The sequence below is a fragment of the Crassostrea angulata genome, chromosome 2, assembly GCF_025612915.1.
Source record: "Crassostrea angulata isolate pt1a10 chromosome 2, ASM2561291v2, whole genome shotgun sequence".
NCBI lineage: Eukaryota > Metazoa > Mollusca > Bivalvia > Ostreida > Ostreidae > Magallana > Magallana angulata.
Genome location: NC_069112.1, coordinates 51,002,496 through 51,146,674, shown reverse-complemented (window position 1 = coordinate 51,146,674; position 144,179 = coordinate 51,002,496). Strand labels below are relative to the sequence as shown.

Genomic DNA, 144,179 nt, shown 5'->3' with positions numbered 1-144,179 from the left:
ATTTACTCTCCAATGTTTAATTCACCTAAATACAAGATGAACAAACTTTTATAACATAAAATTAAAACAGTGTACAGTGTATTAACGGCTATATAAACTCAAACACGTTCATATTCATGTAAGTGTGCGGGTGCGAATCTTGTGTATTATTAGATAACCGTTTACCGCTAGGTAGTGCAGCCGTGGATAATTTCCTCGGCCGCGGGCGAAGGATAGATTACATAAAGGTTTAACGCATACACACGCACAGCTCACAACCTAGGAAGATTTGAAAAGTTTGCAATTTAATGTCTAAATTCTATCAAATAGAAATTCTTTGTTTACTTAAAACCCACAATTGATATTTATGTCTGATATTGCATTAGGTTGAGAATGGCATTGCTTTTATTAATTAACTGAACGATTTCTTAATTGACACCCTATCGTTTAATCCAATTGAAGAATAAACCTTTATGTGTAATCAAAACTGAAATAATTCTTCAGTTCGCAGCTAGATTAACTCAGATATGAAAGACGCAACTCTCGTGTATTAGATAACCGCTGACCGCTAGGTAGTCCAGCCGCGACCATGGTGACCGATTTTCTCGGCCGTGGGCGAGGGATAGCTTACGTAATAATACACATTTCTGATTCAAGGTGGATTTTAAATGCATGCAGTATGATAACTAAAATGTAATGCATAGATTTTTTTTTCAATAAGTATTTTGTGTTTTACTAGAAAAGAAAAAGAACGTTTTGTTTTTCGATTCTCGTCTTTAAGGATTGTGCACTATAAGAACTAAACAACAATGACTTTAACTTCTATAAAAAAAAAAAAGCATGTGTTCTAATTTTTTTCCCATGAATTAAAGCCTCCTGTATAAACCATCATACTTTATGTGGTAACTTTTTGCCAGTTTTACGCGCAAAGACTTTCGTTAACTTGCCAAATGAAAGCAGGTACATGTTAACATGTAAAGCTTTTTACACTCATACTACACAAATCACTTACAAAATAACATTGTAACGACCTTTCTGAGATCCCAACAAACAACTTTTTCAGCGACAGCAATATCGAAATCCTAACCGTTTTTGAGTTATTAAGCAAAATCCTTTGAGGGCTACTTGCCCTTAATTTAAGGGGTCAGCCCCTTATCATTTTATTGGTGTCAAATGAAAGCCCTTAACATTATGCACAACTTTTGTTCTATATGTATTTAGGAAATATTTCAAACTAAAAAGTTACGAAGCTAAAACATGAGAAAAATTTCGCTATTTTTAAAACATAGATTTCGATTGATTAATTCGAGTGGAATAATTGGAAGAAACTAAAATCCAAAAATCAGCGGACAATATTCAAAGTGTCAATAATAAAGATTTTTAACTATAAATTATTTGCTACGGACCATTTCGGAGCCTTTGTCTGGAAACTAACGCCCCTAAAATTTTAGAAAAAGGGGAATAACTCAAAACCGGAAGTTGCGATTTCAATTTTTTTTGTGCTCTAGAAACCTAATTCAATTTACAATATACCGTGAAAATTTGAATGAAATCAGATGACAAACAAAAAAGTTATTGAGGATTTAAAAACGTCTAGAAGAAGAAAAATTATAATGAAGAAGAACCATCAGAATCAGTACAAGGTCTTCCGTTGGAAACGGAAGACCTTAATAATTTTCGGGGGGGATATTATAAGAACGACCTAACCGTCGTTTTCCATTCATCCGGTGTTTTCTCGATGAAAGTGAAAGTAGATTGACAGCCAGAAGGCCGAAGGCAAAGTTTAGAGTTAAACTTAATAACATACGGTCACTGTCATGTTAATACTCTACATATTTTAAATATTGTGAAGATGTCTCTTAAGTGTAAGTTTTTTTTTTCTGTATGAGAATTATGAATAACGTTATGCTTGGTCAACAGTTGATACTGGACAACGTTGCGTAATCATGTGACAACGATGTCTTGAGTAAATTTTGTGCAATTTGCTAGTTTACAGACAGTTTCTAGTTCATGTTGTTGTATGGTGTGATAAAAAGACGATTGTTTTCTCTGATTTAGTAAACTACACATAACTTAATTTCATTAGTTTGCTCGTAATACAGAGAAAATTTCTCTTATACAACTACATCATGTATGCCATCTGTCTATAGTTACATTTAATCAGATACCATATAAGTTAAGTCTGTAGACGTTGTCATTTTTCAGGGCACCCTTACTCCCTGTACGAAACAGATACCACCAGGTTCTGGGTTCACTATGGCCTAGTTATACTGGGGGCGGTGCTAGCACTGGTTACAGCCGTCGCTCAGTGGAGGGACCCTGCTCCCTATGGGAAACATGAAAGGAAGGTATGATTTTGTTATATCATATACCTAGTAGTGTATCAGCCCTGATACACGTGTTTTGGACTAGGTGAGACAGCAACCGGAAGCTAGGGCTGTATCGCCCTCGGGGCTGATATTTCTCTGTCTCAGCCCGTCGTCAAGGGGGTGTATTGCCCTCAAATTTGAAATTGATAATTTCCATATATCTCTGCTTTAAATTAAGACTAGTTTGTGAAAAAACGATAGAATAACGAATATATAATACAAATCATCACCTTACACGTCTGAATATTTTAATGTATTACCGAAAATTGAAAAATAATAATTCAAAAATAGCGCCAAAGAGTGATGTGTATCTAAGAAAGGGGAGGTAACTTACACAACGGTTGTGTATTTAGAACAATAGCACGATTTATTTAATATCAATCAACGTTTAAATTATGGAGGATATAGAGAAGGATGGAACGAAACTTAATCTTAGAAAATCAGAGATTAGACTGTAAAAATTAAGGGGTTAAAGTAATGGACGCGCTTATGAACGTTCTCCAATAACTTTCTATATAACAGTATAGATCTTTATGAATGGAATCTGACAGGAAACTTACAAAATCCCAGTGAAAGAATTTGACTCATAACGAAGCTGCGTAGGAGGGAAGTTTATCTCACGATAATTTTGAATTCTAGAAGATAGTCCTTCCTTTCAGACGACAGACTCTCTTCTACTGTATTTTAAATGACGATGGTTTGTCAACAAAGTCCGACAACTCTTTACAGTTTTAACACATATAAAAAGAAATAAAAACGAACAAGTTTTGTAAATCCGAAAAAATCTATAGCTTCTTCATGATAAATTATATTCCTTATTTGGAATTTAAATTTGAATTAAAGTCTTTGATTTTAGATATATGATATAAACAACATCACACTTTTGTTTTGATCTCGTCCCTGGTATCAGCCCTCGGATGGTATCGGCCCGCGCCCTTCGGGCTTGGGCCGATACCAACCGCTCGGGCTGATACTAGGGCCGAGATCAAAACAAAAGTGTGATATTCTATATTTATTATACTTTCATGTTAAATACTGAAATCTGATTGGTTTAGACGCAGTTGGTAATCCATTCTATTACCCTCAGCCTTAGCAACACACTTGGCAATGGGTAACACAACGAATTGTTACATGTGCGTAAATTATGCGCATACGTTTCGCCGTAGAATTAACTTCATTTCTTTATAAAAGCAGTAAAATTTTCGTAAAAAGTAAGACATTCAGTATAATAAAATAAATAGTGCCTGTTTGGGAGGGTAATTGTTGAAATTGACACACCTTGAAAACCATTGTCAACCTCCGCTTCGCGTCAGTTGACAATTGTTTTCTCGGGGTGTCATTTTCAACAGTTACCCTCCCAAACAGGCACTATTTATATAATGGCAGTTTTTATGGAGAAATTGTCATTAAACTCTGTTGATCACATTTAAGCTTTTATAATTTAATTCTGGATGTAACGCACATTTTGATTGGCTAAAAAATTGTTTTATATCTTATAAAGAATGTTGTCTATGTCACAGTTAACTAACTTACATCAAAAATGTAACAATCCGCCTGACGTTAGGTTTGATTTGTACATTTTGAAGTCATTTTAAAGGTCAAATGACTGTTTTTATCTATAACTAATTACAAAAAATTAAATTATAAGCAATGAATTCAATATTTATTAATTTTATATGATACAAAATAATTTTGGACAGTTTACGCTTTTTTATAAACCGCTTTACGATTTTTAAAGCGTAAACCTCCCCAAACCATTTTATATCATATAAAACAAACCGATATTGAATTCATTCCTTAAATAATTCTCAGACATTTTTAATTTGAATATGATTTGTTTAAAACAATAATAAGTTTAACTAATGTTTGAGACAGATTTTTATGAGATGTAGATTTCTTTGTATTGAAGGATCAGAACTGGGGCCCAATGATTCCCCAGAGACTAGGACATTTCTTGTCAGATGCTCTACCAGGTGTTGTCCTGTTTGTACTGGTAAGATACCATCAGAGATAGATGGAAGCTCTTTTTCACTAAGTTTTATGCACTAATATACAATTATTTAATGCTTGAGCAGTCGATAGACCCAAATATTTTTCCCGAGATCGCAGTCTATTGACTTGGGGTCCAATAGATCACAGTTTATTGACCGGCGGTCTAATAGATCACAGTCTATTGACCAGCAGTTCAATAGATCACTTTCAAATCTGAATACACATACAAAATAGACGAAATATTTGATTTGTAATAAAACAACAAAATCCCTTTGATTAGGTAATAATACACAATGTGCTGATCCGGCATATTCAAAATTGAAAGTGGTATATATTTTAGCGATATATTTAAGGTTTCATGGTACATGATAATATCCAACTGTTTCTGCAGCGTAATGATATAAATTGAATAGATCATTTAAAAAAGCAGCCCTCTCGTAGATGTAGATGGAACGAAACATTCTTTTTATCATACATGTATGTATTGTAGATTCCTAATTTAATTTTCTGCATTTGTAGGTATTTGTTTTCTATGGAACACAGAATAAAAACTACATTAACTACATATTTTTGGCTATGTTTTTATCTCACTATGTTCATAGGTAAGTGGAATTTATTTTTCATTTGAATAAAATGAGCAGTGTTCTTAATTTAGCAACAACTTGAAATAACTTGTCCATGTAACTGTGCTTCATATATATAGATTTTATGTGAAACTTTTTAACTGAAACGCAGGTCTGTTAAGGCTTCCGACAGCAATGTGTAGAGAGTCACTTGTTAACTTTGTACTTAATACAATATGATGTCATAATCAACTTTGACCTCACAATCTGCATTCCATTCGATAGTTCTCAGGGAAAGTGTTGTAACGTTAAACTTTTAAAAGAGTGAATTATAATGAAACAGTATTAAAACTTCTTGTTTCCCTTACATGAATGCTACCCTTAATGCTAGACTACACAATTTATTCATATTAATATTCAGTATCAGTAAAAATTGACAGATGTAAAGCTTTGCCTGAAGTGAAAAACTACTTATTACATGTAATAAGTGGTTTGGAGACTCTCCCTGCTAAGAGTAAACAATTGAATGAAGAAATTTTAATGCATGTAAAAACAGCTTGGTGCAGATGAAAAATCAATACAATTCAAGAATATTTTTAATTAGGTTAAATTGGGAGAGAATATAAGTACCAATGTGACTCATGCTTGGAAAACCAACAGATTTACCCCAATTTTAAATAATCGCTTTCAATTAATAAAGTTGTGCTTTATTTTCATGATTTAGCGAAGTGTTTTTACAATATTTTTAATAAACGAAATATTTATTTCAAGCCAAAACAAGAACTTCAAAGAATATGACATAACAAAGGATTTTTCCTATAAATATTTATGATTTAAAGTCATTAATCACCTGCGCTGATGCGATTTAATTAGATAATTTGCAATGTTAGGATATGGACGTCATGTGACAACGAAGTACATATGACGTCAAAAATATGCATAAAAAAAAAATGCATCAAAAATAATGTTTAACATTGCTGTCAATATATGTTATTAAGATTTTAGGCAATACCCTGGTCAAAGTAGTTTTTTATTGAATAAAAAAATATCGTTTTTCAGCCGTATTTTAGCTCCGGGACACCATAACATTGCTGCGAAACACATATGATTTTTACATCAAATGTTTCCTTTTTTTTTTTACATTTTTCATTCAAATTAATACATAAGTCAAAATTTTGCAACTTATAGTTCAAGAAACTATCATAAGTAAAATTCTTAATTAAGGACCAGTTCTATATTTTCTCTCCCATTGGACAAAACAGATCAAAACTCACCCAAAGAGGGCATTTGGGAAAATGGCACTCAGTGCCTTGAACTAATATGCTAATTCATAGATCATTTTTTTTGCATTTGGCCCCAATCAGTTCATGTTTTACTCATTGAGTGCTCATTCACAATAGATGTGAAGTGACCTTGAATCAAGTATCAAATCAAAAAGGTCATAATAGCTCTCTGTTTTCAATATTTGTAAGTTAAAAGTTTAACATCAAAGCACCCTAATATTTCTATACAAAGATTTGGACCTTTTAGCTTGTCACAACCTGGTCACCATCTCCATAATGTCTATTTAAGTGATAGAACTGTTTTAACAAGACCTTGGACTTTCGGTTGGACGTAGCTATCTATTTCTTGTGTCAAAACAAATTAAAAATGACGTGTTTTCAAGCAAAATATACCGGTACACTGATTGCATAGTCTCAGCCCAAAAGCCAGACAAATCTTGTTGATTTCAAAGAGCCATGACTGAGTGGCCATCAGTGAAATAGATAGGCCTATGTCACATTGCTGTTTGACACGACTACCAAAAGTCCAAGCTCTTGTTAAAAGGGTTCTAATCTCTAGTGAAAGTCATGTACGAGATTTTACTTTTCAGAGGCAAATTTACTGTCATATGGGAAAAAAATATCATACTACCGGAGTTGGTTTTGGCTTTGACATGTTCATATTAACATGTGCTCAACCATGGTTCTCAGTGATCCAAGGCTGATTAAGTGGCTTTTGTCATGAGTTGATAGCTTTTTATGTGATCATGATTAATGTAGTATTGAAAAGAACTGAAACAATAGGGTTTACTTAACAATGCTATCAATGTTGTGGTTCTCAAGTTTACAGCAACCTTCTTTAAACAACCTGATCTGACTTTACAGAGGCATCATACACCCTCTCATAATGAGATACAGAAATCCAAGAGTTGCCATTGGGTAAGTCCTTGTTTTTTATTAACATAAATCAGTTAAAATAAAACTCTATTTAAGAAGAGTTTCTGCATCAATGTGATTTTTAATTACCACATCATTCTGTCTTAGACTTGCATGAAAGTTGTTTGCCTTAGGTATATACTATAAAGTAGTAAGTCTTGATGTTATGTTAGCAGTATGCCTGTCTTGTGTTTAAATAAATTGTTTGAATTATTTCTTAAATTTTTATAGGATCAATAGTATTAATGCCTGAACCTGATTGATAATGCTTCAACATGTCTAAATAGTTAATACTCATGAAAAGCTTGAATGTAAAAGTCAAAGTACATTATACTATGCCTTGATTTTGTTTTTGATTTTTTGCCTGTATTATGTCATAATAGCAGTCTTGAACTGTATCTAAAAGATTGAAACATGACTAAATAGTATGTATTGAAGTTCTGACAACTTTCCTGTAAGTTCTTCCTTCTGCTGTCTCTGTGACAGATTTTTTTGAATCTTGAAAAAATAATGCTTTTAGTACAAAAGTGTTATCATCATGACTGTGTTAATAAAAGATATACCAGTAATAAAAAGACCTGTAGATATTTAAGAAATAAACAACGTTATTTAGTGAACATGGCGCTATGAATAGCAATTGCTCTGTTGGCATATTCCATGATGCGCGCTAGCGCATCATGGAAAATATGCCAGCAGAGCAGTTGCTATTCATAACGCCATGTTCACTAAATAATCGTTGTTTATTACTTATATTTGCATTTTACCACTCGCAAATACCCTGTATTAGCCTAGACCTTGACATTTAGCTATTACATCAATAGTAAACATTAAGACTGTAATGTATCTTTTTAATTCACATAGATTTGTTAACAGAATCAATGATATGTTATAACAGTAATTTCTTTAAAGTGTTATCAAAATCATGTTTTAATATTACATGTAAATACGTCAATTTTAATGGAGTTGGAGAAAAACACATGATGTATCGTATAGTGGTTTAAATCTATAAAGTCATGGAAAAGTAAATATAACGTTACACCTTTATGACGTCATAGTATACTGACAGAGCAATTGCGATTATAGAGAAATAATTGCAGCTCCACCGTATGGGCTTACAGTGGGAAAGAACAATGGAAATGCATATATATACATGTAAGTATAAGACTTCTGTGTATTATTTCTGAATCATTGGTTTATTGTTTTCCAGAATAACACTAGGGGGCTTTTTTCCAAACTGTCTGTACCATTTTGTGAATGCTGATTTCATAGGATCAGCAGAGTACCACAGTAACTACTATTAGTAAGTTTATTATTATTATTAGTAAGTAAATATAATCGGCAAAATCACCCGCACGTATCAGTTGAATGGCTACGGATAAGCACATACTGTGGTTTCATCAGTATTCGTTGAATATTAATTTTCGTGGATTTCGTTGTTAAGTTGATCCACGAAATTAAATGTTTATTGAAGTTCAATTTCAAGTAACATTTTGTATTGATAGGATCATTGGCCACGAATTTACATATCCTTGAAACTAAGGTTCTCAGAAAATCCACGAAAATTGGTACCCACGAAAATTAATGAAGCCACAGTACTCTGTATACATGCTAATCTTCAGAAAATAACTTTAACAACAGGCTGTAGGTCAGGTGAGGAATCTTTAAAATATTACAAGTACTGAATATTGTCATGAGAGTTTTAAACATTTCTATTAAATGGTGGATGGTTCTTTCTAATTTTCTGAATGTATAATTAATTTTAAGGGTTTTTCTATCTTTGTTAGCCAAGTGTCCACTACATAGAGTAAGGGATACGAAGGCATGGCTAGAGGGTATGGGGTTTTGCTGTATGTTAATATAGGAGACATCTTTTATTTAGAGAACATAGGAGACATCTTTCATTATTAGAAGAATATTTTAACTGCAGGTGCATGTGATATGAATGTATCATCTTCTTTGGTTCTTAGTATTGATAGGAACCCTCAAATAAAACAAGAGGCCAATGGGCCACATCGCTCAGCTGAACAATATCAGCCTAGCCTAGGATTGAAGGACCTTTACAAAAAACTCAATATCACAATACAATACAAAATTATAAATTCACAAATGTTGCTTTTTTCTATTTTTTATACAGAGTTTACAATGTACGAGGACCAATAAAAATTTACGAAGATACTGATATAGCTCTTTTACTTAACGTCATATTATCACCAAAATTTGGTCGACAAAATTTAGCAGTAATTTCAATCAATTATCTTCCACTGGCTCGCATGCTGACTGACATTTTTCATACTTAATGTTTGACCATAATTAATCATCGAATTGTCTACGGATTTTTCCGTTTTTCCTGATTACGACAAAAAGCACACGTCGGGTGTCAGTAGAGGATGCTCACTCCTCCACGGCACCTGATCCTACCTCTATTTGTTAAGAGGTCCGTGTTTGCTCTAGATCTGCTCTTGTTTTGTATTTTTCCTTTGGACCTTTGATCTGAACACTGTTCGTTATCACCGCATGTCATGAAGTAATGTTCAGTAATATGTTACAGTGACCCTCGTTTTATTGTGGGCGTCATTCTGTTTTGTGCTGGGTACGTCATCAACAGACACTCCGACTTGAAGCTACGGTCTCTGAGGGACACCAAAGGTAGACATTCTACGTCATCAGCTACGTCACACTTCACTATATAGTGCATGTTAAAATGTTGTTGTATGGCTTTTATAAGTTTTAATTATTGCTTTTGCTTTTTTTGCAAATAATATAAACCAAAAAACCCTGCCATGAAGTCTTGATTTACAAGGTGTTTTTATTAGCCATAACGAAATTAATTTTTAATATTACGAAGCTCAATAAAAATTAACAAAATGAAGCAATTAATTATTTGATCTCAGATCAAAAACACAAGTCTGTGTTTTATACATGTGATTCATAGTTGTACTCAGAGAGTACGCGTAAATAAAACTTCCGCATTGCAGGTGAAACATCGCATCGCTACATCTCAGTCATATTTAATGATGAAAATAGATTAGTATAAGAAACATTTCACCATTTTTGCTAGATTCTATCAATGAACAATACCAGAGGACCAGAAGTTATGATGCTATGAGTAATCATACGGAAATTAAAACAGAAAACCCTCCGGCTGGTAAGAAACCGGTAGAATTGACTTTAACATTGTAAGAGAGTGTGTTTCTCCAGCAGATCTCTATATTACTCATATCTTTGGAACCTGACGCGAGTTGTGTTTAGTACTTCATAAAGCTCACAGAACTACATTTAGAGTTTGTTCTGTTTAGGAACAGACAGTCTCAGGAGTGTATGATATTTTGCCAACAATTTGAATTTCTTTAAAAGAAACAAGCTGAGATAACTATATTTATTGCTTTGCTTATTTGATATTTTCGCCACCTACGTATTATGCTGTATATACATTTACTGTTTGCAAATTAAAACTAAAAAAATAAGAAAATACAACAAACAAACAAAAACAAAACCAACACAACAAACACAATTCATACATTATTACTTCTAGGAAGAACAAATATGTTTCATACAGATTCTGATCTTACAAACAAGAGCATCAACTTGTACATATTAATGAATACTACGTGTCTGGTACCACGTGTAATGGAACACTAAGTGGGGTTACATACTCCACTTCCTAATAGATTAAATAAAATCAGAAATATCAAAATGTCCCCATCATTCTTTTTTTCTAGGGTCTGTTTTACAGAACTTTCTAAACTTTGTGACATGACTATATAAAGCTTTCATTATTTTTACTGTCAGTGTATTTTTAGTTACAGTTGAACGTCGATATCTCGAACACTGATATCTCAAATTAATACATTGGATATGTCAAAGTTTTTAAACAGTCCCATCTAGTTCGAGATAACGAAGTTTGACTTATTTTGTACCATTGATATATATTTGATAAAACCGACATAATCTTGTGGTCAATTATCCTGACTTTCATTTCGCAGAATAAATGTTAAATATGACTCAATGATTGTGGGTTTTTTTTGGTCAGATTTAAAGAAACATGGAAGATAAATATCTGTAATTATAGTATATAAATATATGTATTAGATAAATGTATGGTTATGTATAATTTGACAGGGAGATGCTCTCTGTTAAAGACGAAGTTTAAGCTTTTTTAAGATTGAAATGTTCTATATACATGTATTAAACTTCTGTCAAATGACATCTGTTGAAATGAGACTGCGTTATCCACGGCCTACAAGAGTTCTAACTGTAGAGGTGGTGTGTTACAGGGTGTACGGGTTACTACATACCGTATGGAGGCTTCTTTGAACTAGTCACCTGTCCCAACTATTTCGGCGAGCTGGTAGAGTGGATTGGATGGTAAGTATGGTTTATAACCGTATTTTCTCGGTTTGTTTCATAAGAAGAAGAAGAGCGCAAGCTTTAGTTGAATATTGAATAAAAAATCTACATTTTTGCAGCTGTATTTCATACAGTTACAATATATTTGTCAAAAATGCTAGAAAAATTTCTATTCGTTGAGAATTCGAATACCTTATAAAATCTATATTAAAAATCCTCTTCCGACGACTTAATATCCTTCCGATCGTAGTTTGTTTTGTTTTTTTTAGCTAATATCGAACAATACCAGTAAAGAAACTTTACATATGTATTTACGTTTACAGGAGCCTGGCCACGTGGTCCTTTGCCGGTCTGGTGTGGACGTTGTTTTGTGCGGCAACATTTGTTCCGAGGGCCCGACACAACCACGCTTGGTAAGATGACGCGGCTGGTATAATGGTAGGAAATGGTTCTCAAGATCTTTGATGATTGTCTTACAGTTATATGGATAGGTTAAAAATTGTAGTAAAAACAAATTGGAAATACAATTTTGTTGCAAATGATATTTTATGCTTTGTAGGTGTATGTGGTTCATATACGGCTCTTTGTTGTAGGTACAAGTCGCAGTTTGATTCGTATCCACCAAACCGGAAGTCGCTGATCCCCTTCCTGTTTTAGAGTTGGTATTGCTCTCACTCATTGGTCCATGTCACGCTCATGCTTTACCCTAGGCGAGTGGAGAAGGTCCGATATATAAAACATTACTGGTTCTAACTCCATCAAACATGAATAATATCATTGAATGGTGCATCTGAAAACACAATGGAACCAAACAGACTTTGATGTTAAATCAGAGCCATCATTTTTTAAAGATGCTGGAAGACGTTAAAAATACATGTATTGTTTATGATAAAACGGAATTAGGTAATAAAACAATTACTGTATGTAATGCCTGCACAGTCAGTTGACCCAAATTTATCAATAGATCATAAACTGAGATGTTGCCTGCACCAAGGGAAAAATATTCGGGTCTGTTGACTGCTCAAGCATTAAATAATTGTTTATTTGTTTAATATTATATGTAGAAATTTTAATCAAATCATATGCTATGTATATGATTTAGAAAAAAAATAGTTCTATATAATATCATATTGTATTGAAAATATTGACAGTGCATTTCCCTTGTATCATATGATAAAATCTAAGATTTTGATAACTCGTTTTCTCTAGTTTGACCAGGCAGATGTAGGGACTTGACATTATTTGATTCTTGATATACCCGTCCCTTTGTGTACGGATGATTTCACTCAGTATTTTTTAGCATCATATCAGTAATCACATGTTTATTGAAACATATCATAATTTTTGGAATATTTTCTAAGGTAAAAGCATGCGCTGTATGAGTGTATCTTGATTTATTGTATAAATTGTTGCTGTATATTGTGGCTTGTATGTTTTTGATTTGCATACAAATCTTTGGGTTAGTGCAAAATGTAACTCAGGACTTCAAGTTTTATTCTTCCTGTTTTATAAGAAATGTATGAGAATATTTGAAGTACACGTATATAAAAGTTTTATATATATTTATATATATATACTTGTATTTTTTGCATTGGATGGAACTAAATACCGACTCTATCAACGAGACCAATTCAGGGTGTAAAAAGAATTCTTTTACTAACTGAAAATAAAACGTTTGCCAAAGTGACCGGGTGCTTGGTATCAAAGACAGTACGTCCCGAGTACTAGTTTTTGTCATTACATATCTAGAGTCTTTTGATGAGTCCATTACATGTTTTTATAAACCTCAAGAAAGGATATCGACCGAAACCGAAGTACTAGTATCCTTCATTTTATTAGGGCTATTATAATTGTATTGTTATGATTAATACATATCATTTAATTCTCTTCAAGATCATGCCAGTAAATAAAATTGGTTCATGGTGTATAGAAATTGAAGTCGCTATTGAGACGTCGCGCATGCACGAACCTGTAATTTGTTATAACAATTTTTTTTAGTTCATGTATGTAGGGAGGTTTATAATTTTCTGGTTTTAATATGGTATGTAACAGAGTTATCATGTGACAACAATCGACTTATCAATTGCCTGGAGAAAACGATTTTATAATATATTTGTTCAAAATCGTATATTATGATTATGCTTTTAAAGTATTGTTACTTTATGGATAATTTAAAAAACCCACAAAAATGGTCACCTTAAGGATTACGTTTACTCAGGGTTTGAGATTTCAAAAAATATTTTTACAAAGTTCAATACCTGAAGTCAAAAGTTTATTTAAAAACACAATATAACAATTTTATTCACAAAAATCAATATTGATATCCATGTTTTGTTATTTGAGGAAGATATGCTACGATAAAGGTAGATAATAATTGAAACAGAGGAAATTCGGACTAATTTTTTCATTTTCTTATTTTCTCTTAAAAATTTGTTTGTAGCAATGTAATTGCAAAAGTTAAGTTTCTACGTGTTTTTCCATACCAATTTGCACAATCTATTGTTGTATTATATCATGTATTATTTTATATCACTGGCTGGCACGCGATGGGAAAAATCTTTAAAACACTTAAAATTAATTCCAGATAGAATATCTCGAAAATTTGATCATTGATCTTATATAATGTTGATGTCATCAATATAAAGACAATAAAAGTAGTTTAAGGCAATCAATGGTTTGGAGCTCTTATTAGTCAGTTTTTTTTGTAAAACTCGATCAAAAAAGTAGGTCATTGACCTAGTTATTTGAAAGTGAAAAACAGCACCACAGTAGTAGGGCTATAATGTAGAATAAGTAGTTTTTCGTTCCTATTTTTTTGCCCCTGAGTAAACGTAATCCTTAAGGCATTATTTGTTAAACATGCCTGTTTAGGATATGGCATTCACATTGTTCATTCATGTTTTAAAATAAGTAAGCTCAAGCTCAGAGTTAATGATGATTCGTAGTCATAACAGTGAACATGTTGCTGCCTTGTGTATTTTGTCAACCACATACAAAACGAGTGGAAGGATATGCTGGACAATTTCATGATTACATAGTATATCTGTTTAAGCTATGCTTAAATACCAGCACATTGTATAGCTATGTTGGTCAAACGTTAGTTTTTAATACAATATCACGATCCATTTCTAGTTCATCTGGTTCGATATACGCATAATCATAATCGCCGATGAAATCGTCTTCTTCATCATCAAATATATCATTGGTGACGTAATCAGTCTGAGATTTGTCGTCATCATAATAGTCACTTTCGTCATATTCATCATCAGTGCGAGGCAACTCCTGATAAGAATAGTCAATTTCCTCTTCTGTTTCGGCCTCACTTCCGGCCATACTCTCTGTTGGAGCACAGGCCTGTAAACAAGGACACAATGCAGAGAGTAAACCTTTCGGTTTCTTTTCGCTTGACTTATTGCCATTTTTGCCCTCTTTCCAATCTTTATTTTCTACCCATGTAGAATTTTGATTGAAATCTTCATAGAATTCGTCATCTGGCTGGTAACCATTGTCATAAGCAGCAGAATATAGGTTCTTCGTCTTTTTGGCTTGAGCATCAATGATAGACTGGGTTATATTGAACTGCAGCTGTACTTGTCGCATTCGTTGACTGGGTCGATTTTTCAGCCGTTGTTCTTCACGTTCCTTACGAATCTTCTCTGCCTCCTCCTTTCTCTTTAACATCTCTGCTTCGTCTTCACTAGAATCTCTACATGCATATTATTATAAGAGTCATACACTGATAAAATCAAACGTCAAAAGCAAACGGACGAATTCGTATAGAAATGTTGAGAATATTACCGCTCTTCACTTATGTCGGATAAGTCGCCATAGTCCACAGGATTCATACAAACTGTGCAGATGTTGTTGATGTCGGTAAAACAGTCCATGCAGTAGACAGCTGTAACAGATAGAGCATTAACTTGATGTACAAAATGTATAGTAGACATAAAATAGATAACACACAAGAATAACTATGACTGCATACAATTTGATAAGACAGCGCACACGGGTATTCAAGGATGTGGGCAACATATACACAAGAAATCATATTGACGCAAGCGTCAAACGGGCCGAAAAAATATACATGTAATTGTTGTTTGAATCATCATTGGTTGTTAACATAAAAACACAGAACGAAGAAGAAAATAACGAGTTGGTTGTACTAATTTTAATGGTAGATTTTGATCTTAATTACTATATTTTCAGCAACACGTTTTGAAGTTTAACATTTTACTATTATTATTAAGAATAGAGTTCGTTACTGTAAGTATTTCTAACGGTTGTTCTATGAGCATTGCTTTAGTATGAATTAAGTAATGGAGAACACATTGATTTGTACAATATTTCAATACAAAGTTCAATTCATTATTATTCTCTTGGAAATTATTTATTTCAAACCATCTTAATTTTTTGATGGATTGTATTGAATTAAAATTTTATGCAGTAGTTTATATAATTTCAAGGGACCACATAATAAAATAGAAATGGTTTAAGATAATGGTACATGTAAGATCATGCTCATCCGGTAGAATATGTTCAACTTTAAAGGTAAAAAATAAGCCGGATAATTTTTTTCCTAAATGGAATTATAAATTTTATCTAGACTACAGTTTATGAAAATAATCATGGGTATTTCAAAAGAATTAAAAATAAATCAGGTTAGCTCAAATTTTCAGGTCCATTCAAATTTTCAGTTCTTTCATATTTTTGCGTAAATAATTAATATGGATGTCATTTCATGATAATGTTCTACCACAAAGTACATGGCAATATAATAAATTCACACACAAAGTCATTTTATTTGACGCAGCACATAGAAATTCAAATACATCATTTATATAAAATTTCATATCATTCAGGTCTTTAGTATTTCAGGTCTTTAGTATCCCTTATACCGATACAATAAACAACTCCGAAATTTTCCGAATATATTATAGCATCGATAAAACGCGTCTAACACGACAGTCTATGACAAAATTTTTCATTTACGAGTAAAACAAAAAAATATGTAATATTTTTTTAAAGGCATAAAACATATTTCTACGTGCAAATTTACTTTTAATTGATAAAAATGAGCATAATATTATTTCATTTTTTTAAAAAAACTATCCCGCAGAAACGCAGTTACAATATTTAAATGTGTATCAAATAACGGACCGCCTCCTGGCGGTCCGTAAAAAATACTCTATAGTGACTTCAGAGTTGTTGTGAGAGTTCAGTAATAGCCTTGTACAGCCGCTGATGTTTCCTAATTGTCCATATCTTCAGGTCTGACTAACTGCCTACCGGTACAGTCACTGTTTTGACTAATTTGCTAACTGTACAGAAGCTGTTCTGACTAATTGCTTACAGCTACAGTCACTGTTCTGACTAATTTGTTACCTGTACAGAAGCTGTTCTGACTAATTTGCTACCTGTACAGTCGCTGTTCTGACTAATTTGCTAACTGTATAGTTGCTGTTCTGACTAATTTGTTACCTGTACAGTCGCTGTTCTGACTAATTTGTTACCTGTACAGTCGCTGTTCTGACTAACTTGTTACCTGTACAGTCGCTGTTCTGACTTATTTTCTACCTGTACAGTCGCTGTTCTGACTTATTTTCTACCTGTACAGTCGCTGTTCTGACTAATTTCTTACCTGTTCAGTCACAGTTCTGACTAATTTCTTACCTGTACAGTTGCTGTTTTGACTAATTTCTTACCTGTGCAGTCACTGTTCTGACTAATTTCTTACCTGTACAGTTGCTGTATTGACTAATTTCTTACCTGTACAGTCACTGTTCTGACTAATTTCTTACCTGTGCAGTCGCTGTTCTGACTTATTTTCTACCTGTGCAATCGCTGTTCTGACTAATTTTCTACCTGTGCAGTCGCTGTTCTGACTAATTTCTTACCTGTACAGTCACTGTTCTGACAGTGGAAGTAGTTGACGTGATCGTCGAATCGACCCTCCTCTCCACAAGATAAACAATATTTTCTTTTGAATCCAAGGAAAGTGAAAAACTTTCGGCACAGAGGAAATCTAAACAAATTTTTATAAAACATGAATATATTGAGTATCGATATTTTATTTTAATTTCGTATCATCAAGCACCATTTTAATCATATAGAAGACTATAAGATTAAAAATTATTGTTCGGTGTAAATTAGGTTGGCTATTAGTAAGGGAAATGCTTCTCATATTAAAGTCAATTGTTGAAGGTCAAATCAGTTTCAAGAATCATCTCTAACAATATTCTTTATATTCTTATACAGCTTTTGTCTTGTCTGCCCTTACTGACTCATCATCCTACTCCTGATGCTGATTTTTTGCACTTCCCTCAAAGTTCCGGCTTGTCTCCTCATTTGTCTCCTTGCAAACTTTAGAAACCCTCCCCTTGTCTTCAGTATATGGTTGTACAGCCACACAGCACGAGCTCGCTCCCGCCTTGGGTAATAGCATGCTGCAATGATGTGACGTAACCTAAGTCCGTATGCTTTGAATATCGTCATCAGGAAACAAATCAGGAAAATAGTCCCTGTGGGAGAGCAGAAGTCAAAGTGTACTACAACGTGTACTACAACGTGTACTACAACGTGTACTACAAGTATACACATGCATCTGAGGGCAATAACAATCAAATACATCATTAAAAAGCATATTCAATCATTTTTAAGGTCTAATCAACTGTATTTTTGTAAAAAAACGCATCATTTTGAAAGTTATTAAGTGTTTGTATCAAGACATTTAAATCGGTTTTCATTTATCAATATAGCCGTGGTCTGTGGACAAAACTGTGCAAAATAGTGCATAAAATTATCATTACTTTCCAGATTGGGACATCAAATTCACTTTATTACCCTAAAGTGTTATTTCTTTTAATAAGTAATATACTGCCAATTAAAGAGTGGTTCAGTTGTAAATAGTTGTTAATGTATGCAGTGTGGTTCTTGGGTCTTAAGATGCACAGACAATTGGAAAATACATGAAAACAACTTGCATTATGATACCATTTTCCGCTTATTAGAAGTACCTATTTCTTCATATACGGCAATGTTGGGAACACTTGGGATCGGAATACATTTTGCTGCGTCAAGTTTGGAGCCACCTTTATCCGCCATTGGGTCAAATGACGTCATCAAAGCTCGGTACATGCTTGCTACTGCCCCCTTTCCGTGAACATGGACTTTCAAATGAGGCGGAACTGAAAGTACACTTTATAATCTTAATGACGGTAAGTAAAATAAATTATGATCGTCAGCCGTAAACATACATAACAATTTGCATTTAAGAATAATTTTACGTTTGAGAAATATTTAAATACATGTAAATACATTACATAAGAATACTGACCTGGAGCACCGATGTTTTTGGTGAAGAATCTCCTTAGCATCTCTAGCAACCAGTATAGTCCATAGTCACACATCATGTAGAACGCCGCGTGTGAGCCGCTGATCAAAAGCATGAACACTCCCTTAAACAACGACTTCATCTCCTTTCTCGTTATCCCAACAGAGACTGAAAATAGAAGCACGTACACAACCACGCGTGAGGGGGGGGGGGGGGGGGGGGGGGGGGGTAGACTTTAACTTCGTTAAACAGCTGTCTTTGCTATTAATACAATGTACAACTCAAACAAACTACTTCCCTCAATTTAATAACAAACACAAAATCTGTCCTGAATTGTAAACTATAGACATGTATAACAGACATGGGCGCCGTAGACGGGGATCACAGCGCTGTTCAGAAATATTCAACAGACACTAGGGTGTTCCTAGAATACACCCAAACTGTGAACATAAACCGAGGCTGTACTCAATTATACAACAGGCGCTTTGACTGTCATGCAATTAACAACAGAACTGTACCGAACTAAACAATTGGTTTAGTTGTCCTAAAATTAAAACATAGATTGTATAATAGACAAAATGACAATCCTAGACATGGTATATGTATACAACAAACAGCAGTCCTATCACTGTTGAAATAAAACCACTATTGAAATAGTGAGATAGGGGATCTATTTCATTATAAAAATCACTTTGTAACTACTATTGAAATAATCATTTCAAAAGTAGTTCGCCATGAATATCACTTTGTAACTACTACTGAAAGGAGGGAATATACATATCCTTGTTTGAATCAGGGATACACACATGTTTTGATGTACTTTCTGGTCTCCTTCGATTTGAGCGGGAATATTCCCTCCTTTCCGAGTTCCAACCTCCGTTCTTCCACGTCCCGTATTTTGTAGGTCAGGTAAAAGTTGTCGAACCTGTCGTTAGACCGGTACTTCTTCCTGTACATCAAGGCCCTAAATCAAAAAGAAACCAAGGATCTGAATCAGAGGTCAAAATACGAAACAAATCCAAGCTTAAGTGCCTATACATGTATTTATATTTTCCAGTGCCTGTGATAACAATACGAATCATATTTGTAACGTATATCGTTAGTCCAATACATTTCATCAAGGACGCAAATGACGTACTGTGGTACTGTGTGTCAATGATTATTATCATATTGAACAATTAGTAAAAATTATATAAATATAAGTAATAAGGAATCATTATTTGAATAATATGAGGTGATCAAATACGTTCGGGAGTGATCCAATCTATCATACATCCATTCGGCCTTTATTTAATTTGATCACTACTGACTGCTTTTTAATACTCAAAGAATGCTCCCATAGAATTGTTAGTTGTTTAAGAAATAAACAACGTTATTTAGTGAACATGGCGTTATGAATAGCAATTGCTCTGTTGGCATTTTCTATGATGCGCGCAAGCGCATCATGGAAAATATGCCAGCAGAGCAGTTGCTATTCATAACGCCATGTTCACTAAATAATCGTTGTTGCCTGACGTCATGACGTCAGGCATATCTAAGGTTTAAAAGTTGCAATCTCCGAAACAGTGCAGACAATGGAACAAGCAATATCATGATATTTCACAAAAAAGATTAACCGATGCATGTTTAAGATGTCAGCATTTACGTTCATAATTGATGAAAATGTTTTATGGCATGTAATAACAACAGCGAGCAAGAGTTTTCAAGTAAAAGGGACGGTCACCATGAAGAGCACGTGTGTAATCCTGATTTAAAAATAGATCAGCATTCCACCATATTTGAACGGTGAAAAAGGGGGAGGGGTCATCGCAACAAGTTGTAACATATTGTCTTATACGGTACAATGTAAGTAATAATTGGTGTTGGATTTTCATTATTACAAGAGAGTCATCAGTTTGGATTAAAACAAATATATATTTATACAGCTGGAATGTTTACTGGAGGAACTAAATCGCCAAAGCGGGGTGTGACCCGATTTTCGTTCAGTTGTGCGATTTCATTAATCTTGAAAAGGGAACATAACTCGCGTGTCTTACTAAATGTACATTACTACATTTAACAATTACTAATCAAGTGTCTTTCTTAATTCGATAGATTTCTTCCAAAACATCCGATCCAAAGTATGATATACATGTATGTAGCTGTTACAAAACAAATGTCAAAAAATTCATTTAACCCCCCCCCCCCCCCCATGGATGAATTCATTCGTTGCGTGAACGGTAAAGCAGGATTTCGCGCCTAAATGTCTCATTCATAGTTTTTGCGCGCCGATTAGTTGACGAGTCCGTTGGGATCATGCAAATACCCCAGAGCACACCATGTGTTTACATCACAGGCACGTAGCATCGGGGGTTGGGGTGAGGGGGGCTGTTTCCCCCTCCCCTCTTTTTTGACAGCTGGCACTTTTCTTAACTTTATAGGATAAATGGAAATATCATGGATTTGCCCCCCCCCCCCCTTCCACTTTTGTAGGAGCATGCAATAATGAAACTGCAAATAAGGAGTTCTAATTGAATTAAAGTTACAGTTAGGGTTTTTTCTTGAATTTGAGAATTCACCCTTTTTTAATTGCTTGTCAAGATGATTTTGATGAAGCTGCCCACACACATTAAAAACAATACGTGTTTGTATACCCTCTCATATTTCATGACGTTAGAAGTTTAAAAAAATGCCTTTCAGTTGATTTTGCAATTAATATAACAAATACAATTTGAAAAAACGACTATTTACTCTCCAGCTTTCAAGCTTACATGCACTTATATGATATGTGTGCATTCCTAAAAAATTGAATTAATAAAATGAATGAATTTCAAGTGATATATATGTACATGTTCTAGATCGAAGAAAAGACTAACATTTCGTCTTAAATTTGCACGTTCCATTTATAAATTTATGATCAGCAGCGAAAATTAAAATTCATTTCTGATAAGTTAGCCTAATTGATACATGCATGCTTCCATTGAATAATTTTGTTTAGTCAGGCAAGCTTTTTGGAAAGCTATTACTTGTTTATTACTTATATTTGCATTTTACCACTCGCAAATACCCTGTATTAGCCTAGACCTTGACATTTAGCTATTACATCAAAAGTAAACATTTAGACTGTAATGTATCTTTTTAATTCACATAGATTTGTTAACAGAATCAATGATATGTTATAACAGTAATTCCTTTAAAATGTTATCAAAAACATGGTTTAATATTACATGTAAATACGTCAATTTTAATGGAGTTGGAGAAAAACACATGATGTATCGTATAGTGGTTTAAATCTATAACGTCATGGAAAAGTATATATAACGTTACACCTTTATGACGTCATAGTATACTGACAGAGCAATTGCGATTATAGAGAAATAATTGCAGCTCCTCCGTATGGGCTTACAGTGGGGAAGAACAATGGAAATGCAAATATATCCAAATAAATCTTACTTGATTACTACAAATATGAGTGACATCATGGTCAGGTTCTTGACAAATCCGACGACGTTGGTGAAGCTGGAGAGGCGCTCCTTCACGTCCTTCAGGATGTCTTCCTTGACCTGGCTGTAGGACTTGGATTGGGTCACGTTGTATTGGTAGGTGTGGGAAATTGTGACATTGAAGTAGAACATCGTATGAACTGCCTTCACAGCGTCATAAATGGCTGAAACGATATATACACCATTATTTTAGCAGTTGTTTGTAATTTCGCAAGTTGTTGGAAAGCCTTTCAATGATTCTAAAATACATATATCTATTTATGTTTATTTATATATATATATAAAATACAATATCTTCAGCAATATTAAATAACTGTTGTGATGTAGACTTGTTAATTGATAACAAAAAAATCACAAATGATTTAGGAAATAACTCTGTTTAATCAGTCGACTTCGGCGGTCAGCTGATGGAAAGGGTCAAACAGACGTTTATGCAAAATAAAAGTAGTCTCATACACTCCCTATGTCCTCCAATTTGTTCTGTCGCACACGGCACTACCATGATACATCGGTATAACCAACTGTTCCAAATCCTTTATATTGTCAAACTGAGGCATTTTCAACGAATCTCTCTCTCTCTCTCTCTCTCTCTCTCTCTCTCTCTGTGGAAAACTTACGGTCATATATCCCGGTTTTCACAAGACTAGCTATAGCAGAGGCAATCAAACACAGCAGATCTATTACTAAAGGAAACAAACAGAATCAATTGTATTTAGCTTCTCTCAACATTTTGATGCATTTGTTATGATTTGATTAATTGTAAATTAAATGAAAAATTATTTGTTATACCTATATACAATTACCAAAAAGTAATGTAGTTTAATAAATATCAAGTTATCGATAATCAAAACTGGATCACAATTCCATATATTAAGTTTTGTATAATGGGCTTTAAATGAAAACTACACTGTATTTACATATTTTCACCCGACCTTTAAAACTTTGTAAAAATATTTATCACATTCATAAATATTATTATATTTATACTATATATAAATTATATTTATTTTGGAACCACTGTGGTCGAGAAAACTTCTCATCAAAGTGCATGTACACTTTTTGTGATTATTTTCACTCCCTCAGATTTAACCATGCTAGAAAATAATGAGCTCTTTGTGGATAGTAGCATTTCTACTAATTTTACAACTATGTTTTAAATGTGTTCAATAAATGTACCCATGTGGTAACTTGCTAAAAGATTACAAAAGTGTATTTATATATGACCCATCCATCAATGTTTCCTTTGTATATCAGTCGATGTGATAGGTTAGTTTACTATTCTAAAGAATGATTATAAATAAAACTAATGAAATAGAATCAAAACATAACGTGTTCCTGAATCTTAATTATTTTACCCGATGTTGATGAACGACCCCACCTAACCTAAGATTCCCCAAAGTAAGTTAGAAGGTCCCAGTCGAGGTTCAAAAAAGCGACCGGTCTTGTTAATTTTATACAGATGGTAAACGTATAGAAAGATTATTTATTGACTTATCATTTATCATTAGTTATACCGCCTATGATAATTTACTCCATTATTTTTCTCTCCCTCTCCTATATCATTCCAGTCACGAGCGACAATGTCTCAACTCCGCTCTAGCCACGGTCTGATAGGACAAAACATTAGAAGGTTCGATGGTCGAGGTCATTTTTTTTTTTTTTAGAAAATACCACTTAATAAATGGTAAAATATATGGATTCTTCACTATAGAATAGTTTGAAGAAATCATTGTTAAAGTTTAAGGTAGATCTGATGCTTAAACCACCCAGCCTCCTTGATACGTTAGAGCTTTTCTGGAGTTACCGCCCGTTGATATCTTCAATGTAGTCCTAGCTCTGTTTAGAGTAACGCTCATAATTGTCTAAGCATTGTATTTTAATTTCATCTAGATTGCTGTAATTAAGGTCTTCCATCCATAACTAAGGTGAATTTAACAATTTTTATAGATTTTAACTATTTCGAATATCTATTCTAAAATAATTATGAGACCGACATAAACCAAACTCGGGAATATGTATGCAGTCGATTAAATGAACTTTTTGCACTTGGAACGTTTTTAAAGAGTTGTCTGCCCCTCGCAAAAATTTAAAAAATTCAATTATCAAAAATATTTATGGTAAATAATTAAATTTTTCAGCATTGTCAAAGAAAAGAAAAGCTTTTGCAACTTTTTACCAAGAGATTTGTGAGAAAATTATTTATACTATAAAGATATATTTGAAAATGCATTTTTGCCATAGACTTAAATGTAAACTTCAAGATGGAATAAAGTTGTTAAAATTTGAAATTTTTAAACATTTTGAAGATGAATCTTTATTATTACATAAATCCCTTTAAACCACACTAAGATTTTAATAATCGAACTTGCAATCTATTAGATATGAAATACAATAGTTATGGATGGACTACCTTAAAATCATAAAATTTTACGCGATGAACTAATTGATTTTATTTTTAATTCAACCGTTAAAGCGAAAAAAATGTTTACAGCCTGTGACTTACTTCTAGCTATGTTACACACGACTTGAGCGCCCTTCACTACGTAACAGATCCAGCCCAAGAACCAACCCAATGTGTCCCTGCAAAGGCAAGTTATCATGAATTAAGTACTCAATACAAGTTTTGTCTGCTGCTTTAAAGAGAACATCTAATAATAATGCTGATCAAGCATATATTTAACGTGTACAAATTTAAAGTAGGTAGAGCGGTCCTTGTGGACTGGTGTGTGTGTGTGTGGGGGGGGGGAGGGGGGGAGGGGAGGGGCGGTGACACGGGAGACCTTTAAAAAATCGTAGTCGTTTGTGTATCATGTTGACTTTTGAATTAAAAAATCATAATTCAATCATAAGTTAGACTTGATTGAGATCAAGGCACACACATGTATCCATGTCCCGATCATAGCAAGGACAACCAATGAGAGGAGAGACTGTCATAGAATGCTGAGCAGCCAGATATACATATATATTGCAACGATTCGTCATGGCTGGTAAATATCTCTCTCTCTCTCTCTCTCTCTCTCTCTCTCTCTCTCTCTCTCTCTCTCTCTCTCTCTCTCTCTCTCTCTCTCTCTCTCTCAGCACTAAAAATAACCAACGACACTAACAAAAAAGTAAAATATTGTCAAAATTTTCGGGACAACCCGAAACATTTACAAAACTAGCACTAAACTAAAAACTAAATAATATATAAGGAAAGGTTCGCCTAACATAAAAGGTCCGGGATATATTTATACCCGCACTTTCTAAAGAAAATTCGGGTATATTGTTGTTACCCTGTTCCGTCCGTCCGTTCTTCCGTCCGTCCGTCACGTTTTACTTTCTCAAACTGCTCTTACATCTTATAACCAGCAAACTGAACTCTTTGAGTTTGATTTGGGGTATCATGTTGTTTTGTAAAAAGGTTTCAAAAATTCTCTGGTAGTCCTGGGGGTCAAATAATTGATAAAAAAAATGACGTTTTTTCACAAAAAAAGCTTCTTCCTCGAACTCCTCCTACATTTTCAAAAGTAGACAAATAATCTCTTGGAATATGTTTTAGGGTATCCTATCGATTTTTAATTTTGTCCTGTGGGTCATTTAATGGCTGAAAAATGACGTGGTTTGTTTTGTTTTGTTTTGTTTTTTTTTTTACAAAAAATGGTTTCAAAAACGGTTTTTTTTGGCAGTAGCCAAATGATCTTCTAGAATATGATTGGGGGTGTCATATTGAAGTGTGATCAGGTTCCATAATTTTTTTGAATTAAGGGGATCAGTGGGCAACAAAATATGACGTTTTTTTGCAAAAAAGGTATGGTTCCCAGAACTCCTCTAACAACTTTTAGAGAAGCTACGTTATCTCTTGGGATATAATTGGGACTGTCCTATAGATGTGCAATAAGGTTTTAAAAATTTAAATTTCATCCAGGGAGTCAAATAGTAGCAGAAAATTGACGTTATCACTCCAAATAAAACATTGATCCTAGAACTCCTCTTATGATTTAATGGATAGACACATCATATCTTGGGAAATGATAGGGACTGTTCTATAGATGTACATTACGGTTTTGAAAAATTAAATTTAACCCTGTGGCCCATTACCTACGTACCGCTTGATGCCCTGTAAGGATCAAGAATATATATGGCTAAGGGGTGGGGATCTCAACCGTTTTCGTGATATTTGTGCACTTCCTTTTCGAGGGGGGTCACGACCACCCCCGGGGCCCATGACCTACATACCGTTTGATGCTGCCCCTTGACACAAGGAACAAGAATATATTAGGTTTAAGGGTGGGGTTTTCAACTGTTTTGAAAATATTAAGGGACTTGCTGTTTGAGGGGGTAAGGACCACCCACAGGGCCCATGACCTACATAACATTTGATGCCCCTTGATATAAGGAACAAGAATATATATGGTTTAGGGGTCATGATTATAACAGTGTCTGAGATATATGGTAATATCCAATTCCTTGGGGGTGGGGATGACCCCAGGGGTCAGATCTAATAAACCCTATAAATTGCCAGTAACAGTCAATATATGATAATGAAAACTTTATATTATTATCTTTTCAAGTTAACATTTACAATAGAGTCTACGATTCTTCCCATAAGGTTCAATGTTAGACCCCACACCCTTTTGACCCCCCCCCCCCCTCCCCCAAGAAAAGAGGTTGTCAAACCCCAAATGAGAAAAATCAAACTAGGGTGCACAACTAGATATGCAGGGGTAAAAAGACGTGCCGCTTCCCCAAAGAGCTTCCCCTGATGTACCCTTAACTCTGAAGATAGAAGTGATCTTACTTAAAACAAAATTACTTCCCATTACGCTTCCAGCAGAAGAAAATCTGCGATGCATCATTCCAAGTTGCAGACACACTAATTTTAGTGCATAAAACGTTTCTTGCCTGCCACAAACAGATTTCTCTGTAAACTACTTCAATGATAGTCTTACAAAATTAAAGGATGTGGTAAAAGAAGTCGGGCAGCATTTTTCTTACTATAGAAACATCAAGTCAAAGTCTGAATGTTATCTTGTCTCCTCCGCTACTCATGACCAGTCATATGCCAAAGATTCTGCTTCTGATTACCGAAAAGTTCATTAAATTTGCAGACCAACATGACAGCACACACCATAATTTTATACCTGCTGGAACTAGCTGAGACACTCATGAATAAAACTGACTATGTTGTGCAATTCTAGACTGAAACAACTGAACTTGAACTATGAAAAAACTGCTGAAGTTACTGTCCATAATAAGAGCCTAAAATGTAAAAGTGTGTAAAATTTTACAATAGAACAAGAATTATATTTTAGTGATTGAATTCTGGTTGGTTTGTGCTATATGATTTGTTAAACATCATATTTCCGATGTTAAAGAATTTTGCCCATACTACAATATTAAGGCAACTTCAACAAGAGGTCCATGGGCCACATTACTCACCTGAGGAACAATAGGTATGATAAAATCAGCTTAATGGAGTCATAATACAAACTATCTGGACAATGTACAATGATACATGTAGATCCTGTGTAAATAAAGTCCATTTTCCCCCCTGGATATTCTTATGTTTATAATCATTAGTCCCTTTTCTAACAGAATGATTTTATAGTCATATCACATGTTGAGTATTGCAGTTCTCAATAACAATTGTTTATATATGGGATATAAACATACATCAAACTCTGAACCTTCTTGTAAGGCCAACGAATTGTCCTGGGGCCAAAGTCTTAACAATTATAAAGAATCATCTGGCTGATTAGTTTCTGAAAAGAAGATTTTTAAAGATTTACTCTACATATTCCTATGTAAAACTTTGACCCCCCCCACCCCCCCCCCCCACTCCCGGGGTGTCATTATTTTCACAACTTTGAATCAACACTACCTGAGGGTGCTTCCACACAAAGTTTCAGCTTTCCTGGCTGATTAGTTTTTGAGAAGAAGATCTTTTAAGATTTACTCTATATATTCCTATGTAAAACTTTGACCCCCCCCATTGTGGCCCCACCCTATCCCCGGGGGTCATAATTTTCATAACATTGAATCAACACAAACCTGAGGATGCTCCCACACAAGTTTCAGCTTTCCTGGCTGATTAGTTTCTGAGAAGAAGATTTTTAAAGATTTACTCTATATATTCCTATGTAAAACTTTGACCCCCCATTGTGGTCATGATTTTCACAACTTTGAAATTACACTACCTGAGAATGCTTCCACACTAGTTTCAGCTTTCCTGGCTGATTAGTTTTTGAGAAGAAGATCTTTTAAGATTTACTCTATATATTCCTATGTAAAACTTTGACCCCCCCCCATTGTGGCCCCACCCTATCCCCGGGGGTCATAATTTTCATAACATTGAATCAACACAAACCTGAGGATGCTCCCACACAAGTTTCAGCTTTCCTGGCTGATTAGTTTCTGAGAAGAAGATTTTTAAAGATTTACTCTATATATTCCTATGTAAAACTTTGACCCCCCATTGTGGTCATGATTTTCACAACTTTGAAATTACACTACCTGAGAATGCTTCCACACTAGTTTCAGCTTTCCTGGCTGATTAGTTTTTGAGAAGAAGATCTTTAAAGATTTACTCTATATATTCCTATGTAAAACTTTGACCCCCCCATTGTGGCCCCACCTTACCCCTGGGGGTCATGATTTTCACAACTTTGAATCTACAATACCTGAGGATGCTTCCACACAAATTTCAGCTTTCCTGGCTGATTAGTTTTTGAGAAGAAGATTTTTTAAAGATTTACTGTATATATTCCTATGTTAAACTTCGACCCCCCCCCCCCATTGTGGCCCCACCCTACCCCTGGGGGTCATGATTCTGATAACTTCGAATCTACACTACCTGAGGATGCTTCAACATAAGTTTCAGATTTCCTGGCCCATTGGTTCTTGAGAAGAAGATTTTTTAAAATTTCTCAATTTTTTTTTTATTATATACTAATTGTCTCCCCTTGAAAAAGGGCATGACCCTTAATTTTCACAACTTTAAATATTCTTTGCCTAAGGATGATTTGTGCCAAGTTTGGTTGAAATTGACCCAGTAGTTCTTGAATAGATGTTGAAAATGTGAAAAGTTTACAGACAGTCGGACAGACAGACGAACGACAAAATGTGATCAGAAAAGCTAACTTGAGCTTTCAGCTCAGGTGAGCTAAAAACGTTTCAATCCGATACTGTTGAATTTTTTACATTTTGAATGTACAACAAATGGCAAAATTAAATTGCAAGGGATGCGTTCAATTTATACTCACTAAATCTGGGTTTACGTTCACTTAAAAAAATCACAGAGAGAGAGAGAGAGAGAGAGAGAGAGAGAGAGAGAGAGAGAGCAACTTACTTGCAATCTTCGAAACCTTTGTCAAAAACTTTCATACATTTCTCATACGGTGAACCAAGCTTGTTCTTACACACTTGGGATACTTCTGACAGCCAACCGAAAGCCTTTTTAAGCATTGAAGCTGAAAGGTTGCATTATTTGTTCATTAAGAAGCAGACCTTGTTACTTTCGAAATATTGTTATATATCTTCATGCATTAGACGGTTTACAACATTATCAAACAGTATACTCTTAGTTTACTAGAAAACAGTAAGTCGAGACCCCTAATCACAGTCACTAATGTAACACTTATTATTAAATGTACTTATATTTACCGATTTCCTTTATTGCCGTTCCAAGAGCAGTAAATGCAGTTTTCATGACATTTGCGAATCTCTCCAGAGCACGTATGACGGCGCGGATAGCGCCAATGGCCCCTTAAAAGATAGCGAATCAAGTTTTTGTATTGCTTAGAATACCATATAGGATTTATACATCAGTAGTCCACCAGGCCTTGACGGTCACCTGAATACCATAGCCCGAAGAATGACTTGTCGGGGACAAATGTTTTCATTTAAAGCTTCATTTTTGAGTCGAAACCCTAATCTGAGACTCCTCTGACTGTTACCCTTTACTTTGTTATTTGATGTTTGCAAACATCAATTCATAGGGGTGGGCAAATTTTGGAGGATTCATCTTTACCTGGCTCCAGGAGGCAAAATTTGCTTTTGGTAAAATAAGACATGCAGGCTTTTAACGGTCAATCTTTAAAATATTCAGGTTTTTTTTAATAATGCAAATAACATGCATACATTTATTGCTACAAGCATACAATACACAGGATATTAAATAGAACTCGTTTGATTTAATATGGCCAAGTCATAATTTACTAGTATCTTGTAGTAAATTTCAAGATGAAGCTTAAAATGTAAAATTGTTAACATTATCATGTTACCCGAGTGATTCAGGTAACCTAAAACAAGAGGCCCCAAGGGACACATCACCCATCTAAGCAACAAAAGCCAACAAATGCTTTAGACCGCCTTTAGAGTATCAAATACAAAACATCTAGGCAGCTTAGTAGAGCGAATCTTGATTTAAACAAGAGCTTGGACTTTGGGCAGTTGTGTCAAACAGCAATGTGACGTAGGCCTGTCTATTTCCTTGCTGGCCACTCAGCCATGACTCTTTGAAATCAACAAGACTTGTCTGGCTTTTGAGCGTAGACAACGCAATCGTTGCATATTTCGCTTGAAACCGCGTCATTTTTAACTTGTTTTGACGCAAGAAATTGAGTAGCTACGTCCAACCGAAACTCCAAGGTCTTGTTAAAATGGTTCTATCTTTATTTTTCCTCAAGTTACAGCTGCTTTTCTGGCTAATTTTTGAGAGGAAGTTTTAAGATTTTCTCTATACATTCCTATGTAAAAAATCCGAACCCCCTCCCCCAACCCAGTTCAGGCCTGACTCCGGGGATCATGATTTGAACAAACTTGAATATACACTACATGCATGAGAATACTTCCACACAAGTTAGAGCTTTTCTGACCAAATGGTTTTTGATAAGATTTTTTAAAAAATATTAACCATTTTTCAAAAATATTTTCCCTCAAAAGATGGGATGGCCCTGCATTTAAACAAATTTGGACCCCCTTTATCCAATAATGCTATGCGCAAAGTTTGGTTGGTTATGGCCCCGTGGTTTGTGAGAAGAAGAAGAAAATGTTAAAAGTTAAAAGGACGCCGAGGACAAAGGACAAATTTTGATCAAAAAAGCTCATTTGAGCTTTAGACTCAGGTAGCTTAAAATATATGTTTACTCTATGGCAATATTTGACACCCACCCACCCCTCCCCAGTTTGAGAAGAGGACATAATAGACATAATGAAAATAAATTTAGTTTACAATGTATCTCCCTCGACAACGGAACATTATTCGAATAGCATTTGAAATTGAAGATGAGGACATACACATGTAATAGCAAATGCATTTAATTAATTTCCCTCAAATGTGATGGTTCAGAAAAAAATTACTTTTTATTAAATTTTATACACTTTTCTAAACGACCCTAAAGCCTGAATCCCTGACGAAGAGGCCATGAAAATTATGGACAACACCGTCATGCATTTAGATTTTTTTTCAAATACATGTATATACGGGAGTGTAGAAGAACATTATCCAAGATCTGATATATTTTCACTAAATGATTATGCTAACCCTAGGGCCTGAACCCTTGACCCAGGGGCTGTGAATTTTACAACTTTCGAAGCATCTCTGCTCGTCATAACCATGTGTTAAGATTCTCCGCTGAAGGTCCAGTAATAAAGAAGAGGGTTTTTTTTTAAATGTGCACATTTTTACAGTTTTAACTAAAACCTAAAAGCCCTTTCGCTTGAGGGTCATAAATTTTATAATTTATGTTTCTCTGTCCTTTAAGAGTTAAACACCTAATTTGGTCAAGATAACCCTAGTACATGTAGTTTCAGAGAGGAAGCTGAAAATGTTCTAATGTTAACGCACCACGACGAATGAAAACAAGATCGCAGTAGGTCACCTGAATGACTCAGGTGAGCTAAATTGAAGTCTGATCTCTTAATGAAAGGAAAGGTGAGTCAGCTCACATCCTCACGCTCTCAAATTAGTTTTAAAAACAACAAAATTAAACGCTAGAAGAATCATCACATCAAAATAATATGCAAATTCTTCAGGGATATGAAAAGAATACGCTAACAAATTGTTGAAGAGACACTAAAGCTCATTTTTCGCTAATACAATGAAATGACAGTTTCCCCATGCGAAGTTAAAAGAATGAATTTTACAAAAATAACCCTTTTTAAAATTTAAAAATACTCAATGATTTTAGACGCCATACACAGTAAGTATTGCTAGTCCAACCTTTCGTTCTACACCGCATTCGCATCGATTGTAAACATTTCAGCTTTTGGCTAGAAGATGAACAAAGGAGATGAAAACATAACACAAGTGCGAAGTATATATCTTGTAATAGATAAAAATAATAAATATCCCTGACTCCCTGTGTCGTCAATACCTCATTTTATTACCGGTATAAGAATATTTTAACATCTAGATCCGCCGAGCATGCCCATTTCCCTTCTTCGCCAGAAACCTCGTTTAATTAAAATAACCCTTTGAGGTTCTAACAAGTGTAGAAATTTAGAGTTAATTTAAGGGCGCTTTTTATCCTATCCATGATCCTGTTCATGAATTATTTTCACTACCTGTAATTTCTACAAAATATCTCCAATATTCTATTGACAACTGCTTTCATTCAAAATTACGTGATGTAAATAAAATTTTAAAGTTTGAGTCGATATGATATAAATTTTGAATTTAGAACATCTTTAACAAGCAACAGCGATCTTATTATTGGAGTAAAAAAGATTCGAACTTTCAGTACATGTACAACATCTATTCTTTCATTGAATTGTGTCATAAAAGATATAACCAAGATAAGGAAAATTAGCTGTAGTGTCTCTTTTGAGCAACATGAGCTGTATTTTTTTAGAATTATATTTTGCTGCAAAAACCTGCTAGTATGACAAGTCTGCATAAAACTTAAACTTTTATGATAAATAAGATTTGAAAAAAATCATTAATTTTTGTTAAATATTTCTCTTCTACGGAATATATAGCAAATCAATTTTTGTACAGTACGACAATAATTCAATTTTGCATCAAATAAGGCTTCTTAACGGCCTTTTCCACAAAAATATGGCTAACAGAAATTTATATTAAAAACCATGATATTTTTGTCATTTTAGTAAAAAAAAAAAAAAGGTCAACATGAAAAATGCAGCTCATATTGCTTTAAGTTTTTTTTAACGTATTTTATTATGCAAATATATACATGTATATACATTTACATAAATGGATTAGGCAGCAGTCAATGCCTATGTAAGCCTTCTTCATAAGAAACTTTAAGTTTTAAGCTTTAAGTTTTAAAGGACCTATATTCCACAAAAAAAATGATAAAATTGGAAATTACTGGTAATACATGTAGGCACATGTATACAATGGGTCCTTATTATATTTTAATTACCAACAAAGTTTCACAGAATTGTGTGCAGATGTTAACACGGAGTTGCGCTGACAAAAACATTTGGACTGACAGCAAAACATTTAATTGGTCAGGCGTTATCTATTTTGAAATTAAGGGTTTCCAAAGAAGAACTGCAAATCCGTAACTCTACGCGAAAACTTATTCTTCGCAGTTAATAAGAGATCTACAGTAAACTGACGTCAGTGACTGGGCAATGAAGCATGGTTACCTGCCAGTGGGTTGGCTATCTGATTCAGCACCTCCTTCGTCTGGTTGTAAGACAACTCCTGACCACAGGTGGCGCTGTTGGACATGATCATGACGTTTTTGTTGAAGTTGGCGACAGGGTGCGCCATCACTAGGACGATGGCGTAGAGGACCAAGAATGAGCGACCTTTACCTGCAAGACACACTCCGTCGGATCAGTGTACATACAGTACTGAATGTCATTAAAGACGCTTTGGGTAAAGTGTCATTGTCACATTGAATGTGTACGCTCTAAAAAGATCATTGGTAAAAATTTTATTTTGCTTCATTGATTCAATTGCCGTGTGGTACACTTGCTCCTGTTGTACACTCGGTAAGTACAATTAATTTTACTCTGTCCGAACATATGTAGCATATTTTCTTAGATTATTTGATGGTAATTAATATCTGAGTTCCAAAGGTGTTAATTCAATCAACTGAAAATGTTAAAGTTTTATATGAACCCTCTCCCCTCCCTTTTTTTGGGCATGTCAGATTTTTAGACACAGCAAAAAATAAAAAGTATACGGAAAGTATTATTTACTAAAGACCAAGGGACCTGGAAGTACATTAGAAATCAAGTATTGTGTGAGGTGCTCAAAAACTTATGGTGTCAGAATTCACCCATTATAAATCTCCGAGGTGGCAACAAAGAAAAGTTGAACTTCTCCCTTTCATCGTTTCAAATTGTACTTTTTAACAGGTATGTGTGTTTTTGTTAGAAATTACCAAAAGTGAGGGGCACGGTAACTTGAAGATTATCTAACGCTGCGACACTGATAGTTGTACAATTAATGAAGGTCTGTCAATATTTTTTAGTGGGTTATGATCTGAGGGATAATTTTAACACAGTGCCTGATAATATTTATGGCTGCATATTTACAAAGATGCAGCATACTTAAAATTCATATTAAAGAGTATATATAAAGTCACTTTTGCTTTTAAAGTGTCTCACCTGTCTCACCTGTAAGGCGAAATATTTACCTTTAAAATTCGGTATGTTTTTCTTCATCTCCTACAGGAATTACCTTTAGAATAAAAGTTTTTCATGAGGATATGAAATTCAGACATGAATTTTTCCTCCTGGATATATTGGGTTTTGAAATCTAATAGTTTTGTTCAAGCCATATCAGCTTTTGAGTTCTAGAAAGTTCTTTAACTGTTTAATGTCGATTAGAATTTCTTAAGATCTTATAGGAAAGTTGTTTTTCTTGTGGCAAAATTATTTTCCTGTAAGAAAGTATTTTTGAAGGTAAATAGTTTACCTGACAGGTGAGATACAGCAAAAACAAAAGTAAATCATAAAGTTTTTCAGCACTAATCTAACTCTATCATATGACATACATGTACGTATACATGTATTTATATTTTTCAAAACGTGCATCTTTGACGGGTGCAGAGTGCTACCTTTGCACTGCCATAATTATTTGAAACAGTGTATTTTGTTTGTAAGGGGAATGCATGTTTTTGGTAACTTTACTATGTGAATTGAAGAAGTTTGAATTAACACCCCTCTCTCTGAGTCTCACTAATGATCAATTTTCTGGCGGAAAGTCCTAGACAAACAAATGGTCAGCAATGCAACTTACTGGAGAATAACTGAGGAAACATCAGCAGGATAACACATCGCACGTGCATCGAGAAAGCCAGGCCCAGGCCGATGACGGGGCTCAGGAGGATTCCAATTACCATAGCAACGCTGGAGGAAATGTTGGATTGGAATACCATCATCAGGTACAGAAGTAGCCCCAGCAAAACGCCGCCAAAGAACCCTGAGTACAACAACACTTTATTTAAGAAATAAACAACGTTATTTAGTGAACATGGCGTTATGAATAGCAATTGCTCTGTTGGCATATTCCATGATGCGCGCTAGCGCATCATGGAAAATATGCCAGCAGAGCAGCAGTAAGTAATCGAATAAAACAGTGCTGAAAATTTAAAGATGTCACATACATTGTCACATTTTTTTCTATAAAGATAAAGAATGTGCGTTAGAACTCTTCCATTTAAAGTCATGTTTTAAAATAGAATGTATGCATTAACTTCGCTTTTTTTTTTACAATTATAACTTCCGTAATCTGTACTACCGATTAAATTCTTCAATTTCTTTGGCTTGAGATAACTGTTTTATTCGATTACTTACTTTAAAATAATGTCAGTAGTTGCCCGGCATTTTATTTTTGCATTGATTGACTCAGAGTTTCATAAAAACAAAAAATAGCATTTTTCTGTATCTTTACAGCCTTACATTAATTGCATTTGATAACATTCACAATAATGTCTAATAAGCATTTACATGTTCTAAAATGTGTTAAACAGCTAGTCTTGTCAATAAATGCATTTCAATTTTGGTGGTTTAAGAAGTAATGAAATGATGACGTCAGGCTAACGTCGTAATGAAAATATAAGGTTTTGAGAAATCTTTTAAATCTTTAAAGTTTTTTTGCCAAAACTTGGCCGAGAACACATACTGATATTTTTTTATGAATTGATTCATAATTACTAGTATCTCCTCTGTTTTTGCGTTGAGTATAATTTATTTCGTCTGAATCGTTTAAAAGTTTGGAGCATAGTTTTGTAATGCGTTCCTCGGTTAAAATGTGCATTTTACTATATATTTCATTGAAATGGCGTTGCTTGATTTTATTAATGACACTGTATTTGAAACATAATAACATTATTACCGCGCAGACGAATCTTAAATAAATTTTAGAAATAAAACTATAAAACCTATGGATCACGTGGACAAATTTTCAAGGTAGGTTTTCTCACAAGCAGGTAAACCTGCGAGCTACCTTTAACCACTATACGATACTTCATGTGTTTTTCTCTAACTCCATAAAATTGATGTATTTAAAATTAAAACATGTCTTATAATAACATTTTAAAAGATTTACTGTTATAACATATCATTGATTCTGTTAACAAATCTATGTGAATTAAAATACATTACAGTCTGAATGTTTATTTTTGATGCAATAGCTAACTGTTAAGGTCTAGGCTAATACAGGGCATTTGCGAGTGGTAAAATGCAAATATAAGTAATAAACAACGATTATTTAGTGAACATGGCGTTATGAATAGCAACTGCTCTGCTGGCATATATTCTATGATGCGCTAGCGCGCATCATGGAATATGCCAACAGAGCAATTGCTATTCATAACGCCATGTTCACTAAACAACGTTGTTTATTTCTTAAGTATAAACAGTCATAAACCACATATAAGCTTTTTAAAATATTTTCTTTTATACTTCTAAATATCTCATTTGTCATTTAAAAAAAAATTATGAGTTTACTATGACGGTAAACTCCTATTGTGACGTCAGCAAACTCGCGAGCTACGTTAAATCTATAACGTCATGGAAAAGTATATGACGTCAGACCTTTATGACGTCATAGTATACAGACGGAGCAATTGCGATTATTTCTCTATAATCGCAATTGCTCTGTCAGTATACTATGACGTCATAAAGGGTTAACGTTATATATACTTTTCCATGACGTTATAGATTTAAACCACTATACGATACATCATGTGTTTTCTCCAACTCCATTAAAATTGACGTATTTACATGTAATATTAAAACATGTTTTTGATAACATTTTAAAGGAATTACTGTTATATAACATATCATTGATTCTGTCAACAAATCTATGTGAATTAAAAAGATACATTACAGTCTGAATGTTAACTTTTGATGTAATAGCTAAATGTCAAGGTCTAGGCTAATACAGGGTATTTGCGAGTGGTAAAATACAAATATAAGTAATAAACAACGATTATTTAGTGAACATGGCGTTATGAATAGCAACTGCTCTGCTGGCATATTTTCCATGATGCGCTAGCGCGCATCATGGAATATGCCAACAGAGCAATTGCTATTCATAACGCCATGTTCACTAAATAACGTTGTTTATTTCTTAAATATTTGCATATGCATTGTTCTTTCCCACTGTAAGTCCATAGGGAGGAACTGCAATTATTTTTCTATATTTACATTCTACTGTGTTTTTCCATTAAATTCCGTGATGTTTAAATGCCTCTAAATGCAACAAGTAGTCAAAGGTCAAATTGACGAGTTTTATTATGACGTCACAAGCGTTGAACGCTGTAAACTGCAACGTCACAAGCGAAAATCAAAGTTCACGCTTGTGGCTGTTATTGTGGCTCTTCCATCAATATTAACTTACCCTTAGGATAAGATAGGAATTTTAAGGTATGAATCACATTTGCAGACAAGGCAAGAAGTTAAAAATAATGTAAATATAAGCATTAAATCATGATTTTTTGAAGTATACACTCTCATAACTGCAGCGGTGTGTGCATACAAATTTTCATAACGCGCTAACGCGCGTTACTCAATTTGTATGCACACACCGCTGCAGTTATGAGAGTGTATACTTCAAAAAATCATGATTCAATGCTATAATATTTACATTCTACTGTGTTTTTCCATTAAATTCCGTGATGTTTAAATGCCTCTAAATGCAACAAGTAGTCAAAGGTCAAATTGACGAGTTTTATTATGACGTCACAAACGTTGAACGCTGTAAACTGCAACGTCACAAGCGAAAATCAAAGTTCACGCTTGTGGCTGTTACTGTGGCTCTTCCATTAATGTTAACTTACCCTTAGGATAAGATCGGAATTTTAAGGTATAATTCACATTTGCAGACAAGGCAAGAAGTTAAAAAATGTAAATATAAGCATTAAATCATGATTTTTTGAAGTATACACTCTCATAACTGCCGCGGTGTGTGCATACAAATTTTCATAACGCGCTAACGCGCGTTACTCAATTTGTATGCACACACCGCGGCAGTTATGAGAGTGTATACATCAAAAAATCATGATTCAATGCTATAATAATTGCAACTCCTGGGAAAGAACAATGGATATGCAAATATAGAATTATGAATATTATTAGATAGTGTCGGTCGGACTGTGCAGACAAATGAATATATCGTGTTATTGTGACATAATAATTTGTCTGCACAGCCAGGTGTGTTATAGAACCGATGATATTTAATCAAAGTACTGATAGTACTGAAAAGGGCCAACCTAGCTTGGTTCTAAAGGAAATTTACTTTGTGCAAGCTTAGTTAGAAAGAATCGATTTGATCGTTTACATTTCACCTTCTGTTTCCTCATCACTGTGTGGCAGCCTCTGTAATGATGTATACAAGCCACGCACATTAACCCGTGCAATTATTGTGCGTTAACCCCTGAAACTGATTCCCTAACCAGTTTAAATGATGAATATTTCTGCTCATGGTGGCGGTTATTTGATGCATCGGAAGTAGAAGTCTAACGACAATAAAGCGCTGAGCTATGCTTAGCGCTTTAAAAAGTCATTCAATGCTTATACTTATATCTATATTAATTTTGATGTTTATTTGTATGAAATATTTCTTGCATTTTCTTTTAAGTCATTATATACGGTATATATATAGACGTTCTTTGTCATGGATATGGATAATAGATTTAGCCATTTAGTGCGGTTCTGCTGCTGAACATAGAAGGTCAAAAACTTTGTTGAGAAAACTCTTTTTTTTTATTTTTAGATTAGATGCGTATGACTGATTTGAAACAACACGCGTACTATTGTTATTAAACGTTACACGAGAACGCCAGCAAAGAATCACTGATAGAAAAAAAACCACACGTAGAAAAAAAACACCAATTGCCACTAACAGTAATTCATTGATGAACTGTATATTGAACTATGATAAATTATTCGACGTGGTGTTATCACAAATACACCGTAAAATGTAAATATTTAAGGAATAAGTGGTATAGTCTGTATACAAATAATTCGTTGTAGTGAATGGTTTGTTTTTTACCCTTTATTTATATGATAAATGATTTTATCAAGATATACCTACCGTTCTATGATTTGCTGAATATATAGTCAATTGCATTCACCGAAAAAAAAATTTCGCCAAAAAAAATGATAGATAGCATTTACTGTACAAATGTCGGAGAAATCTCGTAAACTTTCATTCGAACACCTTAAGATTCATTACATATATATACTTAGCAACGAAAAAGAAAACATTCCGAACACATTCGCAGGGGTGAAATACTGACCTCCTTTTCTTCTAATTTGCTAAGTGAAGTTCATTAGTATTCATAGACTGTCATAACCGGAAAATTCTGCTGGGTGAAACTGCCGCTGTTTCTTAGGCATTAAATCATTTTTTTTAAAGATGTGGTCTCTTAACTGCAACGGTGTGTGCATACAAATTGAATAACGCGCGCTAGCGCGTTAAGAAAATTTGTTTGCACACATCTTTCACAGAATAATGATTCAATGCTTATAATTACGTATTTCAACATATATTCCCTTTCCGCAAATATGATTTTTTTTAAATCTCTGCCGTAATCAGTGAGTAATGCGCAATTAACGGAAGAGGCATTGGAACAGCTGAATTATAGGGACAAAAATAGTGCACAGCGTTTTATATTCTAACGATACAATTTTAATTTTCATTCTGTAATTTGATGAATTTACTTTTGGTATACTAAGAAATTAATCAATTGAATTCATTTAACTGTTTAAAAATATTTACATCAATGAAATATTAATCAACACATATATGATCAATCTCTCACCAGAGGGCGTATTACGCTGTGCTTCTTGAGGAACGCGCCCTCTGGTGAGAGATTGATATATGATATCAGATCGTGATCTGGTTTAAAGTCGCGAGTTGAGTCAGTCATGTTCTTCGAAAAATACTGAGGGAGGACTGAATTTACTCATACGCACCAGATTTGGTGATTGGGTCTTCTGCGTGATGCGTGAATAACAATCAAATCAATCAATGAAATTTAATAGGGGAAAGAAAGTGAATGTAATTATAACGAAATATACACCCCCAGATGAAGTCGGACGAGTGTCATTACCCTCGATGTATTCATATCTATCATGACTGGACAGTTAACAATGAGTAGACCCGGATCGGAGATATTTAGAACCATTTAACAAGGCCTTGGACTTTCGGTTGGACGTAGCTATCTACATCTTGCGTCAAAACAAGTTAACATGACGCGGTTTCAAGCGAAATATGCACCGATTGCGTAGTCTTAGCTCAAAAGCCAGACAAATCTTGTTGATTTCAAAGAGCCATGGCTTAGTGGCCAAAATGAGATAGACAGGCCTACGTCACATTGCTGTTTGACACAACTACCCAAATTCCAAGCTCTTGTTACAATGGTTCTACGTTCTGTCCAAGCTCGAGTGAAAACGGTTCTTTACAAAATGTAGCATTGAAGTTCTTCAAATTTTTTTGAACCTCACTGAGACCGCAGTATAAAAACCTTATTTTAATTTTCAATGTTTATTTCCTCACAAAAAAGATTATCGATGAGTTTTTCACTGTAATAATATACACCCCCCGTCGAAATGTTATAACTTGATTAAGTGGAAGATCCTCATACTTACCTCGACTTATTCACAATAATACTAGCTGTTTGCTCTAATAGAACACTATGATTTTAACTCTTTCCTCATAACATGTATTTCCCCTGGTTCCCTTTTAAATTTTTTGAAAGCCGTTTACGTAAGAATGATGTGTGCCAAGTTAATTTGGTTGAACTTGGTCCATTGGTTCTAGAGAAGAATTTGGAAAAAAAATTACGATGCCGACGACGACAGACAACGAACAAATTTTGATGAGAAAAGCTTATTTGAGTTAAGGGGTTAGCTAAAAACAAGTGGTGAAAGTTGCAACTATCAATCATGAGCTTACCTATAACGTGCTTGAACATCTCATTCTCGTGTGTGCCTGCGTGACACGTGCGTAGACAAGACGACCTGGGGACTTCTTTCTTTTTGAGGTGTCTGTTCCTATCGTAGATACAGCACGGGCAGAAGGTCTCCATCAAAAACTGTCGTATGCCGGACATCACGAAGATGTACGCTCTCTCGTACCTCAAACAGATCAACAGAAAGATGTACACTCTCTCGTGCCTCAAACAGATCAACAGAAAGATGCACATCCTATCGTACGAAAGATCAACAAAAGGATGTACACATTCTCGTACCTCAGATCACCACAAAGATGTACACTCTCTCGAATCTCACACAGATCATTCTTTAATTATTTATTGATAATCGAGCGCGTCCCTTTAAATGCGCTACTGATCTGATGCCATTCCTTACGTTAACGTTAGACAATGCAGACGACACCTAGATTGCTAGGTAATTGGGTGTTGTTTTTAATGCAGATAGGCAGACTTACCATGGTATGAGTGGTGGGTAACCAAGATGGAGACGCACAGCATTTTCTTTGGCCCGAGACAAACGATTTAATGCAAGCTTAATTTTGATCGCCTTTATGATTATCTGTACGACGGACATTTTCTTTGGGTTTACATCCGCGTGACGTAACAGTAGAATTAAATGACGTCATTTTAAAAATATGTCCCTCTTACGGCTAATAAGCACATTTTCCAAAAGTTAACTCCCTTGGCCAGTCAGACGCATAGCGTTAGGGGCCCTGGAAAGGGAGGGTTTTTGGCGACAAACAATGTTCTTCAAATTAATTATAAAAATCGAATTTAGGAGGACCCGCCCCCTATGCGATACTATGGTCAACTCGGGACCGATTCACTTTTTCTAACTCTACTACAGTACTGGCAGGTAATTTCAAAACTGAAGCTTTCAAAAAACATAAACAATTTTACATTTATATCGGGTAAAGCAAGTTCCAGTTCAGCTGACTTTTTCAACAGGGTCAATTTTCATCGTGTCGAGGTCATCAGAGTTTTGAAACATCTTTTTCAAACTGTTAAAAAATAACCCCGGGTATAAATTTCACGACTTATGGTTTCAATCTTCAACGTTGAAAAATGACCCCCGGGTCAATATTCAACGTTGAAAAAAGACCCCCAGGTCAATTTTCAACCCGGGTCAATATTCTTCGTTACACAGGCGTAAAAACGTGGACTTTTAAACTCGCTCTCTCTCCAGAATTTTTAAAGCTTTATAACTTGAGAGAAAAATATCATCCTGAATTTTGTGCATGAACTCTTTGTGGAATATCGCGGGGGAAAAAAAACGGGAATGCTATTTTTTGGAACATACTGCGATAAAACGGAACCCGCGATATAATGAGAATATTTAAGAGAGTATACAAGGAAATATATTAACGAAAATAACCCTTAAAAAGTAGATCACATGATTAGGTACTTAAATTAGCACCACGGATTAGGATTTTGAAGATCGAAAAAATGTTGGGTTTTTTTAGGGGTGTTATCTTTGTCAGTTAGCAAGGTTTACGCAGTACAGTTAAGGCGGTCAATAAAAATATGGGCAAATTTTTGTGATGAAAACACGTATACTTTAGTTAAACTGGCATGTCCTTTTTAAAATCAATAACAGTCACTCAAATGCAATATATTTCTAAAATATATATAAAACAGTACAATATTTTATGTTCATAGTGGTCACGTGATATGGCAGTCGCATGGTACAAGCAGATGTATTTGTGGTTTTGAGGTCATTTAAAAAATTCAATATTGCAAGGGCATAATCATGTCAAAATTCACAACTGAATTATGAAATAACTTGATGTTATATCGTAGATTTTGAAAAACGGTGCGAACTTTTTAAGATAAGAATATTTGTTAGTAGAACCCGTAATTTATAATGCATATGTTGAAAAATTTTGAAGGTCACAGGGTTAATTCATTAAAAAATAATTAATTTGTAAGATTTTACAAGGATCGTAGAAGTTTTTAAGTTACATAGCATATTTCAAATTCACATGTTAAAGTTTGTCGGGATCAGGTAAGTGTATGCCCTTGCAATTAAGTGATTTATTTAGGTACTCAGATTTTAGATATACGATATCTTATACAAAACCGAGGTGGCTTCTTTATGCGATGCATACTTTTAACAAAATGAAAATAAGAATATATAGGTAGCATTCTACTAATAATAATTTTAAACAAAATATTCATCTATACTTTTCCGTTAATGTATGACATTTATTTTTCTTCACTATAAAACTGCACGATAGCCTTCAATGATTTAACTTAATGCGTCATTTTGAGGCATATGACGTCATATTTTGTAGTACAGCGAGAACGACATCTCGCTTATTTTTCAGTGTGTACGATATAACGGACATCAAAATTGTAAGTAATAGCATTTGTTGTTTTTAATTAAAAGATTAGTATAAGTTAATTTTACTAATAAATAGATTAATAAGTACTTTCGAGGTTTGTAATATACTGTGATGTCATAATGCACATTTCCCGTACTTTTTGTCTGAACGGAGTTTATTGACAGCCTTAACTGTGCTGCGTAGTTGGCATGACCTTTGTCTAGTAATCTAGCGAAGACGTAGACTTATGATAAACCCAGCATGGGGATGCCACATATACTATTTCAGATTTTCAGTGAAAAAATAACATTTCATTATCTGAGTGTAAAAAGTACAAAGCTTCTTTATTTTTAAACAAATTAAGAAACATTAAGGTTTTTTTTTCGGTTTTTTTCGCATGTCAAGAATTCTGATAGGTCTATTTAAGCATTAATTATTTGTATCCGACGTCTCTGATATATGTGTAATCTTTCTTTTATATTATTAATTCAATTCAATGGTTTATTGACATACAGTCAAAATGAAATCAAATGACAGACAAAAGAAAATTATAACATAAAGGCTGCAGCATGCAAGACAGTTTTATACAATACTTTATAGTCCCTGAAACTGTTTTCTCTGCATAAAACATTTATCCAAGTAGATACAAGGACGTTTTGTAGTATTATAATCACATGGATTAACAATTTCTTTTATGAGATCAATACCACAGTACAATTTATCATTGAAAATATCACAATAATTAAAAATCGAAGATTGTCATACACATGACAGTAAAGTACAAAATGTTTTTCATTTTCAACTAATAATTTACAATTAAGCATGCATGGCATAAACTTGGCGTTTTTCCTTTGGGATAATTGGTTTACAATATCTACCTGTTTCAATGAATAGTGAATGTACACTTATTCTTAATCTTGTTAGCTGGGATCTTTCATGCTATTTCAAGGAAAACTTTCATAGGACAAGGACTTATAGGACTATTTGTAGGACTTTCTCAGTCTCTCTGTACAGATATGAGTCTGTAAAGCTGTAAACTTGCATTTGCCCTTTGTGCCCAAAATTGGAAATTAATTATCTTCTATGCACTAGGATTTCCCTACTCACGTATAACTATTTTGAAGATTGGGGAATAGGCTTTTTTTTTTTTAATCTGCCCCCCCCCCCCCCCCCCGACGTTCAACTGAGAGTTGCCTCCCTGTGTACGAACTCTCTAACGCCATTATATAGCAGAAAATATAAACACAACAAACATGACCTTCGGAAGGGTTCTTTCGACCATTGCATTGGATAATGGATGTCTTTAGCAGTGTTTGATATGTTTTGTTTAGTGTATATACATATTTAGGCTATAGTCTCTATCTTCTTTAGCGGCTCACCATAATTGATTATGGCCGATGTCGTAATCCCCGTGGCGGTGTTTGGGCTGCTGTGTGCACTGGTTCGTTTTCTCCACCTCACGGAAAAATCTGAGAAACCAAAGTTGTACTACAAAGATGATTCCCAGTTTGTGCAGTCTGTGCTGGACTTATGTCCAGTGTTTAAAGAAATGTAAGACATTATAGATTACTGTATAGGGGGGGGGGGATAGGAGGGGGAGGGGTCATCAGCAAATCGAGGGTCAGACCTAGCTACCTGGATTTTTGCTTTGATGTCATTGTTCCAGGTATCTTTTTCATTGACTGTTCCTATTTTTTTATTAAATGCATGTCATTTTTATGTAGTTTGCATAAAAGGGACTGCATACATAATCACGTACTGTACATAATACATAGACCCCATCATGCTTAACCCCCCCCCCCATCTTCCCTATACTCTGTCCCGAGTTTTTGCTTCCACCACTTTTTGCTTGATATTTTGATAATAATGAATACCCTAATGCTCAAACTACGTTCAGCCACTAATATGAAAAATGTTTAGCTTATCTGTCTTGAAACGCCCCTCTACCGCTTCAGGTTTCAATACACATCCCAAAATAGAAAGTCTACGGAGATTTTGCATTGCGTCAGCCATTGAGAAGCCCGGATGATAACGTTGAAAAATTGCGCAAGATAACCCGAGTACTTCTGTATGGAGAAATGATGTAAACATTTCCCATTATAAATCTCCGTAAGAAATTTGTTTTCGTTCCTGTAAATTTTAATGAGTGAAAAGGGATAATTTGTCAATGAAGATATCTTGGATATTTTCCATTTCATATATTTCAACTGTACTTCTTTCACAGGTATGTGTATTTTTATTAAAAACCACCAAAAAGTGATGGAAGCAATAACTTGGGACAGAGTATAATAAAGCTACATTTAATTAACAGCTGTTTAACAAAAACCTAATTAGTTAAATGTATCTCTATAAGAGGGATCCTAACAATGTGTACAAGTAAGGTGAAAGTGGTCGGCTTAGTGGACTGAAATAATATTAAATGTAATGACTAACTTTTAAAAAAATCAGTTGTATATTTGTTGAATTTCATGCTATTTTTTATTTAAAATAAATACAGATTCCAGCCCACATTGTTGTGGGGGAAAAGTGGACATCTGCAGACTTTTGTGTATGCCAAACTGGGAAAAGTTCTGTCCCCTTTTCCACATGGTGAAAGATGCAGTTTTCTGATGGCAGATGGAGCTACTATGACTTATGATGTTTTTCAGCCACACAAAACTCATTCAACAAATGGTAATATGCAAAAATAAAATTGGGATTTAGGATCATTCTGTTGTCCTTTTTTGATTTCCCTCATTTTAAACAAGTTGATATTTAGATTTCATGATCGCTTTAATAAATTACAGGGGATTACACCCTCCTGGTTTGTCCAGGCATTGCTAACAGCAGTGAGGCTTCGTACGTGTGTATGTTTGTGAACTACGCCCAGGACCATGGCTACAGAGTTGCTGTACTTAACCACCTGGGGGTCCTTCCCAGCGTCCCTCTCACAAGCTCCAGGATGTTCACTTACGGTACGGGGTGCTACAAGTCAAATGTTTAGCACTGAACAATGGTTTTAACAATAATGATTCTTGAAATTAATGGGATCGTTATTTGAGATATAACTGACTGACAGTATTTATAAGAACAAAACTAAAGATTTCCATGTCATGATTAATGTTGTTGATCAGTTTTAAGTGGTCAGTCTAACCCTATACAACACTCCTCTAGTTGCTGTAATCACATCAGTAACATGATTATTTGATTTTCTTGCTGCCATCCTACTGCTGTAGCATAAATTTGATTCTTTGTAGTTTATCAGCAATCTACTATTAAATTGTTTTGATACTCTATATGAAGTACCCACTGCCCAACAAACTTTAAAAAAAAAATGAAAAACAAATTGTTATTCTTTGCTTTGCCTGGTACTTTTTTTTTTCATTGTGTAGATCGGACCCTCATTATTGAAAATTGAACAGCATTTTAAAAGTTCTTCCTAGCAACAAACGTTCAAAACATATTTGACTATTGGAAACAATTTGAAAACATAATATTTAGAAATAAAACAAATATCCAATACAAGATTTGATCTACATGTACCTCTCTGAACATTTAGCATCAGTAACTGATATAAATCAATCAAATGAATCATTCTTATACTTAAACCAACAAGTTTTAGTAATGATCAGATCGAGTCCTGTTTTAGGCGGGACGGATGAGTATGCTGTGATGGTGACAGAGATCTGTAAAAGATACCCCGACTCCAAACTCATGGCCATAGGATTCAGCATGGGGGGAAACGTAGTGTTAAAGTACATAGGAGAAGACAACTCAAGACAGAAGAATTTCCTCTGTGTTATGTCCCTTTGTCAGGGCTATGATGCAGGGCAGTAAGTACTGGTACTTGTCAATCAATGAAATAGGATTTGATCCTATAGACTCCTTATTTTACTTGTTAATATTTCACGATTTTGTATCAAATCAAATCATGAAAATAATAATTTCAAGTCAGACATTAGTTATGTCTTATACATGTAGTTTACAACTGTCTAAAAATAAAACTGAGATATTTTAAAATCTGCAAAGTGTGCTATGAACAATTTTAGACAGATATTAAATCCTCTTGTTTAAATTTGAAATGTACAGTGATTGACTCTCTGTAGATTGCAAAGCTTTTATAATTATTCAGGGCTGCGCAGTTAGCTAGAGAATGGGGCTACCTCAGGCGGTTCTATGGATTTGTTATGGCAAAAAACCAGAAGAGGATCCTGAAACAGAACTATGATATGCTGCTGTCAACGGAGGTTCAGGAGAGGTACCACATTGATCCGTGTCGAGTCATGGCTGCCACATCAGCCCACGAGTTGGACGAAGCATACAACAGGTGAATACAGTACATGTATATCTGAGTCAAATTCTTAATCTAGAATCAACCTCACGTTTGGCGATAAATATTAGTCATGTTCAAAGCACAATGAATACTTCAAATTGTACCTTTTGTTGTCGGTATACATACAGTACATCTGAGTTTAGTACATTTGTCTCATGCATAAAAGTTTTCTTAACTGAGATATACTATTATTAAAAAAAATCATTGAATTATAAAAGCAAAAATTATTTTATATGTCTGTGATCATATAAAAGGGTTAAATCACAGTAGTGGTAAAATTTTACAATGTTAGTTTTTATGGAGTCCCTGGGTACTGAGAACATTAACAAGCTATTAAGGAAAAGGGAACTTCAAAAAAAAAAATTATGTTTAGAAAAAGAGGAAGAAAAATTGTAGGTTATGTACTGCAGTGAGTGAGTATCTAATTTAATTCATTTAAATTAATAGAAGAAGAGCAGGGTATACAAGCGTTGAAGAATATTACAAAGTACAGAGTTGTCACACCTATATGAGTAAGGTAGGTTTCCTCACCAAAAAACATTGATGAGCCAGATCAGTGTTTAACATTGATGAGCCAGATCAGTGTTCAACATTGATGAGCCAGATCAGTGTTTAACATTGATGAGCCAGATCAGTGTTTAAGATCCAGAGTCTGTCTGTCTGTCTCTGTGTCTGTCTCTCCGTCTCTGTGTCTGTCTCTCTCTCTCTAACACCCATTGTAATACTTTTGCACTTAGTACGTCTCTACCTTTGTTTACATAGTTCTCTGTAGTACTCATTGATATACCGAACCATAAGACAATTAATTTAGAAACTATTCTGTAATTATGATCATAAGATATAAATCATAATTTAAAAAAAAACAGACCTACATCATTGAATACCATATTTCTTTGTATATACCAATGTTTGCTAAACATCCATGCTATACTTTTTAGATTTCTCCTGTTATCACTCAAGTAATAATCAGCATATATCTCTCCCACAGATATCACTGAATGTAATAGTTTGTATTACATATTCCCTCCAACAGATATCACTGAATGTAATAGTTTGTATTACATATTCCCTCCCACAGATATTACTGAATGTAATACTTTGATTTTCATTCTCTCTCCCACAGGTATCACTGAATGTAATGTTTTGTATTATATTCTTCCACAGATATCTCAGAATGTAATATGTTGTATTATATTCTCACTCCGATACCACTCAATGTAATTCTTTGTATTACATTTTACCTCCCACAGATATCACTAAATGTAATACTTTGTAGTTATCCCTCCATAGTAATGTACCTAAAAAAGTTATACTTTGTAGACCTCTCTCTCTCTCTCTCTCTTCTTCTTCTTCTTCTTCTTCTCCCCTACTGATTTCACTCAATACACATGTTGTGCATTGTAGATCACTCTCCCTGTGTTATTACTCAATGCTAACAATGATCCATTGGTTCCTCTGCCATTGCTGGAAATAGGCAAAGAATATGCAAGTAAGTAAGATTACTCTGTCCATGACACAGCAAGAGACAAATTTAGACAAGAGCCTACAAGACACAACAAGACACGAAACCTATGACTTGCTCTATGGATTAAATTACATATTCACTTAGGATAAATTTTAGATAAACTATATATTTGTTTTTGGATGCATTTTTGAGGTTGTGCTTTATACACATACCATATGTGGGTGACAATTTTTCCTTCATTTTGTAAATAATTTTGTTAGAAACACACGACAATGCTCTCCTAGTCAACCCCAAACATGGTGGCCATCTTGGATTTTTCCAAAAAGGGTTTTTCACCCCCGACCCTCTGACCTGGCTGGACAAGGCGGCTCTTCAGTATGCAGAAGCTATTGTCACATTGTATGTCTCTAATAAACTACCACATAGTAAGTACAAATCCTGATGCTGAACCCTTGGAATGAAATACATCCATGTATATTCATTATGGGCTTTTAGTAGCATTTAATATTGTAAGCATAATTTGTTGTCTGTTATATTTTGATATTTACTTATAGATTGTTTTATACTGCTACTGTGAGTTTGTTTGAAGTATTGCTTTTTGCATTTGTTTGTATTTGAAGTTCATTCTTAGTACCTTTATTTATGCCTGTATTGCTTCTCAAGTGCATTTAACACAACAGAGTTGATTTTACTGTAATCGTTAAGGTTTATTGGTGCATTTTATTTCAAACTGTTTTTATGGAGATTGTTTGTATCTGCATTACTTATGCTTATTGAATAAATTGATATGATTTTAAAGTGTTTTTATCAATTGTGTAAGTTTTGATCTCTCTCTCTCTTTCCCTCTATCTCTCTCTCTCTTTCTGTTTTATTTCCTTGTAAATATATTATCCTGCATGTATTTTTCTGGGTTGTGTTTTCTGCTTTATTTGGGTATAGTCCACTAATGCATTTTCCATAGGCGGTAATGTTAACGTTAGGGTTCATAGCTCCGGCCCTAATTTTCGTTCAGCAACAAGGGACCTCTTGAATGAAAGCTCATTAAATTGTCTCTTTCCTGTTAAAATTTCATTGTGTGAAGTCAGATTCATTTTCCGGCAAAATGCGTCTGTATTGAAAAACTTTGAAAATAAAATTAAAAGTAGGGGATTTCACAAATTTGGAAAGGGTGTACATCAAACAATTTCAATTCTTTTCTTCAAATGATAATTCAATTTTGACACTTGCTTTTAAAATTGCAAATCCTCTTTTCTGACATGTGTCAAGCATTTTGATTTTAAAAAATGTCCCAATAAATGTATATACACTCTGCAAGTATAGGATCTATTTTGCTTTAAGGCCTACCGATTCTAAAAATAGTTAGAGGGATATACCCATTTAAGGAATAAGAAATCATTCTTTGAGTATTATGAGGTGATAATTTCAAATGGGGTTTGATCGAATCCATTAAAGCCCGAAGGGCTTTATGATAGATTTGATCACGCCCTGACCGAAATTATCACCTCATTATGTTTTTATAATTTTAAACCATCGTATAATTAAATATTTAAAAATAGATAAGCAAACCCCGGTGGCGCCTCAATTTGGCGTCATTTGAAGTTATGGGTTATATAATACAAAATCGATACGTAGTGTTATCACAGGCAAAGACGCTGGAAAATGTAAATATAGCTATTCTTTTGTATTGATTATCTTGTTCAAATTATCATTCATTACTTTTGGTTAAAGGGATCTGCATTTCTATTTCAAAATCATATCTAACAATTATTTTGACATTTTGATAAGGAATTGTGTTCTTAGATTAATAAAGTTGAAAATTGAACTAATTGAAACAAATAATTAATAACTTGTCAAAATTGAAATTGAATGTTTGATTCGCTTGTATAATTGCCACACAGAAATTGGACTGAAAACGATCTAGCTTGTCAAGTTTTGTGTGTAATCAGAGAGGGATTAATTAAGACTTTGCAAAGAGGAAGTAATACAGTATATTTACATGCTACATGCATTCGTAGTGTTCATACATAACACACATGTAACAACAACGATATTGTCTTGGGGTCACAAAAACACAGCGCTGGCAGTAAACAGATCGTTTTACAAATAAAATGCAAAAATGAAAACGTGTTTAATTAACAATAAATATTATCCTTTTTCGTATCGATAAAGTTTTCAGCCCTATAAGCAACGTAAATATATTTAAATTATTATAATTAGAAAGATGCATCAATCTACATTCGACAACGTCAATACATACATGTAGACTGGAAAAAACAGGTTGATCATTGATTTGATCGGAAAGGTTTCATAAATATATATTTTTTTTAAATTAGGCTTCCTTTATAAATATGCCAGATACATCTTATTAATGAAGCAAGGTTTAGTAAATGAAAATGAATAGATTGGAAAATGTGTGGAAAACTAATGGTACCAACCCTAATATCAATTCAATTCAGTTTCACTGGCAACAAATATTTTTCTTAAAAATACATAAAAAAAAAAAAAAACCAACTCAATTTTACTTGATTTCTAAAGTCTTAACCTATCCCCCACCCCCAACGAATTATGAATTTACAGCCTTGCGGAATTTTTTTTTTTTTTTTTTTAATTTTAAAATTTTTTTTTGTTTGTTTGTCAAGATTTCTGACACATCCCCCACCTTTAAAAACAATGCTAGGTGCCTGAATAATAGCATTAATTATTCTGGAAAGATCGATATACTTCGTATATACAACACCATTTATATAACGTATTAACACAATGACATAATTATTTTAAATATATACCAGTATACGATTAATGATAACAAAACAGATTGACGTAAACATTCACACTTACTGTACTTGCTTGAACGTAATTTATTCAAAGGTATTATGAATAGTTTGGTAAAAAGAGGGGGGGGGGGGGGGGGGGGGATTTGCTTGGTGAATCCTTGTACTATTTTTAGCTGATCTGTCATCGGCTACCCCCTTATTGTGACGTCACAATAGTATGCCTCTTTATGGTAAACAACTAGGCCAATGAATACTCACGATTATGATCATGTGACTTATAATAATGGAATAGTGTCATAGAGGATAATTGTTACACGTACAGACTAGAAATAAGGAAGAAAACAAAGGAACGAGAGGTCTTCAGGTTTGTTTAATTAAGATGTTAATAGATATATACTATGTTTATGTTTTGGGGATCATTTTGGCATACAAAATAAATGTATAGTGCTAAATAAAACTGTAATCCGAGCGTTTCTGTACAAGGTCGCCATTTTGCTGACAGAAATACCAAACAAACTGTGATCTTGGGTGGGTCTTTTTTTACGATTCTTTGATATTAGTCTTGTTCAAATTACTCATTAGACGTTATTTCATCAGAAACATTAACGTGATCAATTTTCACACCGTTGTATGATCCTGGTGGTACTCAACATCCTTTTCTTTTTGTTTTTGAGTTTCAATTTTGCATCATCATGGTTCATATGCTATGAAGATATAGAACAAAACGACAGTTAGCCTAACATTTGATAAACAATGACGTATATACGGCAATTACGAAATATGTAGAAATGTATATCAAAGAGGACAAAAGAGAGAGAGAAAGAGAGCTGAATTTGAAATCAAAGTTGAAGTGGATATTATTATGAAATAATATATATGTGTCATATGATAGTAATTATTGGTGAAAAACAGAGTAAACTTTTGTGTCGTGTAGAGTTTTCTCTCTAATTACTTAGATAATACTTAATTTTACTGTATACATTTCAAAAAAACTATTTGCTTCATTATGACAACCAGTTTGAACAAGATCAGATTGTTGAATTCCCATTGTTCACCACATTAATCCATTGTTGTTCAACATGAAGTCAGGTTTTCATAAAGAGTTTAGAAATTTTAAAGGATTCATGTATATGAGATGTTGATCTTGAAAAATTCATTTCAGGATATACCAAAAAAAGTACACAACTTTTTACACGAGTTTATCAATAATTAAATTGTCATATTTTTATAATTTTATGAATAAATTCACTTCTTAATGACTTCTCTACTACTATAGTCTGTCCAAGGTTAATGCTTCCATCACTTTTTTTTATGATATTTGATAAAAATACACATACCTGTGAAAGAAATACAGTTGAAATCTATAAAAGGGAAAATATCCAAGATATCTTCATTAATTGACACATTATCATTTTTCACTCAAAAAAGTTCACAGGAACGAAAACAAATTTTTTAAGGAGATTTAAAATGGGAAATGTTTACATCTTTTCACCATTCGGAACTCACTTGGAATACTTCGGACAATTTTTCGACATTGTTATCCTGCCTAATTCATGGCTGATGCAATGCAAAATCAGGTAGACTTTCTATTTTGGGTTGTGTATTGAAACCTGAAGCAGTAGAGGGGGCATTTGAAAACACAATCTGGACATTTTTCATATTGGTGGATGAATATAGTTTGAGCACAAACTTGAAAGGTATTAATGACTATGAAATATCGAGCGAAAAGTGAAGGAAGCAAAAACATGGGATAGAATATAGGATATATGCAAGTTCCAAATGATATGTTAATTTCTACATTAAATTGCTTTTAAAGATGTGAAATTTAAAACACTTTTTTAAAATAAATAAAATTCATTATTGAATGTTTGGGATTGCGATACATCTGGCATTAACACAGTTACCTATAGTTCTCTAATTCAAGAGCATGGCCCTGGTCCCTGTACCAGTATATGTGCAGAGATTTACCTGTAAGTTAACAGCCTTCATCATTCAATCTCTTTTTTTCGCAGGATCTTTGAGGTTTGGTATTCCTCAGAAACTGATACTTAACAACTTAAAGAAGGTTCACACAAATGTAAGTATGATGGATACGGGCATTAAGTTCTGAGTAACCCATCATATCTATTGATGAATGTTTTATATAAAGTAAAGAGCAGCATCCACATCTCAAACAATAAGTCCCAACCACTGTTTATTTTTTATTGTTACATCAGATGGTCAATAATTAGATTTTAAAAGTAACATGAAAAAATCCATTGTGAAGTCATTACAGTCTGTGTAATATAGTCTGATAAAAAAAATTATTGTGATGGCAATTTCCACTGCATCTTGATGTAAACATTTGATAAAAGTCAAGAATGAATTTTGTTCATTATTTATGTGTATTTATGAATCATAACACACATCCTTTTTTACCACAATTTATGTATTGAAATTGTATTAAGTGTCAAAACTCTTGACTGTGTGCAACTTGATGAAATGACTATTACAGATTGTAACCATGGATATGGAACAGAATGGAAATCAGAACCCAGTGCCACTTTGTCGTGCTGGTTGTGGTTTCTATGGTAACACTGCCTTTGAAGGAATGTGCTCTAAGTGCTACAAAGATGCAATGAAGCGTAAAGAAAATGCTCCGACGATCAGTGGTCGTCTGAGTCCCGTAGCTACATCCACGGTAACCACGGTGACCGCACCAGGTGAGACGGATTCTGTGGGAAATGTCACCTCGACGTTAGCTCACACTTCCCTAGGTACAGTATTACTTAATCTCTGTGTGTGTGTCTGCTTTATGTTTAGATGCTGTAACAAGGTTCCTCTCTGTATTGTCTTTGTAGACTATGATTGTAGTTTAGTTTGTTAGTTGCTAAAGCGTTACTGTTTAGGGAGGTGATGTTTTCATGTGTGTATGTATGGGTGGATGAAACCATGGTTTTCATAAATTGAATGTACCAGTGAAGAAGCATGTTAGTTTTCTCTTCTATCAACACATCTTATTTATATTAACAATTTAAGGAATACCTCCCTAAGAGCTATTATTTTAGAATTAAAGTTATCTTTTTTAAATTTTTAACATAACAACAAATAACATCCCAATGCAATTAGAAAAGATCATGTTTGAATCCAAGAACCATTTTTGAATCAGTCAGTCTTGAGTGATGTTGATGCAATGGGGGTGGATAGAAAGGTTGTGAACTAACAGATATGATTTATTTACAGGGTCTGAATCGGGTAGCTCCAACTCGCTGCAGGATCTAGCTGCCAGCACCACCCCCAGTGTGGAGACTGGTAGCCCTACCGTTCCTATCCCTGGGGCCAGCAACAGTAAACAGGAGACAGACAAGGAGGACATTGCCACAGGTCAGTCCACACACTCCCTTCTCCACACAGGTCAGTCCACACACTCCCTTCTCCACACAGGTCAGTCCACACACTCCCTTCTCCACACAGGTCAGTCCACACACTCCCTTCTCCACACAGGTCAGTCCACACACTCCCTTCTAGAGAGGGCAAAACTATGTCTCCTAGGTGCTCATTCTATAAAAGAGGCTAGGCATTGGAGATTAAACTTAGTGCTAACAATGTACTGCTTCTAACCAATACAGTCTGTTCATCTGGGGTTTGATGGCTCTACGTAATTATTTTCAAATGTGTTTACAAATGTAGGCTAGTGTTGACTTGTCATCCAAAAGTAAGCCAATGTGGTACTTAAAAAAATAACATGGTTTTGCATATTTTTAGATGTTTATATCTTGCACAATGTAAGACCTTGCTTTATCAATACTGGCCTGGTGATGGATTTAAGATCCCCCCCCCCTAAACAAAACCCCCCAGAAATTCTTGTTTCTGGTCCTAAAACCCCAGAAATAATATGGTAAGTAGATAGGAAAAAAATAATTTGAAAAAAATATTTTCAAACTAAGAACATATATGTAAAAAGGACAAAAATAAAGTATATTCACAGTGTACAATACAAGTTCATTGATAAAGATTTAAAATTTCCCAAAGGGTTTGTGTTATTAATACATGTATAGTCAACAACAGGCGAAGACAGTTTCTTTTTATTACCGTATTTAAAAACAATTATTTTATTTGTTAAATTCAGTTTACTGTAGAAGCAGAAATATTCATTGAAAATTTAATTTCATTATTTTTGTTGGCATTTTAAATCATTGAAATTAAATCCATGACAAATTTTTAACCCAAGTAATAATAAATACAAAGAGATTGTGATATGACGAAATTAAATGCCGACAAAATCTTATTTGGTTTAAAAACAATGAAATTTTGACCCAAAGGAAATGTGTGCTACTACAGTATTAATTTATTCAAATACCTTTTATAGCTAAATGTTTCTCTATTATGTATGTAAATTATAATTTTATAAAATCAGTCTATCTACTTCTGTGTATTTGGGGTAGCAGTCCAACCCTTTGACCCACTTGCTACCATTATGTAGAAGACATGTTTAATTCTAAAAATAACTGTAGACAACTGTTTTTATGATGATTGTTGTATATTTAACATTTATCGCAGATTTGTAATAATAGGTCATCAACAAACTGTAATATCAGGATAAAAAGTAATAAACGTTGTTTTTGTAATTTTCAATGCACACTATGTTGTTGCAGATTTATCACCACAGGGTTAATTCATGCAGTGAAATTGTCTTTCAAACTAGGGGGCTCAGTTTTCTGATAGTGGAGTTCTTCATTATTTGTTTCCAAAGACAAAATTGATTAAAATTGGTAATCTTATACATGTGTATTTCTGTGTATTGCAATAAAAACATTCACAGAAAACCCCCTGTTTCAATCATGTTAAAAAGTTAATTCAAAGTACATTTTAAAAAAGTAAAGGGACAGCACTCACCATCTTTGATATATAGGAGGTAGTCTATTCAAGCTATGTTTTGAACAATTTCTCTAATTTTTTTAACTATTTCTGATGAGATCTAGGTTGGAAAATGATCAAATGAGTTATCTCTATCTCTTTTATAAATTTTAATAGATCAAAAAAGATGTTTTTAGTGTTTTTCTACTCATTTTCATATATGTGATTAAGAGAATTTAGATAAGTTGCAGAAACAGTATTGCTATACAGGGTAGTTACAAATGTCAGTGTTACAACTGGTGACTGAATATGCCAGCTTAGAAATGCATCATGAGAATGCATAGTTCTTGGAAATATGTAAATGATATTTTGATGATATGTATGACATTGTAGGAGGCCTCGGTACAGAAGTGGCTTCTTCACCTGATGATAAAAAGACGAAGAAGAATCGGTGCACAACATGCAAGAAGAAAGTGGGCCTGACTGGTAAATCTTTTTCTCCAGTGGATCCTCTAGCTTTAAAAGGGTTGATCCAAAAGTAATGTCACAGATGCTATAGATATGAATTGGTGGCATAAAGCAAAATAATTCAGGAGTTTAGAATCTATTAACTTTAACTAGAATAATTTCATGATTTTTTGAGGTTGGCTTTGCACAAGTTTGCAGTGACATGCATATCAGTGAAAAAAGGAAAAAACCCAACAAAAACGCATTTAATAAAAATTTTAAATATATTAATAGCCCTTTGAATTGAAATTTCCTATAAATTATAACTTTTTAAGCAGGTCAGAAAATGTTGGTTATTTGATAAAGAGATGAAGGTCACAGCATCACAAAATTAATTCTCATATATTTTACAAAAAAAGAGAAAGGCATGATATAGTTCTGTTATTTGCAGGGGTTTTTTAAATCCCAAAAACTTATACACTTACACTGAGGTAAGGAAACCAAATCTCAACTAGAGCCGTTTGTAATACAGCAATGGCTGTCATATGCAACAGTCATTAAAAAATAGGAACAAATGTATCATTTTAAAAACTGAAAGATGATAAAATTTATAATTCCTACAATGATAATTGTGTATTTGAAAAAAAAATTGCCAATTGTAAGTAAATTGCATCGTGACATTACTTACTGATAAACCACTAGACAAGTAAAAACAGAAAAAACTTAGATATGCTTTATTGTTTTCTGGGAGAATTCTGACAAAGTATTGTTATGGTTTAATGTACTTTAACCTCGGTGATTGCAGGTTTCCCATGCCGTTGCGGGGGATTATTCTGTAGCCTCCACAGATATTCAGACAAACATCAATGTGATTTTAATTACAAGGAACTAGCGCAGGAACAGATTCGTAAACACAACCCAGTCATCGTGGCTGAGAAAATTCAGAAAATTTAATCCAAGGATTTTGTAGATGTTGTAGTATTAAGGTCTCTTGGGGAACTTTGTTGAAAGCGGATTATTTTTTTTTTAAGATATTGGGTGATTGAATTCAAACATCAAAAGGAGCTTGTTTTATAATTTAATTTTCTTTTTTGGTAAAGTTTTGAATTTTTTTTTTTTATGATACATGTACAAGGCATAAGAAATATAGATTGTTGTTAGTTTTGTTGACAGGCTTGCAACCTGAGCTTGTGTGGAAAGAAATACTTTATTGTTTGTTTTATTGTTTGATATGAGGAACTTGGAAAGTATAATTTATTCTTATTTTGTTTTGTTTCTGCACTAATATGATACAGTATTTACTATAACACACTTTGAGGACAGGTTTGGAGTTGTAGCCATTGGTCAGTGTACTGTGTGATATTAACATTGATCAGAAATGCATTTACGACTTGCTCCATATTATGATTTTTTTCTGTAAAAAAGGAAATGCATACTATTTTCCTTTACTTTGTGTTATCTACACCACTAAAATTCTAGTAATGTGATGGTCAGAGAGTCTATCACTGAGTTTAATATAAATATGCATACACACTTCTCTGTATTTATATGGCAACAATCTTTGAGCGTACCATTACTTGCTTGCTGTCTGTTATGCAGAATTGATAATGATTGTGTGATTTTTATTTTCATTTTGATTTGATAAGAACGCCACACTTTTTCCCCAAAATTTTGGATATTGACGATGAGTGTTATGTTTTATGGTCGTTTTTCTTGTTTTTTGATTCTTCTTCATTTCCAGTAGTGGTGAATTTAAATTGATTTTTAGGAGATGTAAAACACCTCAAAAATTGTAGAGCAGCAGAGCTTTCTATGCCATATGTACACCCAGGGAGTTCCCCCTTATCACTAAGCATTCATGTTTGCAAGATTTTCATATACATTACTAACAGCAACCTTTCCAATCTCAATTCTTTATTCAAATATCATAAGTTTTTACTATTCAAAATTGATAAAATAGTGTTGTCAATTTATTTTTTACTATTCAAAATTGATAAAATAGTGTTGTCAGTTTATTCTTTATAATGATGGATTTCTTTCTTGGGGGAATCCCCACATCCCTTACCATTATTCCTAATATAATATTGTGAAGTATTCCTACGTCTTTTATCCTGAATTCCCCTTATAACTGAATCTGGCAGTGTTAGTCTTTGTATGGAGACATTGTGTGGAGCTGTGTTTACAAGCTCTGCATACCGGGGTTATTAGAGAGGCTGTGTTTACAAGCTCTATACACCGCGGTTAGTAGAGAGGCTGTGTTTTACCTGTTGTGTGTCTGATGAATACTCGTGTCTGACTGATGTGTAAATGAAATCTAGGTATGGGTGTTGCTAGATTTATATATACATTTTACTTATATATAGAAAGATATATTCATGTGTATTGTTATTACAAAGATTTGCCCCTCAGTTAACCAATAGATAATTGTGATTTTTTTGGTCATTACAAATCCATTACATGTATCAGTTGTACTTTTTTTTTTTCAAGTTGATTTAAGCTGATGTTAATAAATTGAATTTTCTCTTGCAAATAACTTGATATAAACAGGAAAAAAATGCACTGAGAATGAGAATGTCTAGAGTTCTTGATTTTAAATGATTATAAATGATGTGTTTTGGAATGTTTTAAAAATGATAGATGCAATATATGCAAATTAATTGCTGATGAAAGCACCATTAAATTTGCTCCATTTCTGTAATTTGACTCTGAATCCCGAGAGATTTCATTATCATTGTGTATGTCAGTATGCTTTCCCCCATCTTGGACATTTTCTGCCACAGTTGTTTATGCACTTCATACACATTTCACACTGCGCTTATTGAAAATCCATTTAATCTGTGTCAAATTGGTTCATTTCATAAAACTATTTTATCATGAGCTGTGAAAATATTGAATAAACTTGTTATAGATGATCTGTTTTCTTTGTTCCATTCATTTTACCCAAATATCATCCCTATTTTTCAGAGGGAATTAACTTTTAATCAAAATATCGGTAATTGAAACTAGAACTGTCCTAATGGGACTAATACCCCCACTAGGCTAATTTCAAATGGGACAAATAATTGAATTGAATAATAAAGGTTTGGAACACATAGTACAAAAAAAAATTTCTAGAATTGTAAAAAAAAAAAAAGTTAAAGAAAAATTAAAATCAAAGTTGTCAGAATTTCACTGTAAATACATATCTATAACAGTAATACATTTACAAATGTATGTATTTGATGATATATTTTTTTAATTTAATTGATTTAAAGAAAAACCAACAAAATGACAATAACCCCTCCCTTTACAGTGAATAGAAATACCGGTAGCCAAGCAATGCTCTTCTGTTGATAAAACTTTCAATATCTTTCTAATAAGAGTCTTGACAGATGCAATTAGTTGTTTCAAATTTTCCTCACTTTCTCCTATGGCACAATGGAACTCCATATCAGAAAATTGATCCCATAGGACTATGATTTTCTTTGATGAACTTGTTAAATTTAATAAACTCCCAAAACATTACCATAATTACCATACTACTAAAAATATGTAAAAAAAAAAGAAAATTTAATATTACAAACAATTTTAAAATTGCCAAAACACTACAATCATATCAGTAATTTTGAATTTCATTTAAATTAATGCCCAGTAGGGTCACTTCATCAATTTACTTGACAAATAAATTTAAACAACTTCTAAAAATAGTTTAACTTCATATTATTTATTTCCTTATAATGATAGACCTTTTGGTTTACATGAAACAGTTTTAAAATAGCCCCAAAACCATCACCCATTTTACAGATTATCAATTTCCCCTAAACACATGCTCCATCTGAACCATGGCTCAGATAATGGCTCCCTTGGGACAAATGAATTCAGCCACACTTGTCTTTGATGTTCTTATTAGCTCCTAAGAATTTATCATTGACAAACAAAAACTTTGCATTGTCAGTTGATAGAATACTTATAAAAAATTATTTTTTTTTATTAATTAAGACATAAAGACAAAAAACTCCATCTGGATGTATTTATATAAATATATTTTAGAGTGTTTTCTATTAATTAATTAAATCTGTAAGGATTACCTCCCTTACTTTTCAACATTAGTGTACAATATATAGAATAAGGAAAATGAAAACTGTCATAAAATCATTAAAACTTGTCTGATCTTAAAAAAAATTGCAGGTGCACATCTTCAGATGGTGTTCAACATATGTACAAATTTTCAAACTGTTCCATGCAGTAATAAAAAATTCTATAGGGGGGACAAAGTTGCGTCTACAGACAGACGGACAGGGTGAAACCAATATACCCCCCTAAACTTCGTTTGCGGGGGTATAAAATCTAGATTTTAATGAACATTAATTTACTGGTATTTGAAAGATTTTAAGGGCCTATAACACTTTTACCAATTCCTTACAAAATTTTCTGTTCTTGAGGTTTTTATGGACTTATGTCAGAGAGAGGAAGATTAGAAATAAGGCTGATTATTTTAAATATGATAATGGCCTAGAAAAGCATCTAGAATATACACATCAAGTTTACATGTGGTCTTGATAGACTAAACAGCATTCTTCATTACTACTCTAATTCATTCTCCTCATTTAGACTGTCCAAACTTATATCTATGTTAAACATCACCAAACCTACGAGGGAGGGCGATAAAATAAAAACAAACTAAATTTTTACACAAATGATTTTAACCTTTAACATTATTACAAATACAGTGAGTATTCAAGCTACATGTAGGCTACATCTTTTGATTTTTCCTGACAGTACAATCTAGTACATGTATATAATTTAATTCTGGTTGTAACGAGCTTTCTGATTGGCTAAAAAAATTATTTTATATCGTATAAAGAATGTTGCCTACGTCACAGAAGACTAATGTAAAAAACGTAACAATACACCTGACGTTACGTTTGAATTTCTTACAATTTTACGTCATTTTAAAGGTCAAATGATGTTTTTATCTATAATGAAGAGTACAAAAATTAAATTATAAGCAATGAATTCAATATTTATTAGTTTTATACGATATAAAATGGTTTGGAACAGTTTACGCTTTTTTATAAACCGCTATGCGGTTTATAAAGCGTAAACAGTCCCAAACCATTTTATATCGCATAAAAATAATAAATATTGAATTCATTCCTTAAATAAATCAAATTGGAAAACATTATAACAAAATAAACAGATAAATACAGTGTATATGAAAATACTTTATTACCTCAGTATGAAAGACCCCCTTAGTACTCAATCTATACTACAGGAGTGTTATGTACACATAGACATGTATCAAAATTGCTCCCATAATAATTACCTGTTCAAAAGCAGTTTAATAATTGTACAACAATGAGCATGTACAAAGCTACTTAAAAGGACACCATGTACACTTTCAATGTAAACTACAGGCCTGAAAACAAAGGCAACAAACGGAACAATTCATTAATTTAAAATCTAGAACATACCAGGTAAATCATAATTGTTCATTCAAACGACTGATAGATCAAAGCCACCTCCACCCAGATGACTAGCCAACCAGTCACCAGTTACTGGTAAAATATTACTCTGATTTTGTGCTGAGTTTGGCTGAGACTCGAGTGAAGTCTCACACCACCCCCTAAAACAGTCAGCATAACAATGGAAATCTCTCTACATTGCAAAGTGTATCACACTTTATACTTTATAGCCAGATGCTTTACAAACAAAGATATATTTTACATGTATCTTGAGTATAATTTTTCTTCACACATGATGTACATATTATTATTATTATTATATATTTTTTACACAAACTAAATCTTATTTCTTAAATAGGTTTCTAAACACCATAGTCAATTGTTAAATGCTGTAGTAAGATTATTCTTAACAGTAGTTGTTAAACAGGTCTCTGAAATCTCCTACTGTAGTTTGTTCATGTAACAAGTGCTGCTTAATATTACCACAGAATTAGACACACAAAAAAACACAACAGAACATCTAAATTGAAAATAGATTGTAACAAGTGGTCAACAAGTAAAAATAAAATATCATCATGGAATAGAGGAAACAAATAAGGAATCCTGAAATAACACAAGTCAATTTTCTTTGTCCAATACAATGGGAGGCTGGTGGTACAATATACACAGAGATCTGCCCCACAGGTGTGATGGTCAGACTGCCATTGCATTGTTTGTGTAAACTTGACTAGATCCATGCACTTATTTAGTAGTAATCACATTAGTTTATGTATATATTGGTTTTTTTTTAGAAAATACTGTAAACCAACTTTTATTAACGGCGACTTTATTTCGTGATTAACTTCCGATAAACTGGTTCGCGACGACTAATGTTCATGACCTAGCCTTATCGAAACCCGTATTTTTCTAGAAATAATCGCGCCGATGAGGCTCTCGCTAACCTCGCGGAAAATAAAAGTTAGTTTACAGTAATTGTTCTGAATCATTTGTTTAGCCTATGATCAAACAATAAGGACAGCCCACCTAAATTTACAGAAAATTCAGCAAAAAAAAAGATAGATATATCATAATATCAACCACAGTCTGTTTTAAAATGCATATGGAAATGTCTAAAAACAAAATTGGAAAGACAGATTGTTTTGTAGTTAGCTAGATACTCCAAATGGAAGCACTATCTTGTGATTTGTCTTACGGCAAATGACGAAATGTACGTTACCAATAGGTTAATAGTTAATACTGATATCAAAAATACTATCTCTTCACTTGTAAATACCAAAAATATTAAAGATTACAATACAAAACAGTTCCAACACTTCAGGTCTTATACAAAAAGATGAAACAAATGACTGGCCAACAGACAACTTTTATACTCATATATAAAAAATAGTGACAACTGTATATTCCTCTGCATAGACTATTAAGACTACTGTATATTCCCCTGCATAGACTATTATGACTACACTATATTCCTCTCCTTAAACAGCTGCTGTAGGCTGTCCTCCATTGGTTGGTTGGTCCCCTTTAGTCCCTCCACCACTTTGTGGGCCCACTGGAAGTACTCGGTCACTCGTTCCTGGGACCAGCCAACAGGGGTACAGCGGTTCAAGTCCCGCAGGTTGTACAGCTTGTCTGCCAGCTTGACCAGCTTGGCTTTATAGCTAGCATGAGGGGCATGCTCAATTTGTTTTTGTTTCCGCACCAACTTTGGTAAATTTTTTTCATCAGTCACTTCTTTGACAATGCCTGAAAAAAAATAATAAAGCAGAATTCATTTGTCTCTCTATGCTCTCATTTTCTAAAAAGCCTGACATTTTTCTGTGGTTTAAAATTAAAAAAGTACATTAATTTATAAGGACAGTAATTTACAAATATCATAATACAAGGTTGACTCGAATTTATATACATATATGTCTTCTCCATGTACATGTAGCTACATGTATTGGTGTTAGGTTACGACTACTTAGCAATTATGTCTTTAATGCAATATTTACATTAGTGGTAAGAAAAATACAGTAAACCAACTTTGATTTGTGGCGACTTTATTTCACGATTTACTCATGCAAAACTGGTTCACCATGACTAATGTTCACAACAAAGCCTAACCTAGACCCGTCTTGTTATACCAACCATATGACATCGTGGCGTGAAATATTCACGACGACGAGGTCCTCGAGAAACTCACGAAAATTTATCGCTTGCAAATAAAAGTTGGTTCACAGTAGATCATAGAAATTGCTTTCTTCATATATTGCTAAGGTGGTAGAAATGCAAAATGACTTTAATTACTACTGTTTAATAAAAATGTACACAATGAACAAAGTATGGCTTGTTTGCCTTTATGAGGTGGTCATGGGCATTTTGCAATGAATTTACCGAATAAAAATCAAAATAAACATATACGGTAAGCAATCTAAAAGGATTAACTTCTTTGCAAAATAACTAATGTACTTCAATGTATAACATCAAACTAAACCAGTTAAATGCATGTATTTCTTGTGGAATGAACGCAATCATTATTCAAACTCTTGAATTGTATTGGACTTGTAATGTAACCTACATGAATAGTTTGTAGTGTCCATGAATTTTTACTTTGTAATAACTCAGTCACAAATAGTTTCAATGATCTCAATAAGTTAATTGAACAAGAACCTGATCATTTAAACAATAAAATGCTTTCTTTGGTGATTCATGCCAAATTTGAGGGTGGTGACATTTCAGAAAAAATAAATAACCCGCGTTAGCAGGTTATCTAAATTTTTTCTGCAATGATTGCCATCTTCATAACCCGCATGAATCTTCAAAAAAAGCATTTTAATGTAAAACAGTTTAACTTCGGTATCGCAAACACTGATATCTTAAATACAATGGATATGTCGAAGTGATTTTTTTAAGTCCCAAACACTTAAACTTTAAGTATATTATCCTTGATATCTCGAATACTCGGATATCTCGAAGTTTTAATAAGTACCATCTAGTGTGAGATAACGAGGTTTGTCTGTAATTAGATTTTGCATTTAACAAATTAATAAATTGATTGTAAAAAGTAAAGTAAAATAACAAAGAGCCAAATCATCTACTATGGGAATTTGAGTCTGACTTCATCATGATTATTTTGTGCAGTCCCTGATTTTTCATTGGTTGCTGTAGGTTTCGAACAATCGATAATTGGGATGTGTAGATTTCAGTCTGGCTGTTTCTAAAGAGCTATGAATTAACTATAAGTTTTCATAACAAATATAGGGAATCACAATCCGTAGATGCAAATATAAAGAATAGATCAGACCCAACCTAACAATAGAGTAAACCCCAACTAAACCCCGGGTTTACTTTTTAAAAATTTGGTTTACTTTGGGTTTACTCAAGAAATGCTTTTGGAGTCAACTGTACACACTGAAGCGTGAAGCAGACCTGTATTTTATCTTACCATCCTACTGCTTGTAATTTCTGCCCCTTGTACATTCTGAATACACATGTAGCGTCTGCTTTCAGGGGTATACTTCTGATCGGGGTTTACTCTCTGTGTCCACTCTGGGTTTACTTTGGGCCCACTCTTGTAAACCCAGTCAGTAAACCTGCGGTTTAGTTGGGGTATACTTTCTGTTAGATTGAGTCTGATCGGTACTTTACCTGTAACTTCCTCCCCAAACAGTGCCTGGATTTCTTCAAACGTAGTGTCTGTGTCCTCTACTGTATCATGGAGAAGGGCTGCCTAAAAACAGAGTACGGTAATTAAAATGTAACACACAAGTGGAATTCTAATAACATATCATAGTGTTAAAATTTAGGCATTTAGAACTTGCCAATTATTTACACTGGTCTGATGAATGCATTTCTCTGTTTGATATTCAACTACTTTCCATGGCCTTCATTAGTCAAAATATCAAATCAATAAGGGAATTTTTTAATGAAGAATGAATGTACCTTGTAGTCCTATTTGCATTGAAACTGACTTTTAACAACAACAAAAAATGGGTAATATTTTTATAATCACACCTATGGTACGGTTACCCGAACCTTCAAATCTAACAATGTTAAAAATAGTTTTCTCTCTGTCTCAAAGATCAAAATACCTGTTCTTTTACACTTGTTATTTACATATAATCCTGTGCTGTGTTTTACTAAAGAATAAACTAATGACAAAGTCGTAAATATTTTCATTATATGTGAATGACCTGTATGTAATGAACAGAATCTTAACAGAACCCTTTATTTACAACTATTTTGATATTCAATAATTATAATTATAATTAACACCTTTAAGATTAAAATACTGATTTGTTTTAGATTTATTATATTCATCAATTTGGTTGCAAGTTCTTTTGTAAAACGCAGCCCTAATGTCACTATACAACAGTTTGAATGATGAAGATTGTCAATAATGCAGCATAAGTTACTTATTTATTTACTGAATTACTTAGTTACCATCGGAGACACAAATAACATATTTAAGTCTCCGGTTATCATACCTGAATAACTGCTATATCTGCTATACCTGCCTCCTCAGTTAATATGTTGGCTACACCTTTAAATAGACAATGACATCTGTATTTTACCTCTTTAATGCAAACACTATCGATAAAGATATATGTAGTCAGTTGCAAATCAAATAACTTGTATCATAATATATACATGTGTACATAATATTCAACAACGACCAATCGTGTCCCAAGAAACGACACTATAGCAAATCACTTATCAACCTATAGGATGGTTAATATAGGGGGTCTTTTCCTCGTCTTTTCGTCTTTGATCTTTATGTTTTATCGCTGCAAAGTTTGAACACCTGATAATTTCTAATACATCGGCCATGTTTATTTCCTCTTACTGAGGAAATTCGTAACTATGTCAAATTACGACATTTTTACAATTTCTTAATTGGCCTATATACGTATTTTGTGGCACACCTTTTTAATTTCATGACTTATGTATGTCAGAAAAATACGACAAAGTATGAAACGTACATAATTTTTTTGTAACATTTTTTGTCGTAAAATCCAATTCCCGCCAGAAATCCAAGTCTCGCGTGAGTTTACGATCGTAAATGATGGCGGCTCACATTGTGGATATCTATGAAGAAACGTTTTATTGTTAATCACCGACTATAATGTTATTTTAGCTAAACATAATAACCTTTTGCAATTGTTCATTTGATGAACTTACAATTTTGTGTTTAATGCATCAAGGGCTTTAGAATATAGCGGTGTAACAGGAAATCACGTATTATTGTTGAAGATTGTTGAAATCCTTTAAGATGGCCAATATTAAAACGGACTACCAGCCCATGGACAAGATATTTGCGAAGATGAAAGGGTACCCTCATTGGCCAGCTAGAGTAAGTATTCTCTTCATGATGATATTTTGCAAAACAATACTGAATATACTTGTATCTGTCCACGAGGTAATTGTAATGCATTGTGGTGACTTGTGTGGCAGACATTGCAAATGCATGATGTCATGTTTCTAGGCAAGGAGAACTGTTAAATTTAGTTTATTTGCTGTTAGCATTATGTCCATGCTGTGTTATTTGGTAATACTGGGGCACCAAACCTTGTTTGTGGTTTGACTCCCATTTGGTGGTTAAATGCCTGAATGGTATACCTATTTTACCTACCAAATGTTAATCTAGGCTTATCGTTTTTCTGAAAAAAAAGCACGTCAGGTTTACCACTGAGGTAGGTACTCTGGCATATTTCCTTTATAATAAAATATTCGTTTAACAATTTTGATTTTTCCTCTTGGGTCATAATGAAAAGCACACCAGAAGTTGCTTATAATCAAAGTGTTTTTGTCTTCAAAAAGGATAATTTTGTTCCAAGTACAACCATACTTGCCAACCTCCAACATGTGAAAATCTGGTCATGACCAGATTTGGAAAGTAAAAAATCCGGTCATAGCGCGTAACGACATTCACGACATATTTATCATGCATTTCATAGGTATATACAATAGAAATATGTGTTAAAACTTATGTGTAATACTTTATTGCAAAGAAGCATTTTAACTACATGTAACAGTTGCTGATTTTGAATTTTGTAAAGTGATCTGACACAGAAAATGGTAGGTTGTGTTCAGCTAAAAAAAAATGCATAAAGAGTTTCTGCTACATTAACCTTGCTTTTGAACTCTGTAAATGATGGCATGAAAGTTGTGAGTGACTTGGAAGACTTTTGTGTATTTAAAAGCATTCTATATATGACTGACGACTTAGCGTTTTTGCATGTTTAGTCAGATCATTTTGGGCACAAAATCCAATATTCAAATGTGCGTTACATAGAACGCAAAAGCTTCGTTTTGTACTCGATTACTTTGTTTTACCTAAGGGAATTCATTTTCCCAGATATGTTGATAGGTACAAAAATATCGTTTTCTTTTTGTTGGTTTTGATTCCGCTGGCCCCTATGAAGACCTTTTCTTATTGGAATCCATCACATTTAATGATTTAAACCTTCGCTTAGTCAAAACAACTCACGATAATAATTACACTTAATGTGTCTGTTATAGCCATCGGCATTGTTTACGCGTTACGTAAATCCAAGCTCAGCGTGGGTTCATAACTGGAAGTCTAACGCGCAACGTAATTTACGAACCAAATCCGGAAATCGGGAGATTTTCGGGTTGTTCGACAAAAATCGGGTGAAAAGCATGACCCGCCGGGTCATAAAAAATAATCGGGTGAAGGGTTGAAAAATCGGGTGTGACCCGACGAAATCGGGTCAGTTGGCAAGTATGAGTACAACGTGGCCTCATTCCTTGAAATTTTGATTTCTATCATCTGAGCAAGGAAATCATTTGTTATAATGGCTTGTACATGACATTTCTTTTATTTGGTTCTATCCACTGTTTGATAATTTTCTCTCATGGTCTAGGTGCCCTGGTGGTAGCTCCTTTTTCTACCAAATAGGCATAAAATATTAATAATTCAGTTTACACTTATGTGAGGCGGTGTTCCCTCTGGAACTAAAATCTTTTTCCCACTTTAGCGAATTTAGGCAGTTTTGAAGAAAAAAAAATTGCCATACAGCTTAGGCCTAACAAAAAAATAGTTTGTTTCCGCTATCATGCTGAAAAAAAGTAGGTTCGCTCGGTCGGAATTTTTTTTTATTTTTTCAAAAAAAAAAATTTCCCTTTAATATTGCAGTATCCATACATGCCGGTTAGATACTGACACTGCTGAATGGTATAAAATGAGAAATACTTTTAAAATCATTCCTGACTATTAAGCTAGTCTTAAGAAAACACAAAAATGATTTTATATATCAGATACTTCCTCTGCCAACGATGAGAGCATTATTAAAATCTACAACCAGGGTTGTCTCTAAGACCCGGGAGGCGGGGAATTCCCCCACCTAAAGTGACGTAATTACCCGGCTATTATTGCATTTCAAACACAATCTAGTTATAAGCTAGACCTTCAGATCCCCTTCTACTTTCTTATATCTCCCTTCTACTTCAATTTTTAGAGACAACCCTGACAACACATGGAAACATACAGCCATTTTGAAACAAAACGTTTGAGTTGCACTGATTTGAGAAGAGTAACTGCTTCAAGCGTTTTTGTGACCAAAATTTTGTGCAATTTTTTTTCCAAATCAGATAAAAACAAAAACAAACGATTTTCCATCAAAAATCCTTAAAAAAAAATTTTTGAGTCGGGGGGTAAAAGCTAGGGTTGGTCGGGAAAGCGGAAACAAACAATTTTTTTTCTTAGGCCTTAAGGAGGCTGGGGGGTCAAAAAAAAATTTCTCCAAAATTCTCCAAATTTGCAGAAATGTTTCATATAATCTTAATTTACATTTTGATGCGAAACACCACACCACAATCTTCATAAATTTTATCATTTACTGCATCTGAAAAAAGTGCACATTATGTAAAAAAAAAAATTATGTAAAATGTATGAAATATCAATAAGGGCAAAAAGCATACCAATAACATCACAAAAAATTAACACAATAACAAAAACTTAACATTATTTGTTATAAAGAAAAATATCATAATTTTACCAAAAATGTATTTTTCACACAAATGCAAATAAGCAAAGAAAAAAAAAGTAGCCACAAGATTATTTCCAAATCTTAACATGATAATAATCAATACATTTGTAATAAAGATGGAGCATTAAAAAATATTTCGATGGTGAAATTAAAATTAAAAAAAAAAGAAAGAAAATATCTGAACAAAATATTTGGAGTTTTACAAGTTACCTCCCTTTGAAAAGTTAAAAAGGTGCTAAAAACAGCTAAAATGATTTTTTGGCATCTTGTATCCCTTGGTTACCATCGATTGACTCTTTAAAACATGCTTAAATACCATCATATCCATTTTTTCAAAAGACAATTTCAGTACAATGGAAGAGTTATAGAACCTCAAAGTGAAAATCTTTTTTGTGTAGAGATAAAAACGCTTTAATATGGCACCCACTCCCCAGCCTCGTTAAGCACTGGTGTGAGGAAAAAGTTCACAGTAACTACAAATGTAACACTACACATACTCCATGTACTCAGACATCCAAATCTTCACGCGAGTGAATTAAACTCAAGCTCTGACTTAATTATCCAAATTTAAAAATTGGTAGCCTGAAAATTTGTTAGACAATAACCCTGTTCAATAATTTTATTTTAAAAAACTCACAAATATGAGGACCAAATACTTCCCTTTTTATATATAGTAAGCTCAGTAACTGGTTAAAACATAAATGGACCAGAAGTTTTGGCATACAGAGCATACCATATCAGTGTCCATGTGAATTATATCTGTAAACTCTGGCCATTAAGCCTCATGGAACAATTGCCAAATTACTAACAGTGATGACTATGAAGGGATATATTGATCTTTAAAGACAAAGATGATTTTAGCTGAGAAATAGGATGGTCAGACCTGTTTGATTGCTGCTGCCAGATATTTCAATTGGTAGAGCATCTGACTAGAGATTCAGGGGGCCCAGGTTTGAATCCCAGTCTTGTACATCATTATTTCTCTATAAGTGTTAAGTTGAAGACCCAAATACTGTAAAATGAAAAAGCTGTACACAGACCATCAAAAGTTTTTACAAAAAACTACAAAGTACATGTATTGGTACAACTGTAAAAGCAGCGATAACTTCTTCTCTTTTTGGGAGTTGATTTTAATCAACTCTCCTATGCAGTTACTCAGACAAACCGAAAGTGAAATAGTGTTTAAACCTCAGCACAAATCATTGCTGCTGACAAGACTTAGTTCTTGAAATTAATTGATAAATTCGATGTAATGTATGCTAAAGCATTGTTTTTCAAGGAAACTTATTTATAATTACCTTGAAAATAGTCAGATTTTAAATGGTACGAACAATTTAAATATTTTTTGTAGTCGTATGTATTCCTACGCCAGAGTTCAATATAGTCTCGTTCAACTTGACGCTCGGCTGTCTCCGTAAATCCTTGTCGGAGATTTACGGTGTCAGCCGAGTGTTTGGTTGAACGAGACTAGAGTTGATCCATACAATTTTCGAGAGATATTTCTATTACTGATACATAGTTTGATTGAATTAATTTTATCTTTAAATATTATTTAACATGATTCATTTGGGGGTTTCTCGACATTCTTGTCGAAAAAGTCCAAAAATTCATATTATAAAAATGTGCGTAATTCAACTTCATAAATTAAAAACTACATGTACTTGTCATGCAAAATGACATATCATTGATTTTAAAATAAATAAACATTGACAAAATCAACTCCCGTCAGTCCTTTAGTACTTTGATTAAATATGTTCACAGAAGAAAAATTGTTGATATTATCTTTGAATAAGACTCTAAAAAAAAAAAACAATTTGATGCCTGAATTCTTATACATTTTGCAAAACTCAAAGCAAAAAAAAAAAAATTAAACAAACACAAAGAAAAATATCCACCTTGTAGTAACACTAAACTGGTAATCTCAGAACTATGGATCCAAAGTTCTTTAACTTTTTTTTTTACTTCCCCTATGTTGTGTTCTTTTAAATTGCATGATTGTTCTTTTCATTGACTAAGAATGTGTGATTATGATATGCAATTCTGTATCAATATATTGAATTCAAAAGCATAATTTAAAGCAGTATGTATATGTTCAGAATATCTCATTTCAGATTGATAAACTACCTCCTGGAGGGCAGAAAGCACCAAAGGGGAAATTTCCCATTTTTTTCTATGGAACACATGAAACGTGAGAACATGTATAATTATATATCGTCAACAAATTAAACAATATTAGATAATAACAAAAAATTGGGTAGTGTCATCTGATCAAAATTAGGTTTTTAAACATTAATTTAATTCGATGTGCAATATTTACGAGCGATAAGTGTCCAATTTAGACGTGAAGATTATTTGAGCACATTCATGTTAAGTTTGATTGAATCTTTGTAAGCAGTACACTGATAAGTTTCTGAGTTCAGTATCAATTGCACTCACTATTGATAACTTGTATTATTGTTAACATGATGTTGTACCGTTGATAGGGCATTTCTTGCTCCAAAGGATATTTATCCTTACGAGAAGTTCAAAGAGAAGTACGCCAAGCCACAAAAACGACTGGGATTTAATGAAGGACTATGGGAGATTGAGAACAACCCAACAGTGGTGTTTATGGGAAATGTAAGAATTTAATGCATCATTATTTATATTGAAAATGTGCATTTTTGCTACATGTGATAGGCATTTTCCATGCCCCTTGTAATGTTCAAATTTGTCCCCATCTCCAATTCCAACAAACTGCATGCTTTCATAAAAACATTACCTTTCCCCTGAAAAATTACATTAGGTAACATCTAAAATCCATTGAAATTTTAAATATTTTGGAATTGAAGCAAATGGTTATGGTCATCAGCTGTAATTCAACATGGTATAGAAAAACTTCATCTGTAGACAACACAAGTTTGAAAGAGCTTTTAAGAGAAACTTGTCAATTCAATAATTGACAATGAATATTGCAATCTGAAACCTAGTGGTCCAGGTCCCATTTCCAAAATGTTGTGCAAAATCCCTGATTTTTATTGCTTACAATTTTCTGTATTGTTATGCCATAAATGATATTCTTGACAAACTTGTCCACTTGAATATTAAGCATTTGTTAATAATGTGTTTGATACACATTCATTCAACCAGGGCTCAAAGTAGACTTTTGGAAATAGTTGCCAAATGGTGACCTACTTTGAATTTAACTGCCCATTTTAAAGTTGAGTTTGCCAGTAGTATATCTTGCTGTATTATTATGATATTTGCATATTTCTCTCATGAAAAATATTGTAGAAAATGACAAAAGAAGTGTATTGTGGGAAAAGCTTTATTTATTGCTTGTTTCACGTGTAGCAAAAATAATTCCATCCATCCAATCATATCAGTCATAAGTGATACCTCATACTCATGATTATAACATCTTCAGTCACTATATATAGAGACTCGTGGTAAACACAAATAATCTCCAAAAAGTCTCCATTGTTTTGAGTTGATACACATATAAAAAATCTTTTACATTGGCTAAACAAAATCTTTTTACCTTCTTCTTTAAGTCTCATAACTATACATGTTAGTCTCAGCATTTTTGGATATAAAGCTTCTATTTAACAGTCTCTTTTCAGTTTATAGCACTGAGACAAACCACATTGTTTTGAATAGTCTGCCATTTTGTCTATTTTGACATAATTTTGAATGTTATAAAAATGGCCTAGGTGGATAATTTTGGTCACAGAATGGCAACTTGCTTTTAATTTAACTCGCAAAACCTGAGTTTCAGTTGCAAAGGCAACTTTTTATTCATAACTTTGAGCCCTGACAATTCTTTGATAAAAAAATAATCGAATAATGTTATATTTGATGAAAACAATTTACACAATTAGAGAATGACATTAAACAGGTTTTAGTTTGGGATTATTCTATGGATCAATCAATTTACTTACCAGCAGCAAGCAAGTGAATCTCAAGAGGCAGAAGAAGAGGAAGAAGAAGAAGGGGAGATGGTGATTGAGGAGGAGGAGGAAGAGAAACCAGCCAAAGGGAAAAAGGTGAGAGCCGAAGTATTAATTTTATTCATGAAAGAACACGTTAACAAATTAGAACTAATTGTTATTTGATAACAAAAGATTGATAATGCGGCATTCTTCATATCATAGAATTATTGACACTGTTTAGAAGGTATCCTTAGAATCATGGTAGATTTTTCATGTCATAATAAGGGGCCCATGTCAAGAGTAATGGGATCTCATCCTTTCTGTTGGGCAATGAAGTACATTGTATAGGAATGTTTTATAGAATTCATTTGTATGTGCCTGTGGTCAGGTGGCCTTTATTTTTTGTTTTTCTTTATTTTAGAAGCAGACAAAACCTAAAGCAGCACAGAAAAGAAAGAAGACGACAACAGAGGTATTGCTTAATATAAATGTATAGATTCATGTGAAAAATTTAGAAATGTAGCATACAAATACTATGTTGATTCCTTGTACATCGATAAGTACCACGAAAAAGAGCACATCAACTGAATATCATCACATTCTTTTCATGCTCTTGTGAATTAGATGTATCCATATAAAGAACTGTGAAAATGAATGTTGGACTGTGATTAATGAAATCATCTATTATTTGTTCATAAATATTTGTCTTTTCATAGGGGAAGCCAGCCAAAAGAGCAAGAAAGGACAAGGATGCTGTAGAAAATGAAGAGGATGATTTTTTTGATGAGGAGGAAGAGGAACCAGATCTGTCTTCAGATAACCCAGAGGATGAGGTATGATAATGATAAGATACCAGAGGGTTAAGGACTTCAGGTCTGATAGATAACTGAGGATGAGGTATGATGATGATAACACCCAGAATAAGGTATGGTGATAATAAGATAACCTAGAGGATGAGGTATGATGAGATAACCAAGAGAATGAGTATAATGCTGAGAAGATAACCCATAGGATGAGGTAAAATTGTGTGAAGATAACCCATAGGATGAGGTAAAATTGTGTGAAGATAACCCATAGGATGAGGTAAAATTGTGTGAAGATAACCCATAGGATGAGGTAAAATTGTGAGAAGATAACCCATAGGATGAGGTATAATGGTGATAAGAGAACCCAGAGAAAGAGGTATGATGACGATATGATTATCCAGAGGATGAGGTATGGTGAGATAACCAAGAGAATGAGTATAATGGTGATAAGATAACCAATAGGATGAGGTATAATGGTGATAAGGTAATGCAAAAGATGAGGGATATATGCTTTTACTAGATGTTCGATTTTGATAATTAATTGAACCCCCAACCCATCCCACACCTCACCCCAACATTATGTTGTTAAGAAGTGTATTGCATGCTTCATTTATTTTGAACGTTAATTTGATATCCATGCACATTTTGATTCAGGACTTTGAGTTGATGGAGACCTCCAAATCAAAGAAGAAAACTCCAAAGAGGAAAGGAAGAAAGAGCGGTGGTAAAAAGGCAGCAGAATCTGGACAGAGTGGGGAAGACAACAACGAGGTGTCTGATGACAATGAGGAGGGAGAGGTCACGGTCAAAAAGAAGCCAAAGAAAACCCCCGTCAAACGGAAATCCACAGCAAAGGTCAAAAAAGGTCGGTGCAAGTGGATTATTTGAACTAAAGTTGAATCTTTTGTGACTCTGGAGAGAGATAATCTAACCCACCCCCACCCTCCCCAGTTGACAAAAATAGGCACTATGAGTGAATTAATACCCCTTTTTTTAATAACTAGAGATGTATTTAATCGTGTTAGAGATGAATTGTTACTTCTGGACAATATCTGCTTACTTAAGTCAGGTAATAGATACTCATTTTTAGTCTCCATCTTGACATGCTTCTTGCCCAACTGACCGAAGAAATTCAAATTTGATCTCTTTGAGAACTGAAGTGATGACTTTGCTGGTGGAGGGTTGAATTCAAGTAATGTTTGTTTACTTTGAGCATACCATTGTCTTGTTTATGTTAGGGAGAGAATCCACAGGAGGTCGGAAGAAAGCTGACAGCAGAGTTGTGTCCAGCGACAGTGAACTCAGTAGTGACAGGTAAAAATAACAGTGAAGTCATGTGATTTGATGTGACCCGTGGTAACAGTGATATCTACTATATTAGATGTCTATAAATCTCTCATAAATTAATCAAATACATGTAAAGTGGATAAAATATTTATAATACCATATTAAATATGATAAATTACAAATGAAAAGTCAAAAAGGTCCAGTGTCATACCATGCTTATTGTAGATTTCTGTGTTACCTAAATTTTAATGATAATCCTTCAAAGTATGAAATAAAAAAAAAAAGTTGAACAGTTTGTTTTTAATTATGGCTGTAATGATTTGGTCTGATTCAAGGGCGAATGGTGTCATTGATCAGACTGGTTAGATCAGTTTCTGTTCAATCTGTTACATTTATGACTTGAAAAGTTCTGTTTGAGGTAACACTGTACTTTTTTTTAACCATAAAATCAAATGATAAAGAAATTTTAACACCACTTTTGTTTCTTTCAGTAATTCAGATGAGGAGGTCAGCAGTTGGAAGAAAAAAGATGAGGAAAGAAAAAAGGAAATGGAGAAAAAGATAAAGGAGGCCGAGGAAAGGTAAGCTGGACTTGATTTAACAGTCTTTGATATACTGTGGTTTCATTAATATTCAAGGGTATCAATTTTTGTGGATGAAGTGAAAATCACAGTTTCAAGGATAGGTAAATTCTTGGCCAATGACCCTATCAATACAAAATGTTAATAGAAATTGCACTTCGATTTAATTTCGTGGATCAACTAAAGAACGAAATCCACGAAAATTGGTTTTCAACGAATATTGATGAAACCACAGTACAATGCAGATTTTATGTTTAAAAAGATTTTGAATTAAGATAACATTACATTTACTTACTTTTGGACTAGGATATTAAAATTTATTTCCTATTTAATTTGTATGTGCATGTATGCCAAGCCAACTTGAATTCAATTAAGATGTTAAAATGTTGGTCAGTTATTTTTTTTTAACTATTTGTAAGTGAAAAGCAAGATCAACTGTGTTAGTAATTAAACTAAAAACTTTCTGTTTGTCCAATACAAGTCTACTCTTTACATAGAGAGAAATGTAAAAGTAAAAATGAAAAGTTTATTTCTGAAATAAAAATGAAATAAAAGGATTCAATGTTTGATGATAACAGAAAGAAAAAAGAGGAGTCAGAAAGAATCAAGGCCATCCGAGCGGAGCAGAGACTGGCCGCTGAGAAAGAGGAGGATGAAGAGGATGAAGAAGAAGATGAAGAAGACTCAAAACCTAGAAAGAAAAAATCCAAGAAACCGAAGGAGGAGGTAAGAAATTGGAACCTTGGTGTATCTAAAAATACCCTGAGTTATTCCCCTTGTCTACATTGTATGCATAATAAAACTTACTTGTATAAAATGTTGTTGGGGGAGCTCTCCAAAACTATAAGGCTGTCATTTTCTTTCTTTAGACAACAGATGATGAGCACCAATCTAGAACACCAAAGCTTTCAAAGCATGTCAAGAAGAAATCAGAAAAGTCGAAAAGACAGAGAGGGGAGAGAAAGACAGAAGCAGAAGAGGAAGAGAAAGTAGAAGAGGAGGAGGAAGAGGCAGACAAGGATACAAACAAGGACACAGGAGATGTTCAAGAGGAGACAACCCCGCAGGAGGAAGACACCACGAAGAATGAGGAAGACTCCAACAAACCAGACAGAGAGCAGGAGGCGACCGAGGCAGAGAGCAGGCAGGAGAGTGGAGGAGACAACCAGGAACAGGAGGCAGAGGAGAAGGCAAGTCCTCACAGACAAAGCACTGCTCTAGATCTGTCATGTCAAACCTCACAGACAAAGCACTGCTCTAGATCTGTCATCTCAAACCTCAGACAGACAGACACAAACAAATCCATTGCTGCTCTGTAGGTTGACAGGGTTATTGTGGGGTCAGTCTGTGAGTGGAACAATTTGCAGTGGAAATATTGTGAACATTTAGTTTTTTAAGGCGTCGAGCCATCATCTGGATTGGCAATCGTGCCCGATAGAAATAAAATTTGAGATGTAAATTTATTTGTTATCGGGCACGGTCTCCAAAAAAAGTGTAAGCAATAAACGTATCCAGTGATTTTGTTGCAAAAAATAAACACGATAATGGAGTTGGTTTGGTCAAGCATTTTAGATAGCACGTGTTGTGGATTTGTTTGTAAACAACCGTACCATAGGGAATCTTGTTTCAAAGGGGAATTGAAATAAATAAAAGTATGTTTTATTATTATAATTAGGGACACACTGTTAATGTATTCAAATTTTGAAAATTGTTCAAAGACTGTTTAAAGCAGAAAGAAAATAATTTATTTTTGAACTTTGAAATTTCTTCAATTTTTGTAACCATAATGATTAATTGAATTGTAAAACCACCACTACCTATTTTATAAAAAAAATAAACCTATTTTTGTTTTTAAAGCAGCACAAAACATAATTCATATACTTTTCTATTCTATATCTAAATTATTTGATTTACGACTATTAATACAGAAATTCAAATTATTGACATTCTATATAAAAGTAAAAATGTCAGTTCGACGCCTTTGTGGCCGTTCCGGCCTTTGATTTTTTTTTAATAATTTGTTCATCAACTGTACAGTTACTATTCATGGACAATTTAACAGTTGCTATTGACAGAGGTTGGCATTCAACATGATCAAAGCAGTAAAAACATTCACTCCAACCAAATGCCGTAGATACATGTGTTTCCTTTGTACCAATATAAGTTGATTGCACACAGGGTATTTGTTTAATTCTGTCTGATACCAACTGTTTTTGTCTTCTAGGTGAAAGAGGAAAGTCCAAAAAAGAAAGAGAAATCAGTAAGTAGATGTTTTTTTAAAAATTAATTTCTACTTGCATGCCTCCAGTTCTCGCCAAGTACCATATCTTTCAGTGCATTGTTATGTTATTTTTCGTATATTATACCCACACTTTCTAAAGAAAGTTCGGGTATATTGTTGTTTTATGTGTTTAAAAATGGCGTAAAAGTGCACTGGTGAGAAATGGTATCTGGCAAGAATGAGTCTCATGCCAGTACAGTATAAATTTACTGTATTTTCCCGACGACTCGTCGATGCGGACGACTCGTCGAATTGCCCATTTTTAGCCAAAATTTTAACAAAATCCTACGATACGTCGATCTCAGACCATACGTCGATCTTATCACTTCAAAATGGCCTATAAAACTGCAGTAACATTATCAGTGTATGATGCCACGATGTCACCGATATTGCTACCAATTATTATTAATGATTAACATTTAAACAATTACGCTTTATACTTATGCATCAAATTTTCAAATACCGGCAACTTCTACAAAGTCGCTTGCATTGTAAACAATTCCCGATATCGCGTGTTATGCAAAACTAAACTTACTTTGTCAGAAATATTTTATTCCCAAGCATTAAAATAAGTATCCACTCTGAATATCGCCAGTGTATTCGCCATTACGTAACCAGCCACCTGTTGACTCGGCGCGTGGTCAATGTTTGTTTAACAATTTCCGGTGTCATAGGCATGCACCTGTCTCGTGTCGGACTTCAAAGGGGGATCTCAAGTGCAGAAAGTTTAGCAATTACTATGATTTGACGAAACTTGTTTACTTTGTATCCAGTAATGCAGTTACACGCTATTGTTTTAGATAGACACTGTTAGAAATAAATCGATCATTTGTACGACTTGATAATGACGATATACGACATACATACGTTTTCTAAAAAAATTATCTAACAATAATCAAAGAATTGGACAATAATTAATCAATGAACTATAATCACTCTTAACACGGTACTCTTTATATACACAGGGAGTGAAATTGCCGTAAAGATCTCAGCCTTAGGGCAAGATTATTAACACAACCGGTGTCAGCCTATTGTATAAACAGTAGTATTGATAATTGCCGATTACGTATTTTAAGATTGAATTTGACCATTAAATATTTCTGATTTATACTTTCCACTAACAACTCTTTACAAATAAAGTAATTAAATTTAAAAAAACATCCCCCGGACCTACTGCAATATTTTCTTCCATTCAAACTTGGTTTCAATTTTACTGCGCAATGTTATCTTCCTACTAGTGATACATAGAACCATGTGACGATGTGTTTTTAAAAACGAAACGGTAAAACTTTTAATTGATTAAAGACAATGTAACATTTTTTAATAACTGTTGTTATTATTATGTATTTAAGTGTTGACAGATGAGTGAAAATGATAATTATTAAAGATGAACAGTGAATTCAACAACGTAATTTTCAATCACACAGCCAACTCAAGATGATTAAAACCAAGATTTTTAATGCTATTTTTAAAAATTTCTGACTACAAGCCTACGACAAGTCGAACAAGACGATAAGTCGGGTGCTCTGCTTCAGAGGAAAAAAATACCGACTTATCGTCGGAAAAATACGGTAGTTGCATTTGGAGAAAAGCCTGATCAGTACCACCACATACACTGTATTTTACTGTCCTCTTTTATGATTACAGAAAGAAGACTTGGAGAAAGAAGAAAAGGCAAAGCAGGCGAGGGAAGAAGCCAGGCGGGCTCGTGAAGAGGAGAGGAGACGTAAACAGGAGAGGGAGAGAGAGAGGGAGCGTAAAATGTAAGTCTCAAAATCAATAAACGAGAGAGAGAGAGAGAGAGAGAGCATAAAATGTGAGTCTTTCAGTAAAAAAAAAGATTAGCAGCATAAGATAAACAAGTTTGGATCAGCAGCCTGAAATATACAAGTGTTAGTAGATAAGCAACGTAAGATAAACAAGTAAGGGTAAATCAGAAGCATAAGATAAACAAGTCTGGGTAAATTAGCAGCATAAGATAAACAAATGTGGATAGATCAGCAGCATAAGATATAAAAGTATAGGTAGATCAGCAGCATAAGATAAACAAATGTGGATAGATCAGCAGCATAAGATATGAAAGTGTAGGTAGAACAGCAGCATAAGATTAACAAGTGTAGGTAGATCAGCAGCATAAGATTAACAAGTGGGGTAGATCAGCAGCATTAGGTGCACATATGTTGGTACTTGGTAGATCAGCAGCTTAAGGTACACATGTGTTGGTACTTGGTAGATCAGCAGCATAAGATATGAAATAAGTAAGACCTTGCAAAATATGCCTTGTATTTGTTACAAAGGAATGTTGCGTGCAGGTGGAAGAGTAGGCAGATAAAACTTGGGTGTTATTTTTTTTTTTTAGCAAAGAGCGAGAAGAAGAAAAGGAGAGAAAAAAGAAAGAAAAGTATGAACAGAAGAAAAAAGATAAAATTAATTGTGAGTAAATACAGTGATGTTTCAGAGTTATCTGTTTGAATCCATACCATACCCAATACGTTCATAAACTTTATTCTACTATTTATAGATGCACATAAACATAGCACACTGGTATAGACACATGCTTTTACATGTGCAGAATTACAACAACATAATGGTTTATAATCTTGCTCCTTTAAAGTGTTAATTAAATATGTAAATCTAATACATTTATATCATTTTATGTTAGTACTTTTTGTCATCATCTTGAATAAAGAATATTGACCTCAGAATTGGGTTTCATTTACCATACTTTCATCAGATAACTAAAGTATGACCTCATCAGAAGGCTCTATTGTATGTTATTATTGTTTTTTTAATAGTCATTCAGACAGAGGGAAAATTAAGTGCCATGGATAAAGAGATCAAACTGTGTGTCCAGAGAGACTCTACTGTAAGTGCTACCACAGTATGTACATGTACTTATAAGTTTGAACAAAACATGGAGTAGTGAGTGCATTATGTGTTTGAGGGCCACACGGTTGATGTAAGGTTGTCTGTACTTGTATATCACACTTTCCTGTCATTAGGATGTTGACAAATGCCTGGCCATCATGGAGGATCTGGACGCGCTGCCAGTAAACCAAGTGATGCTGAAGAAAAATCCTGACATCATGAAAACCATCAAAATGGTAGGTAGTCAGGTCAGTGTGACATCACTGATGGACATACATGTTGTTAGTCCTGATAGAGACTTTACAATAAACTTTGTTTATGAAAATCCATGAGTGGGTATAACAAGCTCATTCCAATTTGTTAGCTGTTTATCATCTACCGGTATTCAATGTAAAACATCTTATTCAGCATTGCAGAAACACTCTGACTCTTCATTTGCATTGCCTGAATTGTATGACCACTTTTTCAGTTTCAATAGACATGTAAATGCATACCCTGGTTTGAGAATTAAAAAAATGACTACTGAACATGTCTGTTTACATTTCAAAGTCCATGTGATGAGAGTTCATTATCCTATACTATTTTCCTGTGTTCTTTCAACATTGCACTGTTTTGTTTGACAGCTGAGGAAGTACAAGGGCAGTGAGAAGATCCGACTAAAGGCTGAGGTCATTTACCACAAGTTCAAGGGGTTCTTCCTGGCGGGAGACGGGGAACTCAATAGCTCAGTATGTAGGCCCAAAGTCAAGAAAATTCAACTAAAAATATTAACATTGAGTTTATATTTCCCTTTATGTTTGCATTGGAAATCTGCAATTTCTATTTCCTTTGAATACACTTAGTTAATTCTTGTGCCATGAGCTCAAACCTAAACGTCATCACATGTTTTGAGTATATTTATTTTTGTAAGATTAAATGAAACGTTCAAACTTCAAGAACCAATTTGATATGTTCTTATGGAAAATAATCTTTAAATCATATCTACTCATTAATAAAAAACAATTTCTCTCTATTTAGTTTCTGGCACTATATTTTTAGTCAAGGAAGCAAATTAAATAACATGTAAATATATGGCTGTTCCATGTATGTTTTATATTCCTGATTTAGAGCATTTATTATGGTTTTACAGCGATGATACACAGATATATCATACAAATAGACATCAGTCTGAATATAATTATAAGCATTGAATGCTTATTTTTGGATGTTGATGGTCCTATAACAGTGAGGTATTCAATTTGTTTGCACCATTTGATGTTATAGGACCAACGACATCCAAAAATAACCATTCAATACTTAAGTGAAGGACCACTCCACTTTCTAAGTGCAGACAATGTGTATAAAAAAAGAAACAAATTAGAGGATATTGAATAAAATGTCTCTTGAGATTCAATTTTGTATTAAAAATCTGTTACTTGAACTTCCATGAAAAATATCAATACAATGTATTACCCAGTATTATGTAGGTTGACAAAATTAATTTTGTGTCTTTATCTATGATAATCTGTAATGAATCTTGTAAGCTGTATGGGTCACAGTAAGACATTGTAGATCAGGAGTGCTTGATTTCATTATAGATTATGGAACACCATCATCATAAGAAACAGAACAACAAAGATACCAAAGAAAGGGAAAACAAAGAAAATGAAATTTCTAGAGCATCAGGTAGGAATAAGTTTTTTTTTCAAAATGAATTGGATTTGATTGGTTAAAAACAAGTTTTATATGATTTTTTTTAACTACAGTACAGATCCTCAAAATAGGATGAACAAAATCGTAGCTCAAGCATTTAGCTTTACTTGCCTTACTGTAAACATATTATATTTGGCGTGTACGATATTTGGTGGAAATTAGTTTTTGAAGAAATGAATTTGAATTAGCGTACTCCTGAATGTGACTTTTCTTATACATATGTGAAATGCATTTAGCGATGTACTTGATTTAGTGGATGCCGCATTCGGCCAAAAGCGTTAAATAGAATACACAGCCAAATGTAGAACGTTTACAGTAATTTCATGGATTTTGGCAAGGTATTGAAATTGAATACCATTTTTATTTATGATTGATTTTCAATTTAATTATATATGATTGTAAAATCAGTGGATAAAAGACAGTGAAATTTCTACACTTGGAGGATAAGATTTGCACATATTAAGAAAGCTTATTGACTTTAAAAATTAAATGATGTGTGACTTTGTTGGCTTTTATACAGAGGTGACGGCCAACAGTAATGACACGACCAGTGAGACAGAGGACCGGCTGGCCGGGGAGGGGGAGGGAACTCCTGCACTGGATCGCGTGTCTGACAACACACTGGACGCCTCTGCCAGCGACTCAGAACTGACCAAGCGTATAGAACAATTGACTGGTGAGGTTGTGGCCAAACTCGAGTCCTGGCCCTCAGACAGTAGTGATAAAGAAGATGGTTTTAAAAGTTTAAAAAGCTGGCCCGAGTTACCTCTCCTGCCTGGCCTTACATTTGAATCCGAGTCTCAGAATAACTCTGAACCACCCAGTGGTAAAACTTGTGAAATAGCAGCTACAGATAGTGATGTTCAAATTAGTGACTCAAAACCAAGTGAAAATTCAGAGAGTGGTCAACCAGACATTGAGAATAAGAAGGAAGTGGTGCCATCTCCAAAGGAGAAAGCTGACACTGTGCCAAGTCAGTCCTCCCCACCACCGGCGGCGACAACTGCGACCACCACAGACACCACTAACACCACAAACACAAGTAACAACACAGACACGAGTAACGCCGCCAACGCAAGTAATGCATACAGGAGGACCTCAAACATTCTTAGTTTACCATTACCCATCATTGATGATGACTCCCAGGATGCTGGGACAGACGATGATGCAATGGACATTTCACCCGCCGTGTCTCCTACTAAAACAAACGGTGACAAAGAGACCAAAGTGAATGTGAATCAGTCGCCAGAGAATGAAGAAATAGAGGAAGCCATTGATGAACAGGTAAGTGTGTATTACAGAGATCACTGCCCTGTCTGATGCAATGCAGTGTTCATGTAGCTCTCCAGTAAATATCAGAATCTTGAGTACATGAGATTTCTTTTCTCTTTAGGAGCAGGTCTGTAGCTCCCTGTCAGAAAAAATTTGATAGACAACCTGGGAGCCATAGTGCCTCCCATAGTAAAAAAAACTGCTGTTTATGGTGCACAAAATATTGCAATAGTTTTGGACTGATTAAACGTATTTACCCACAAATACTGTGGAAAGAAAAAGTACCATTAATTCTTCAGGCAGTTTACAACTGATATCATCTCTTGATTTGCCTCAGACTTTCTGCCAAAAAGGCAAACTGACCTCGAAAAATTAGTTACATTGTATGTTAAATTCACTTAGAGATCAAAAGTCGCTATTTTTACAAGTAAATAAACTCCACCACTTCACTTTACGCCAGTTTACAGAGCTGGTGATGGTGTTTTAAAAGAATATCTGCGGCAAATTAAGTGACGATGTCTGTAGTAAAATGTCCGATGATTTTTTTGGGAATCAAACATTTGTACAGAATGTGGTTGGAAATAAAATTAATCATTCTAAAACTAGCGCAATTTTTATTGCGTAGCTTTCACTGTAGCTCCCAGGTCGTCCATCCAAATTTTTTCAGACCTGGAGCTACAGACCTGCAGATATGTTCTATTCTACACTCCATCACATAACAAACACATAACATAACAAATAAAACTGTATCCCGTTTGGTACTCTACTCTTTTAAAAGGGAATTATTTAAGAGAACATTTTTGACAAGAATCTTGTGTTTCAAGTTATTGAGAAATTTATCATTCATTTTTGAGAATGACTTTGGTCCATGCAATATTTTATTGGTCGTTGAAGAAATTTCAACAAATCTGAGTTAACGTCTTATTATTTTAGGAGCGGATTGACCTAGATGCCCGAATCCAGGCCATAATGGCTAGCAACACTCTCACTAACCTAGAGACAGAAGACAGCAATGGACCAGTGTCACCAACAGATGACAAACCCGAGAAAGAAGAAGAGAAAGTTATCAAACCTGTACAAGTTGAGGTTCCGGTGAAAAAACCAGAGGTTCCAGTAAAGAAACCAGATAAGAAAGAGGTGGAATCTGACTCAGAACCAATCATGGACGATGACGAGCTTCACAGTCTGCTGGGCATATAGTGCCACATCTCTAAGATCTCGAGACCAAAACCATATAGCTTGGATGCTGGCGATTATTTCAGTTATACAAGAAGTTATGGGAATCAAGGCATTGAAAAGCATGAGTACTTAGATCAGAAAAAAGAATGAGATGTGTGTACAATCGTGTGAGCAGTGTGAGCTGTGTGATGGTGTGATACTGGTGCAGACAGACAGCACCCAGGTCTGGTGATGCACACACAGACTCTAACTATACTGACCTCCTCAGATTGAAGAGCAGAGTCTTTCTCAGTCACGGTGAGCTGAGTTTAGTACATTGACATGTAAGGTAGTTAATTGTTACAAATCACGTGTCACTCATTGGGACTGTAAACTTGTCATTATTTATCAAAATATTTTAACAGAGGTTAAGATGTTAAGGCAGTGGTTTCGTTTGTCATATACGAGTACATAAACCAATAGATGAGTGTGTCCATTGGAAATGTTGTATTCTTGTCTTTAACTGTTTAGGTCTTGATTTAAGACTGATATCTGTGAGAATGCTTGTGTGAGTGTGTGATGTGTTAGACATGAATCAGTCATCTCATTACCGTCATTTATCATAACTTACAGATATCATATCACATTTTGTATTTTAAAAAAATACAATACAGTTTCACTCTATGTATGATCATGCATTGATTGAAAAGTCTTTTAAAGATGAGAAAACTGCAATAAAAACCAACAAGGTTTAAGATGTTTGTTTTTTAATGCAATATAATTTACTAAATTCTGGTAAAATTCCTGCAGTTCATGATTGAAGGTTTCCGTGCTGAATAAACAATATTTACTAATTTGAAAAATTGAATCAAAATACCTGGAACCACGAATTTATATACAGATGTAAAGTAATTTTTTTAAAAAGACTTTTAAAAAACCTAAAAAAAAAAAATAAAAATATTTAATATTTTTTTAGCTGACCTGATCTGAAAGCTTAAGGGAGCTACTTCGATTACCTTTTGTTTGGTGTCTGTCTATAAACTTTTTGACATTTTTGACTTCCTCTCCAGAACCACTGAGCCAATTTCAACCAAACTTGGCACGAGGCATCATCATGTGAAGGGGATTTAATATTAATATGAAGGGCAACGCCCTCATCCAAATGGAGATGTTTAAAGAGACATGGTGACGCACAAACCCATGATTACTAAATATTGATTTTTTACGTGATTTCGACATATTTGAACTAGAATTTGTGAAGATGAATTTCGGAAAATTACGATCTTCAAAAGTGAATAACACACCTGGAAAAAGTCACTCAAATTAAAAAGAAATGTTTTGATAATGAAAGATATAATGATAAATAATCTGTACAAATGTCAAATAAGCGAAAAATTCGCAGTTTGGGAACAAAAAATGAATATCTAAAATAATTTTTCCAGTAAGTAACACTAAAGCCACTGCGGGATTCGAACTCAGGGGTACGGATCACAAGTCCGACACTTTATCCACTCGGCTATGAAGTAAGTTACATGTTTCAGTCCATAAAATCCTTTTAATAAAACGAAATGTCGTTTCAATCAGCGGTCAGCCATTTTGTGATGATGTGTTATTCCACCTTAAAAAGAGAAAAATATAATTCAGCGTTGGGCACACACAAATATTGAGTTTAATTTGCCTTCCGCTTCATAACCACGCAAGTGCAGGAGGAATGTAATTACTACAGTGTGGCATATATCCTGATAGAACGGCCTCTCGATGAAACCTTATATAAATGTATGTTTCTTACTACGGACATCGAATTCAAATTCTTTTCTCGGTGAGTCAATCCCACTGTAACTATTTTTAGACAGCAGTCGCAATCACATGACAATCAAATTACTGTCCAAAACAACTCGGTTTGTTTGTAACATGTGTGATTTTGGATACGTTTTAACGACTTGTAAACTGATAGGTGATGACTAATAATGCGTGAAACCTTCCATGTGATAAAATTTCGTATATTTCTTCTTAATTCCTATGTTATAATCAAAAAGTCAAACAACTTTTTTTAATCACCGTATCACTTTAAGATTTAAGAAAAAATCGTTCACTTGGTATCTTTCAAAAATCTTCTCAAAAACCAATTTGCCAGTAAAGCTCAAACTTGTATGGAGGCATCCTCAGGAAATGTAGATTCAAGTTTGTTTAGATCATGATCCTATAGGGAAGGGGGTTTCAAATTTTTACAAAGAAATAAATAGAAAAAAATCTTTAAAATTCTTTTTTCTGAAAAACCAAATGGCCAGAAAAGCTGTAATTAATATGAATGGAAGTGTCCTCAGGTGGTGACAATTCAAGATTGTTCAAATCATGATCCCTGGGGATAGGTTTGGGCTACATTGGGGGATTGAATTTTACATAGGCATTTAAAGAAGAATGTTTAAAATCTTTCTTTCAACAACCAATTGGTCAGTGACGCTGAGTTTCTCAAAGTCAAGATCTTCAGGGGTAAGGTGGGGCCACATTTTTACCAAAAATTAACAAACGTTTGCATTTTTGACAAAAGTAATGCAAAATATAATATGAAAACAAATAACTTACACTCGGCTCCTTGGACCCAAGTCACTTTTTAAAACTATTGTCCTTTAAAGTAGTCATGTTGTATGTTTTATTTGATAAAATAAAATATATCGGAAAGGACACTATATTTGTAACTTTTCTGCATGCGCGATATCGGATATATATGTTATGTTAACTTATGGGCATTGACAAATTTCATTTCTGATATACAGTATTTAAACTATTTTTCCCCCGAGTTGATTGGCAGATTTTATAAATCTCACAGTTTGTATATTGGGGAACCATTCATTAATGAAACAGAAAAATATTGGCGATTATCAAATTGTAAGGATTTTAACATGTGGAAATATTTCTGTCTCGGATTTTAATACAAAGTGCAATGTAAAAGAAAATGTTTTTCATATTCAATACACTGTTCTGTAACAAGATATATATTTGTTCATTAACAAGTGGTCACTGATGGTTTATTACAGGTAACAGATAGATGTATTAATGTACACATTTTGATATGGACAATTTGTAGTTGTACAGATACACTGGTTGAAATCTATCAACTCCTGTAACAGGCCTCCCAAGATGGAGACGCAGAAGAAGGTTCCATCGTGCCTCCTCTTTTCCTGTTATTTTTAATATTAATTGTCAATGTGAAATGTTTCTATAACCGCCATGACAAAACCTTATCACGATCAAACTTCCAACTTTTTTGAACAGTTAATTCCCCCCGTGTATAAATATAAGCATCCTTATGATATGATATGATATGAAGGTAGCGACATTGCAGAAAAAATACATAACCCGCGTTAGCGGGTTATGTAAAAAAAAATTTCTGCAATGATCGCTACCTTCATAACCCGAATGAATCATCAAAGAAAGCATTTTAATGTTTAAATATTAACATCTCTCTTTAAACTTATTAATAAATTGATTATGAAAAGTTAGTAAAATTCACTTAATTACTGTTAATGTACATCAGTACGTTAGCTAAAAGAAACAGCCAAATCGTCTCCTGTGAGAATTGGAGTCTGACATCATCATGATTATTTCGTGCAGTCCGTGATTTTTCCTAGGTCGCTGTAGGTTTCGACCGATCGATAAAGAGGACGTGTCAATATCAGTCCTCTCAGTTTCTTGTCAGTTTCAGCCGTTGTAGATTTCGACCAATCGATAAATGGGGCGTGTAAATTTCAGTCGGGCTGCTTCTTTAGAGCTATGAATTAGCTATAAGTTTCCGTAAGAAATAGAGGAAATAATACTTGGTAGATGTAAATATATTTCTGTATTTGCCGGAGTTCAGTTCATAACTGACAAGAATTAGAACACACATGTACCTAATACAGATGATATTTTTACTGTATGATTACAATTACTTATAAAGTACCCTTTACTTATAAAGTCTATCATTTCGTGGTCTACTGAAACTTAGCTTTAATATTTACATAAAAAATCCGACGTGTTTCATACATGGCGATGAAATGACCCTACCACAATCTATATCCTGAGAACGCCATGGACTTGCACAGGCTGACCTTAGACCTCCAGAAGTTGTACAATAGTAACCATGATTATCTTCATATATATGGAACAATCGACGGCTACTTCTATGTAACATGCTGGTAGACAATAACGGTAATTTACGGAGTGTTTTGATCAATGAGAACATCAATTTGATGAGTAAAATTCCTCACAACAGCCACTGTATGGACCCCATGACATTTTCTTGAATTTTCTCTTTATTTTAAGAATCTGTTAATTGTTTGTTGAGTTGGTTTTCCCCAAATTATTCTTTTTTTATAATTCGTACAGCTATATCTGGAATCTGTGTTTGATAATACAGTTTTAAAACAATTTAACCAAAATATATGATGCAGTTTTGTGACATTTTAATTGAAGAAAAACACATTTTCTCTCGGACTTTTTGTGGGGAAAAATTAAACGGTTTTACATTTCATTTTAGTCTCAATTTACAATTCTTTTTAATGTATAGTGGGTCATCTCTCCACGTTTTTGTTGACTGAAATCGGTTTGTTTTCCAAAAGACCTTAAATAGATTATGAGAAAAATATGGAGCACAGACCCACTCTATAAAAGAAAATGCCTTGAAGTTCTAAAAAATGACAGTATTTGCAGGTTTTGATACGAGTCAACATATTCCAAGTATTGAACATACCTACAGTTAAAAATCAATGATTCGTTAAATATACATTGTTTTAAATGATTTAAAAAAAAAAACCATCAGATTTATTGATACTCTAATTTTTAAGTAGCCTGTCCGACCGCGTATTGGCATTTTAAGCGCCTTATCCACCCATCTTCTTTGTACATGTACTCACAATCGGATTGGACACATGTTCTATAATTTTTGTAGCCTTCTCCCCACAAAAAATGACAAACATATTTTTCACATGCACATAATCAAAAGGATATAGGCCTATGTTTGGTTTATTTTAACATATTTTATTGTTAATAGGGTTTTATCTGTACTTTCTCAGGGGCCGAAATTCGGCCCCATTCCGAATAGGAAATAGGCTAATTTTTCCAAATTAAGCAGAGTTATTGCAATGTTTGTGCTTATTATCTGTACATGTATACTGCGTATAATTGCACAATTGTCACCTCATTCTTTTATCATCTTTTCATAGTACTAAATCCAGTGTTTGAACGACTGCAATGATACATAATGTAAAATGTGCACGGACTTACATATAGTCTTATGTCTTCTTGGTTTTCATTATCGAAAACAGTCATTTTTAGTCTGTGCCACCAATATATAGCAATTTTAACCTAACCTAATTATAAGAAACACGTATATGTAGTTGTATTTTTATAAATAAATTAGTAAATCATTTCTCCTTATTTAAAAAAAATTAAAAATCTGTTACTGGAAATACATCAAAGAAGAATTGAAATCAAGGTTTCTATATATAATTTTTATTTTATAATTAGTTATCATGTACAACACAATTAAACAACTGAAACAACTTGAGATAATCTCAGATAACCATGTTGTATGTTCTTTTCTGTTTGTCATAAGTATGACAAGAAAGGTTGACACAGGATCCCGGCCACTGGTACATGTACAATGTATGTAAGTACAGGTCGAGGGATGCCCATCATTTTCAAAGAACGAACACGATCCTCCTACAGATGAGTGACGTCATAAGGAACCAAGGTACACTTTATGTAGTAAATGTAATGTAAGCTGTCCTAGTAATAAGTTACTAGTAACATATTCTAGGCGTGCAGCATAGTTGTCCATATAGCGGCCAGGTTCATGTTATATGTGTACACATTCCTAGGAATTAGCGTACATATTTTCCACATTGCTGTACAGTTCCCCCTCGGTGGGCCCCGTGTTGAGGGGTTTACTGCCGAACTCTTCGCTACATCTCTCTAAAGTCATTACAATAATTTTATGACATGCATGGTACTCCTCCTACAAAGGAATTACAGAGTAAATTAGAAATATTACATGGTGAAATGCCATCTATTTACGATTCAAATTACGATTTCAGTTTTCCGTTTCTAGCCACCGAACCTTGAATGTTCGTTATTTCTAGTAACAGTTCACCGGACTTTGAAGTTTTAGTAGTTAACCAAGAAATGCACATCAACATACATACAACTTTAATGAAGATTATAACTAAATGAAAAAAAAAGTTTTGCCGTAGTAACATCAGGGATCGGTAAGTAAATTGTCATCTATTCTGAAACTCAATACATGTACATCACAGCGAAAAGACAAGGCGGGTTGTGTATTCTGATGGTGTCTTTTGAGTTAGCATAGAGTGAAAAATATAAAAAAAAAATCAGTTTTTCTCTGATGTTTCAACAATCAAACCGTACCTCTATGAAATGTAGACCCTTAATTTCTGGCGCCCAGGGGTCATAATGAAAACGAATTTTCTTATTAGACTTCATTTTTCATAAATAAAGTGCAATGCTTTTCATAGGAAGGTGCAATTAGTAATTTAGAATAATGATCATTTATGTTTTATATCAATAATTATCACCATGATTATGTACAGCAATACAGTAGTAAAGTACTTCAGTAGTACATTCAGTGGTTGATCATCTTGTATGTATACCGTGACTGTTGACAGTACAAGCTATCATACACGCGCACTCACCACGGTTGAGATCATTTCCGGTCGGCGGACCTGCAGCTGTCGTACGATGGTAAACATGTCCACCTCGGCGTCCTGTTGTATCTGTTGTACGGCGTTATACACGGCACAGAACACACCGCAACCCACGGCACCGTCCCTACAACAACCAAACAGTGCAATGGATCGGGCACACACATTGTAGTCTTAATTAGTTCGTTTTTAATACCACGTGTAAAGAATTATTAATCAGTCTAGCATATCCTCTGTTTGCTAATCGACATACCAGATAACCATATCATCATGCAACATATATGACATTATAGAGAGTACAGTGATCGATCATTGCCCATTTTTGACATTCAGTTTGCTTGATGCAACGTCTATACACGTTTGTTAAAATGGTTAAATAATGTCAAAATTTTACTTATATCTATATTAACCTTTAAGTCATTTAAATATATACTTGAAGTATTATAATTTTGTCAGAATCATCGCAGTTACATGAAGATGAATTAATTGTATGTCTGTAGTTACATTTTTGCGATATAGAAATTCATGTCAACGTAGTTATGTTGCATTGAGTCCTAATTATCTTGCATGTCCAATTAATAAAAAAAATTACTTGCATATAGAGGCAAGATATGCCACTAACAGTTTCAATAATTCATAATAAATTATAGACTGACTGATGTTTACAATAAAAACAAGAAAAAAAAAACTGTATACTTGGACACAATGGTAATCGGAGAGACGATTTCTTTCTCGACTCCGCCCGTGTTCACGTGACTGATGACATCCATAATCATCTGTAGGTCACGTGGGATGGTATCATTAAATTTCCATGTAGTTAATTCATAAACCTGAACCAGATGTGCCTCTGACTGAAAAAAACCCAACATCTAACATAGTAAAACTGATCATTGAAACCAGGCCAGGTCCTATTTAATGTGTTCATTATTTCTACACGTATTTCCCTCTGTCTTGGCATTACCTCGTCGTATCTGATCTGGATGTCTGATCTCCGGATGGAGGGGGTGATGAACTCGGACTTTATCAGTGATACCGTGTAGGTGGACACAGTCAGTGAACCCGCCGCCGGGAACCACTCTTTGGTCTGAAAAAAAAACCCAGTCTCTTTATGATTATACAAAGTAAGACGTAACAGGAAAATCCACCGGTGCGGGGTGACTGTGTTTAAGGTGAGACCCAACTGAACCACGAATCAAGTGCCCTTATGTCAAAAAGAATACGGGGAGAGGAGAGGGGTTATAGTTTTAAGCCATTTAGCCAATAACATGTAAGATCCCAAGTCGTTCTGGGGATTTTTTTTTTGCGCGGATACACGATTGGCACCGAGGAAGCACGATGTCCGTAAATACAACTAGATTGAACTATTATTAATTTAAAAAATAAATAAGAAAAGATAACAAGTTGTTGTCCTTTAAAAAAGGACTACAATACGTGGACCATTTGCATGTGTTTCCAACGAAAACGCGAAAGTCTTAAGATTATCAGAGATTCCACCGACTCTAGCCCTCTGCTTTTAACAACTAAATTTGTACGTTGTATTACGTATACATGTATGTATAGCCCTGACTTTTTATCTCAGAATTTAAAGGGTTCATACTTCTAAAATAATTATGATCTATCTATGAATGAAGTTTGCATATATGGTATCAGGCATTCGGTGAATTCTGCTATTTGTACACACATTACGATTCGCACTACTTTGTTAACTATGCAGTGACAGCTTTGTGTAAATTAAAAATTTCATTTCATTGATAAGGATTTAAGTACGTTCTGTTGAGGTTGAACTATTCCTTAAAGTGTAGACTTGTTAATGTTAAAATGTTCCTTGTTATCTGATAAGAAAAACCTAGTGTAAACCTGATTATTGGAATAAACAATATTTATGTTGATATATATTTTGATGCATTTTTCTTGAGATTTAAATTTTTATACAGCGACATAATTATTCAGTCATACATAAATGCTTAAAAAATTTGATCGGGGAGTTCTCTAGCCTCACCTATTATAAAAGTAAAGTTAAGTTACAGTCATGTATATTGGGAAATAACAAAACATTGCAAATTATGCTATTTGATGCATGTTGTAGTTTCGGCATAACATTAACTTATTTCATAATACTGATAGTTTATATCACATGCCGATCATTTCTTTAAAAGGAATACTTTCTGTACTGTTTACCGACAACTTTACAATTACAGCGCCTTTGAACTTATGTGTGCATATGGCACGGAATCCCGATCCCGATTCAGATAACGTGTGCTAGCCTGGTTCCCTGAGCTACCCATTACGCATAGGAACCAGGCTAGCTCATGCGCAGGCTGAATTTTCCCCATTGCATCCAGTTTAACCTCGCTTATATATTTTCTGCGTGGACCTCAGGGTCCACGCAATAATAAAACCAAATAATTTAGTTCTGGTTGTAACGCGGCATTTGATTGGATAGAAAAATTTAGTTAAATTTGTATAACCTGGTTTGCACGTCACAAGACACGTCACAATGCACCAACGTACTAATTCACTTGACGTTACGTTTGAATTTGAACAGATTTATATCATTTTTAAAAGTAAAACGGACTCAATTTGTACAGCAAATTCCAGAAAATTAAATTATAAGGAATGAACTCAATATCTACCCAAGTTATACTCGTATAACCTGGGTTGGAGCAATTTACGCTTTTTTATAATCCGCTTCGCGGATTATAAAGCGTAAATTGCCCCAACCCAGGTTATACGAGTATAACTTGGGTAGACATTGAGTTCATTTCTTAAATAACTAGAAAACTGACCAGTCAGGAAGGGCCCCGCTATGACAATTAATATAGAGAAGTGAAAAAAAATTTGAATTCCATCCTCTTTATATTAACAATGATGAAAAATAAATGCCCGGCAGAAGATGTAAAGAACTGGAATATATAGGATCTCGTGATTTGTAGTTGGATATGATTTTCATCCAACAATTAAAGTGTTTTTTTCTTGAGCCTTAGTGAGGGGATAAAACACACAAGTTGGATAAAAATCATATTATACTACAAATCATGAGATTCTATTTATCCCATATTTTATACACCGCAATCAATGTTTACACTGTTTATAAAACTCTACATTATTTTACTTCATTATGCCTAGGCAAATCCCATTGTAAAGTCACAACTGTGGGATATCAAAAAAATATCCAATGAGTCATATCCACGGGATAAAGTGGGTTAACATGGGATGAAATAAAATTTGTTAAAAAAACAAAGAATTGATACCAATGCAATGATACCTAGGCTTTGCCTCTATTCAATAAAATTATTATAAATCATTGTGTACGGTATTTTAACCAAAATAAAATATGAATATTATATTTTAAATCCATATTTCAAAAAATGTACACAATACTACACATCATTCAAAATTGACCTTAACTTCAAAACAAAGTTCATTTGCAGACACAGGCAGTGCAGTAATTAATCTCAATGTGACAGATAAAGATAAAGCTTAGGATTTTCTTCCTGTGGAAGGTTAATTAATCCCAAAGGAAAAATATTGCACAGCCTTCCATGTATACAATGGTAACATTCTCAGCAGTTATCTCTCTTTGCCCATTCATTCTCAGCAGTTATCTCTCTTTGCCCATTTTTCTTGTGCATAGTTAGGAATCTACCCCACTACCCCAGCTCCAAACCAGAAGACATAGAGAACCAAACTTAGCATCAAAATATGTATATCTGCCTACTGAACTACCATACCAAATTTGAACTTGATTGGGCAACCATAAAAAAAGTTATTAGAAAAAAACAGGAAATTTGTGGACAGAAGAGTGACAGACGGACGGACGGACAGAAGGACGGACGGACAGAGTGATTACTATAGGGCACCCGCAAATTCTTGCGGGGCCCTAATTAATGGAAAAAATATCGACGTGAAATATATATAGATTTAAAAGCATGAATCGGTTGTTATGAATTTTTTAAATTATTCTCTGCACCATATAATTGTGTGAAGTGAAATTTTGAAAGCAGTGTACCGATAGAATGTCCTTCAGAGGGTTGATAGAAACTAAAACGTTAGATTCGTGGTCTGTCAAGAGCCTCAGGAAATCCAGCGCCTGTCCCTCCAGGGGGTACTGAGCTGCGATCAATGCTTGGTTCTCACAAAAAGACTACAACAAACAAAAGGTACAGTGAACAAAAGACGGAGAATAGAGTTACAAACACTAAAACAATGAAAGGGCGATACAACACTACAACAGAAAAAGTTACAAATACTAAAACAATTGACCAGTGAATAAAATGCATACAATGCATATCAAATCTCAGGCTCATTTATTCGAAATAAGATTTTGTGAAGAAATTGAAGATTGATGATATAATATTGAGTAAATTTAATACAACATTATCAATATCAACGAATACAGCTGGCAAGCAAAGAATATAACAGACATATAATCAACTAAAATACAGCAAAATACACATATTACAAAACACAATAAACTAATAAAGATATAATGCGAAGACTAAACACTTAAAATTTGAACATGCAAAGAAATATTTCAACATCATTCATGTACAATGTACATGTAGAATACATTTTGTCCGTTTACCGGCAAAGGATTGGTTGTATACGTACACGCAGGAAGACTGCATTGTAATACTCGGACCGTCCGTCCACGTATGACGTCAGACCCACTTTGTACTTGTCCACTTCAAAAACATACAAATAAACAGGTCTACAGAGTCTAGGAAAGTCAAAAATTAAGAATTTGTTTTTACAGTAAAACTAGTTAAAAAATTACCTGGTAGAATGCTGTGAGTGTAGTTTAACTCTTTGTGGGAAACCCCGGCGGATTTATCAGCTTCACTGTAGGGCTGCTTTATGGAAATCAGCTCCTACGCAAACAATTTTTGCATATAAATTGTTTCTTTTTCATAGAGATGGCTATTAATATCATTTTTCTCACTATACTAAACCAAAGAACGAGTACAGAACAACAGTTGTGGTTGCTTTAGAACAAAAGAGTTTACATTGAATTCCTGCGCCATCTTTAGAACAGCAGCCTTGTGGTTGGTTTGTTCCTCAGTGAAAGTACATGTACTTTTAGTTCTGTCTTCCCACACAAAACATTCTTTCAGTGCGAAATGGAGAAACACGTACTGATCCTAGAAAATGAAACGCTTTTCCATATGACTATACACATAGGTAGTTTTTACAGCATTAAGGCGATAAACCTCCATATTGAGACATACTACGTATACTTCCCATAGAAAAAACCAAAAAAAATCTAGTATAAATTTTATATTTTATTTCTTCCCCAAAAATGTTACCTAACAGCGTTGCGCAGTAGATTAGAGCGTTAACTACGAATCTGTAAGTCATGACTTTGAATCCCGTTGGGGCTTTTTTCAAAAACTTTCAAACATGTTTTTTGGGGGCAAATATTGTAAACTTTGAAAATTCTGAACCGGTGAAAAGATTTTGATTATAATGTGTTTTTATTAACAAGTGTCCCTTGCCACCTTTTTTGTTAAAATGTTCTCCTCTGATCAGTTTTCTTTTATTATCCACCCAGGGCAGATTGATCATTATGGCATCGATACTCACCACATTCTGAATCATACTCACCACATTCTGAATCATACTCATTCGATCTTTCCTCATTGTTTTGACGTAATCAACGGGGTTAAAGCTGCCATGTGTCTGACCGCAGTGATACATGGAGTCCAGCGCTATAAACGTCCCCGTCCTCCCGATACCCGCACTACAACACACAGAGTCGGATATGAGAGAGAGAGAGAGAGAGAGAGAGAGAGAGAGAGAGAGAGAGAGAGAGAGAGAGCAAAACATCATATACTGATTTCTGAACGTATACAACAATTATATCATTTACGTGTACATGTACATATCTTCTGAAATGTCATTTTCATTACTTTTAAACATATGACTCAGGATTTACCTGCAGTGAACCAACAAAAGACCATGATCCTTCTGTTTGTCTATGACCCGCGCCACGTGTCTATAAAAGGTCACCAGATCTAGGGGGTCGGGAACGCCGTGGTCCGGCCAGTGAGTGTAATGCATTTGAGTGACCACTCTACTCGCCGCCTTCTAAAAAAATGAACTTTATTTTACAACGATTGATAAGCAAGTTAATATCTCTCGTTGGCACGGATGTTAGCGCGAGGGGGTCATTGGCCTTCTATGTAAAACATCATCAAAATTGCTGATATTACTGAACTTTTAGTGTCCTAGTCGTATAAATACACGATACATATAAACGTGATTCTGTACGTACTGACTTGTGATGTACTTCCATCTGCCTTATGACGTAACAAGCGTAATGTTTTTCGTTTTGCAGACGTACTATGATGTCTCCATACGTCACTTCCGTTCCTGACTCTGGCCAATACTGCTCACATTTTGTCTTGAGATAGAATAATTTGACTGTAAATGATGACTTGATTTACTTTTAATCTCATAAGCACGTCAACAAGCAACGTAGTGCAATGATAAATGCCGTCTCACAAGTAAATACCCCTCTTTTGACATTCAAATGCATTGTTCATCTATTCAAGATGACTGCACTTAGCGCCGGCTGTTTGGGTCTTTTTCGGTTGCTTATGTTGTGTTTATTTCTTAACCTAATAACACTTTTGTTTATTTTATTAAAGTCTTGTCAATTTCAACATATATTAAGATTTTAGACTTGATACAATTAACTCATTCTGTTTTTCTCCTTAAAACTTTCGGAAAAGAGATTTTTTGCTTATCTGCCCTTGATCGAACATAAGATTGATATCAATATGCACATAATGAGAGGCGGAGCTGATATTATCAGAATAGTACTAAAATTAGAGTAGCATAATAACAATACCATGTACATTATGTGATCACTCTTTCACCATATTTCTTTCTTTTCTATATGGTACAAGTATACTATTTACTATGGTTTCAACAATAAGACCAGAAGTACAGAAGCTTGACAACTTCGTCCTAGTTAGCACATAACGTCATACCTTACACGTCACGTAATATAATTTTGTATTCATAAAGTTACCCGAGGTGAGAAATCACGTGGTGGATTATAATATTCAACATGTATCAACCCTTGGTTACTAAGTACAACAGAGAAAGAGAAAGTAAAGAGAAGCAGTTTTTCTCATTTACACCCTTTGCGCATGTTTGTCTATTAATCTCCCTTTGACATTACTTAGATAATGAAAATATTCAACTACTGTTGAACGGAGAACAATGGGCAAACATGCGTTGACTATGTATGAAGTCAGTATAAAGTGGGCGCCCTCATTATCGTATGGAGATTCAAGAAATCCTGACGACCCCGCCCATGAAAATTTTAATTTATGTTTTGATCATAATTATTTAAAAGAACTATTAAAAACAGTATATAGTTCATGCATGCATTTACTCTGAGACGGACAAGGTGATAATGAATGTAAAAGTTTAGAGAACATATAACAGCATAGTAAACAAGTGATGTTTCATCAGTTTGGTTTAAATTAATAAAAAACAAAACAAAACATGAATCTAATAGAACCCTTTGCAATTCTATTCATTTAGTCCTACTATTTACAGATACATCAATCATAGTGACGTCTTCTATTCCCACTTTGTTGACTTTTTAGATTAAAAAACAAACAATTTTAGAGTGAGCAATACCTTGCCTCCTTCAATCCGATTGGTCAGCATGACAATTAGTGACACCTCCTCCTGCCAAATCATCAACCAATGATCTACGAGCGTGTTGCTCTTTGGGCCTGCACAAAACATTGATTTATTTATGATAGATTTTAGAATCGACAAGAAAGAAAGAAGTGACGTAGAATCGGAAGTAATGACGAAGAGACTGACCTTGGGATGCTATATATCTTTTATTCTCGTCATAGTCCTATGGATGAAATTAAATCGTTGTTTAAAGTTAATCGTTACAGAACATGTGTAATGGAAAAAAAATCCGAATGCCAATGGGTCATGAAAGAACTTCCTTAACTTCTACATGTAGTCGAACTTGTCAAAGAAATGAACCTGTCCTAGTACTTTTACACTAAGTACATGTGTCTATATTTACATTCTACTGTGTTTTCCCATTAAATTCTGTGATCTTCAAATGCCTCTAAATGCAACAAGTAGTCAAAGGTCAAATTGACGAGTTTTATTATGACGTCACAAACGTTGAACGCTGTAAACTGCAACGTCACAAGCGAAAATCAAAGTTCACGCTTGTGGCTGTTACTGTGGCTCTTCCATTAATATTAACTCACCCTTAGGATAAGATAGGAATTTTAAGGTATGAATCACATTTGCAGACAAGGCAAGAAGTTAAAAAAATGTAAATATAAGCACGTTACTCAATTTGTATGCACACACCGCTGCAGTTATGAGAGTGTATACTTAAAAAAATCATGATTCAATGCTATAGTATCAGAGACGGGGTTGTTTTTAAAAGTAATCAATTAAATTACTGTAACAATTACTTTGGATTTTTAAAGTTATCTATTACAAGCTGATTACATCCAATTTTAGTAGTAATCGATTACAGTAGATTACTTTTCCTTTTTTTATTATGATAACATTAGATTATAATATGTTTTACGGTGCGACCGTTGGGGCGAGCGCAGTAGGTGATCAAAAATGAATTATGATAAATCAATAAAAATAAAAGTAGTGACGTAAAGTACACGTAAATGAAGAATGCAAAATAAAATAAATATACCAATTTTCCAGTAAATTTTTATTATTCATAATTCATAAGATTTTTTATTTATTTATATACCAATCTGATTAAAATCAGATCTTAATAACGCTCCGAAATTCTGATAGTCGCTGAACAAAGAGCGGATCAAAAATCTGATTTTGATCAGAATGTTTATATACTGGTCGCACGCCAGTATAGAATTTATCTCAGATAAAATGTTGTTGAATAATAAAGATTTTAACGTATTGTTTTAACATAATATTTCCTCTTTTCTTGCAGCAGACATTTTTCTTAAACAAATAAAAATTGACTTATCACAGAATCCCCACTCCCCCGTTTAAAAAGAAATTAAATTTACGTATAAAAAAATTTGTTGATCACATAAGGAAAATGGATCCCCCGGTAGCATGTAATACCGTAAATAGTAGTGAAAATAAAGACACTTTTGAGCAGCTAAAGAGCTAAAGGCATACCACGCACTCCCCATTCCTCACTTCGATTAGAATTTTCCTGATTTTGAGAATTTTATTTTTCTTTTTGCTTGTGAAGATTTTTTGAATGATGTTGCCACGCCCCATTTAAAAAAACGTTCCTGGAAATTACCGTAAATACAGTGAATAAAATAAATGTGAGCATTCATCCAAATGAGAGCAAGTTTCAGCTGTTTCCTATCTCTGAAGAAATGTCTCGATTCGTTAGCTCTGCAAGATTTTGAGAAGATTTTGGTATTTATATTTCAGCAGATTTACAATAACTACTTAGAGTTGTTTCCCCTTATTGTGACGTCAAAGTTCACGTCGGTCAAGTGTAGTCTGTCTCTTTGAAAAAACACTAGAAAAAACTACGCGAAAAATATTGATTGTTTACTTAAAAAGCATGATGTTCTGGAAATTACACAATTTATCTGTTTCTCAACAGTTTTACTTTGATTCTCGCGAGATGGTATCCAGTCTAGTGAGATCGGCCGACATTGAGGAATTGCATTGTGGGTCGAAATTTACTGACTCCGAAAAATTCTGTCGGATCAATGTGCAAGAAATCCATTGTGACGTCACTCGAAAGGACGATAACTCCGTTAGTCTTAAAAGTAATGGAAATTGGCGTTGTGGGTTATTTAAAATGCATGTACATAGTCTTTTATCTTGTTCTCGTGAGAGTGTGAAATGGGAAACCATATTTACAGAGAACTACTGGGACGATTAAAACAAGGCATTACTGGTCCGATTTACTGACGCCAAAAAAATCCGTTGAATGAATGTGCAAATAGTCCGAATTTTCTATTCACACACGCCTTGCCGGTAGAGCTCGCTTCGCGCCGGCGCTGCGCGCCGGCGAGCTGCGCTCGCTATTAACAGTATTTGATTTGTTTTTTGTATTGTTTCTTAGTTAGAATTTTTAATGTTTATGAAAGAAACAATGCAATGTTGACAGCGAGGGCTATAATCATGATGTCAAATTATCATTTTTAAGAAGCTTTTTGTATAAAACTGAATTGTCACTGATTCACGTTTTAACTATTTCAATTTTACCATTGTAATCATAAAAGTAATGAATAATTAATCTTGATTACAGGCCTTTCTCAGAGTAATTCATTCAATTACGATTACTTGTAATAAAAAAATGGATGATTACTTATTACCCATGATAACTCAGCAACCTGTAAACGATTACAGCTGATTCCGATTACTGACTACGATTACCCAATCCCTGATCTGTATGTAAAAACTAAAGTATCAAGTACATGTATCTGTATGTAAAAACTAAAGTATCAAGTACATGTATCTCTATATATAGTAATAATGTACGAGTACATGTATCTGTATGTAGTAATTATGTACAAAGTACATGTATCTGTATGTAGTTATAATGTACAAAGTATGTGTATCTGTATTATGTTATAATGTACCTAGTACATTTGTCTGTATGTAGAAATAATGTGAAAGGTATTTGTATCTTTATGTATTAATAATGTACCAATTACATGAATCTGTATATAATAATGATGTATTATGAACACGTATCTGTATATTGTATTAATATATCAAGTACATGTATCTGTATGTAGTAATAATGTACCAAGTACATGTAGCTGTATGTTGTTATAATGTACCAAGTACATGTATCTGTATACAGTAAAAATACCCAGTACATGTATCTGTATGTAGTAATTATGTGTCCAGTACATGTATCTGTATGTAGTAATTATGTGTCCAGTACATGTATCTGTATGTAGTAATTATGTGTCAAGTACAAGTACATGTATGTTACAAGAGTGTACTAACTACATGTATTTATGAAGAGTGTATTAAGAACATTAACCTGTATGAAACTAGCAAATAACAATTTATGCCTGTATGCAACAGTGAATATAGTGCATTAAATCACGTACCTGTATGTAACAAGAGAGTACAGAGTTCATGTACCTGTATGTAACAAGAGAGTACAGAGTTCTTGTACCTGTAGGTAACAAGAGAGTACCAAGTACATGTACCTGTATGTAACAAGAGAGTACAGAGTACATGTACCTGTATGTAACAAGAGAGTACAGAGTTCTTGTACCTGTAGGTAACAAGAGAGTACAGAGTTCTTGTACCTGTAGGTAACAAGAGAGTACAGAGTACATGTACCTGTATGTAACAAGAGAGTACAGAGTACATCTACCTGTATGTAACAAGAGAGTACAGAGTTCTTGTACCTGTATGTAACAAGAGAGTGCCAAGTACATTTACCTGTATGTAACAAGATAGTACAGAGTTCATGTACCTGTATGTAACAAGAGCGTACAGAGTTTATGTACTTGTATGTAACAAGAGCATACAGAGTTCATGTACCTGTATGTAACAAGAGAGTACAGAGTACATGTACCTATATATAACAAGATAGTACAGAGTTCATGTACATGTATGTAACAAGAGCGTACAGAGTACATGTACCAGTATGTAACAAGAAAATAACAAGTACATGTACCTGTATGTAACAATAGAGTACCAAGTACATGTACCTGTATGTAACAAGATAGTACAGAGTTCATGTACCTGTATGTAATAAGAGAGTACAGATTACATGTACCTGTATGTAACAAGAGAGTACAGAGTTCTTGTACCTGTATGTAACAAGATAGTACCAAGTACATGTACCTGTTTGTAACAATAGAGTACAGAGTACATGTACCTGTATGTAACAAGAGAGTACAGAGTTCTTGTACCTGTATGTAACAAGAGAGTACAGAGTACATGTACCTGTATGTAACAAAAGAGTACAGAGTTCATGTACCTGTATGTAACAAGAGAGTACCAAGTACATGTACCTGTATGTAACAAGAGAGTACAGAGTTTATGTACCTGTATGTAACAAGAGAGTACAGAGTTCTTGACCTGTATGTAACAAGAGCGTACAGAGTTTATGTACCTGTATGTAACAAGACAGTACAGAGTTCTTGTACCTGTATGTAACAAGATAGTACCAAGTACATGTACCTGTATGTAACAAGAGAGTACAGAGTCCATGTACCTGTATGTAACAAGAGAGTACAGAGTTCTTGTACCTGTATGTAACAAGAGAGTACAAAGTACATGTACCTGTATGTAACAATAGAGTACAGAGTTCTTGTACCTGTATGTAACAAGAGAGTACAGAGTTTATGTACCTGTATGTAACAATAGCATACAGAGTTCATGTACCTGTATGTAACATAACTGTACCGAGTACATGTGCCTGTATGTAACAAGAAAGTAACAAGTATATGTACCTGTATGTAACAAGAGAGTACAGAGTTCATGTACCTGTATGTAACAAGAGAGTACAGAGTACATGTACCTGTACGTAACAAGAGAGTACAGAGTACATGTACTTGTATGTAACAAGAGAGTACAGAGTTTATGTACCTGTATGTAACAAGAGTGTACAGAGTACATGTACCTTTATGTAACAAGAGAGTACAGAGTTTATGTACCTGTATGTAACAAGAACGTACATAATTCATGTACCTGTATGTAACAAGAGAGTACCAAGTACATGTACCTGTATGTAACAAGAGGGTACCAAGTACATGAACCGGTATGTAACAAGAGCATACAGAGTTTATGTACCTGTATGTAACAAGAGAGTACAGAGTACATGTACCTGTATGTAACAAGAGCGTACATAATTCATGTACCTGTATGTAACAAGAGAGTACCAAGTACATGTACCTGTATGTAACAAGAGGGTACCAAGTACATGAACCGGTATGTAATAAGAGCATACAGAGTTTATGTACCTGTATGTAACAAGAGAGTACAGAGTTCTTGTACCTGTATGTAACAAGAGAGTACAGAGTACATGTACCTGTATGTAACAAAAGAGTACAGAGTTCATGTACCTGTATGTAACAAGAGAGTACCAAGTACATGTACCTGTATGTAACAAGAGAGTACAGAGTTTATGTACCTGTATGTAATAAGAGAGTACAGAGTTCTTGACCTGTATGTAACAAGAGCGTACAGAGTTTATGTACCTGTATGTAACAAGACAGTACAGAGTTCTTGTACCTGTATGTAACAAGATAGTACCAAGTACATGTACCTGTATGTAACAAGATAGTACAGAGTCCATGTACCTGTATGTAACAAGAGAGTACAGAGTTCTTGTACCTGTATGTAACAAGAGAGTACAACGTACATGTACCTGTATGTAACAAGATAGTACAGAGTTCATGTACCTGTATGTAACAAGAGAGTACAGAGTTCTTGTACCTGTATGTAACAAGAGAGTACAGAGTTCATGTACCTGTATGTAACAATAGCATACAGAGTTCATGTACCTGTATGTAACATAACTGTACCGAGTACATGTGCCTGTATGTAATAAGAAAGTAACAAGTATATGTACCTGTATGTAACAAGAGAGTACAGAGTTCATGTACCTGTATGTAACAAGAGAGTACAGAGTACATGTACCTGTACGTGACAAGAGAGTACAGAGTACATGTACCTGTATGTAACAAGAGAGTACAGAGTTTATGTACCTGTATGTAACAAGAGTGTACAGAGTACATGTACCTCTATGTAACAAGAGAGTACAGAGTTTATGTACCTGTATGTAACAAGAGCGTACATAATTCATGTACCTGTATGTAACATAATTGTACCAAGTACATGTACCTGTATGTAACAAGAGGGTACCAAGTACATGAACCGGTATGTAACAAGAGCATACAGAGTTTATGTACCTGTATGTAACAAGAGAGTACAGAGTTCATGTACCTGTATGTAACAAGAGAGTACAGAGTTCATGTATCTGTATGTAACAAGAGAGTACAGAGTTCATGTACCTGTATGTAACATAATTGTACCGAGTACATGTGCCTGTATGTAACAAGACAGTAACAAGTACATGTACCTGTATGTAAAAGAGAGTACAGAGTTCATGTACCTGTATGTAACATAATTGTACCGAGTACATGTACCTGTATGTAACAAGAAAGTACCGTGTACATGTACCTGTATGTAACATGAGAGTACAGAGTTCATGTACAGTACGTAACAAGAGAGTACAAAGTTCTTGTACCTTTATGTAACAAGAGAGTACAGAGTTTCTTGTACCTGTATGTAACAAGAGCGTACAGAGTTCATGTACCTGTATGTAACAAGAGAGTACAGAGTTCATGTACCTGTATGTAACAAGAGCGTTCAGAGTACATGTACCTGTATGTAAAAGAGAGTACAGAGTTCATGTACCTGTATGTAACATAATTGTACCGAGTACATGTACCTGTATGTAACAAGAAAGTAACAAGTACATGTACCTGTATGTAACAAGATAGTACAGAGTTCATGTACCGGTATGTAACATAATTGTACCGAGTACATGTACCTGTATGTAACAAGAAAGTACCGAGTACATGTACCTGTATGTAACATTATTGTACAAAGTTCATGAATATGTAACAAGAGTGTACCAGCTATGTTAACATAGTATGTTGTTATTCAATACCTGTATGTAGTTAGCGTTGATATAGTCATTTTCACCAGATCTCAGAACTACTCGGGAGTGATCATCTACAGAATACCAAAAATAGAACCAGATATCAGGATCTCTCGGGAGGGGTTGTGTATATATATGTTAACGTATTCGGGATGAAAAAGAATTGATTTTGGAACTCATTTTTAATGGTTTTGACTCCTTTTTCGACAAATCAAGTATCAGCTAGTATTGTCTTTTAGTAAAATTAGCACGTACATGGAAATGTGGTTTTGAACCGGTTCCTTGGCTTGTTGTGTGTTTCCTTGGCTACAGTACAGGCTATATGACTCTCTTCTCCGTAAGGAATATTCTGTAAAATAACACTGTTCGTAAGTAACTATTTATTCCTATAACATTAACTCTGATTTTGTACAAAAAAATTCTAATCGAAGTAGATTTTAAAATACATTATAAGAATTTGTTTCAATACAATTATTTGAATTTTTCCTACCAGCGACAGTCATGTGAATAGACGGAATTCGAGTTTGACTGATATCCATTTCATATTTCATTAATGAAAAAGGAAATAAAATAAAACAACACGATGATCAGTAGAATATCCCACAATTACATAAACTAATACATGGTACAAAAATAAATAAACTTCTATGGCCATCTATTGTGTCAGTGAAAATTCCATATTTTACCTTAAATTCGTCTAGAAATATTCTGTAGCTATCTCTTGATTTCACTTTTAAAACATTAGAAATATCCTTCACTCTTATTTCTTTGGAGGTAAGAAAATACGACTGTCGTGGCGTATTAGAGTAAAGTGACGTGTCTCTCTTTACTAGATGGCTTTGCCGTGAACTTTGTTCTTCACTTAAGTCATTTACAAGATCTGCAGAACTATTTGTACCTGCAAATATAATTAATTTATTATACAAAAGTTATTTATGATATAAGAATTGAATATACAAGGAAGATAATGACTAAATATGTGGTAATTCAATTTAAAAATAAAAACAGAAATGTGCTAAATTGATATGTATATGTTGGGTTTCGGAAGTTATTTTAATCATATTGAATTCATTTCCGAGAGTCACATCCGTCGACTCTGGAGTATTTGAATATTAATATTACTGCTTTAATGTTCCTAATCGACAAAATTTACTAATCAAAAGGTTAAAGTATCGTAAATTGAAATTGAATTTTTCTTTGGTATAATTCTTTGAAAAATCTGTCATAAGGTACAAATTAAAAGTCGTAAGATTAATTAAATCTTTCGTTGGGAGACAGCATTAATCTTACAGCATATATTGACTGTGAGGGTAGATGTGAACTAGAGCAAGATGTCTCCGTGTTTTTCTAACTTACCCTCCCGTTTTATCTTTAAACTTCTCTGATACACAAAATCCCTGTACTCCGGCGTCAACTTTCGTCGAAACCTGATATTGAGAAACAAGGCCAAGATATAAAGTTATAATTAGTTGCTCAAATAGTTAAAACAAAATGTAATTTGGTCCAGTATATGTAGTTTGGATTGATCATGTTAAGAACGATAAAAATGTCAAACATTTGTTAGTCATGTGACTCATAAATTCTAATGGAAACTCGGTCAAACATGAGGAACAGTGATTTAGAATGTTTTCGTTCATTGGCCGATACATGGTGTTTATTCTGAAACGAGAAATCTGACCTCATGATTAAAACTATGACGACAGCTACCACAATGGCGGCGAACAAAACTCCAACTATCGAACCGGCAATGCTGCCTCCAGAAACTTCAATAGGGGGGAGCAGAACAGCTATACACCCATTAAAAAAAGGAAAACAAAAAATGAATAAACAAACAGAAAAAAAAAATAGTCATACTGTAGACTTCGATGAAATTGAAAAGAGATTAAAAGAAGAAAAAGAAAACCATTCATTTCAGCGCGACGATATTGCCCGAATTTTCTTCACCTAAACTTGAAATCGAACGATTTGAAGAAGAAAGAAAAAGCAGTTATTTTTCTATTTTGAAAGTAACTAAAACAAAGACATATGAACAGTCGAGTATAGATGTAGCATGTCAAAAGTTACATAATTTGATCTCAAATATATTTTTAATCGTATAGTTTTGTATTTGATACATTTATTTTTTCTTCATTTCTATGTAAAATTCCTATTTGTTTTGTATATTTTGTTTTTGTATCGTATGATTTTTGGGGATGGTTCAATTAAACGATAATTGCAAAGTAGCCTGAAACGAGCGCGTTGATCAGCATCGCGTGATTTTAAGATAATATCTGAGGTACGTGAAACCTTTTTAATACTGTATTCGTCAAGTAATGTACATTTGTAAATAGTGGGAATAAGGCATCATTCTTTATGGTAGATCTGATTGTGTACCAACTAGCTGCAATAATGTAGCCCTCTTCGATTTTTTATATTTGGTGTTTACTGGAGAGAGCTACAATTCTATAGGATCACCGTAATGGTGCAGAATTAATTTTTCATGCGGCTGATTTCGGTGTGGAAAGATCGTTTTTATATTTGACTTCATATAGATAAAATGATTTTTAATTCAGGTTGAACAAACTAACCATATATTAATCAAAACCAGGTAAAACACATCAGCATGTTTACCGTCTTTTTCTGCATCCATGACAGTTCTCGCGTGATTTTATTGTATTTACGAGTGGAGCTTTGATGAGCTTGATAACGTGAATATCAGTGTAAATAAGCGATCTTACTTTGTTCTATCAATAAAACATCATTAAAGGAAATGCTATATAATGGAAAATTCATATTTGCCGCGTTAATTATGTTTAAAATAGGGGAATTCCTATATTCAGTTCAAGATCCGCTCCTGAATTCTCATTGGCTGTCCCAAAATAAAACCGTAAAAAAGTAAACATGGCGGACAAATTCACTTGTTGTTGTTGACACACACAGTGTGTTGTGTAACGTGCATTGATTTTGTATTGAATGTATTTTCTGATGCTGCGGCGATTAGCATCACCCGTATTTTTGGGTTATTTTAGGCAATTAGTGTGCCCCGCATTGTTATTAGTACGTTTCCGGTTCTGTGAGCATGGTCGCTTGAGTTTGGTAGATGTTTCGGTGCCACGATGTAAGTTCTAACCTTTTATTTCGTGCATATGATTGTACACATATGATTATTTGCATACATGAAATAAGCTTATCATTTATGAAGTGAAAGTACAGAATATATTGATATTTTCGACAATATGTAGGGAAAATTGTTTACTGTTTTATTTTCGCGCCAAGTGTTAGTGCCTCTAAACCTTTCATAAAAACATGTTATATTAAGCATTTATCAATGATGTCATTGAATGAATATAACTGAATATTGCTTCTTATTCTATGATAGTTCTGGAGAGTGTCAGTTTGATGTTGTTTGGTCAAATTTATAGCATTTTTATACGTCGATCGTCAGTCTACTCGGTCTACATAGTACTTGATCTTGAGTCTTGTATATTGTATCTATATAACAGTACTCTACTGACTTGTGTCATATATTCTCATAATAAGCATAGGAATTCGATGTTTATTATATGCACGGCTCCCTTCACATGCGTTTACATCTGTACATGTGTTTTCACAGAAATAATGTTGATTTTGTGACACCTGTGTAATTTCTGTTTTTATGTTTGTTTCAGCTTTTTACCATTTCCATTAGACATAATAAACTGGTCTGCCAGAACCCTGGTGTTTTTGAACTGTCTAATCTGGGTTTAGCTTGGCTGCGTCTGGGCAGCTACACAGTGACACACGAAAAATAACCGATATATGTACTATACTTGATATTTTTTGATGCATTTATGTCATACTATACTTGATATTTTTTGGATTAATTTATGCCATACTATACTTGATATTTTTTGGATTAATCTATACCATACACAACTACAATGTTTGAGTTCAGGTAAGAAATACAAAATTAATGTTCTTGTCATTTTTATACGATTTGAGCTGAAATAGTTGCGGGAGTGAATCACTCCCGCACTTGCACCATTACGGAGATCATATGGAGTTGTAGCCCTCTCCCCCCCAAAAAAATCGGGAGAGGGCTATATTATTGCAGCTATTTACCAACCAGTATTAACATCTCCATTAAAGTCAAAGAATGATGCCTTATTTAAAATTTCAATGCAAGATATATAAAGCTATGGTGATATATTTCTTCCCCCTACATGCAATGTATTTATGTCAACATGCAAGTTATTTCGCTTGTGGTTATAAAAAAAACTTGCATGTAAACATAATCATCTTGCATGTTGACATAAATATCTTGCATATTTACATAATTAACTCGCATATTGACATAAATAAGTAGCATGTCAATATAAATAAGTCGCATGTTGTCATAATTATGTTGCATCTTGCATCTATGATGTCATTAAATAAATGATTTTACCCATATGAAAATCAGAATCTCTTAAAAGATCTGTACCTTGCTTGTAGACATAATTATCTTGCATATTGACATGATAATTTATCTTGCATGTAGGGAGCAGAAATATGCCACCATAATTTGCGGATACTAGTAGAACATTTGCAACGGGTAACTGATACAAAAGGCATTTTATTTTTATACTAGTGTAGTGATTTGTAGCTATAAATGAAAAAATGTAACTAAGTGTATACATACACAGTCATATTATATTATATGTAAATATTGAAACCAGATTAGAAGTGAGTCACTGTTTATGCAGTTGTACAATAGCAGTTATCATTAAGGGGGACGTGCGGCCATCTTATACATTTGATAATAAAAAAAAATTGTGACAATCCCTTGAATTGGCTTGTTTCTGCCCAAAACTGACTGAGCTGTACCTGTTGTCAAAAGATAAAAAAGCAATAGATATGACGTTCTACATGTTGTACTGTATACAAATTACACATACAAGATGGCCGCAATCCCCCTCACAACATAATAAAATTGGATTCGGAAAGCTTTTTAATAGAGTACAGTCGTTTTAAAGAGGTTCGTTCCTCTGTTTTAGGGTCACCTTTATTCTAGAAATTATGCATCATATATTGATTCTACTCATAAATTCAAAATTTTATAATGCCAATTAAATTATCTTAAATAAAATATTAAATGAAAAATTACATATTTACAGAGTTTAGTATTGGACTAAATTTTGTGGCGGAAGGTTTTAAAGAAGAAAATGAACATTTTTCATAACCAAGTTGTTTTAGGGTACCGTCACATTAGCTTCCTTATTTTCAGTGCAAATAAAATTTCCAGCTGCAAATAGTTTGTGCATTTATATAGGACATTTTTATTTTGTTACGAACAACATAATTTTACAATTTTTCAACATTTCTATCGACACATATTGTAAAATTTAACTTTAAAAAGTCAAGGAAAAATGAATCCCAATTTTTGCCTAAAATGAGCTTATTTCATGCCATATCTCATATTTTACATAATAGATCCATACTTTTTGTTTTATTTTCTGAAATTTTAAAGATTTTTCTGACAATTTACAATGTAATCATAATTTGAGAAGAGGTTTGAGACTTTTAAATAAATTTCATTACATGTTGAATTGGTAAAGAATAAAAAAAAGCGTTTTATCAGCGCGAAAAGGTCAAAATATCAATTAGGTGAAGAAATTGTAACATTTTTCTTTATGATAATTTTAATTTTATTTATGTTGAATAGTATATATTTTATTTGATGCCATGGTTCATTCCGATAATAAAATATAGAGGGAAAAGCGATTTATGAGCAATCTGCACTTTCAGTGCAGAAAGGTCATATTAAGTAGACACTAGCGCCAAATGAAGCATATAGAACCCAATTTGTTTTTGAATTTGGGTTAAGCTATGTGTGTAGATTTTTAAAAGATATTTTTAAAAAACTTAAAGAATATTGATCGCAGGATCCAACGTCCTTAAGAAAAAGGTAGAAAGCAGCCTATGGATACAAAGCTATCAATAAATGGGTTATCAATAAGATTACGTGAGTTTGTAAGCCTCACTTTGATTACAAACAGGTCCACTCCAACGTACTGCGCAGCCGCGGTCACAACTTCCGTTTGTATGATTGCAAGGGTCGTTGTTTATACAATTCCCACTGCATGGAAATTGACACCCAGTTCCAAAACGTCCCAATGAGCAAGCTACATGTAAAACAAGACGAATGTTTGGGAGCACCTTTTCGTGTGCTTCTCATGTTTTCTAGACTGCCATATATTATCAAACCCCGTTGTATTATGTTACATATCCATTAAACGAAATGCTAAATATAATAATTAAAAACAATGGATGTCTTTTTCTTCCAACTGTATAGTTACTTTTTGGTTTAATTTTGTATAGTCTGTTTAAGACAATAATTAGTTCACACAAATGACAATATGTTACGATCGGAACGAATTCTGATTTATTTCCGGAAATTGGTGTCTTATCAATTTTTTTTTTATCTTAACTTGCTAATACAGGGTTATTTGGACACACTTCTATGACAGATTCCTGATGTTATATAATTTTAGACTTGCTAAATTACAGAGCACATCTTTTAACTTATAGAGAGTATGAGCAAATAAGATGATGCGAATGTTTGTTGATTTTATTTTGGACGTGAAGACTTTGCTATGTGTATACCAGTTCTTATCAATTCAATTATAGTTTTGAACTTTTTTTATAGCGGCTTTCAGTATAAGTATCTTGGTGAATGTACATCGTTCAAAATAGAATTTTGTAGGGGAAAAAATGTAAATACATGTGTGTGTGTGTGTTGGTATCTGGTATTTTTATTTTTTCAGTTTCATAGCCGTACCTCAACAGGCTTACTTCACAAGTCACTGTCGACATCTAGGTAAACTCACTCACATCCTTTAAGATTGTTTGAAAATTCACCAATCCTCTATTTGTTCTACAGTAAAAAAAACTCTTAAAAATGTCTACAACCCCTTACCTCCTTATTTGAACGTTCTCTTACTTTCATTACAGAAGTCGCCGAGATAGCCGGCGTTACAGCCACTGCTGCACTCCCCGCTCTCTATGTGACACACGCTGAGGAAACAGTTCAGGCTGCAGGCCTCCGTACAACCTACGCCATACCGACCAGGTGGGCATTCTGATGAATAACATGTATATATAAAAAGTCGTGCAGTGTATTTCTCTTGATCAGACAAAATATATACATGAAAAACACATGCACATCTCTCTCTCTCTCAGCAACGTTTTAAAAGTAAAATTATGATACGATTATTCAAAGGTATTGCAATAAATAAATTCACTGAAAACTTTCATTTCAATCATGTTAAAAAGAGTATTCATTGTACATTAAAGAAAGTAAAGGTACGAAACTCGCCATCTTAGATTTATAGGGGGTCCTCGGTTCAAGCCATGTTTAAAACAATTTCTCAAACAATTTCTGAAGAGATATCAAAGATGATCAAATGACTTATCCCTATTGTCTGCCTACATCTGCCAAATAATAAACACATCGTTCCGAAATGCACTAGATACTTGCCAAACTTATCAAAAGAAACGGAAGTTTACTTTTGAGTAACGTAAATTATCTATATAGAACCATTTTAACAAGACCTTGGATTTTGGGTAGTTGTGTCAAACAGCAATGTGACATAGGCCTGTCTATTTCATTGCTGGCCACTCAGCTATGGCTGTTTGAAATCGACAAGATTTGTCTGGCTTTTGAGCTAAAACTACGCAATGTGTGCATATTTCACTCGATACCGCGTCATTTGTAACTTGTTTTGACGAAAGAAATAGATAGCTACGTCCAACCGAAGAGTCCAAGGTCTTGTTGAAATGGTTCTAATCACTGAGATGTTCCGATTGCGTATGATAAGTCTAGGGAGAGCAAAAAAATCCGCGAAAAGATCCCTTTTAGTCTATTGTATGCTTTCGGATTTCCTCAATGATTATATGAAGACTTTGCATAAACTTCCATTTGAGAAAATTGTAACCCAAAGAAATACACCTAAAATTACCAATTTTAATCATTTTTTTCTTTGGGAACAAATAATTAGGAACTTCACTATCCAACAACCGAGTCCCTGTGCGAGTATTGCGATATTCTTAATCCATCGCTGCATTTGCGTCTATAAAAACTATAAAAATCGGTACATATATAGGCAAGTATTGAGGTATATTGAGGTATACATGTACATGTATTTCATGTTATTTTAAGTACTGAAATAGTTATTACGGTATAACCTACAAAGTTTTCAAAACAATTTGGTTTTTTTTTAAATGATAAATCAGAATTCACCAATGACTGAATGACTTCGAGGACGAGATCTGGCACCAATCTTAGGGTCCAAGGAAGCGAATATCGAAAAACAATAGTGATGGCATCTTCTAAGATACTAATGCACGGATCAAGAAGGGAGATCGGGAGGGGGATCCGCCCCCCCCCCCCGCCCCACCAAATACAATTATCCCTCGAACCCCCCCCCCCCCCCCACCATTGGGCTACTTTTTCGGGTTCAGTGCATGATAACAATAATAGAATATGTTGTTATGAAAAACATAATAAAAATTACATCCCTTACTCGGTCTCAAATCCACTTACCGCAGGCAGGGAAAACGTGACCCGACAAGCATTTTGTGCAACCGGATGTGATGTCACAAATTTCACAACCAAAACCACAAGACGTGCAGTTTTCTCCATAGTGATTCAACTCACATCCTGGAAATATATACAGTATGAAATATAAATGAATCAAGATGAATGATTGATTGGCATATAATTTTTTTTTAATTCTACATAAAGTTTTCACTTTTTTAAAATCTGTGTTCGATATCTAAAAGGGAGTCCAGTAAGACCCCAATTCGTGTCAACTGGTCCATTACAACCTATGTATTTATGTGGACATAATTATTGTTTTGTGGCAAATTGCATTGCAAAATATTTCATTTTATACTCATGTGCACATTTAATTGTATAAATGATTCTAAAATAAAAAAAAAGTTCATCAAATCAAGTTATACCATCAATTTGGACTTCGCATATTTCCAGGATAGTTTGCGGTGACCGGCCTTCATTGTAAAACCAGACGTATCGGGCGATCCGTGGACAGTCATTTGTGGTGATGATAGGAATCTGGGAAGTTCCGTCATGTTGGAAGCAGACGTTGGACGGGGGGATAGATGACGTATCATTGGACACCCGTACGGAGTAACCCTGTAACCGCACCGTGTCCGGCTTCACATCGCCTGGATACAAACATGCAGATCTAAATATTGTAACGCTGTTTGCTGAATATAATATCCACGGTTTGTTAAGTTTGATAAAAAAAACCCCACATTTTAGAATAAAGAAGCACTTCCCTCCACAAATAGCAAGTCTCCACAGGCGTGCATACTGGGACGGTTATGTTAATACTAGTGTGACATAGGTGTCATCATTGGAACTGTTGGGAATTTTTTAAAATTATTTTTAATTTTCTTTAACCTGCTCTTACAGTCTATATCTATACTGATGACAATCATAATTAATGTACCACCAACAAATTGTCATCTACTAGTCACTCGCAACATGAGTTTCCCCTTCTCTTCTTGTATTTTTCATTAAGTAACATACATTACTCAGGATATTCATAGAATCCTGTAGTTAGACTCACGATCGTTTCTGTACCAGATCGTGACTCGGTAGACGCTGTACTCGGCTCCTAGATCTACCCGCAGCCAGGCTGAGGGCTGGCCCACGTCTGTGTGCGTACAAGAGTCCTCCGCTATCAGGTTCAACAGATCCGGCCGACCATCCACGGCTCTGGATGCTACATAGTCTCGGTAAGTAGAGCTCAGATTGGCTTGGGTGATGTTTGGAATCACCAAGGGATCTACAAACAGGAATGTTGGTGTAACCCGTCAGTAAAAGCAGAGAGAGAATGAAAGTTATGCTTGGGTTTTTAGATATGGTGTTTAGTCTTAAAATATTCATACACACATTTATTATGCTTTTTAGCCGGGCTTTGCTGAAAGCAGAGTCCTGGCTGTAGGCAGGCAAATCGCCAATGATACGATAAATAGCACAACTTCAAAAGTAAACAAAAAAACCAAGTAGCTTCAAAGTACTAGTAAAAGCTTCCGCTGTACTAATTAGTAAAACAAAGAGCCATGTTTTGTCAAATCTATTGGGTTTTTTATTTGTTTGCGAATAAATTTAGCGTTGATTTTTTCCCCTTCTTATTAATTACGTGTTTTTAAGACTATGCGTTTTGGGCACATATATTCCATGAACTACTTTTCAAAGCATTGGTGTTTGGCTGCACATAGAAGTAATGAGGGGAAAGGGGTTGATTTTATAACGCTTGTTTCAAATTTCAATGCAACTGTTGATTTTGTTTCTACTAGACAGACATATTTTTATTTATAGCCGCTAACAAAACAATTCAGTCGCTCTCTGGCGCATTTCCGACATTAACAGCATAAGAGAGAGAGAGAGAGAGAGAGAGAGAGAGAGAGAGAGATTGCCAGTTTTACTACAAAATATGCCTAATGATACATCAAAAGAGCCCGGCTTTCAGTTCTACTTCCGTACTTTGATTTAGCTAAGTATTCACTTATTCGGGATTTTACAAATGAGTTGTAGATATCATTTACGTCTTTAGTAATTTTGTTTCTAAACTTTGCTACACGTCTGATGAACATTAATGTAATCTGCAATCAATTTTTAACGCCACTACGCATGAATGCGGGTAAACCCAGCTTTTTGAAAACACGACGGAAGAACAATTTGTTAACAATTTAGAATCAGTGTGTACATGTCTTAAATCAGATACTTCTCCGCCTCGCCTTCTATGGACTTTACCGACCCCACAAATTTCTGTACACAGTCAGTAACAAACCTAATAAGTAATAAAGTAAAGACATGGAACACTTATAAGTGTCTAGCACAACCCCATAAGCTTCATGATGGAAACAAGTTCAATTCGGCTGAACCATATGCGTATTCCATCTTTCAATTCTGATAAAGATCTCTCCTTTGTTCCCATCCTTGTCAGTCTGCCTCTATACTTCCTTGCCGACTTTGTCAAACTTATTAGCCTACCCCATCTTGTTTTGTCGTCGTCATTTTTATTGATAGATCGAGATGTCACGTGACCCATTTAAGGCGGGGTTATTCAAATCTTTTGTATTGAAATAAAATATTGTTGTTGTTTTTTTTAATTTCTCGTATGTTTTTTTCTCCGATTGAATTGGACAGGACAGCGTAATTTACGTGAAAGTCCTATATTTGTATAAAGTAATGAAGCAAATAATCAGATTTGATTAATGTTATTTACTAAAAATACGCCATGTATACCTTTAAGAAATAAGTATAAACATTTTACCAATGACCCCCTCCCTAAATACTGTGGAATGAGATTTCGGGGTCACTACCTTGAAAAGTGCTCGTGTATAATTAGGGGACAAGTAAGGTTCTATTATAATCATGTATGCTATGTATGTCAGTGAGCATCTCTCTCTCTCTCTCTCTCTCTCTCTCTCTCTCTCTCTCTCTCTCTCTCTCTCTCTCTCTCTCTCTCTCTCTCTCTCTCTCTCTCTCTCTTACACCCTTTCATTTTTTTTCACCATTTCATTCACGTGGCACTGCGATAAAAACATACAATAGTTGGGTGGATCTAGAGCCTAACATCTGGTTACATTAAATTATGAATATTTGTTTGTTATTGGAATGTATATGAGTGGTGTGTAGATGGTGAGATACATGTAGCGTAGATCTGAGTGTTCTATATGTCAGACGACATGGTCATATAATTTGTACTTACTCTAGCGTTTGTGCAGAACGAAAATGCACGGGTTTTTTTTAAAATGAAAATCAGTATATTTGTAATGTTATATACATGTAGCTATCAACAGATCAATAATATGTGTAACTCTTGTATGTTTTCAGATGTTGGTATTGTTGTGTACATAAAAGATGCTCTGTTTTATATTTAACAAACCACTGAATCATCAAAAAGCAAAATTCTCGATTTTTATAACTCTTTTTCCTGTGTAAATCATTTCTAATCGTTTTCTAAATGTAAAAAAATGGTTCAGTTTTGTATACAGTGAATGGTCATCAGATGTTGACATACCGTAAGTCAGAGCCTGGAGAATGGCGGTTAGGAGGAGAAGTGACGTCACCTGCAATCGGTCCATACCACAGCATTCATCGGACGGCTGAAATATGGAAGCATCTTTTTGTTTCACTGAGGTAAAATTTCAATAAAAAATTAGTTGAAACAGGGTTTTCAAACAAGACAGACTAAATTCATTCAACGGATGTTTCAGCGTTATTTTAACTGAAGTATGTGACGGAATCAGTACTAGTCGAGATTTTCCAAATGCAAATTCAAAACAGATATATGAACAAACATATCACTCTGTATATGCAGTTGTTTGAAGTGTCTTCGTTTTTATTAAATATAACTGGCGGCAAATAAGCGGGACGCACCCCCCCCCCCCCCCCCCCCCCCCGTCCACAAAGCATTCTTGGTTTGCGTGAATGCTTTAAAATGCTGAAGATTACAAACATTACCTTCTGTGTTGTTATGGCGTGTTCCTCCCAAAACAGCTATACATGTACTAACAATGTCTGGTACATCTCAATCGTCATCCCTGCTTACCACCGGAAGTGATAGACAGTCGCCGGAAGAGGGTAATTATCTAAGCCTGTGTCATCACTTCCATGCGACAAAAAGACTAGAGACAGGAGATTATGTCACGCGGGTCATAAAGATCAAAATCAAGACAAGAAGTACATGTAATTTTAATTTATTTGAGAAATAAAGTTCTTGTTATCGTGAATGTTGCAGAATAACCTCCTCGGTCTCGAATTGTTGTTTTGAAATATAAAAGCCATGGCGTACTTTCATGATCAGTGCGAGACAAATAGGTATTTTTGATCTGATAATTACTGATGACGTTCGTGGTATATTGGAGAATAATGTCCGCGGCATTTCTTTGATCTCGGTAATAACTGCAGTAGAATAGTGAATAAACCGTGACTGTAAGTTAATAGTGTATAAACCGTCACTGTAAGTTATAAGTACATAGAATTTTTAACTTGGCGGTTCTCTAGTCAGATTCAAGACAGTGATGAGGTTTCTTTGTTCATATGCAGTCTATATACTACTACATGTATATATTTGATATTACATAGTGAACCCTCCTCCGGAAATTAACCCCTTGGGATGGATGGCTACCAAAGCCCCCCCCCCCCCAATCCAACAATGAGTTCCATACCAACAATGAGGCTGCCCCCTTTACGTGCTCGCGGTTAAAGTTTTAACATTTTCAATTCCCTCAACGCTCAGGCACTAGATGCATGGATACCGCTTATCATCTATATCTATTTAAAATTTAAAAAATCCAAAGCCCATTCGCAGCTATTACTTGTTTATGTTTTTTTTTTCGATATGCAGAACCAAAAATTCTCTTTTGAAAATTAAACATTTATTTTTTAAGTTAAAAAAAACAAATTCTAAGTTTTAGGATTAAAAAAGCATCTTTAAAGGCATAAACACGGAGCAAAGAACATTAACAGGACGTCCGTTCTTTTACTTCCGGGTCAGCCGAAGATTGACCAAATTAGATTGTTTCCATAGGAGGAAAGTGAGGATCTGTCCCGTATTACTGTTATATAAAATGAATCTAAAGGGGGTTCCATGCCTCGAGTGCCAGTGCCTCAACGTGCATTTTCTAGTATGCTCATTTATTTTCTGTCGAGTTGTTGCGTACAACAGTGAAAAGGTTGAGTAACAACAAATAATGTTACAGATCTTATGAGAGGGTAAAACAGTCAGGACAGCAGTGACTTATTTGGGAGACACACCCGTTCCCAACGAACAGTTATCCAATCAATTAGTAATTGTTTAATAACTTTCTTAACAAAAACCTTAGTCAACTAATAAATTAATTTAGTTCTGTATACAGGGCTATTTTCACCCATTGTAACTTTCGTCCTTCTATTCTTGCAAACAGTTTCGCACCGTATTGAATTCGCCCAGACACGGATGTATTTAAAGATAGATAATATGAGACAGTATAATTTGCCCAGTCTTGAATTCGCCCACTGACAATGACAGCGAAAGGGGTGAAAATAAAACGAGGCGAATATTTCCTAGTATACAGTATTATAGAGAGGTGTAAAACACAATACACCTGTGAACTCACACAGCTCTTTCACCTGGCACGTTCAAAAGCATGTTGCTTTGAGTTAGAAACAGATGTATATTTTATGAAAAGAAATAAAGCGAATGTTTTCATATGCACATATTTATGTATGCAAAGATTTCTTCCACTTTTTCTTTCAAAATGGTTAATTTTGTTCCCGTAGGACTTTATTTCGATGGCTTGGAGATACTAACGTTACCCTCATGTAGAACCGCCTATTATATACGCACAATCATTTTACCCATTTTACGGACTCTATATACATGCTCCGGTATAAAATGCAAGAAAAGTAATCACTTTTTTATTTTTTATTTTTTTCATGTCGATAAATGCCAGCAATATAAAAGCAAGCTTCACTCTGGGTTTGTACACAATGAGAAATTCTTTTTACTTTCAGTACATCGACGAATACGGAAACTAATTGTGCAGTGGATTCAAATATTCCGGATCAAATTCAAATTTAATAAATAATTTTTTTTTCAAAGATTAAGGGGCCACAAAACGTTGCTTACGTGACTTTAATTGATCACATGGCAATTATCATTGAATATATATATATATATGGTTGAAACCTTCAGCAACCTAAGAAAACCCACGGACAGCACGAAATAATCATGATGATGTCAGACTCAAATTCCCACATAAGACGACTTAGCCTTTTCTTTTATCTACATTAACAATTATTCAGTCAATTCAACTTATTCTTAAATCGAACAGTTAATTTATTAAAAGAAATATATTAACAATTAAATGTTTTCGTTGCTGATTCATTCGGGATATCGATACGAAGGTATTTTAATTTGAACATATTTCAGAATGTAAATATATTACATAAATGAATTTGGCAGCAGGCAATGCCTTTGTAAGCCTACTCCATAATAACAAGGTACACATAATAATTACACATTATATAATTCAACACAGCTTTTATTTTAGTGCTTATCTGATGAAAACAAAAATCCTTTAATGAGACAGGCATGACATGTTTAGTCCGTTTAGTTTCTCTTTCACTGTCTGTCTGTCTGTCCGTCTGTATGTCTCTCTGTCAGTCTCTCTGTCTGTCTATTTGTCTGTCTGCTGTCTCTTTGTCTGTCTCTCTGTCTCTGTCTCTGTCTCTCTCTCTCTCTCTCTCTCCTCTCTCTCTCTCTCTCTCTCTCGTTGAGTGAGGAGAGGGATTTCCTGCCTGCGTCTAGAGGATCAGTGATAACTCATACAGTACGTTTCATTGAGTTTTGACGGAAGTGTAGAGTAGGTCCAATTAAGACTGCTAATGATCGTCAGACACATTATGTAAGAGCATTATGGTTTATATATCATTTATAGTAACGTTTTACAGCCATGATCGTAGTTACTATTAGATCTATTATTTTTTTTACTGAATACCGGGGTGGAGGGGGTCTATTCAAATTGTGTCATTGTGGACAGGTGAGAAACCTTGATTCATCTGATATTTTGGTAAGAACCAAACAACCCTCTTGTTGTGGCGTTGTAAAACGTCTTTTGACCCGTTTTTTAAAAACAATTCATAGTTTATAAATATCTTTAAATATCGATATCACTTGCGCTCATATAATATCAGATTTATTTAAGGACATATTTTTGATTTTTTGATATTTTTGACAGGTTTTGATACATGTACGTGTGTACCTCGAAAAAAAAATAATGCAAGTGACGACTCGATGTGATGGTGTATCGTCAATGTTATCCAATGGGTTGGCGGGTTTACTTCAAATGATGGACGAGGCCATCAATCATTTTTTTTCTTTTTGATCGGTATTACTCAATGGTCAACACGAACAAGAAACCTCATGTCATTGATGAGGGACATATCCAGTGGTCTGCGATGAGGCGGGGATGGGGTCGCCGGGAAGTGGGAGCTGGCGGTCACCAAGGTCAATAGCAAATTAATGGCACTGCCCGTATGTAGGGAGGGGACCACTGGAGGGAGGGGGAAATAACACCCAGGGAATCAGCAATAAGAGAGCCTTATTTTGACAAAATTGTCTGCAATTTTACCTTTGATGCATCAAAAGAAGTTGGGGAACAAGATGGCGCGAATGCCCAATGGTTTAATCGTAAAATATAATTTCAATTTCAGTATTTTTCAATCAAATTTTTACTTTGGTACTAGTAATATAATACAGAAAGGCACATATTTTTAATATTTTAACAATTTCCATAAGGTTTTTGTGGTATCCAACCGTCAGCCTAGTTCTATTACTTACCTTATTGAAGGTAAGGTGCTCTAACCACTGATCAAATTCTGTTAATCAACATTTTAAGTGCTTTATCTAAATACTACATGTGTGTGATTTGGCAAAGAATTTACGGTCTTGTATTTTTTTTTCCTGAAACGTTCAATTGCTGGGAAACAAAATGATATTTCTAATGTAGGGTGGGTCTTCACTCCAAGATTGTGTTGACTGAAATTGGTTCGTTTTCCTTTAAACCACAATAAAACAACGACAAATTAAGGAGCACAGGCTCACTCTATAATATAAAAAGACAAAGAATGTCTAAAAAATATCACTATTTGGAGATTTTAGAACATATCCATAAGTTTAAATCAGTATATTCCAAATATTGAACATATTTAAGGGCTTTAAATTGATGTGATGTGAAACACATCGTTTGGAACGATTTTTGATAGAATTTTCAAATTACTGATATTTTTCTGTTTCTTATCTCATCTAATATAGGCATTTTACCTGCCGTATCCTCTCATCTTCTTTGTGATACATTGAAATTTGTATTGGACAGTTTCACACGAGTGAAATTCGATATCAATTTGCATCATTTAAAATGTGTACAAATGTACCTGTCTTCAGATTTCGTAAGGAAAAAAACTCGAAAGTTTTTCAGGATAAAGTCATGAAAACAGTGGGAAAGAAGCACTAAAAATAATTATACCTTTTGGACACTGTATTAACGACTTTCACAAAATTGCTACAATATTCATTAAGTTTGTCTATGGGCCACATTTGATCCCAAAATTTCACTATACCAAAAGTAACAAACAAACAAACTAACAAATAATCATACGAACAAATTTAAAACAAATAAGCGAAACTTGTTTGTAATTAAAATTGACACCAGTACAATTTCTCTTCGCGTCTCTGGTCATCCAATTGATAATCAAACTTTTTATCCTACGTGTATTTAGTACTGTCAGATGTGTTTTAATTAACATTATATGTTAACAATCGTTATCTCTCCAGGAATTCAGCATAGGCAGAAATAGAACAACAGAAACAGTTAACAAGGAGTGAAAAAACAACGCATTCACACAGAGATAAAGAAGTATTCGTTAGAATGTACGTGAAGCAGATTGGTGTACGGGGATACACCTTAGTTATACTGGGTGCATAACACGAGTTCACATAAATGCAACACTATGCAAAGTTGTCAGCTCAGGAAAGGTTGTCATAAACCATAGTCCTAGACGCATTTTTGGCGTACAATGTAGGGGTTATTTTACTTATCTGACCTTTGTTTGACCATTGGCTGGGGGTCTGTATGTGTATATATACCAGACCTGCCCGACAGAACAACCGGCACCCGTCACACACCGCGGGCAGACAGGAGACAGACACAGGAGGCAGACACAGGAGACATACAGGAAACAGACAGGGTACAGACACGGGACAGAGGGATCACACACCGCTTGTACTCACTGTAGGTTGACTTTCATACTTGTTGTAAAATAATATTTTCACTTATTTCAAGATATTTTTTTGAGATACTTAGTGTTTTTTATTTGAGACTGTGATATAAGTACTATAAGACATTTTATTCTTTATGGTAGAGTTAATAACCATACATAAGGAGAAGATTTATGTTGTTTCATTAATATTCAAGGGTATCAATTTTCGTGAATAAAGTGAAAATCACAGTTTCAAGGATACGTAAATTCATGGTCAATGACCCCATCAATACAAACTGATAGTAGAAAATTCACTTCAATGAATATTCAATTTCATGGGTAAACTTAACAACGAAAGTTGGTATTCAGCGAATATTGATGAAACCACAGTATCTAAGTTATTTAGAACTTGTGTCTAATCCATTCGATTTCCTCAAAAAGATATGTTCAATTCAATTCAACCATACTTTTTTAGCCATGTGTTTGTTAGAGCTTTATTATTTCAGGTTAATATATTGTCCTTTATAATATATAAGAAATGTTACGCAGAAAAAAAAATTGTGCATTATTTTATTTTTTACTTTTTACAGATTCTGACATGTCGGGGCAGAGGTTTAGCAGTAAACTTCCCCTCTTGGTACCCGTCCTTTTACTCGCCTTGTGTAAGTCAACATACATTTAATTCTCTCATAGGAAAGCCGGAAATGTGTTTTGTAATTTTGATGATTTAAAAGTTGTTTAGAAACCGAAAAAAGGAATTCTTCAATCGTTAAGTTATACTTTTTTATTCAACATTTTCTTCTCCAGAACCACTGGGCCAATATCAACCAAACTTTGCACAAAGTATTCATAGGGAAAGGGCTTTCAAGTTTGTTCAAATGAAGGGTCAGGTCTCCTTTAATGGGAAGATAATTAGAATTATTGAAAATTTGTTTGTATTTTTCAAAAATCTTTTGACCAAAAAAGCTTAAACTTGTGTGGAAGCATTTTCAGGTAGTGTTGATTCAACTTTGTTTAAATTATGACTCCCGGGGTAGGATAGTGTACCAATGGGGGAGGGGGTCGAATTTTACATAGGAATGTGTAAAGAAAAATCTTTAAAATTCTTCTTTTCAAAAACCAATTGGCCTGAAAATCTGTTACTCATGTTAACGCATCCTCACGTATTGTAGATTTTAATTTATTCACGTCATAATTCCCGGGAGGGTGGGGCCACAGGGGGGGTCTTGGTTTTTACAAAGACGAATGATAGAAGTATTTAGATTTTTTAAAATTTTTTCTCAAAAATCATTTGGCCAAGAAATCTGTAAGGAAGCATCCGAAGGTAGTGGGGCCACAATATGTGGATGGGTAGGGGGAGGAATTGTTATATTTGGAATAGATAAAGAAAAGTTTTAATTATTTTCTTCAAAATTGAAAATTTTCATAAACAAGATACAATCTACAAGGTTGTCTAGATGTTTTGTATTTGATACACTAAAGCGGATTTTCTGATCAATTATGGCTATTGTAGCCCAGGTAAGCGATGTAACAACTGGGCCTCTTGTATTCTGTACACAGGGAAATATTCGCACCTGTTTTATTTTCGCACTTTCGTCTTCATTGTTAGCGGGCGAATTTAAAGCAATATGAGCTGTATTTTTTAGAATTTTATTTTGCTGTAAAAACCTGCTAGTATGCTAAGTCTGCATTTAACTTAAACTTTTATGATAAATAAGGTTGGAAAAAATCATTAATTTTTGTCAAAGGAAAGATGTCTCTTCTAAGGAACATATAGCAGATCAATTTTTGTACAGGACGACAATAATTCAATTTCGCTCCAATTAGGGCTCCTTAACGGCCCTATTTACAAAAATTTGGCGAAAAGAAATTTAAAAACCATGATATTTTTGTCATTTTAGTAGAAAATAACATTTTCGTTAAAAAAAAATTCATCATGAAAATTGCAGCTCATATTGCTTTAAGACTGGGCTTATTCATTCAAAGTCATATCATCAATCGTTAAACAAACCACTGTGTCTGGGCGAATTCAAAACTGGGTGAAACTAATTGCAAGTGTTGAAAGGAGAAAATTTCATGAACACCCCCCCCCCCCCCCCGAATACAGTTACTTTTTCATAACAAATACCGGTATACTGTAATCATCAGTATTGTCTTTTATTAATATATCAATTTAAAGTTAAAAATGATTACATGACAAATTTTAATTTGTCATGTAATCAAAAGCATTTTTAACTTTAGATTGAAAATTAATAAAAGACAGTATATGTGATTGTTATTCCTTTATAGATACCACTGCCGTGCTCGCTGCTCTAGAAAAGGGAGGCGGAGGTAAGTCAATGACGTATGCAGGTGTAGCTAAAAATGACGTAGTACATTGTAATTGAAAGGTTAGGTTATTTTTGTCAACCGTAGATCATGTGTTTATTTAGTGTGTGCGATTTTTAGAGAAGACATTGCTAAAACTAAACTTTCTTCGTCATCAAAATAATCTGAATCAGTTTTGATATTTTAAGTTTCATTACAACTACAATAAATAAATATTATGTATTTCACATTTAGAGAAAAAAGTACCTGTTTTCTTTTCTGAATTGAGTATCGTATTCATACACGTATACTTCTCACACATGTAAGTTTAATACATAAAGGTACATGTTTTTGTTGAATTCTATGATTGATCACCTATGCTCTATGTACTTCACCTACAGACTGCAGTGCGGGTGCCGACCAAGCCGCTAAGAACGACATTTGTGGCGGTCCAACCAAAGGTTTCTGTGTTGACAGTAAAACCTCCAAGGCCGCATGCGCGTGTTTTGATGCCTACGAAGGACCTCTTTGCCAAAGTAAGATTTAGATATATAGTATAGTGCTCATCTTATTTAGAACATTCTTTTTTTTTAAATGTTTGAAGTACCTATAGATCTATAACAAAATCTTCATGATTGAATTTGAAAGATTAGAGAGCTGTTGACACTAAGCATTGATTTCAGCTCTAGCTGCGCCGACCACCAGTAGCACTGGTAGCTCCAACGCCGGCAAGAACGCGCTAACGGCTCTAGCGCTCGGGCTGGGAGGGGCCTATCTACTGAACAGTCTGAACAATCAACAAGGCTTCAGAAATAATAGAATGGACCAATATCTGCTCTCAGGGACAGTGAACCCTTACCTAGCGGCACAGAACGCCGCGGCGACTGCCTCGTCCCTGGACGGATTTGTTGGTACCGACACAGGGGCCGCCTTTCCATTCCCTGTCAACACAGGGGGTTCCTACCCCTTGGTTCTGACGGGACCGCCAATGGGAAAGTTTAAGGGTTAAATGTAGCACGCTCATTGCCATATAACAATCTTAATAAAGTACATTATGTTATTTAAGAATGAAAACTCATGATTATGCTTCGAAGTAGTTGTATACTAGTTGTTAAGTATCCACATTAACTTCATACCGTTAATGGCATGCGATTACGAGGACATACTAGACATGTCGAGACATACAAAGAGGAAAACTGAATGTCGAGATTTTCAGTACCTTAATCTTCTGCTTATACCAACATATTTTCTGTTGCAACGTTTTCAGGTTCTATTACTCGGCTTCTCTTCTTGAGCAATTTAAAAAGTTATACACGTACAACTAAAATACATGTAGCTTTCTTTGGTATGTTGAACTACCTATTTACTGACAAATCGGACAATATCCCTCGACAGCAACGTCATGTATTAGTTACTGTCAAGGGGGACAACAGATTTAACATTGTCCGAATAGTCAGTAAGTAATAAGGGAAATACTATATACATAAGACCCGCGAACCAATCAAGGCAAAGGGTCAGGCCACGGGGGGGGGGGGGGGGGGGGGGGGTAACGTGTTCTTACTCTATATTTATTTATTTTTATTCATTTTTCAAACCATAAGGATATGATAAATGCTGATCTTCAACTTTTACTTAAATTAATGTTATACGGTAGTCCTTATTATGGACTTAATATCAATGTTCAAATACTTAAAGCAGTACATACCTTAATTGCAGAAACAAAAAACTTTTTGTAATTATTTATGGAAACAACATTTGGAAACAGTCATATCTTTTTTTTTTAAACCGGTATCACATTTTTATTTTCTCTCTTTTTTTTCTTTTTAGTTTTATCTTTTTTATTTCTATCTTTTCTATATCCCGTGTTGTATTATCAATATTGAACATTTAAATATTTCCATTTGTTTAGTTTAACCTTTATGTAGAGGGAAGGCTAAAACGGATGTACCTGTTGCCAAATCCCATTCAATATACTTAATTGAAAAAAATATTGTTTGAATAAATATAACACAGATTATAATAACCCACAGATTATAACACAGTTTATAATAAGACACATGTTATAAGACAGGTTAAAATAAGACACAGGTTAAAATAAGACACAGGTTATAATATGACACAGGTTAAAATTAGACACAGGTTATAATAAGACATAGGTTATAATAAGACATAGGTTATAATAAGACACAGGTGAAAATAAGACACAGGTTATAATAAGATATAGGTTATAATAAGACACAGGTTAAAATAAGACACAGGTTATAATAAGACACAGGTTATAATAAGACACAGGTTAAAATAAGACACAGGTTTTAATAAGACACAGGTTAAAATAAGACGACACAGGTTAAAATAAGACACAGGTTATAATAAGACACAGGTTATACTAAGACAAAGGTTATAATAAGACACATGTTAAAATAAGACACAGGTTATTATAAGACATAGGTTATAATAAGACACAGGTTATAATAAGACACAAGTTTAATAAGAAACAGGTTATGATAAAACACAGGTTATGATAATAAACGAGTTATAATTACACACATGTTTAATAAGACATAGGTTATAATAATACACAAAATGTAATAAGACACAGGTTATAATAAGACGCAGGTTATAATATGACACGGGTTTAAATAAGACACATGTTAAAAAGACACAGATTATAATGAGGTTATATCATGACACAGGTTATAATATGACACGGGTTATAATACGACACGGATTATAAAAAGTCACAAGTTATAAACAAAAACACTTACTAATAACACAGGTTTTTATAACACATGGGTTATGTTAACACACAGGTTATAATTAGACACAGGTTATAATATGACATGGGTTAAAATCAGACACATGTTTAATAAGACATAGGTTATAATAAGACACAAGATATAATAAGACACATGTTATAATAAGAAACGGGTTATAAATACCCACAGGTTATAAAAAGACACACATTATAATAAGACACAGGTTATTATAAGACGCAGGTTATAATTACACAGAGGTTATAATAAGACACAGGTTTTATAAGACACAGGTTATAATATGGCACGGGTTTAAATAAGACAAATGTTATAATAAGACACAGTTATTATAAGACGCAGGTTATAATTACACAAAGGTTATAATAAGACACAAGTTTAATAAGACATAGGTTATAAAAAGACGCAGGTTATAATTACACAAAGGTTATAATAAGGCACAAGTTATTATAAGACCTAGGTTATAATATGACACGGGTTTAAATTAGACACAGGTTTTAATTAGACACAGGTTGTTAAAAGACACAGGTTATAATCAGACACAGGTTATAATCAGACACAGGTTATAATCAGACACAGGTTATAGTAAGACACAAGTTTAATAAGAAACAGGTTATGATAAAACACAGGTTATGATAATAAACGAGTTATAATTACACACATGTTTAATAAGACATAGGTTATAATAATACACAAGATGTAATAAGACACAGGTTATAATAAGAAGCGGGTTGTAATTACCCACAGGTTATAGAAAGACACAGATTATAAGAAGACACAGGTGATAATAAGACACAGGTTATAATTCCACACAGGTTATAATTACACAAAGGTTATAATAACACACAAGTTTAATAAGACACAGGTTATAATCAGACACAGGTTATAATAAGAGGCTGGTTATAATTTCACAGAGGTTATAAAAAGACACAGATTATAATAAGACACAAGTTATAATTACACAAAGGTTATAATAACACACAATCTTAATAAGACACAGGTTTTAATAAGACACAGGTTATAATAGGACACAGGTTATAATAAGATACAGGTTATAATAAGACACAAGTTTAAATAAGGCACATTTTATAATAAGACACAAGTTATAAAAACACATATGACATTGGTTAGAAAGACACAGGTGATAATACCACAGAGGTTATAATAAAACATATGTTTAAATAAGACACAGCTTTATGAAGACACAGGTTATAATAAGATACAGACTATAATAAAACACAGGTTATAATAACATACATTGCAAGCCTTTAGGAATTACGAAATATATCAACAGTAAGGGCGGATAAAACAAACATGTTTACTAACTCTTGCGCTGAATAATTTCATGGTCAATAATATGTTAGTTTTTGGTTTTCGTCTTAATAGTCAATTAAAACTTTTCTGTTTAGAGATTTTGATAGCGTACACGAGTTTTAAAAGTTGTTCACCTTGGTCTTGGGTTCAAACATATTTTGTTGACACCGTATCATGGGAGATAACTCTTTTTTACTAAATCGATCAAAGGACACGGATTTTCTTTTTTTCTTTTACTCATAAAATTCATAAGGTATGTTTTATTTTTTTATTTTTTTTTTATTTATAATACATTTTTAACATCAAATCGACATAAATACATGTATCATGAAATTTACTTTTATCTGTAAACATTTACTGTGTGTAAAATGTTCAAATGTGTAATTTTATTGAAGTGTCAAGCAAAATTTTGTGAGTGTCAAAATTATTATACATGTACATTGTCAAAAGGTTATAATGCATTTTGATATCAAATTATTATGGTTAAACGATTAAATAGATGTTCCAGCATATCTTGTTAGGAAAACGATTATAAATATAGTATGTACGTAAGTAAGTAAGTAATTTATTATAGTGACATGTGTTATAACAATTACAACATGTTATACAAAATAGATAATGAAACACCCGGCCCATTGGGCCTATATATCACTGCAAATACAATTATAACATATATACACATATTACGCATTGCGTTTTTTATACAATAATGATTGTCTGTAAAGGTAAGATTCAAGTAAATATTGTTTTGCCTCGGATAAAAATGTCTCGACATCATTGGATGAATCGTGTCACGTGATTGCCTTATAAATCTCTTTACACGGCAAGCGTCAAAATTTATACGGCAACATGGCGGACCTAACGTTATTTGAGCTGAATTTTTACACAAACGTTCAACCATACCTTGAATTTTTAAGCCCCAAAATATTTTAGAGTGATATCCCTTTGCCCGTGACGTAATAAAACGATTCTATATACAATGGCATTCAGGTTTGCTCAGACGACTGACGAGAAAGGTACAAACTTAGAGAATAAGCCTATGAATTTAATTCTTATTAGACGGGGTCAAGTGACCCCGTCTATTGGTTTACTGTCAGCCGAAGTCTCAAACCGGAAGGCACGCGTAGAACACACGAATTGAGTCTACGCGTAAGAAAATAGTGCAGAAAGTTTTCATGCATTTCAGTAAATATGTATTACAAAAACACGCATTAAATCTTTTTAAGTCCTCTGTGTATAAACAAAATTCTATTTAGAAAATAAACAAATAGTTTTATTGATCAAAATATTCTGGCTCGGGTTCAAATGTGGAATGAGTTACGTAACTGAATGCACAGCGCCGTTGACGATTCAGTTAGTGTACGAGCTCATTAATAAAAAAAAGAGGTAGATGGTGGAATCGAAATTAAAGTTCCCAAACGCAATGTGCCATATTTGATAAGTTGTGAATTTTATTTTGACAGTCTTTCACCTTAATACTACCAAACTTCATGCGAAAGCCGAAATTAAAATCGTGACGGGTTATACACAGATGTTTTACAAATTAAATAGGTGTTTCATTGGCTTCCAGTCTACTTGCGGTATGACTGCTGTTCGTCTCTAAATGAATTTTGTACCAAGAAAATAAAAACAAATATGAATTTGCCTTCTCGTTCGTTGGCTCTTTAGTTGATTAAACTGAATTTAAATTTTAAACAATGCATTGTAAGCAAAATCTATAATAGATTGTACATTTTGGAAGACTTATACATCATATAATATAAATTATACAATCTTATCGATTGAAGAACCAACTTGAAGTTAAATGTTAATGTTCATGTTTTCCGGCTTCGTTGGGATCAGGCTTGGGGTGAATTACATTGTAAAATGATGCATTACATTACCATTATTTCATGAATTAGGGCATTAAATTACCATTACCATTACTTGATTTTCTTGAAGTAATGCATTACATTATCATTACATGAGTAAAGTAATGCATTACCATTACTTAGTGAAAAGTCAATAAGTTTTAAAAAAGTAATTTAAAAACTAAATAAAGAGTTTTTGTAAATATTTCATAAATAAAACATGCTTAAAATATTTACAGGTCCATGTTCATGTTCACTCTCAGGTTCAGATTTAATGACTTATACAAGATTGCTGTTGCACTTGTAGTTCTCAAAGTAAGGTTGGTCCCGTAACATTTACACGCTAATGGCGGAGTTGACAATATCTGTTATATATGTCTCTGATTTTCGGAGTATGATTTTTAATGAAAGGAACGGTTGTATCGTAATTCGTGTAGGTGATGCACGAGTTTACACAAAAAAGGAGTAAGTGGCGAACGGATTTATTTTTACCTATTAATTTTGCATGAATCGCAAATGAAGAAAATCGTGTCAGATAAGTCGGTCTTAAAAATCAAAATGGCGACCGTGACAAATTTTTTTATTGTCAAAGTTCTTGGAATCTTATTGTAAAAAAATATTTCTAACGTCAGGTGCCTGTGTTTGTTATCGGTATACAAATGTTCACTTTGTTTGTTAATTCAGCAGTTTTAGACTTTTCGGGGTTTTCATAAAACTTTTATTACGGATACCGTCCGACTTTTGGATTTTCTTTTGGATCACAAAATTGAATAAATCTAATGATTAAAATTATCTATTTTGATATAGTTGTTTGATTTTCCCGGTTATAGTAGTAATTTTTAGAAAATTTCCTTGGGGTCTTATTTTACATACTGCAATAATATACCGTTGTGTCAATTTTCTACAATTACCGGTATGAAGGCCGGGATTGAGTAAAATTTAGACAAAGTATCAGACAATCGCAAAAAGCCGAATTAACATAGATTGTAACAACTAATTCAAACTCATAAATTTTGGAAGCATATTCGAGGAAATCCAGGACAATTACAAATTCAATCTTTCAAGACCCCGTCTTTCAGTACTCTCAGTACTTTGATATATTATCTTTTGTTGTTTACATATCAAACTTTAGGTCCTCGACAAAACAAAACACTTTCCGCCGAGCCTTCTATGGACTTTACCGACACCACAAATTTCTGTAAACAGTCAGTAACAAACCTAATAAGTAATATTTAGAGGTTTGTCTTGGAAAATTTGACAGTAGAAAAATAATACAGTCTAAATTTGACATTACCAGTGTTGGATTATATCCTATATTATTAAATAATTCCCTTCTAAAATCAGAATAGATTCCATGGTCTATTTTAACATTAAACAGACCCTCCCACGGCTGTTAGATAATACAAGTATATCAACGTGAGTGATTATTTTGTATGGAACGCCTCAACTGCCTTATGTGAATAAACTTCATTATATGATTATACTTTACCATTACATGATGGTACTTTAACATTACATGATGGTACTTCAACATTACATGATAGTACTTTACCATTACATGATGGTACTTTAACATTACATGATGGTACTTCAACATTACATGCTGATACTTCAACATTACATGCTGATACTTCAACATTACATGCTGGTACTTCGACATTACATGCTGGTACTTCAACATTACATGCTGATACTTCAACATTACATGCTGATACTTCAACATTACATGCTGATACTTCAACATTACATGCTGATACTTCAATATTACATGATGGTACTTTAACATTACATGCTGATACTTTAACATTACATGCTGATACTTCAACATTACATGCTGATACTTCAACATTACATGCTGATACTTCAACATTACATGCTGATACTTCAACATTACATATTGGTACTTTAACATTACATGATGATACTTTAACATTACATGCTGATACTTCAACATAACATGATGATATTTCATAATATATTGACACTTTCTCTTAATATGATGGTGATTAACTGTGTTTTTGTCAGTTGATTTTCATTAAACATTTACACTGAAAGATCTTCAAACCTACTCCAGAGGCCTATAATGTTGCAAGTATTGGAAAAACTTGGATTGCAACATGCTTATGAACATTTTGAAAAAGAAAAAATAACGCCGGATATTGTTTGTAAGCTGTCTGTCCAAGAATTCGAAGCCGTTGGCATTTCAAATAGAGCGGAGATGATGAAAATCAGAATTGAGTGTGTAAAGTTTGGACGATTTCCACCGAATAGGATTCAGGGTAATGTAGGACCACCTATGTTTGACATTCCAAAATCAACAATAGAGAATTTGCTTGAAAATAACTTTGAAATTTCTGATATTGCAACACTGTTATTGGTATCCGAGAGGACTATTTATCGCAGAATGGCGCTCTTTGGATTGAGTAAAAGCGATTTTTCAGAAATTAATGAAAACGACCTCGATGAACAAGTTGGTAAAATATTAAACAAATTTCCTCTTTGTGGTGAAAATATGCTGAGACAAATGTTGCTTTCAAAAAATATTCGAATTCAGAGATGGAGACTCAGAGACTGTATTCATCGAATTGATAAAGAAGGAGTTCAATCAAGAAAAATAGGCCGACTTCATAGGCGCATTTATAATGTTCAAGGTCCAAACCACCTATGGCACATAGATTCAAACCATAAACTGGTACGTTGGAGGTTTGTTGTAATCGGTGGTATTGACGGTTTCAGTAGACTGGTTACGTATTTGAAGTGTGTTGACAACAACACATCTAGAACGGTATTAGATTGTTTTTTGCTCGGTGTGGACACTTATGGACTCCCTATGAGGGTCCGGTCAGACAAAGGACTGGAAAATGTATCAGTCGCAGACTACATGCTATTAGAACGGGGTGACGGAAGCATGATAACTGGAAAAAGTACGCATAATCAAAGAATAGAGAGACTTTGGAGGGACGTTTTCGAAGGCGTGTTATGTTTCTTTTATAATTTATTCTATTTTATGGAAGACCAAGGAATTCTAGATGCCTTGAATGTAAAAAATTTAGCTGCACTGCACTACATTTACATGGATGAAATAAACAGAAGACTTCAATTTTGGGCTCGGGCGTGGTCACGTCATAGAATCCGCACAGTGAAAGCTTCCCCAATTCAATTATGGATGAGTGGACAAATTCAAAATCCTGTTGGCATTCCCCTCGACAGGAATGATTTACAAGATTATGGTGTTGAAGGTTACGTTGATCACACTGATGTTGAATACGGTGACAGACCAGTATTTGAACCAGTTTCACAAATGCTTACTGAAGACTGTAGAGTTGCCTTAAATGTAGACTTAAGAAGAAATAACAGAAATTTCGGAATTGACGACTATTTAAAGTGTTTAGAAATTATAAATAGATTCTAGAAATTTCCCATTTTAATCATAATAAACCAAAAGGTGACAATCTACTCCATTTCTTTTTTATTCGAATATACAGAGCAGGTTATCTTTAAACAATATAAAATGCTTTCTTTTGTGATTCATGCGGGATATGAGGGTGGCGACATTGCAGAAAAAATCATGTATCGCATTAGCAGATTATGTATTATTATATTTTTTTGCAATAATGGATGAAGTAGTTTGTGACCACAGAAATATAAAAGACCAACTCTTTTTTTCATTATACTACATTTCTTTAAAAAACAATAGTACTTGGATGTTGAAAGCACAACACTTTAGATATGAACCAACAGGTACATACCAAGATGCTCCTCTTTATCATAGAAGGAGGTATAAAGAAGTAAAACTGTCAAGACTTGCAACATTTATTATCAAATAATTTTTTTTCTACTAAAACTTGCAATTTTGATGCATGAATTATACAAAAAGAAAACAGTTTTTGATACCAGTAACTACTTAGCAGTTTTCAAAAATATTAAAAATATTACCTTTATTGATTCATACTAATTTTGACTTCTATAATCCTAATTTAAATATTTAATCAATTCTATTTTATACAATCAATCTGATTCAGAAAAAAATTGTCTGAAATGTAAAACACACTGCCTCTGATTCTTTTAATCATGTTTCATATTGGCAAATTTTATCAGGAAATTCAACAAATCAAATTAAACAACATCTGTCCCAGTGAAAATTGTACCCTTGCAAGGCTGTTATATACATGTACTACTCTATAAACATGTTTTGTAAACAATGAATTTGCAATACAAATCACGGGACATTCCTTCTATGTATAGTATGAACAATAGAGTTATAGACCCCTAATTGTAAATTTAAAAAAAAGATTTTCCATTACTTTACCTTTCAAAAATGACTCATCATGTAAAAAAACTACAATAAATCGTGAAAGTTGGAGCATCATACATCATAGGTGTGGATAAAAGTTAAAAAAGAGTAATTTACAAGTAATATTATCAAAATAATCTTCACAAAAATTGCAAGCCAAGAGGAGGAAAAACTACTGTACAACATCGTAAACCTGGGCCATAAAGCAGTCTTTTTGACTCTTTTGAATAAAAGATAGTTGAATAGAGTGTGCTGATGATTTTTTTTTTCTCAGATCCAAAAAGAAAAGCATAAAAAACCATTTTGCTTTCTTAAAACTGAAAGTTTAAAAAACAAGGTACATGGTATGTCTTCCCCAAAATCTAATATCAACAGACCAACAGGTCCTAACAGTCACCTGAGTACCTCAGCTAATACACAACACCTGGCAAGAATTCTCATATCTCTCTCTCTCTCTCTCTCTCTCTCTCTCTCTGTGCAACCAATTAGCTTTATTCTGGAGTAAATATTATCTAAAATATGGTAATACCCCCCCCCCCTCTCCCTACCTGAAATCTTGCAAAAATGCCAATGAAGTTTACAATTTACCTTTCTCTTACCCCCCTTGAAAAAAATTGGCCACATAGTTTTCAAGAAGAAGTTAAAAATGTTCAATTCTTAATCCATGACAATGGACGAAAACCAATTGAGTCACTCAGGTGACTTAAAAGACTAAGACCAAAGTGAATCATCATATACAGGTACATGTATCTCTGTTAACTTGTGAGAAACACCAACTAATCAAAGGCCTGAAGGACCATAATGGCTTACGGGTTTGATATGACTATATTTACATGGATCGAGTATGATTCCCTCTATTTCTTACGGAAACTTTAGTTTATTTATAGCTCTATAGAAAGTAACTAGCTACATGTAATTCATAGATCTATAGAAACTAACAGGACCGATATCAACATGCCCCATTTGTTGATTGGTCGAACCTTAGTGACCTAAACAGACAGGATTGAAATCTAGACGCCTCTTTTACCAATTGGTTGAAACCACCATTGCTTTTAGGAAAATCATAGACTGCATGAAATTATTATGATGATGTCAGACTCAAACTCCAATATGAGACAATTTGCTTCTTTCTTTTATCCAACGACTGAAGTACATTAACTGTAAATTCATACAAGGATATAGGACACAAAAAAAACTTAAAACCATCATGCTCTCAAATAATATGTTTTACGGTGCGACCGTTGGGGCGAACACAGCATGTGATCAAACAAAGAATTATAATAAATCAATAAAAATAAAAATAACAACGTAAAATTTGAATGCAAAAAATAAAACCTATTTTCAGTAAATTTTCATTATTCATAGTTTATAAGATTTGTTATAATTTATTTATGTATAAGTAGAACGGTAGTTTAATCTCAGATACAATGTTTTTGAATGACAAAGATTTTATTATACACATATTCATTGCACTGTATCTCCTCTTTTAAAGTGACTGTATCGTCAGTTCATCCCCTTTTTTTTGCAGTAGACATTTTTTCTTCCTTCATATAAAACTTGTCTCATCATAGGGCTCCCCCCCCCCCATGTTAAAACAATAATATTTCATTTTTTTTTTCAATTTACACATAAAAAATCGACTTATCATGAATTTGCCCCCTCCATTTAAAAAAAAAATGTTTTTTTTTATTTACGCTTAAAAATATTTGCTTATCATATTGAAAGAACATGGTGCCCCCCCCCCCCTCCTCCCGCATGTAATAAATTGAAGTAAAAATAAAGAAACCAGTGAACTGCTAAACTGCTAAAGAGGTGAAGGATTAGAATTTTCATGATTTTTTTTCTTTCTGCTCGCAAACATTTTTTGGATGAGCCCCCCCCCCTTTTTTTTTAAAAAGGCGATGCTACGTGTACGTTTCAGGAAATTACCGTAATTATAGTGAATAAAATTAATGTGAGCATTCATCCAGATGAGTGCAATTAATTTACATCTGTTTCCTGTGTCTGAAGAAATGTCCTTATTCATCAGCTGTTCTTTAGCTTAGCCTTTGCAAGATTTTGAGAGGATTTCATTTTAGCAGATTTACAATAACTTCAGTTAGAGTAATTTCCCCTTATCAGCGCTTATTGTGACGTCAAAGCTGACGTTGGTTAAGTGTCGCCTAACTCTTTTTTTAAAAAACTAACCTGAGAAATAAAAGAACGCAAAATATACCGTTTTATTTACTTAAAAAGCATGATGTTCTTAAAATTACACATATGCATCTCAAAAGTTTTACTTTAATTCTCGCGAGAACGTGAGGTTGGAAACCATTGGTACAATGAATTGTGGGTCAAAATTTACTGACGCCGAAAAAATCTATCGGATCAATGTGTAAACCTTTGTGACGTCACTCGATTATCTTTGATTGAGAGTGTACTGAGGCGAACTTTAGAGGTAGCACTGGCTGTATGTGGTATACATCGTTATTGTTTTTATTATCTTGCTGATTCTCGTGAGAGTGTGAAGTGATAAAATTGCAATGATTACAGGGAACTACTGGGACGATTAAAACAATGCATTACTGGTCCGATTTACTGACGCCAAAAAAATCCGTTGAATGTGCAACTAGTCCGAATTTTCTATTCACACACGCCTTGCCAGTAGAGCTCGCTTCGCTCCGGCGCTGCGCGCCGGCGAGCTGCGCTCGCTATAAGTATACCTTGTATTCCTACGCACTATGAACTTGCGCGAGAGTTGGTGCACGGTGCGACGTAACAGCGCCACAGCCAGCGCGAAATCACTGCGCCTTAAAAATAATATAACCAAATGATGAAAAGTACTGCATGTTATGTACTATAATTAATGAATTCTCATGAAATCTACACCCACAAGTATTATTCCATTTTATTTGTATTTCATAAATGTATATTTATTCATATTTTTCTGGGTTTTTTCTACTTTTCTAAGAGGCGGACCTTCACAAGCTTTTATAAGAAATATAGATTCACAAGGCAGTTCTAACACCTTCTGTTTTATTTTTTTTCCCTTTGTACAGAGATAAACTCTTTGGAGGGGGGGGGGGGGGGGGCAAGAAACAGGCAGAACTATTCAATTACAGCAAAATTGTTTTGACACCAAATTTAATTAAAATTAATTACTGCACTATAACTTTGCAGTCAATCTCTCTTCACATGACATGTGTACACAGTCATTTTCAGAGGCATACTATACGATGTCTTTATGTTATAGTAATATGACATCGCTTCCGTATATGACTTGCAATCAAGCTTAACTGCATATTGTTTTCTCATTTGAGTACATTTGGTCTCAAGTTTCCAATATTTTTACGACAAATAAACAGTTCACTCATAGCACAACCAAGGTAACTCCATCGAGGGAACATTATACTATTTTTAGATCTTGGAAAATCCCCAACATTCGGTAATGGCGGAGGTGTCGAAGAAGGCACATTATATTAAAACAAGTAGTAATTGCCCCTCTATATATGCATTTATTACCGATTTATAATCCCAGGTTCAATATATCTCAACCACAAGTTCAGTCCTTTAACTGTTAAACACTTTCACCCTTGCTGAGATCGATGTAGATCGAAGTTAGCGACGCTCCCTGTGGGTGCAAACGTTTTTATGAAGATTGAACGAATTAACGACAAATTTACATTTACTTATCACTGTTAGGATCTGAAATAATTGGGAAAAGATTGTTTGCTTATAATACATGTATGCATAGCGGAAAGCATGGCGGCACTGTGTGATGCATGGCGTGGGCCTATACCTCTATGCAAAAACGGCCTAGGGAAAACACTGCATTTAATATTCATTCGCGTTAGATTTCGAGTTTATTTAAATAAAGTCAATTCATATTGGTTACAATAACATAAGTGATAATAACATATGGAAAATATAATCTTGCTAAAAGATATTTATTTTGAACAACGAACAGTTAACTTTGCAACATTCGAATAGAACTATTTTTTGTCGCGCATGTTTAGATAACTGAACTCTTTGCCGTAAAGATTATCCGGCAACTAGATGGCCGTAAGCCATAAAAATCTTGCTTAAGAGTGTCCCATAGTGTATCTACCATACATAAAATAATTAAAAAGCAAAACTCAGAATACTGACAAATCCAAGATAATCCTTCTTCTTGACACAACAGGACCATACCTTAAATTTAGTATGGGGGTATACAACAATGTAACCCTTAATAAGTAACCCTTCATATCAACATCAAACTAACCTTTGAAGAAACAGAAACACACATTTACAAGGGAACTCAAATAAGCCCATAAAATGTATTTAAAAAGGCATAATCATACAGAGAAAATAGCTCTTCATCTGCCGGCAATTTGATTTCTAAGGTCCCTCGTGGTAACTTCAGAGAATTGATGCATGTATTTGCTGTTGGTATAAAGCGTGTGTCATCACGAGGTTTTACAAACTCTATGGAGGGGGGGTGGCAAAATCCAAGGATGGGCTCTTCAGATGCTCCTGTAACAAACTGGAGTATGTGCTGAAGTGAAACATCTCCTCTTCTTCCACCTATAAGTTTTAATATTTAAAAAAGATTGAATCAAACCTATAGAGTACAAAAGCTGATTTTAAAACTAGATATATCAATTTAGTACATACATGTACAATTCTAACAGCGCTGTCTTGTCAAATATGAGTTCATGAATTTACTTACTTGCTGCTGATCGCATGTATCTTAAGAATGCTGAATATACACTATTTTCATACTTTCTGTCATTTGAACCCTCTTCTGAAAAATGGGGTTTTAGTAGCTGTGTAACAGCTTTCAATGTAAGACAAGTTGTGCTGGGATTAAGAAGGTGTACAAACATTGGTAAAATGCTTCCAACCTATGTGGATGACAAAAAAGAAACTGTTCTGAGTCAGAGTGTGTCTGAAATCAGTACAATGTACTAATAGTCATCAATTACAAATCAGTTTAATATCAAGGGAGGGGAGGGACTAAGGCCTGCTCCCCCTCCCCCGTACTTTTTCTCACAGAAAACATTTTTTTCTTACATCCACAAATAAAGAAGTAAATTGACAAGGAGTTGCCCCCCCCCCCCCCCCCCCCCCCCCCCCCCGGAAAGGAAGGAAATAAACAGTGAAATTAATGAAATTGATGTTACCTACCCCCCCCCCCCCCCCCATTTAAAAATTTTTTGGAAGAGTCGTACCCCTCACCTTTTCAAAAACAATGCTAAGTACCCAATTTTCACAATGTATTAACCTGCATAAATAGCAAACAAGAGGCCCATGTGCCACAATGCTCGCCTGAGCAACACTAGACATAAGCTTTATAAAGTCATATCCAAAATATTGTAACAATGCATGAGTAAAAAAGATCCTGTATTAAAAGATTTTCAAAATTTTATATTGA

The 144,179-nt window shown here is 34.1% G+C and overlaps 8 protein-coding genes and 1 pseudogene across 10 annotated transcripts in view; 5 read left to right on the top strand and 4 right to left on the bottom strand.

Annotated features, from left to right (window-relative positions):
- Positions 1-1,710: 1,710 nt before the first annotated feature.
- Positions 1,711-13,016, top strand: LOC128173194 (3-oxo-5-alpha-steroid 4-dehydrogenase 1-like). 2 transcript variants are annotated; one of them, XM_052838920.1, is made up of 11 exons: positions 1,711-1,844; positions 2,185-2,327; positions 4,258-4,341; positions 4,860-4,942; positions 7,051-7,104; positions 8,309-8,401; positions 9,650-9,747; positions 10,160-10,239; positions 11,375-11,466; positions 11,772-11,861; positions 12,042-13,016. In XM_052838920.1, exons 1-11 carry the CDS (start codon positions 1,832-1,834, stop codon positions 12,103-12,105), a joined length of 894 nt encoding a protein of 297 aa, XP_052694880.1. In that variant the 5' UTR covers positions 1,711-1,831; the 3' UTR covers positions 12,106-13,016. The 2 variants fall into 2 exon arrangements, with proteins under 2 accessions (XP_052694880.1, XP_052694881.1); XM_052838921.1 differs by lacking the exon at positions 10,160-10,239 and having other exon boundaries at positions 11,376-11,466.
- Positions 13,017-14,271: 1,255 nt separating this feature from the next.
- LOC128173183 (DC-STAMP domain-containing protein 2-like) lies at positions 14,272-42,250 on the bottom strand. The gene is made up of 16 exons (XM_052838902.1): positions 42,122-42,250; positions 41,630-41,811; positions 35,462-35,644; positions 33,856-34,026; positions 29,902-30,003; positions 29,588-29,708; positions 24,764-24,840; positions 22,878-22,943; positions 22,211-22,424; positions 19,585-19,742; positions 18,782-18,946; positions 18,462-18,632; positions 17,726-17,966; positions 17,343-17,470; positions 15,247-15,346; positions 14,272-15,154 (listed from the first exon to the last, which is right to left on the bottom strand). The coding sequence occupies exons 1-16, from the start codon at positions 42,238-42,240 to the stop codon at positions 14,539-14,541; spliced, it is 2,814 nt and encodes a 937-aa protein (XP_052694862.1). The 5' UTR covers positions 42,241-42,250; the 3' UTR covers positions 14,272-14,538.
- A 2,948-nt stretch (positions 42,251-45,198) lies between these two features.
- LOC128173627 (monoacylglycerol lipase ABHD2-like) lies at positions 45,199-50,565 on the top strand. Its single transcript, XM_052839303.1, has 8 exons — positions 45,199-45,541; positions 46,488-46,663; positions 46,777-46,944; positions 47,619-47,802; positions 48,102-48,296; positions 48,750-48,819; positions 49,707-49,791; positions 50,028-50,565. The coding sequence occupies exons 1-8, from the start codon at positions 45,381-45,383 to the stop codon at positions 50,207-50,209; spliced, it is 1,221 nt and encodes a 406-aa protein (XP_052695263.1). The 5' UTR covers positions 45,199-45,380; the 3' UTR covers positions 50,210-50,565.
- Positions 50,566-52,785: 2,220 nt separating this feature from the next.
- LOC128172153 (AN1-type zinc finger protein 5-like) lies at positions 52,786-60,736 on the top strand. Its single transcript, XM_052837921.1, has 6 exons — positions 52,786-52,905; positions 54,554-54,618; positions 55,036-55,297; positions 55,764-55,904; positions 57,771-57,863; positions 58,630-60,736. The coding sequence occupies exons 3-6, from the start codon at positions 55,045-55,047 to the stop codon at positions 58,776-58,778; spliced, it is 636 nt and encodes a 211-aa protein (XP_052693881.1). The 5' UTR covers positions 52,786-52,905; positions 54,554-54,618; positions 55,036-55,044; the 3' UTR covers positions 58,779-60,736.
- A 2,279-nt stretch (positions 60,737-63,015) lies between these two features.
- Positions 63,016-68,125, bottom strand: LOC128171747 (guanosine-3',5'-bis(diphosphate) 3'-pyrophosphohydrolase MESH1-like). The gene is made up of 4 exons (XM_052837515.1): positions 67,969-68,125; positions 67,735-67,790; positions 66,896-66,977; positions 63,016-65,011 (listed from the first exon to the last, which is right to left on the bottom strand). Exons 1-4 carry the CDS (start codon positions 68,075-68,077, stop codon positions 64,725-64,727), a joined length of 534 nt encoding a protein of 177 aa, XP_052693475.1. The 5' UTR covers positions 68,078-68,125; the 3' UTR covers positions 63,016-64,724.
- A 160-nt stretch (positions 68,126-68,285) lies between these two features.
- LOC128171746 (hepatoma-derived growth factor-related protein 2-like) lies at positions 68,286-87,870 on the top strand. 2 transcript variants are annotated; one of them, XM_052837514.1, is made up of 20 exons: positions 68,286-68,600; positions 73,371-73,447; positions 73,743-73,878; positions 75,186-75,284; positions 75,592-75,642; positions 75,887-76,003; positions 76,631-76,841; positions 77,215-77,290; positions 77,755-77,844; positions 78,423-78,570; positions 78,714-79,034; positions 80,069-80,104; positions 81,773-81,888; positions 82,485-82,558; positions 82,921-82,991; positions 83,128-83,229; positions 83,617-83,721; positions 84,571-84,658; positions 85,206-85,969; positions 86,891-87,870. In XM_052837514.1, the coding sequence occupies exons 1-20, from the start codon at positions 68,520-68,522 to the stop codon at positions 87,155-87,157; spliced, it is 3,030 nt and encodes a 1,009-aa protein (XP_052693474.1). In that variant the 5' UTR covers positions 68,286-68,519; the 3' UTR covers positions 87,158-87,870. The 2 variants fall into 2 exon arrangements, with proteins under 2 accessions (XP_052693474.1, XP_052693472.1); XM_052837512.1 differs by having other exon boundaries at positions 75,183-75,284.
- Positions 87,871-92,593: 4,723 nt separating this feature from the next.
- Positions 92,594-121,094, bottom strand: LOC128171741 (receptor-type tyrosine-protein phosphatase epsilon-like). Its single transcript, XM_052837506.1, has 25 exons — positions 120,969-121,094; positions 120,526-120,610; positions 118,063-118,281; positions 117,431-117,655; positions 117,012-117,128; positions 115,410-115,547; positions 114,451-114,591; positions 110,148-110,256; positions 109,826-109,896; positions 109,156-109,367; positions 108,725-108,818; positions 108,479-108,543; positions 101,662-101,698; positions 101,470-101,567; positions 100,088-100,216; positions 99,749-99,900; positions 99,418-99,553; positions 98,820-98,954; positions 98,591-98,684; positions 98,425-98,498; positions 97,823-97,957; positions 94,775-94,897; positions 94,510-94,664; positions 93,805-93,940; positions 92,594-93,110 (listed from the first exon to the last, which is right to left on the bottom strand). The coding sequence occupies exons 2-25, from the start codon at positions 120,587-120,589 to the stop codon at positions 92,970-92,972; spliced, it is 3,000 nt and encodes a 999-aa protein (XP_052693466.1). The 5' UTR covers positions 120,590-120,610; positions 120,969-121,094; the 3' UTR covers positions 92,594-92,969.
- On the top strand, positions 118,098-129,749 carry LOC128171745 (uncharacterized; annotated as a pseudogene).
- A 13,097-nt stretch (positions 129,750-142,846) lies between these two features.
- The window catches only part of LOC128171742 (uncharacterized), a 7,801-nt gene continuing 6,468 nt past the window's right edge, over positions 142,847-144,179 (bottom strand). The window contains exons 5-6 of the mRNA XM_052837507.1: positions 143,475-143,649; positions 142,847-143,329 (exon numbers count right to left, since the gene is read on the bottom strand). Of these exons, the coding sequence (XP_052693467.1) occupies positions 143,064-143,329; positions 143,475-143,649 (441 nt within the window). The 3' untranslated portion in view covers positions 142,847-143,063. The remainder of the gene's footprint in view (positions 143,330-143,474; positions 143,650-144,179) is intronic.

Coding starts and splice junctions, on each gene's coding strand:
- LOC128172153 (XM_052837921.1), top strand. CDS start 55,045: ATGGATATGGAACAGAATGGAAATCAGAACCCAGTGCCACTTTGTCGT. Junction 55,298..55,763: donor GTTAGCTCACACTTCCCTAG/GTACAGTATTAC, acceptor ATTTATTTACAG/GGTCTGAATCGGGTAGCTCC. Junction 57,864..58,629: donor GAAGAAAGTGGGCCTGACTG/GTAAATCTTTTT, acceptor CGGTGATTGCAG/GTTTCCCATGCCGTTGCGGG.
- LOC128173183 (XM_052838902.1), bottom strand. CDS start 42,240: ATGTCCGTCGTACAGATAATCATAAAGGCGATCAAAATTAAGCTTGCA. Junction 22,425..22,877: donor GAAAACCGGGATATATGACC/GTAAGTTTTCCA, acceptor ATATCGTTTCAG/CCATTTATGACGCTGTGAAG. Junction 15,347..17,342: donor TCAGAACAGTGACTGTACAG/GTAAGAAATTAG, acceptor TATCTGTTACAG/CTGTCTACTGCATGGACTGT.
- LOC128173194 (XM_052838920.1), top strand. Junction 8,402..9,649: donor TACCACAGTAACTACTATTA/GTAAGTTTATTA, acceptor AATATGTTACAG/TGACCCTCGTTTTATTGTGG. Junction 11,467..11,771: donor CTGGTAGAGTGGATTGGATG/GTAAGTATGGTT, acceptor TTACGTTTACAG/GAGCCTGGCCACGTGGTCCT.
- LOC128171747 (XM_052837515.1), bottom strand. CDS start 68,077: ATGGCCGATGTATTAGAAATTATCAGGTGTTCAAACTTTGCAGCGATA. Junction 66,978..67,734: donor CAGATATAGCAGTTATTCAG/GTATGATAACCG, acceptor CTCTGTTTTTAG/GCAGCCCTTCTCCATGATAC. Junction 65,012..66,895: donor GTTTGGGGAGGAAGTTACAG/GTAAAGTACCGA, acceptor ATTTTTTTTCAG/GCATTGTCAAAGAAGTGACT.
- LOC128171741 (XM_052837506.1), bottom strand. CDS start 120,589: ATGGACCGATTGCAGGTGACGTCACTTCTCCTCCTAACCGCCATTCTC. Junction 115,548..117,011: donor TCACGTTTTCCCTGCCTGCG/GTAAGTGGATTT, acceptor GTTATTCATCAG/AATGCCCACCTGGTCGGTAT. Junction 101,699..108,478: donor TCAACGCTAACTACATACAG/GTATTGAATAAC, acceptor TTTCATCCATAG/GACTATGACGAGAATAAAAG.
- LOC128173627 (XM_052839303.1), top strand. CDS start 45,381: ATGGCCGATGTCGTAATCCCCGTGGCGGTGTTTGGGCTGCTGTGTGCA. Junction 47,803..48,101: donor CAGGGCTATGATGCAGGGCA/GTAAGTACTGGT, acceptor ATAATTATTCAG/GGCTGCGCAGTTAGCTAGAG. Junction 48,297..48,749: donor TTGGACGAAGCATACAACAG/GTGAATACAGTA, acceptor TTAAATTAATAG/AAGAAGAGCAGGGTATACAA.
- LOC128171746 (XM_052837512.1), top strand. CDS start 68,520: ATGGCCAATATTAAAACGGACTACCAGCCCATGGACAAGATATTTGCG. Junction 81,889..82,484: donor AGAGAGAGGGAGCGTAAAAT/GTAAGTCTCAAA, acceptor TTTTTTTTTTAG/CAAAGAGCGAGAAGAAGAAA. Junction 82,992..83,127: donor GTGTCCAGAGAGACTCTACT/GTAAGTGCTACC, acceptor TCCTGTCATTAG/GATGTTGACAAATGCCTGGC.